The 133518-nt window shown below is 43.3% G+C and overlaps 7 protein-coding genes across 35 annotated transcripts in view; 6 read left to right on the forward strand and 1 right to left on the reverse strand.

The window, feature by feature from the left end:
- Window positions 1–839: 839 nt before the first annotated feature.
- On the reverse strand, window positions 840–12658 carry LOC106589640 (transcription elongation factor 1 homolog). Of its 5 annotated transcripts, XM_045707748.1 has the most exons (5): window positions 12379–12652; window positions 12147–12272; window positions 7614–7781; window positions 4760–4830; window positions 840–2237 (listed from the first exon to the last, which is right to left on the reverse strand). In XM_045707748.1, exons 3-5 carry the CDS (start codon window positions 7727–7729, stop codon window positions 2173–2175), a joined length of 252 nt encoding a protein of 83 aa, XP_045563704.1. In that variant the 5' UTR covers window positions 7730–7781; window positions 12147–12272; window positions 12379–12652; the 3' UTR covers window positions 840–2172. The 5 variants fall into 5 exon arrangements, with proteins under 5 accessions (XP_045563704.1, XP_045563700.1, XP_045563697.1 ...); XM_045707744.1 differs by lacking the exon at window positions 12147–12272 and having other exon boundaries at window positions 12379–12658; XM_045707741.1 differs by lacking the exon at window positions 12379–12652 and having other exon boundaries at window positions 12147–12301.
- LOC106589682 (mitochondrial cardiolipin hydrolase) lies at window positions 12368–18474 on the forward strand. Of its 2 annotated transcripts, none has more exons than XM_014179952.2 (4): window positions 12368–12497; window positions 13278–13468; window positions 13896–14125; window positions 17340–18474. In XM_014179952.2, exons 2-4 carry the CDS (start codon window positions 13278–13280, stop codon window positions 17597–17599), a joined length of 681 nt encoding a protein of 226 aa, XP_014035427.1. In that variant the 5' UTR covers window positions 12368–12497; the 3' UTR covers window positions 17600–18474. The 2 variants fall into 2 exon arrangements, with proteins under 2 accessions (XP_014035427.1, XP_014035418.1); XM_014179943.2 differs by lacking the exon at window positions 12368–12497 and adding an exon at window positions 12754–12875.
- A 659-nt stretch (window positions 18475–19133) lies between these two features.
- LOC106589699 (ras-related protein Rab-3D) lies at window positions 19134–32674 on the forward strand. The gene is made up of 5 exons (XM_045707753.1): window positions 19134–19764; window positions 25804–26049; window positions 30467–30585; window positions 30865–30989; window positions 31304–32674. Exons 2-5 carry the CDS (start codon window positions 25804–25806, stop codon window positions 31486–31488), a joined length of 675 nt encoding a protein of 224 aa, XP_045563709.1. The 5' UTR covers window positions 19134–19764; the 3' UTR covers window positions 31489–32674.
- Window positions 32675–34577: 1903 nt separating this feature from the next.
- On the forward strand, window positions 34578–41375 carry LOC106589714 (tetraspanin-1). Of its 3 annotated transcripts, none has more exons than XM_014179986.2 (8): window positions 34578–34704; window positions 36515–36596; window positions 38872–39087; window positions 39504–39578; window positions 39804–39911; window positions 40141–40275; window positions 40487–40579; window positions 40849–41375. In XM_014179986.2, exons 2-8 carry the CDS (start codon window positions 36540–36542, stop codon window positions 40900–40902), a joined length of 738 nt encoding a protein of 245 aa, XP_014035461.1. In that variant the 5' UTR covers window positions 34578–34704; window positions 36515–36539; the 3' UTR covers window positions 40903–41375. The 3 variants fall into 3 exon arrangements, with proteins under 3 accessions (XP_014035461.1, XP_045563720.1, XP_045563717.1); XM_045707764.1 differs by lacking the exon at window positions 34578–34704 and adding an exon at window positions 35515–35804; XM_045707761.1 differs by lacking the exon at window positions 34578–34704 and adding an exon at window positions 35973–36028.
- A 2437-nt stretch (window positions 41376–43812) lies between these two features.
- On the forward strand, window positions 43813–50912 carry LOC106589728 (tetraspanin-16). 4 transcript variants are annotated; one of them, XM_014180008.2, is made up of 8 exons: window positions 43813–43903; window positions 44260–44368; window positions 45302–45499; window positions 46625–46699; window positions 47103–47210; window positions 47853–48008; window positions 48328–48411; window positions 50766–50912. In XM_014180008.2, the coding sequence occupies exons 2-8, from the start codon at window positions 44300–44302 to the stop codon at window positions 50823–50825; spliced, it is 750 nt and encodes a 249-aa protein (XP_014035483.1). In that variant the 5' UTR covers window positions 43813–43903; window positions 44260–44299; the 3' UTR covers window positions 50826–50912. The 4 variants fall into 4 exon arrangements, with proteins under 4 accessions (XP_014035483.1, XP_014035492.1, XP_014035520.1 ...); XM_014180017.2 differs by having other exon boundaries at window positions 44264–44368; XM_014180045.2 differs by lacking the exon at window positions 48328–48411.
- A 1147-nt stretch (window positions 50913–52059) lies between these two features.
- LOC106589720 (DAN domain family member 5-like) lies at window positions 52060–53638 on the forward strand. Its single transcript, XM_014179996.2, has 2 exons — window positions 52060–52617; window positions 52828–53638. The coding sequence occupies exons 1-2, from the start codon at window positions 52087–52089 to the stop codon at window positions 53119–53121; spliced, it is 825 nt and encodes a 274-aa protein (XP_014035471.2). The 5' UTR covers window positions 52060–52086; the 3' UTR covers window positions 53122–53638.
- Window positions 53639–96508: 42870 nt separating this feature from the next.
- LOC106589946 (nuclear factor 1 X-type) overlaps window positions 96509–133518 on the forward strand; it is a 166458-nt gene continuing 129448 nt past the window's right edge. For 3 of the 19 annotated variants that reach the window (XM_045707817.1, XM_045707779.1, XM_045707777.1), the window contains exons 1-2: window positions 96556–97621; window positions 115378–115461. In XM_045707817.1, the coding sequence (XP_045563773.1) occupies window positions 97619–97621; window positions 115378–115461 (87 nt within the window). In that variant the 5' untranslated portion in view covers window positions 96556–97618. Of the gene's footprint in view, window positions 97622–115377; window positions 115462–121421; window positions 121676–133518 lie in introns of those variants that run through there. The other 16 variants (XM_045707812.1, XM_045707820.1, XM_045707807.1 and 13 more) reach the window with 15 other exon arrangements.

Here is a 133518-nt window from a genome sequence, read left to right on the forward strand (position 1 = left end):
AGAACATTCCCAGAGCCTCTTCTGCCATCTCTAGACAGCATGCAGTACTTGTTGTAATTCTTCCCAACAGATGAAACAAAGCCGTGACCACATTATTAGGAGCCAGACAGCTATAAGCCAAAAAGGTCGACTTTTCATCCCAATTCTGCAACTCCGAGTCAATACCACGAGATGCAAGTGATCAATCCCTAGAGCAGTAAAACTCCCAAAATATTTTAGCACAAAGGTACTGTACATAACATCATCAACTGTTTCTATGCCCTGTAAGCATTCCTTACTAATTTGCACTGTTTAAATGTAGCAATTACATGTACATACATTATGCAACTTGTTGATAGTGCATGTGTAAAATTTACAAAAATTGCAGATTGTGTGAGAACAGCTCCAGGTGTCTAGAAACAAAATATGTGTTACCTTGGAAACGGTTGCCATGGCACCGTTGTGTGGGTTATTGGCAGCCTTGACAACAGAGACTAGAGTGACACTTGACCTCACATGCTGAATGAGAGGAGATTGAGATAGGGAGATAGGGATGGAGGGGACAGAACAAACTGATAACCACTCATCATCGTGATCATAACTCACTGTCAATATCCACAGCTGAGAACCATGGGTACGCACCCAATCACACAAATGCATTGGGGCACACACACACAGTGCTCACATCTGAGTTTTAGACAAGGAAAATGTTACAGTTTTAGTGGTAAACTGTACAGTTTGGCAGTTTCCTCTAGCTAGCCTATTAGCAGGAAATGAAACGGCATGTCTCTCCAGTAGAAACATGCTCTACAGACTTTAGACGTTAGTTAACTCTCACACCATTGACACAGACACATTCATTGTGGGTGTCAAAATACAACACTTTAATTTGTCACATTGAAAATAAAAATCATTACAAAGGGCAACCAATTGCAAATCATTGGCAATTTTCTTATCATTTGAAAAACTAAAATAATCAAATCAATAATACTAATTTGGACCTACTGTTTACCTGGTGTGTATGTACCATCATACCTCTCCCTTTCAGTCCATTTTCTCTAACAAAGGAATGTCTTCAGGGAGATACCGGAAGCATTTTAAAATTGAGAAAAAGGACCTGGGATATTCATAGAAAATATTTCATAAACCACTTGAGAGTTTAGACTGTTTCAGAAAGCAGGATCAAGGACTCAGCCAGCTAACAGTCCCACAAAAATCTAACTTGAAATTGTCATGGTATAATTGACTTGACAACCAACAACAACCCATATTCAAGTTTAGCTTTCTAAATATAAAATAAAGATATATTTAACTACATATCAAAGTTAGCTGGCTAACTTAACAATCCTGCTTTCTGGAACACCCCACTAGTTAGCATGAAGAGTGACAAGTTACTCTGCATAAACACACACTCAGAGTTCCACCGAATATACCCCAATGGAATGAGCCAACACTATGGTATCGCTGTACACTGTGGTATTGTGTATCTCTAGAAGAACTGTACACAGGGGAGAGTAAAAACTAATTGTGGTGAAACTAACCCAAGAGCAGCTACTACCTGTATAATCCTACCAGCAAACTAGGAGCCATGACAACTGACCGCTTGGAAAATGAGATCTGCATAAATTAAAACGGTGAGTAGGGGAATAGGTTGACTTAACCAGAGTCATATATACCTCTTAAGGTCACATCCCAAATGGAACCCTATTCCCTATATTGTGCACTATTTTCCACCCGAGCCCTACTGGAGCTGGTCAAAAGTAGTGCCCTACATAGGGAATGGGGTGCCATTTGGAGCATGGCCTATATAGGCCTCTGGACTGAACTATGGCTACGCAAGACAGTCTCGGTGGACGCCAGGTCACTAGTGTGGGAGATGTGCGGTGAGGTAAAGGTTAGAGGCTGCTTACCAGGCTGACTACATTGTAGGCATCTGCCAGATCTCACAACATCTGGATAGTTGGTTCACATATCAGCTAACCACATGACATAGCAATATGATGCCTAACTGCAGTTGATGACGTGGCACGCAGCTATTGGTTGACGCAACGCAACGTCTGCAATGTAGTCGGCCTGGAACGGGACCATCATCTTGGGCTGAAGACTGGCAGTGATTGGTGAGAAACAGACGAGAGCCACCTCTAAATCAGCTTCCTGTTCCAACGTGAGGTCTTCCGCCCCGGTGAGCCTGGGCTACTGATTGGCTGCTTCACAAGCGTCTATCCAATCACTGTACACGTCCACAGGCTCTGACAGATCTTAGAGTGTAAGGTAAGGACATGTAACTTATATACACACTCAACCTAGAAGATGTTAGCAACAGATTGGAGTAAATGTGACTGCATGCAACTGTCTAGTCATTGGTGTATTTACATTGTATCCATTTATCAGATGCTCTTATCCAGAGCAACTTACAGTCTAACTGTGCTGTTAGCATTCCTGATGTTAAAATACCTAGAAAACAATATCATCATAATAGCCAATCCCATTGGAATTAGGCATTACATCCTTAGGAAATTACAATTGCTGCAGCCTTATTGATTACGTATCAACTAGCACGGCTACATGCACACAATAATGTGATTATTGTGGATAGTCAGATTGATATAATAGTTTGATTAAAAACTGCATATATGCCCACACGTCTTGTCTCAAGAAAACGTCAAACGTTTAATACCATCAAACACCAAGTTAGTCATACCTCATTTCAAAGTAGGCCATTATCCCTGTCAATCCTGGATGGTAATTCTTCACGTTTTACTGGTGAAATGTTCAGACTGCCTGTCAATCATTTGATCTCAATCAGTTTCATGGGAATATGAATTTAGATCTTCTTGAATGACTGTTTTGTGACCAAATGAAAGCAGATGGTGTTAAACTATTAGCATTTCTTGTAGGGTTATTTTGTATCAAAGCGTTGCCTGCGGCGTGCACGCCGTTGAGTCTCGGTAAAAGAAGAGGACTACTCAGCTTCAGATAAGAAATGACAGAAGTGTTTTTGGTGTAACATTAAAGGCCTGGTAAAGCAGCTTATATTCCATTATATTCGGATCTGCTATGTAAAATATGAATTACACATTGTGATCTTGCGAGACATTGATTTAGCTTTGTTCTAACATTGTGAGAAGTGATAATCTTCTATTCGTAATAAGTGATGAGAAGGACTATTAGTTGTAAACTACATCTGGAGTTATTTTGAGCGCCTTTCGAATCTTGGTGCTGAAAGGACAGCAGCGGTCCCGTATCATTCTGGGTTTCACTGAGCAATGGGGTCCGCAGAGTTATGACCATCGTGGCGGACACGCTGTGAATGTGGATCCTAGCTCTCGTTGGTGTCGTGGTAAAGGTCCATGCGGTGGATCAGTTTGTCTGCATACGTACGTTTCTGTAAGCTAAGCAGTCAGTAGGTCGAGTTCAAGTGCATTGTACAAGGCTGTTTTTGAGGAGAGCCGTTTCAGCAAACCCTGGTCGAGTTTTCTGTCTGTGGCTGTTCTTGTTACGTCGGATTTGGCCCGTTCAGTGGTCACGCCTCCGACCGACGGGCCAATGCACACACGCCTACAGTTCATCCTTCGTGCCACCAGAGAGAAATAAAATACAGGAACACCACCATTTAGGCTACCTACCTATAGACTGCATATTGATTTAGTTTGTCATTCTATCGTTTATGGGATTTGTGGTCATTCTAAATAAATTCTATTTAGGCCTATCAGAATTAATTTGACTATGCAGCCCCGTGTTCTCAATCTGAAAAATGTGAGGGAGAGCCGCAACAAATTATTAACATACTAACTCTAAATAAATATAATTATTTTTGTATTATTACTTAGAATTAAATGATGAAACAAAAGATGCCTTATTAGGCTATGCAATCATTCTACAGTGCCTTGGAATTCACTTTTAGAAACATGAGTTTGGCTGGTCTTTGGTTTGAGGATCATGCGGTGAGCTATCCACACCTAGTCTGTTATTTTAACTTATACTCCCATGCCCTAATCACAGTCTACACATCTATTTTGTAACAATATCTTGGAATAAAATAGAATATATTTGAAAATGATAGTTTCCCAAATGAAAATAGTTTACAAATGCATATAGGCCATACTTCCGTAGTGACTAGTTCAGTTGTGCTGAATATTTACAGTTGATAGACAACTTTAGTACTGTTCCAAACTTAAACGATCCTTTTTTTTAAAAACAATAGCCTGTATAGAAATCACAAAGTCTCCGGTGTGGCAGCATGTGCTCAGGTATTGTCCTGCTCTGTTGTGGTATCAACAAAAGATTCTGATCGTATAGGGGTCACTTGTTTCCCCCCCCCCAAGCGTTCAGGGAGGGTCGGGTAAAAACATATTTTACTGAAGGGAGAGCCATCCATTTTCATGTCAGAGATCCAATTTCTCCATGTATCCCTCATTATAAATAATCTACAGTCCCTAAAACGCACACATTCAGTTGTTCCAAACTCACTTCACTCGCACTAAAGAGGGAGGCTCTCGGCTGGTGCTAGCACATGCGCAGATAAAACACACCACCGGAACGCCGATTAAGGTGTTTACACGTCCTAATAATTAGAAAGATTGCTCAGAAAACCCGTTGTTTTAATCTGTGTACGCTTACTTCGATTTTGACCGTACGCAGATTAAGGTGTTAATATGACTATTGCATAATCTGCCATAATCAGTTTAATATCAAATTATTCGTGTGCATGTAAACATACTCAATGTGATTATAATAACAATAGCTGTTGTGTTTGAGTTCAGTAGACTTGAAAGGATACAGGTAATGGGGGTTTGGAACTCCTCCAGGCAAACTGTGCATGATATTATCCCAGTATTTCTGGTCCTTTCCCTGTTGGCAATACAAGAAAATGAAAAGTTAAAAACAAAGTATTAATAAAGTTATCATTAAAATGTCAGTTGACTGTAGTGCACTACCTCCTAGAGAACTACACTAAAATATATAACATTACACACAAGTATGCGGAAACCCCTTCAAATTAGTAGATTTGGCTATTTCAGCCACACCCGTCACTGACAGGTGTATAAAATCGAGCGCGCGCAATGCAATCTCCATAGACAAACATTGGCAGTAGAATGGCCTTACTGAAGAGCTCAGTGACTTTAAAGATGGCATCGTCATAGGATTCCACCTTTCCAACATGTCAGTTAGTCCAAATTCTGCCCTGCTAGAGCTGCCCGGTCAACTGTAAGTGCTGTTAATGTGAAGTGGAAACATCTAGGAGCAACAACAGCTCTGCCGTAAAGTGGTAGGTCACACAAGTTCACAGAATGGGACCGCTGAGTGCTGAAGTGGTCAAAAAATAGTCTGTCCTCGGTTGCAACACTCACTACTGAGTTCCAAACTGCCTCTGGAAGCAACATCAGCACAAGAACTGTTCGTCGGGAGCTTCATGAAATGGGTTTCAATTGCCGAGCAGCCACACTCAAGCCTAAGATCACCATGAGCAATGCCAAGCGTCGGCTGGAGTGGTGTAAATCTTGCCTCCATTGGACTCTGGAGCAGTGGAAACACGTTCTCTGGAGTGATGAATCGCGCTTCACCATCTGGCAGTCCGACAGACGAATCTGGGTTTGATGGATGCCAGGAGAACGCCACCTGCCCCAATGCATAGTGCTAACTGTAAAGTTTGGTGGAGGAGGAATAATAGTCTGGGGCTGTTTTTCATGGTTTGTGCTAGACCACTTAGTTCCATGCTACAGAATACAATGACATTCTAGACGATTCTGTGCTTCCAACTTTGTGGCAACAGTTTAGGGAAGGCCCTTTCCTGTTTCAGCCTGACAATGCCCCCATGCACAAAGTGAGGTCCATACAGAAATGGTTTGTCGAGATCGGTGTGGAAGAACTTGACTGGCCTGCACAAAGCCCTGACCTCAACCCCATCGAACACCTTTAGGATGATTTGGAAAGCCGATCAAGCCAGGCCCCACAGCAATGCTCCAACATCTAGTGGAAAGCCTTTTCAAAAGAGTGTCGGCTGTTATAGCAGTAAAAGGGGGACCAACTCCATATTAATGCCCATTGATTTTGGAATGTGATGTTCGACAAGCAGGTGTCCACATACTTATGGTCACGTAGTGTGCTTTTGACCAGGGCACATAGGGTTCTGGTGCAGTCCATGAGGAGGAGATGCACTGCAGTACTTAATGCAGCTGGTGGCCATACCAGATACTGACTGTTACTTTTGATTTTGACCCCCACTTTGTCCAGGGACACATTATTCCATTTATGTTAGTCACATTTCTGTGGAACTTGTTCACTTTATGTCTCAGTTGTTGAATCTTATGTTCATACAAACTTTTACATGTTAAGTTTTCTGAAAATAAATGCAGTTGACAGTGAGAAGACGTTTCTTTTTTTGCTGAGTTTATATACACACACACTACCATTCAAAGGTTTGGGGTCACTTAGAAATGTCCTTGTTTTTGAAAGAAAAGCCCAAAAAATGTGTCCATTAAAATAACATCAAATTGATCAGAAATACAGTGTAGACATTGTCAATGTTGTAAATTACTATTGTAACTGGAAACAGCAGATCTGTAAAGAAATATCTACATAGGCCCATTATCAGTAACCATCACTCCTGTGTTCCAATGGCACGTTGTGTTAGCTAATCTAAGTTTATCCTATTAATTGATCATAAGAACACCCTTTCGCAATTATGTTAGCACAGCTGAAAACTGATTAAAGAAGCAATAAAACTGTCCTTCCTTAGACTTGATGAGTATCTGGCGCATCAGCATTTGTGGGTTCGATTACAGGCTCAAAATGGTCAGAAATAAAGACCTTTCTTCTGAAACTCAGCAGTCTATTCTTGTTCTGAGAAATTAAGGCTATTCTATCCATATTTGCCTAGAAGGCCATTATCTGGAGTCACCTCTTCACTGTTGACGTTGAGACTGGTGTTTTGCGCGTACTATTTAAATTAAGCTGCCAGTTGAGGACTTGTGAGGCATCTGTTTCTCAAACTAGATACTAATGTACTTGTCCTCTTGCTCAGTTGTGCACCGGGGCCTCCTACTGTTTGTATTTTGCTTAGAGCCAGTTTGCACTGATCTGTGAAGGGAGTAGTACACAGCGTTGTATGAGATCTTCAGTTTCTTGCCAATTTCTCACATGGAATAGCCTTAATTTCTCAGAACAAGACTAGACTGACGAGTTTCAGAAGAAATTGCTTTGTTTCTGGCCATTTTGAGCCTGTAATCGAACCCATATATACCGATGCTCCAGATACTCAACAAGTCTAAAGGCCGGTTTTATTGCTTCTTTAATCAAGACAACAGTTTTCAGCTGTAATTGCTTTAGGGTTTTCTTATGACCAATAAACCTTTTAAAATTATAAACTTGGATTAGCTAAGACAACGTACCATTGGAGTGATGGTTGCTGATAATGGGTCTCTGTACGCCTATGTAGATATTCTATTAAAAATCAGACGTTTCCAAAAATCAGACATTAACAACGTCTACACTGTATTTCTGATCAATTCGATGTTATTTTAAATGATTTAAAAAAATGTGCTTTTCTTTAAAAAACAAGAACATTTCTAAGTGACTCCAAACTTTCGAACGGTAGTATATTTACACTTTATATACTGTACTTTGTTACTTACATTTTCACATCACATGACTTTTCGTGATTGCAGAATGGACAGGTGAATTGAGTGTCCAAATTTCCAGTAAGCTTCTTCTTTGGAGGGGGCTTTCTCTTGGACTTGCGGCGACCCATATTAGGTACTCTTCACGTGTACAGTAACGTTAGCTAGCTAGGTGGCTAAACTCTGTGGAGCAAATGTACATCAAAGACAAATAATGCAATTTTGTAACTGAATAGATCACAGTCGTTCAATCAAATCAACGTTTTGTAAACTGTAAATTAACAATATAATCCCGCTAGCTAGCTGAATGTAGTTAGCTAGCTTAGCTACAACAACGTGTGTTGTTGTCATAAACTCAGTCAACTGTCCAACATCTTTCCTTGCCGATGGTATAGTATCATGAAACCGAATGGTTCGTTATTAATAATGGAAAGTACAACATTATATATAATCAAGCTAGCTTATATTATATCATTCTTCCATAAAACGATGTATTTGTTTAGCTACCTTTCCTAAGAAAGAACACACTCGGCTTTTTAGTGGAGAAAGAAGTAAGCAAGGAGAAACGGAAGTAGTTCTTCTTCTTTAAAGTTATGGCAGACTACACCTATTGGTGTATTGCCGCCACCTAATGTACGGAGTATAGAAACAAAACACAAATAATATTTTCCATTGCGGGAAGGGGGACCCGAGATAATGCAAAACACACAAAAACATCAGTCCCACTACTTCAGTCACATCCCTACACAGGCTCAGGTTCACCGACAGGATTCCTTGTAATGCCTCTGCAGAAAAGTCACTGAGTCCCCAAAAATGCTCAGGCGCACTCACAAAGATGCTTATTTGCCGCATTCCTCTCCATTTGTGCTGTGTAGTTGATAACCAAAGTAATAATTCTACAAAGTCCACCTTAATATGCAAAATGTCATGATCCCTCTGTTGGCACGGAACATCTTGTCTCCACTACTACCATTACTTCTTCAACGTCACTCCTTCCTCTCTTCTCAATGCCTCCAGATACATTCTGGACAGCCCTTATTCTTGCCACCTCCGTCTCCTTCACCCTAACAGGACACTTCAGAAATTCGGGTGCATGTTCACCACCACGATTGCAGCATTTAGGCTCAGCTGGCATAGAATACACCTCCCGTCCATATACAATTGACACATGACCAAATAATTTACATTTATTTCACTGCATGGGTTTGGGCATGAAGGCTCTTGCATGGAATCCCATATAACCCAAATACACGTGAGAAGGGAGAGACTCTTCATAAAAAATAAACACAATAGAATGGCTGGATGGAGTGGGCTTCCACACTCCATCTTTCAATGTGGGTCAGTCGTTGTGCACCAACCACTTGACCCAATTCTTCACGTATATCCTTTGCATTTACTTCTAGCGCCACCCCAGAGATAACACCCTTGATAGGCGCAGTGGCGGTTCTACACCATTTCAACTGGGGGGGGGCAAGCGGGGGCCAGTTGTACTGTTAGAGGGGCCAGTTAGATTAGACGTTATGGTTGTCATATCGTTTTCTTCACTGCATTGCAGGCATTAGCAGGCAAAAGACCATGTTCATAATCATTCAACAATTTATTTGCATTCCCATTATAATTTTCATTTGCATTACATATTCAGTATCAGGTCACATCAACTGTATTCTCCGGTTTTTGTGTTTTTTTGCAAAAAGATCAGCAAATTCATCTAGACTCAAGGCCTTTGCCCTCCTTGACTCAATGCTTAATACACCTAAATTGCTTAATCTGTCATCTGACATTGTGGACCTGAGATACGTTTTCACCAGCTTTAGTGCAGAAAAACTCCGTTCACAAGAAGCAGTACTAACAGGGATTGAAACACCTATCTTGCACAGTTTAAAGAGATCAAATAAAAATTATTTTTAAGGCTCAATGAATAATGCCAGCTCTACTACACTGGAGGGTCTCTGCATGCCACTCTGTATTTTCCTTTCTAAAGGTCTTCTGAACTGATGTAGTTCATGCCCCAAGTCCTCAATATTTGATTCATACATTCTAGCAAATGGAAACAGGGACTTCTCTTTGAGAAACACATCACTTGTAGGGTTTAGAGTTTGGAAGCCATTCATTATGTCACCGTTTTTGCTAGGGAACCTTCTGTTAAGCTCATTGAGCATATGATCTAAAACAGGATAGAAAAGGGTTGTACGAAAACTGCCTACTTCATGTTCTGAATCTGACCTCTGACCCACTGTACTGAGTACACAGTCTCCATTAAATTGAGAGCTTAGCTTTTTTGGTCGTTTTGCAGGGGGGTGTATTGCAGTATCACATTGCTCAGCTGTGTTCAACACTTCATTCCATAGGTCATCAAAAAATTACTCATCCCTGTAGTCATTCAAAGTTTGAACTAAGGCTTCAACTAAATCAACAGCCTTTGACAGGTCAAGTGATGAAGACTAACATATCTTATAGAAATGTTGCTTCTCCAAACACTTTATGGAGTGTAACAAGGCACACAATGAATTGTAAATCTATCTGTGCAAGCAGACCTCGTGCCTCAACAGATCTGTCACCATTGTGTTCTTAGACTATGTCTTGCAGGACTCGCTTAATGGCAGGTAATCTATCCATAATAGTATGTAAAGCAATATATCGACATGCCCAGCGAGTGTCACTTAGTCTCTGAAGCTCTCTAGGTGCACCTGGGTACATCTCTTTTTGTATGCTAAGCCATTTTTGATGCACATATGACCCAGATGTGAAGACGTAAAGTCTTTCTAGTAAGGAGAAGAACTGTCCTACCTCAGGGACAGCTTTGACTGTATCCACTAAAACTAAGTTTAGACAGTGTGCACTGCAGTGGATGTAAAAGGCATGCTTTGCTTGTTCTTTAATGCGTGCCTGGACGTCTGAATGCTTGCCACTCATAACGGAAGCACCGTCACATGCTTGGCCTACTAGGTTGTTTTTGTATTCAAGACCATGACTTTCTAATATGTGTATGATTTTGTCAGTAAGCCCTGCTGCATCTAGTCGATCAGCCGATTCAAAGTGGAGAAAGCTCTCATGGACAGCTCCTCTGAGATAGTACCTGAGTACTAGAGATATCTGCTCTTTTTTTTTTTTACATCTTTTGTTTCGTCTGCCATTATGCTAAAGGCCTCACTGTCTTTCACCTCTTCTATCATTTTTGTTCGAACCATGTCTGCCAAACAACTAAGAAACTCATTCTGAATCCCTTTGCTTGTATATTTTGCATTATGAATGGAAGTCAACCTTTTTTTCACAGTTGTGTCATGCTTAGCTATTGTTTCTAGGATTGCCATGAAGTTCCCTTTATTATCTGACTCTGCAGACTCATCGTGTCCTCTTTGTGCAATGTTTTCTGTGGCTGTAAGTAGTAGTACTTCTCCTACTGTTTTAATATAGTCCCAATTTTCTTGAACCAGTGTTGCATTACTTTTTACAGCTTTCTGATAGTCTCTCCATGTAATCATTGCTTGTTTGTGCCGCTCAGACCTGGCATGAATTGCAAATCCCCCATCTTTGTAAGTTGCCTTCTTCCAGTTGTTAAAACCCAATTGTGAATCAAATACAGTCTCTGAGACTTTGGGAGGGCTAAAATGCCTGCAGGCGTAACAAAACACAGTCTGATTTTTTTTTAATATTCAAGCCAGGGGTGGATATGGTACCAGGCCGCCTTGAAGCTCCTCCTCCGGTCCCCCATCAGAGTTATTGGGTATATGTTCATCATTGGCTGCACCGGTGGTTCCTCCCGGGATTTGCTGATATCAGCCAAAGAAAAAAATATATAATTAAAAGTATCTATTTGGGTAATTTTAGATATACCATTGCCATCAGGCAACTTCTGAAATCCATCTCATATCTATATCACAAGCCCAATAGCATGTTAAATAAGAATTCATTTCAATCACAAACTGACTCATTTCTATACACCATATAAACTGACTAATTGCACTGCTTTACAAGTAACCACAGATTTATTCAACATCACAAACCTGATGGTCCACTGCTTGTGTGTGGACGCACGAGGCTCCTCTGTTGGTGTCTCACTCTCAGCCTCTACCTCAGCATCAGTCTCTCCATCTGTCTCACTTTCCTGCTCTACTATGCCTTCACTCTCAGTCTCTCCAATGGACAAGTCTTCCTGCTCTCTCTTGCTCTCTCCACACCTGAACCATCTGGCTCTGTCTCACTGTCTGCCTTGTCTTTTCTTTGGAAAAAGGACATGTCCTTCTTTCTCTTCATTTTGGTGAAAACTAAAGAGCAAAAGCAATGGGGACCACGCTTATTAATTAATTTACTTAAAATAACTGACTTGCTAGGTAACTACCCTTTATGTCTAACCGTTTTACGTTACAATGCGTTTACGGAGTGTGGTTTAAGTAAAAACACTCAGCACCATGAGTTTGTTGATCATATATTTTATCCTTTTTCATACTGCCACAAAGTAACAAATGGCCAGGTTAAGATAAGCTGATCTAATGTTACACTTCTGTAATGCATTTAATACAAATACAACATATTGACAATTTTACTCACCTCTATATTTGCTTCTTTGTGCTTGAACTATAATATTCGTGCGGAATTTCTTACAACTTCTGAATAGAAAAAAACTTGCAGATGCATGTGGTACGATACTGTTGTGTTCCGCCTAAAGCCATCCCTCTAGAAAATGTGTGGGTTAAATTAGTGTTTCGAGTTGCCACTGTCTAATAACGGATGTAAAAAAAGAACAATAGCAAAAATGAGTTATGTAAAAATGATTTCTTACTCCAAATTGTTGTCACCTCCTGAGATCACCTTCAGAACCGGAAGTTAACATGAACAACTGTCGTCGTCTTCTTCTTTGTCTTCTTTAAGTTTTATTGGCGAATCGCAACCAACTGACAGGTGCGTACACATTCACCAACTGTACAGGAGTGTGAATCCTTTCACGACCTATCTATACCAATATATTCTCTTAACTAACCCTGCATTTCTAATACAATAAAAGTATTCCCTACAAACCTCACTAATCCCGTCATCCCCGTCCAACCTCTCTGACCCTGTCAAACAACCTCTCTTTCTACGTCATACATTTCACAAAATAATAATACATGTTCAACCGCTTCAACAACTGTCCCCTGATTGGTGGAAACGTTGCAAATATCCGGCGAGTTTTAAATTGACTGACAGCTCTAGAGCACTGATCGACGTTCGTCTTCGTTCGAAGTCCACTCAATTAAAAGTCCATCGTGAAGACGGATGCTCGACGGTGAAAAAATAAAGGTAGCTAAAGTGGTTTAAAATAAGAGTTCATTCTAGCACACAGCATGTATGAACTGAGAAAGTGTGCTTACAAAAATAGCGCCTGCATGAAGGTAGCTCAGACTTGCAGAGATAAGATAACTAGATGGCCCTGAATAATAAACTAATTTAGCTGGCTAACTATCTACTATAGCCTCTGCACCGGGCTGCAGCAGTGGTCCATTATTTGCTAGCGATGTCATTGTCCTTATAAAGCTGGTGAAAACGAGCTCAACTATCATTAGCTGTCAAGACTTCACCCTAGCTAGGCTAATCCTAACCAAGAGCTAGCTGAAAGACAGGGGAGAAGGTGGGAAGGCCTACTGTATGTAATTTAGCGCTTCTATTCAACATTTTCATGACATCTTCTCCCTCTGCCCACAGATGTCAGTGGTTCAGATGGTGAAGATCGTGGGTCTGGGGGCTGTGGCCCTCACTCTCAGTGTGGAGTGGTTGGGCTGGCTCTTCTGTCGCCTCTGGCCCAGGAAAATATCCAGAGGGCCCCTGAAAGAAGTGTTCTTTTTCCCTACAGAGGTCGCCTGCACTGAGCGTCTCTTCACTCCTGACTCACCATTGTAAGTAATACAATGCGTTCCAAATGGCACCTTTAACCAGGGCCATGTAGTGGCCCAGTAGTGCATACTACTGCCCTAGGGTACCATTTGGGATGCCGGCACAGTCAACATTAACTACTCACCATCATATTCATTAATAATATATCTATCCAATGTCTCTAAGAATGTTGCTGTTTTTTGATAGCCTTTCTGTTGATTTCAGATGTTTTGCTATGGGCTAGGAATAATGATTTAATGAGTGACTACTATACAGTAGATACACCTTCCACAGTAACTCCTTCTCTCTCTCCCTTTCCTCTTATCCTCCTCTCCTCTGTCCCCATCATCTTCCCCTGTCCCCCATCATCTTCCACTCCTCTTTCCCTCCCCTTATTTCTCTTTCCTCCCTCTTTCCCCATCTCCCCCCTCATTTCCTCTCTCCCCCTAGCCCCTGCCCCTGTCCCTTACCCCACAACGTCAACACCTCCTTCACCCGTCTCCTGGGCCACATCCTGTCTGCCTCCTCCTCCTTGGACCTGTGTGTGTTCGCCTTCACCAACCTGGATCTGAGTCGGGCCGTGCTGGCCCTCCACGCCAGGGGCATCCCCATCCGTATCCTCACTGACATGGACTACACCCTCATCACTGGCTCCCAGATAGGGGCCATCCGCAGAGCAGGTAGGCTGATGGCAGAGGCCCAATCTTAAAGCAGTTCTTAGAACCTACCACCTAGCTATGTACAATCCCCCTATGCACCTACATCACTCATCTGAAAATCAGGTTGGGCCAGGGGTTCCCAAATTTTTTCACTCAAGCCTTCTAGTATTGGGGGACATCCCAGGCACCATGTCTATTTCTATGGGCGCAAGCACTGTTCATGACACAAACCGTTCACACCCCTCTTGTTGACGGAGAGAAAATGTTGCAGGTTTGTTTGTTTTCTGCAATTATATACATTTTGCATTTTCTAATGTGTATTAATGTCATATTTGAGTGACTCAAACACTAAAACAAAATCTATGGGCTAAAAAACCTAGCTAAAAAACCTAGCTAAAAAACCTAGCTAAAAAAACCTAGCTAAAAAACCTAGCTAAAAAACCTAGCTAAAAAACATTAGCTGACATGGGCTGGTTGATCTGGACATTTCTGAGTTATAAATAGCTCTCTAAGGTCTGCAATGACTAACATGACATGAGGAAAACTGTGTGTGTGGGGGGGGCGATGTAATGCAGAGTCTGAAGTCTATTGATCAATCATTTCAGTCAATAAAGTTATTGTTGGAGAGTTATAACTAGGTCCCAGAGTGGTTCCTGGTTATAGCCTAATCATAATTCATGTGATTTACAATGTGATTTATCAAGCTGCTCTGCACTCCAACTTCTTCAGTGTAGTCAGTTACACACTGTCCATGCTCATAATGCATAGATGGAGAGAGAGAGAGTGTGCATCTCAAATGGCACCCTATTCCCTATATAGTGCACTACTGGTCGAAACGAGTGTAGGGCTGCAAGATATGGGCAGAAAAGCTAATTGTGAATAAAACAGGTTTTTATCCAAATACTGTGATTGCTATTTGACATGCGATATAGATCAAACTCTTGGGCGGACTGCGAGAACCATTAGCACAGGCAAGTCTAATTGGGCTAGCCGTATCAAAGCCTCTGCCATAGAAACCAATGGAGTGTGGCTTTGTGTCTGCGGTTGCACAACTTTCACCAACACAATGCAGAAAAATCACTCGTCTCTAGCTCAACCCGTTCAAAACTAAAGACCTATTTTACCACAGCTACACTGAACAAAAATATAAATGCATCATGGAACAACTTCAAAGATTTTACTGAGTTACAGTTCATATAAGGAAATCAGTCAATTGAAATAAATTAATTAGGCCCTAATCTTTGGATTTCACATGACTGGGAATACAAATATGTATCTGTTGGTCACAGGTACCTTAAAGAAAGGTAGGGGCATAGATTTTTTTTAAACTGTCAGTATCTGGTGTGACCACCATTTGCCTCATGCAGCGCGACACATCTCCTTCTCATAGAGTTGATCAGGCTGTTGATTGTGGCCTGTGGAATGTTGTCCCACTCCTCTTCAATGGCTGTGCAAAGTTGCTGGATATTAACGGGAACTGGAATGTCCTGTCGTACACGTCGATCCAGAGCATCCCAAACATGCTCATTCGGTGACACGTCTGGTGAGTATGCAGGCCATTGAAGAACTGGGAAATTTTCCGCATCCAGGAATTGTGTACAGATCCTTGCGACATGGGGACATGCGTTATCATGCTGAAACATGAGGTGATGGTGGCGGATGAATGGCACGACAATGGGCCTCAGGATCTCTGTGCATTCAAATTGCCATCAATAAAATGCAATTGTGTTGGTTGTCTGTAGCTTATGACTGCCCATACCATAACCCCAGCGCCGTCATGGGGAACTCTGTTCACAATGTTGACATCAGCAAACCGCTCGCCCACGCGACGCCATACAGGCTTTCTGCCATCAGCCCCGTACAGTTGAAACCAGGATTCATCCGTGAAGGGCACACTTCTCCACCGTGCCAGTGGCCATCAAAGGTGAGCATTTGCCCACTGAAGTTGGTTACGACGCCGAACTGCAGTCAGGTCAAGACCCTGGTGAGGACTATGAGCACGCAGATGAGCTTCCCTGAGGCGGTTTCTGACCATTTTTGAAGAAATTCTTCAGTTGTGCAAACCCACAGTTTCATCAGTTGTCAGGGTGACTGGTCTCAGACGATCCGGCAGGTGAAGAAGCTGGATGTGTGGAGGTTCAGGGCTGGCATAGTTACACTTAGTTTGCTGTTGTCAGGCTGGTTGGACATACTGCCAAATTCTCTAAAATGATGTTAATGGCGGCTTGTGGTAGAGAAATGAACATTACATTCTCTGGCAACAGCTCTGGTGGACATTCCTGCAGTCAGCATGCCAATTGCACGCTCCCTCAACTTGAGATATCTGTGGCATTGTGTTGTGACCAAACTGAACATTTTAGAGTGGCCTTTTATTGTCCCCAGCACAGGGTGCACCTGTGTAATGATTATCATCTTCTTGATATGCCATGCCTGTCAGATGGATGGTTTATCTTAGCAAAGGAGAAGTGCTCACTAACAGGGATGTAAACAAATTTGTGCCAAACATTTTTGAGAAATAAGCATTTTGTGCCCATGAAAAATATCTAGGCTCTTTTATTAAAGCTCATGAAACATGGGACCAACACTTTACATGTTGCGTTTATATTTTTGTTTAGTATACATATTTTATTTCTAGCACGGATTTGCGGGACGCTCTTAAAGGGTTAAATACAGTGCTTGACTTGGGCAGGAGCTGAGTACTGGTACCTCAAATGTTCTACTGCTTGAGCTCATGTTCCCCTTTATAGAATATATGTTCAAAGTATTGTGGCGCTCCTCCACCTAAATAGAAACAGTACCGGCACGCAAAATGAGTACCTGAACCTATTTCAGTCCAAGTCAAGCACTGGGTACACACAAATGAATCATCATGATTAAGGAACTATGAAAATAGTTCAAATAAAGCCCTATTTAATTAAAAAAATACAGTATGGATCAGTTAGATTGAGTTCATTACTACTAAATACATTAACTGGGACATCTTAGATGTGCTGCAGAATTATTTATCCCATCAAGGTGTGCCACAATTTTTAAAAGAAGGTTGGGAACCACATCCTTAGACAGACAAATTATAAATGTCACAAGCTGTCTGTCTCTTTCTGTTTCTCTCTACTTGTTATCTCTGTGAGGTCCAACTCTGTGGGAGGTGTGACTCCACCACAATGCACCACAACTGACTGTATTCATAATATAGCATAGCCCCTCTCATCCTGTGTATTCCCCTTCCATTCCCCAGGCATCTGTGTGAGGTGTGACTCCGGCGCCGTCCACATGCACCACAAGTTTGCCGTGGTGGACGGCCGGCGCCTAATTACCGGCTCCCTGAACTGGACCCTGACAGCCATCCAGAGCAACAAGGAGAACATCCTAGTCACGGAGGAACCAGACCTAGTCCTGCCCTTCATCACTGAGTTCCAGAGGCTCTGGGATGTCAATGACCCGGCTAGGAGACACCTGCCGTCCATCGCTGAGAAAACTGCTAGTTTAGTACTATAGAGAGACTGAGAGAAACATGGCTGAAATGTTTGTATGGTGCAGTAGCTAGTGGTTACTTTTGGTTTACCAACTGGTACGGTGATTATGTCGAATTTTTAAAAATATTTTCCATTTGTGAGAAACCTGCTAGTTTATTACTATGGATAGAAAGGTGTATGGTCCTTATCCGGGACAAACATGTCCAAATACAAATTGTGTTTATATAAGTGTAGTGTGGTACATTAGGTTGAGCAGTACTGGTCAAGTACATGATGTATAATTTGGGTAGTTTGCTATCTAGTAGTTTTATATATATATTTTTTCAATCTCAGAGAAACCTGCTCATCCACATCTTATCAGAGAAACCAGCTTTCTTTGCCATGTAGATAGACTGAGACAAACATGGCTTTTATCTGTAGTTTCCTACTTCAGTAGAAGTAATATATTTTTGACAGATAAATCGCTGCTTTCCACTGGTGTGGGGATGATGTAGGTAGTTTGATATTTTGTACTTGAACGTTTTTTTTTATAGTTTTACATTGTTTACATTGAGGTATTTTGTTATTGTATGACACAATGTTGTATATATTTTAATACAAAGTAATTAGAATTCTGTTTTCATTTTTTTTTAATGTTATATTGGATAACTAAAAGATAGGAATTTGTTTTGTATGTTAAACGTTATATTTAAAATAGGATTTGATAACAGTATTTAGATAAAGATAGAAATAGTGAGAATACTTAATGTTAACTCAGTCCATCCTATGGCTTATCATTAAGAGCCAGACAACTATGCCCAGTCAGAACAATTGAGATAAGTGGTGCATTGCAGTCATGCAGAAGATATTTGTAATGCTTCTCAGAGCATACAGCTCCAATTAAAAACCCACTCATCCACTCTACTGCAATATGGCAGGCCTCCTGCATCTCAATCCCCCAGAATCTGTGTCCCAAATGACACCATATTCCCTATATAGTGCACTACTTTTGACCACACACCATAAGGCTCTGGTCAAAAGTAGTGCACTATATGAGTAGGGTGCCATTTGGCCTTGTGCCCAGGATCTGTAGCGTACTTCCATTTCTCATGCAGGAAGGAGCATTATTTATATGATCAGTCAGAGCCCTGGGTGGTACAGGCCAGTCAGCTAGACTATACCTTTCATATTTCTCTGTGTCAGCTGGACTGTACTGTATGCTAGACTGCCTTCATCACTTGGCTGTGGGGGGTGGACATTCAGAAGGCTGAATGAAGAATAATGCAGCATTCAGGTGCTAGTCGGAACTTCTCAGTAATATATAAGGCCCTATTCAATCAAAACCGTAATGTGGGTTGGGTATCCTCCACGATAAGATAGAAATACATTCCCACGGTTTAGTTAGTGGTATAAATATGTCAACAGGTGTCTAATACACAGGCTTGCACCATTCTGGTAACTTTCCCCAAATTCCCCAGTTTTAAGGAAATCCTGGTAGGAGTTTTCCAGGATTTCTTATTCCTTCCTAATTCCAGGAATTTCCAACCAGGATTTGTGGAAAACCAGGGATTTTTGGTAAAGACAATGGAATTTTGAAACCCTGCACATATGCCTACATAGCTCACTATCGCTGATACTAAAGCTGATTGGGTTTTTATTTAACTACGCTGTTCCTTGTATGTATTCTCATCTATGTCGATTTAATATTTAGCAATGTAGGCCTACAATATTTGAGTAACTGTTGTAGAGGAAAAGGTGGAGAATCTTGTATTTGTTTGCCTGGTTGACTATACATTTCCTCTGAACTGTAGCAATGTAAACTTTGTTGAACAGGACGGAGAGAAAATAAGAGAAAAACTAACAATACAACAAAAAGAAACAATATTGAAATGCATATCGCGCACCCCTGTGCGCACGGCACTCGTTAACTACCTTTGAAGTTCAGCAAACGGGCAACACTACGTACAGAGTTTGTATGTTTAGAGGTTGTGTGAACGTGGATTCATTGCTATTCTCTGAGTCGGTCTGTCGGTGACACAAGATTAATATAGGGAAACTTCCGCAGCCTTCCATATCGCAAAAATCTACGGAGGAGCGAGCATGAGATCCGGGAGTACCGTACAGTAGGCGAGAGAAAAGAAGGACAGACATAGAGTTGGAACGGGAGGAGGGAGTGGACGAAAAAACGATTCACACACTGGATTTGAGGTAAAGGAAGAAAAAAAACGACAGTATTTTCAGGAGCATTTCTTATGAGGTTTTGTGTTTTGGTTCTTTTCATGCTGTAAAGCAATGAGATATTGGCCATATGGAAGCCCGGAGATGCATCACTTTCATTATTGTCAAACTCAAAGTTGAGTGTTTTTGATCATTTTTTCCCCGCAAAAGGCTACAATCAGTTTAGACTAGGACCGCTCGTGTGGTTTTGGGACAGCTGTTGCCTTCCTGAGTTTCTCTATGTAAAAAGCTTTCAGCAAGTGCCTACAACCAGTGTTCTCATTATTTTGTATGCTTTAGGCCTACTATATCAAAGTAGAGTAGAGTAGACTAGGCGTATGTGTACAGATCTATTACCGTCAACTGTAAATAAATAAAATAACGAAAGCTGTTGGCCAACTTGAATTGGGAATTTATTGCCTTACGGTTTACTTTTTGAGCAGGCAGTTCAACGGTTTACATTTGTATATTAGTCTTATAGTCTATTGGCCGTACATGCATGATATTGTAATGGATACGTTCCAAATGGCACTCCCCAGTGCACCACTTGGAAATAGGGTGCCATTCGGGATATACACTTGGAATATGGTGCCATTCCGCACACAACCATAAATTGTTTGGGTCATCATATCCGGTTGGGAGGAATTAAAAGCGTCCCACCCATCACCTCAAACAAGTGACCTCCTTTACCTTTTCCATCCACATAAACAAACAAACACACCCCAGCTATGTGGTTCTGATCAGAGGTAGTGCACTGTAGACTAGGGTATTTTTAGGTATGCCCACTATGTACAGTGAGTGGAACGTTGCATCATGTCCTGATTCCTTCCTGCCTTCTACCACCACTGTGACTCAAGTCCCTCTTCCTCTGGGTCACGTCACCTACACCTTGTAGGGACATATTGAAATCTACTTGTAATGTTCCCAACTGTTACTAGTGGAATATGTCATTTTTACTTAATATACCTCCATTTTAAAGGGCACTGGATCACTCCTCATGTGTAGTATCTTTGCTTTTGAATGTCCCTTTTGAAGGAGGGTAATATACCTGTGTGGTTTTATGATTGATAAAAAGGCCTACATTGAAATTGAATGCGTTCATATGGGTCAATTCTCCCCACAAAGGCCGCAAACATAGATGCCAACATGAATGCAGTCAGAATTGAGATGTAAGTACTATTTTGGCAACATTAACACGTCCTGGTTTCTTCTAGTCGTGTTACTGTATTCAGTGTGTGTCTGTTGGGTCTCTAATGCTTAGTTTGTGTTGGCCAGATGAGTTTTTATGGCCCTGGATGGTTTGTGCTGAGCTGGTTGCCAAGGAAACGGTCTTAATCAGGCAAAGAGCACTGCTCAGCTCAGTGTCCCTCATATGCTCCAGGCCAGGAGAGAGAGAGATGGAGGAGAGCTAGAGAGAGAAGTGGGCATTCTGGGGTCATTTCCATGTAAAAGGACCCATGAGCATCAACGTGTGACGTTTATAGGAGTGTGTCAAATTGGGTTCCGAATCAGTCTATTTTTGAGAAGTTGAGGCATACAGTGGGGGGGGAAAGTATTTGATCCCCTGCTGATTTTGTACGTTTGCCCACTGACAAAGAAAGGATCAGTCTATAATTTTAATGGTAGGTTTATTTGAACAGTGAGAGACAGAATAACAACAAAAATATCCAGAAAAACGCATGTCAGAAATGTTAGAAATTGATTTGCGGGAAATAAGTATTTGACCCCCCCTCAATCAGAAAGATTTCTGGATCCCAGGTGTCTTTTATACAGGTAACGAGCTGAGATTAGGAGTACACTCTTAAAGGGAGTGCTCCTAATCTCAGTTTGTTACCTGTATAAAAGACACCTGTCCACAGAAGCAATCAATCAGATTCCAAACTCTCCACCATGGCCAAGACCAAAGAGCTCTCCAAGGATGTCAGGGACAAGATTGTAGACCTACACAAGGCTGGAATGGGCTACAAGACCATCGCCAAGCAGCTTGGTGAGAAGTTGACAACATTTGGTGCGATTATTCGCAAATGGAAGAAACACAAAAGAACTGTCAATATCCCTCGACCTGGGGCTCCACGCAAGATCTCACCTCGTGGAGTTGCAATGATCATGAGAACGGTGAGGAATCAGCCCAGAACTACACGGGAGGATCTTGTCAATGATCTCAAGGCAGCTGGGACCATAGTCATCAAGAAAACAATTGGTAACACACTATGCCGTGAAGGACTGAAATCCTGCAGCACCCGCAAGGTCCCCCTGCTCAAGAATACATATACATGCCCGTCTGAAGTTTGCCAATGAACATCTGAATGATTCAGAGGACAACTGGGTGAAAGAGTTGTGGTCAGATGAGACCAAAATGGAGCTCTTTGGCATCAACTCAACTCGCTGTGTTTGGAGGAGGAGGAATGCTGCCTATGACCCCAAGAACACCATCTCCACCGTCAAACATGGAGGTGGAAACATTATGCTTTGGGGGTGTTTTTCTGCTAAGGGGACAGGACAACTTCACCGCATCAAAGGGACGATGGACGGGGCCATGTACCGTCAAATCTTGGGTGAGAACCTCCTTCCCTCAGCCAGGGCATTGAAAATGGGTCGTGGATGGGTATTCCAGCATGACAATGACACAAAATACACGGCCAAGGCAACAAAGGAGTGGCTCAAGAAGAAGCACATTAAGGCCCTGGAGTGGCCTAGCCAGTCTCCAGACCTTAATCCCATAGAAAATCTGTGGAGGGAGCTGAAGGTTCGAGTTGCCAAACGTCAGCCTCGAAACCTTAATGACTTGGAGAAGATCTGCAAAGAGGAGTGGGACAAAATCCCTCCTGAGATGTGTGCAAACCTGGTGGCCAACTACAAGAAACGTCTGACCTCTGTGATTGCCAACAAGGGTTTTGCCACCAAGTACTAAGTCATGTTTTGAAGAGGGGTCAAATACTTATTTCCCTCATTAAAATGCAAATCCTTTTATAACATTTTTGACAGGCGTTTTTCTGGATTTTTTTGGTTGTTATTCTGTCTCTCACTGTTCAAATAAACCTACTATTAAAATTATAGACTGATCATTTCTTTGTAAGTGGGCAAACGTACAAAATCAGCAGGGGATGAAATACTTTTTTCCCCCACTGTATACACGGCCGTGAGGACACCGAGGTCCGGATCTTTATTTGAAATGTTTTTTGGAACTCAGTCGGAGTCTTTACTTACGGTTGAGAGGTAGAATAATATAATACAAAAAGTGCAATTTCCCAACTTGGTTGCAGCAGATTTCCTTTTTTCAGTCACTGACAGTCACTCAATTAACTCATGTTTGTAAAACAAAATGTAGATTGGTAAATTAGTCAAGTTAGTCTAGCCAGCTATCTAAACTTGTAGTAATCATGGCCGAATTACCTACCGGGCACGTGCCCAGGGGTCCTGACCTCCAGGGGCCAACCATTGATTTTGTTAGTCACTTTCACACTTTCACTCAGATATCATATTAACCTTGCATAGGTCATGGCAAAAAAAGTAATGGTAGAACTGCAGAAAATTTGCTTTAAAACAGTGACAATGTATCTCCACCCCATAGCAAAATGTTTAGAATTGCAGGAAATGTTCTGTAAAACTGCACAAAAAAGATGGTTCTGTAAAGCAAACTTATTTGTTTACCTTTTAACAAAATACTTTTTCTGCTAACAGATCCCTCATTATGTAATAAATTATGTTTTTTAATCCTGGTGCTGAGTTAATGTGTAAGTAGCTAATAGGCTATGTGTTTGTAGATCGAATGCGGTGAATGAAGCTACAGTGAAGCACGACAATGGGCCTCACGATCTCATCACAAAAAAAGTATCTGTGCATTCAAATTGCCATCAATAAAATGCAATTGTGTTCATTGTCCGTAGCTTATGCCTGTCCGTATCAACCCCACCGCTATGGGCAGTGGGTAGTGGTTAGAGCGTTGGACTAGTAACCGAAAGGTTGCAAGATCGAATCCCCGAGCTGACAAGGTAAAAATCTGTCGTTCTGCCCCTGAACAAGGCAGTTAACCCACTGTTCCTAGGCCGTCATTGAAATAAGAATTTGTTCTTAGCTGACTTGCCTAGTAAAATAAAATGGCACTCTGTTTACAACTTTGACATCAGCAAACTGCTCGCCCACACGACGCCATACATGTGGTCTGCGTTTGTAAGTCCAACTGGATGTACTGACAAATTCTCTAAGAGTATGTTGGAGGTGGCTTATGGTAGAGAAATTAACATTAAATTCTCTGGCAACACATCTGGTGGATATTCCTGCAGTCAGCATGCCAATTGCACACTCCCTCAACTTGAGACATCTGTGGCATTGTGTTGTGTGACACAACTGCACATTTTAGTGACCTTTTATTGTCCCCAGCACAAGGTGCACCTGTGTAATGATCATGCTGTTTAATCAGCTTCTTGATATGCCACAGCTGTCAGGTGGATGGATTATCTTGGCAAAGGAGACATGCTCACGAACAGGGATGTAAACAAATTTGTGCACTACAATTGAGAGAAATAAGCTTTTTGTGTGCATTTGAACAATTTTCTTGGATCATTTTTCAGCTCATGAAACATGGGACCAACACTACATTTTGCGTTTTAGATTTTTGTTCAGTGTATATTTAGTTTGTAAACTCTAAGTTTAAGAAACATTGCCCTTTGCCTTAATTCCGTTACAAAAAACCCACTTATCTCTTATGATATTTTCTAATGTCTCTCTCTCATTAGGAGGGAGGATAATGAATCTTCACAAAAGTAATAAGTGAAGGTATACCAATCAATTAGTGTTTTTACTGATATCAATTTTGTTTGTAAAACTCAATTCCATTACCAAATCTGGAATTGGCTACAATGGGGGAAATCATAGTATTCACAAACTACAGTTGGGTTCACAAGTTTGCACAGCAGAGGTACAGTAAAGAAAAGTAGAGTTCGGTTCAGTAAAGAAAGAGTAGATCAGACTAGAGTTGAGTACACTAATGTACTGTACTGAACTCTATTCTGCTGTACTGAACTTTACTTTGATGTCCAAACTTGTGAACCATAGACGTCTATGATTTGGTCCAGACCAACCAAATTTGCTGCTGTTTGGGTACAGAGCTCATTAAAATAATAGCCAGTGTGTAGAATAATACTTAGGTATAAATATGAAATATCCTCCTTAAGATACATCACCATGAAGAGAATGACATTCATATCCATTTCTGTGTAGTACATATCAGAGACCCATGATGACATTTTGTTACCGGGTGTAAATAGACTTCACTTACTGTAGTTCAATAACCAAAATATATATATTTCTCCAAAGTCAATGTGTCATGTTATCGCTGACACCCCATTCTTTCTGCAGACATTGTTGAATCTTTATTCAGAGCAGATATTTTAGGAAATGTGGACACACAAATTATTCTGTTACCAAACTTTGCATCTGCACAGATCTTCCAGTGAATGTGTTTTTGTAAAATATTCAGTCTTCTATTATTAAAAGTAGTCCTTGTGCATAGAGTTGTATGGTTTGTTAAACTTTATGAAATCAATGGTTTTTGTTTGGCATACATTTTAAGTGTAATTCCGTTACTGTGGAATTACCCCAGGATTTTTATTCATACTGCAGGACAGGACTATAGCGAAGAGAGGGATGTGGGGGAGAGGACAGGATACTCTGGCTTTTAATCATGATGCAGGAAAATGGAGAGGGCGAGCGAGAGTTATGGAGGAAACCTGCTGACTCTCAACATTGTCATAAATTCACCCTGATCATCTTATAGTCGGGACCAATGACTGACCAAATATTGAATAGTTTCATAAGGTATGTGGGTGAGGTGAGGCCTAAACAATATGACCATTTGAAATTGCAAAACTCAATTGACCTCTGGGCCACCATAATCATAACGTTCTTTAACTGGTCGTTTGGTACTGGACCGTTTCCGTGGAATTAAACGTTATAACAGTGTGTCGTACTGAACGCACCCCTGGTCTAGGAGTTGCACTGCTTCAACTGTTTCCTCCTCTCCGCTCCTAGATGGCGCTGGCGAGCGACCCCGGTGCCGGCCAGCAGCAGACCCAGGCCCAGAAGGATGCCGCGGACCAGAACTTTGACTACATGTTCAAGCTGCTGATCATCGGCAACAGCAGCGTGGGGAAGACCAGCTTACTCTTCCGCTACGCTGATGACTCCTTTACCTCTGCCTTCGTCTCCACCGTGGGCATCGACTTCAAGGTTAAGACGGTCTACCGCAACGAAAAGAGGGTCAAGCTACAGATCTGGGTAAGATGGGGTTTGATTTTGATTCATTAGTATCCCCATTAGCCGACGCCAATGGCGACAGCTAGTCATACTGGAAAAAGACAATACTTTACAAAATATATACATTTAAAAACATTAACATGTAGTGTGTGTGCATCTATCAGTTCCACAGACATGTCAGCACATACACACATCAAGTAGGTCACATGGGGGAGAGGCGTTGTGCCGTGAGGTGTTGCTTTATTTGTTTTTTGAAACCAGGTTTGCTGTTCACTTGATCTATATGAGATGGAAGTTCCATGCACTCTTGGCTCTGTATGATACTGTACGTTTTCATGAATTTATTCTGGACTTGGGGACTGTGAAAAGACACCTGGTGGCATGTCTGCTGGAGTAAGTGTGTGTGTCAGTGCTGTGTGTAAGCTGACTAGGCAAACTATTTGGAATTTCCAACACATTCATTTTTCTTATAAAAACACTAAGTGATGCAGTCAGTCTCTCCTCAACTCTTAGCCAAGAGAGACTGGCATGCATCGTATTTCTATTAGCCCTCTGATTACAATGAAGAGCAAGACGTGCCGCTCTGTTCTGAGCCAGCTGCAGCTTAACTAGATCTTTCTTTGCAGCACTCGACCACGACTGGACAATAATCAAGATAAGATAAAACTAGAGACTGCAGGATTTGCTTTGTGGAGTGTGGTGTCAAAAAAGCAGAGCATCTCTTTATTACGGACTGACCTCTCCCCATCTTTACAACCATTGAATCTATATGTTTTGACCATGACAGTTTACAATCTAAGGTAACACCAAGTAATTTTGTCTCTTCAACTTATTCAACAGCCAGATTCAGCTGAGGTCTAGAACTTAGGGAATGATTTGTACCAAATACGATGCTCTTAGTTTTAGAGATGTTCAGGACCAGTTTATTACTGGCTACCCATTCCAAAACTGACTGCCACTCTTTAAGGCTTTCCGTGACTTTATAAGCTTGGTTGCTGACATGTATATGGTTGAATCATCAGCATACATGGACACAAATGCTTTGTTTAGTGCCAGTACAGGTCATTAGTAAAAATAGAAAAGAGTAGAGGGCCTAGAGAGCTGCCCTTCGGTACACCACACTTGACATGTTTGACATTAGAGAAGCTTCCATCAAAGAAAACCCTCTCAAGTTCTATTATATAGATTGCCATATCGTGGATTCATAGTTGAGGTTGAAAAGCCATACGTTTTCTCAACAACAGGTTATGGTCAATAATATTAAAGGCTGCGCTGAAAACAGTATAACTCCCACAATCTTCTTTCAGTCATTTGTGTCAGTGCAGTACACGTTGAGTGCCCTTCTCTATGTAAGCATGCTGAAAGTATGTTAATTTGTTTACAGAGAAATAGCATTGTATTTGGTCAAACATGTTTTTTCCCAACAGTTTCCTAAGAGCTGGCAGCAAGGGGGTCAAAGGTTATAGGGAAGGGGTGTCAAACTTGAGGGAGGGTGTGTGTATGTGTGAGGATCCTTGTGCACATTCTTGCTTGTTAATGTGCCTTTTTGGCTGCTATGTTCACCTGGCTTGTTTTACCAGCCAACTCAGAACAAGGGAGGAAGGAGAGGAAGTTTTTGCTAATAACAACATTCATTCTCAGAATTTTATTTTTTTACCCTTAAGTTCCAGCAGGCTGCTCTCTCTGATGATGGTATGCTGAGTGAGGAGGATGTTTGTCCACTCAAATAACAGCTATACAGATCAAAGAGGGGCCCACAGTTGCTTGAAACATGGTGCCTGTTTACTGTATTATGTACAGTATCTGAATTGGCACCCTATTCCCTCATTCACTACTTTTGACCAGGGCCCATGTAGTGCACTATGGGGAATAGGGTGCCATTTTGGATGTAGACTATATCTCTCACACTCGATGTTAACTTCTCAGGGCTGCGTGGGACGCTATGCTGTGAGGAATTCTAGGTCAGGTGAACAAAAGGACTTGAGTTCCTGTATGTTGTTACAATTACACCATGAGTCGTTAACTTCTCAGGGCTACGTGGGACGCTACCGTCCCACCCACGGTTCACACTATTCAACAGCCAGTGAAAAATCAGAGCGCCAAATTCAAAATGTCATAATTCAAAGTTGTCAAACATACAACTATTTCACGCCATTTTAAAGATAAACCTCTCCTTAATCCAACCGCATTGTCTGATTTCAAAAAGGCTTTATGGCGAAAGCATAAAGTTAGATTATGTTAGGACAGTGCCAACACAAGAAAAACCACACAGCCATTTTCCAAGCAGGAGAGGGGTCACAAAAACCATAAATACAGTTAAAATTAAGCACTAACCTTTGACGATCTTCATCAGATGACACTCCTAGGACTCAATGTTACACAATACATGTATGTTTTGTTCGATAAAGTTCATATTTATATCCAAAAATCCTATTTTACATTGGCGCGTGATGTTCAGAAAATATTTTTACTCCAAAACTGACGGTGAATCAGCACAACAATTTACAAAAATACTCATCATAAACATTGATAAAATATTAAACTGTTATTCAAAGAATTATAGATAAACATCTCCTGAATGCAACCGCTGTGACAGATTTAAAAAAAAAAAGCTTCACGGGGAAAGCACACTTTGCAATAATCTGAGTACTTCGCTCAGAAAAATACATCACTCAATACAGATACCTGCCATTTTGGAGTCATCTAAAATCATAAATAGCATTATAAATATTCACTTACCTTTGATGATCTTCATCAGAAGGCACTTCCAGGTCCACAATAAATGTTGTTTTGTTCGATAAAGTCCATAATTTATGTCCAAATACCTCCTTGTTGTTAGCGCGTTCAGTAAGCTACTCCAATTTAGGAAGCGCGGCCAGAATTTCACGACGAAAAGTCAAAGAAAGTTCTATTGACGTTCATGAAACATGGCAAACGTTGTATAGCATCAAACTTTACGGCCTTTTTAACATAAAACTTCAATAATATTCCAACCGGACGATTCCAATGTCTTGAAAAACGTTATGGAACACAGCTACCTCATCACGTGAACGTGCGCCACAAAACTAATGTCATTTTCTGAGTCACCAACTTCCCGGCCTTCTTGTTCTCTCTGTGTTCACCGCAAAATCCTGAAACTAGGTTCTAAAGACTGTTGACATCTAGTAGAAGCCTTAGGAAGTGCAAAAGTTAACCCAAAATTACTGTGTGTTAGATAGGCAATGACTTGAAAAGACTACAAGCATCAGATTTCCCACTTCCTGGTTGGATTTTTCTCAGTTTTTTGCCTGCCATATGAGTTCTGTTATACTCACATTATTCAAACAGTTTTAGAAACTTCAGTGTTTTCTATCCAAATCTACTAATAATATGCAAATATTTGACTCTGGGCCCGAGTATTAGGCAGTTTACTCTGGGCACGTTTTTCATCTGAAATCAAAAATACTGCCCCCTATACCTTGACAGGTTAACCACACTTGACGTTGAACATCATCCCTTGATGTCCACTTCATAAAAGATGCAGAAGGCTGTGCTGCTGTCTCTGCTTTCTAATATGCTTACAGTGCAATCTGACACCCAATACATTTTAGTCATTTAGCAGACTCTCTTATCCAGAGCGACTTACAGGAGGAACTAGGGTTAAGTCCATTTTTCACCTAGTCAGCTCAGGGATTCGAACCAGCAAGCTTTCGGTTACTGGCCTAACGTTCTTGACTGCTAGGCTACTTGCTGCCCTATACATGTCTTTTACAATATTACTGTCTGTCAGATAGACCTAATCTTCTTCTTGTGAGAATCCTGTGTCCCAAATGGCACCCTATTACCTATGTAGTGAACTACTTAGTGAACTAGTGCACTATGTAGGTATAGGGAAAAGGGTGCCTAGAATATTCTGTCACAGTAGCTTACTCACTACTACACTAAATGACTGGTTATATCTTTATGACCGCTGATATGTTGCTTTCTAGATAAACCATCCATATTAGCTTAGTTGTAATATGGATTATTCGTTGAGGTGTTATTGCTAGTGGCCTGACCAGGAACAACTTCCAGGTCCTAGTTACAGCTACTATAACTAGGGCCCAGTTTTTCCTGCTCAGGATGGAATAACTCCTTGCCCTATAGTTGTGGGTTCTGTTAGTTTGACCGGGTTTACAGTATTCTGCATTGGTGCCATTGTATCCTGGTGTACATAGAGGGTGTGGAAACATGAGGGCTGTCTTGACATGGATTTCCCTCTGCTCTGCTGTGCTTATGGGTTAATCATTCTCTTCTTTCCTTGTGCTGAGTAGGCTACAGTTAACCAGTTAACCCCTAATACTCCCCCACTACTCACATAAGGTATGGCACCATGTGTCTGTATGATGGATTGCCCTCATGGCTTTTGCTGGGCTGGGGCAATGTGAACTAACTCTTTAAAAACAACTGTGTGTGACAGGACACGGCAGGCCAGGAGCGTTACAGGACCATCACCACAGCCTACTACAGAGGAGCCATGGGCTTCCTGCTCATGTATGACATCACCAACCAGGACTCCTTCTACGCTGTGCAGGACTGGTGGGTCATATCCCCTTCTGGTATCAATAAAGTTTATTCAGTTTGAGACAGACATTCACACTAACTCTCACTGTGTGTGTGTGCACAGGACTGGTGGGTACTGTACTCCCATGGGGCTCTGCTTTGTCCCTTACCTGTTGTTAGAAAATCGTGTTAAGTCATGAAACAGCTGGAATGCAAGGGTTTTCCAACACTATTTACCTCTGAGGTTATATACAGTAACAGATACATACTATTGTTATGAAAGTCGTACATTGATTGTCGTTGTCCGTTGTCCAGGGCGACCCAGATCAAAACGTACTCGTGGGACAACGCCCAGGTGATCCTGGTGGGGAACAAGGCTGACCTGGAGGACGACAGGCTGGTACCAGCGGAGGATGGTCAGAGACTGGCTGACGAACTGGGTAGGAGAGAATACACACACTGTCTGCCTCTCACACTCTCTCTTTCTGAGGATGGTCAGAGACTGGCTGATGAACTGGGTGGCAGAGATGCACACACACACACACACACACATATACTCGCCTGTCTCTCGCAACCTTAAAAGACAGACTAACATTGGTATATATACAGTACACACCCAGAAAATAAACATATACTGTATCTGAAAACTTCAACATATACACTCACAGAGAACACAAAATAAGACAGTCTTTTGCTAGGCTTGTTGCTTCTAGTAATCCTTTGTTTCCCTGTTCTCCTCCCTCTCTTTCTTCAGGGTTCCAGTTCTTCGAGGCCAGTGCCAAAGACAACATCAACGTGAAGCAGGTGTTCGAGCGTCTCGTCGACGTCATCTGCGAGAAGATGAGCGAGAGCATGAATGGGGAGCCCAGCCCATTGGCCAATCACAAGGGCCCCAGCCTACAGGACTCGCCCCCAGACAAGGGTGGCTGCTCCTGCTGATAACGCCTTAAACATACATACGGTATACATGCTCGTGTGCACACACACACACACTGAAAAAATGTAATACACAACCACTCCCACACACGCTCATTGACTTGCCAGAAATCTAGCGTTGTGAATGTACTTTTTGGTTTTGTATAACATTGTTGCTACTATCCCTATTACCGACCTGTTCCCCAGTCTCTTGCACTCACTTTGCTTCTAAAAACAGATTTCACATCAGTCCTTTTGTTTAGAATGAGTTGATAGAATGTATTTTGCAGTAGGATAAGCTTCCCAGAGTAGGGTGAAGTTGCCCCTAGACGCTGATCTTGGGTCAGTTTTACATTCCCCCCACTAATGGTTAGGATTGGGGAGGGTAAGCTGATCCTAGATCTGTACCTAGGGGAGACTTCATCTGGGAACCTTCCCACAACCCAAGCCGAGCCTGAGAACCGATGTTCAGTGCTGCAGTTCAGATTCTGTTTGATTGTCTTGCTCATACTGCCCCCATGTGGATGTTGAATGTTACTGCAGCAATAATGGAAGCACCCTCTAATAGTGTCAATAGCTCAGGTGGGTCTGCTTAACGTCAACGACAATGTAGGGCTCTGAGTTTCTCCTGGCTGCGTGGTGGAAAAACTCAAGGCCCTATACTAAGGGAGCGTCTAGAGGGCTGGCTTATGAGACTATTGCTTAGGAATGTTCATCTGTAGCCTATACACTGTAAAACCAAAATGTCAGGTCAACTATGACTGACCAACCAACTTGCCAAAGTTTCTCGATTCAACTAGATGTTGGGGGTCAATTCTATTTCAATGCAGTCAATTCAGGAACTGAACTGAAATTCCAATTCCATTTTTATTCTCATGGAGTAGCGTTGAGGAGAATTTAGAATTTCAGTTTACTCCCTGTATTGGCTGAATTGAAAAGGAATTGACCCCCAACCGTGCTGGACCTTCCTGCCCTGCACTGTCCCACTAATTACTGGAACTGAATGAGCTATTAGATTCTACATCTGACATTAAATGGAAAAGCTCCTTACTATATTTGTGTATGGTCTGGTTGTGTTTTATAGGTTCATGTTTTAGTGCTCAGGTCAAATGTAAAAGTCATAGCATGATTTAGTTTGATTAATTTCAGTTAATGACTGTCTGCTCAATCCACTCAAATGAAGGAAATAAAAAATGTAATGTAAATTTAATGAAGTCAGGTGTATCTCTCCTTTCATCCCAAAATATCTTCATTTGCCTACGTTCAATTACAGTAACTGCTTAGTAACATGTAGTGACTTCCTCATTCAATGGTTCAGTCGTAGAAATGGCTTCTAATGACTGTATACTGTAAGGTGAGTGCTATGAACTCCCATGTCAGTCAACATGTATGAATACATTCCCTTGGGAATTTCTTGGTGTTGGAGTACAGTTTCCTTGTTGCCATTGATTGTGGTCATTTGACATAGAACTAGTAGGTCTACCTTAGACATCTAAATGTTTCTTATCTCCAGATGTTCCATTCATAAAAGGGATAAGAGTAGAGGGACAGGTTTGGCTGTGTCCCAAATGGCACCCTATTCCCTATAGGCCCTGGTCAAAAGTAGTCCACCACATAGGGAATAGGGAGCCATTTGGGTTGTTGGCAAAAGAAAATGACAGCAGTGCTTATTGGACTTAGCGACAGGTCAGAACACTTGGCTGAGTGATGTCAACGTGTGCAGGTTCTGACAAAAAAAGGTTTTCCTGGTCTATAAATAAATGATGAGCCACGCAGTAAACATTGAGGGAGTGCTATACCATACCTTTGAATGGAAGGGAGGTTAAAATACTTTGTCTTCTTGAGGTTCAATAGATCCTGAAGAGGAACGTGACATAAGTTCAGCATACAGTGCATTCGGAAAGTACTCAGACCCCTTGACTTTTTCCACATTTTGTTACATTAGACTTATTATAAAATGTATAAAATAGTTTTTTTTCCCTTCATCAATCTACACGCTACCCCATAATGACAAAGCAAAAATAGGTTTAGACATTTTTACAAATGTATTACAAGGAACTGAAAATAATATTTACATAAGTATTCAGACCCTTTACTCAGTACTTTGTTGAAGCACCTTTGGCAGCGATTACAGCCTTGAGTCTTCTTGGGTATGACGCTACAAGCTTTTCACACCTGTATTTGGGGAGGTTCTCCCATTCTTCTCTGCAAATCCTCTCAAGCTCTGTCAGGTTGAATGGGGAGCGTCGCTGCATAGCTATTGTTAGGTATTTTTATATTTATTAACCTTCATTTAACTAAGTCAGTTAAGAACATATTCTTATTTACAATGATGGCCTACCCTCCCCTAACGACGCTGGGCCAATTGTGCACCACCCTATGGGACTCCCGATCACAGCCGGTTGTGATACAGACCGGGATCAAACCAGGGTCTGTAGTGACACCTCTAGCACTGAGATGCAGTGCCTTAAACCACTGTGCCACTCGGGAGGTCAATCCAGAGATTTTAGTTCGGGTTCAAGTCCGGGCTCTGGCTGACGTCTACGGACATTGTCCGTAGACATCATGGTTTGGTGTTTGCTCTGACATGAACTGTCAGCTGTGGGACCTTATATAGACAGGGTGTGTGCCTTTCCAAATCATGTCCAATCAATTGAATTAACCACAGGTGGACTTCAATCAAGTTGTAAAAACATCTCAAGGATGATCAATGGAAACAGGATGCACCTGAGCTCAATTTTGAGTCTCATTGCAAAGATGCTGAATACCTATGTAAATAAGGTATTTCTGTTTTTTTATTTGCAAGCAGTTCTAAAAACCTGTTTTCGCTTCGTCCATTATGGGGTATTGTGTGTAGATTGAGGGAATTGTTTTATTGAATCCATTTTAGAATAAGGCTGTAACGTAACAGCATTTTGAAAAAGTAAATGGGTCTGAATACTTTCCGAATGCACTGTGTTTTCACCCTCTACTGTGTGTGTGTGTGTGTGTGTGTGTGTGTTTTTTCACCTCCGTCATAAAGTTCCCTCTAGTAGGACTTTAGCCTCCAGGAAGTTGTCCTACACTAGAAACCAATCAGTGGTGCGTTGGAACTTACTCCCTCCCCTCGTGTGTGTGTGTGTGTGTGTGTGTGTGGTTTGTGTGTTTGTGAGACCTGAGGGGGTGGGTGAGGATAAAGGGCCAGATAGAAACTTGTTGGAGACGAACACTCCTCTCAGACCTCAACAGTCATCAGCACAGGTAAGACTCAATTCTCCTACTCCATTTAAAATAATCCACTATACACAAACTTCAATGATATAATCATACTTGTCTGATGTGCTACATAAAAACTCTATGAAAGCCAGTACTTTCTTCAGTAAATAAACTAATACTCAATGTAATACATTTTGTGTGACAGGTCACATTTGCATCACATTTGCATCCAATTTGCAACAGAAAGTCAGACCGTAAACATCCAGGGAAATTGTTCTATTTAACTGATACATTGTATAATTTGTATTTATTTTTCGTCTGTAAGAAGGGAGATGATTTTTGGGATTAATAAATGACTTATTAACATGAATCAGGTTGCTGCTGTTTGAACCTCCCTGTATCTAAGGGGAGAACTTTGCCCAATGGATGAAAGACTGGGTCACATTAAAGTTCTAACAGTCATGAGATCAAATGGCATCTTATTAATGACTTGTTAATATGTTGATGGTGCTGCTGCATTCTCATACACTAGTCATGTACCTAGATGGAAACTGAGACTCCTGGGATGGTGTTGATGGGTCACATTTAGGGCCAGTTTCACGGACACATGCTTTTTAGTCCAGGACTAGATGTAATCCTTGTCCGGGAAACTTACCCTTACCTTTGTTTTAAGAACACGTAGTCCGGTAACATTCTGCCTCTCAATCTTGTTATTTCATGATCACGGGGACGTTTATGGCCCTGTGGGTACCAGGTGAAAGTTGTCAAAGTACACGAAAGACAGTGACGCAATAAGGAACAACCTGGTCATTCTGGCAATTTAAAACTAGGCTTGGTCTCATCCAGTGACACTTCTCCAGTTCACGGGAAGCCAGCAAGCTACTAGAGAAGAGAGTAGAAACAAATACAGGATTGACATAACAATTCAAAACGATACGTGTCTCGTGGAGTCTTTGATATGATAATAAAGTACAATAGGCTACACTAGACAACTTTGGCCAAAACAACTAGGCTTGGACTGTACAGTGACACTTTTCCAATTCCCACGAAAGCCAACAAGCTACTGAAGAAACGGACCATGAAGATATTATGGGTCTTGATAGCTAAGTCTCTATCTCATGGAGGTGTTTTCTATGCTACTGAAGGTCAGTGACTGCCAGGAAGATTCTGATAAGACTCCTTGACTGTTCCAATAATATCAATGCCTGTAAAATACCTCTAGTAATAAAACGTCAACTCTGAGTCTGTCCCAAATGACCCCTTATTCCATATCTTGTGCACTACTTTTGCCCAGGATCCATTAATTAACCGTTATCTGCCAAGTAGCTCCGACTTCAAGTAAAGAGATGGACTGGTGCTGTCTTGCAAGGTGTGAAATCTGTATTACCAGTCTAAGGGTTTTTGAGGGGTGTTGAACTGACAATTTAAATAAGGAAGCTAGAGTTATTGAGTTATTGTGATTGGTAAGTCTTTGGCTGGCAAACAACACAGCTTTACAAAATGGAAATGTTGGTTCAGTGGTTGTCTTTTCTGATTGTTCATTTCAACTCCAAACCCAGTTTATTTCTACATGAAAACAAATAAAATGCTATATTTAGAGAGCTTTGCTTTGGCCCCATAACCGTCTCCCTGGTTAATGTGTAACTAATATGGATGCTGGCATGAAGGCCCTATGTCATTGTAATGACTCAGACAAGCCTGGTATAACAACCTGTGATCTTGTAACCAGACAGGTTGGCTGTCTACAGTTTTATGTACACACACACACACACACTGGCCTGAAACCATAACTGACTAAATATTCTGTATGTCCAAGTCGATCTCCTAAACTCACTGTTGAAGTTTTGTTTTTCAGGAGAAGGAAACAACAGACGGCAAAGATGTGTTGCTCCGGGTTTCTCAAGATTATGATGTTCATCTTCAATGGAGCCATCTTTGTACGTTTAAACTTTTATTCAGCTAACATTCAATTATCCCCCATCTCCTATATTCCATCAGAATACTAACACCAAAACAGTCTATAGAACACTTCTGTTTTTAGCATAATATGTTGTTAAATTCACTAAGGTTTTATAGTACTGAAAGGAGTTTGATGGCTTTGAATGAAGTTGTCACTTCCCCTGTCCTCTTTAGCACTCTGGACATGTAGATGTCCACACAACTGCCATTTTGAACCCAAACCTCCTGACCTGTTAGGGTCAATGACCCCTTAGATATTTTCAAGGTCATTCAGAGAGCGAACAGGATAAGAAAGTGCACTTCCGAACAAGAATGTGTCACATCCAAGTTCCACAGGGACCATAAATGACAGTCATATCTTTGTGAGGATAGATTTGTGTATTGAGGAAAACTTTACCTAAACTCAGCCAAAAAAGAAACGTCCTCACTGTCAACTGCGTTTATTTTCAGCAAACTTAACATGTGTAAATATTTGTATGAACATAACAAGATTTAACAACTGAGACATAAACTGAACAAGTTCCACCTACATGTGACTAACAGAAATGGAATAATGTCTCCCTGAACAAACAGGGGGGTCAAAATCAAAAGTAACAGTCAGTATCTGGTATGGCCACCAGCTGCATTAAGTACTGCAGTGCATCTCTTCCTCATGGACTGCACCAGATTTGCCAGTTCTTGCTGTGTGAGATGTTACCCCACTCTTCCACCAAGGCACCTGCAAGTTCCCGGACATTTCTGTGGGGAATGGCCCTAGCCCTCACCCTCTGATCCAACATGTCCCAGACGTGCTCAATGGGATTGAGATCTGGGCTCTTCACTGGCCAAGGCAGAACACTGACATTCCTGTCTTGCAGGACATCACGCACAGAACGAGCAGTATGGCTGGTGGTATTGTCATGCTGGAGGGTCATGTCAGGATGAGCCTGCAGGAAGGTACCACATGAGGGAGGAGGATGTCTTCCCTGTAACACACAGCGTTGAGATTGCCTGAAGTGACAACAAGCTTAGTCCGATGATGCTGTGACACACCGCCCCAGACCATGACAGACCCTCCACCTCCAAATTGATCCCGCTCCAGAGTACAGGCCTCGGTGAAACGCTCATTCCTTCGATGATAAACGTGAATCCGATCATCACCCCTGGTGAGACAAAATCGTGACTCGTCAGTGAAGAGCACATTTTTCAAGTCCTGTGTAGTCCAGCGACAGTGGGTTTCTGCCCATAGGCGAGGTTGTTGGCGGTGATGTCTGGTGAGGACCTCCCTTACAACAGGCCTACAAGCCCCCAGTCCAGCCTCTCTCAGCCTATTGCGGACAGTCTGAGCATTGATGGAGGGATTGTGCGTTCCTGGTGTAACTCGGGCAGTTGTTGTTGCCATCCTGTACCTGTCCCGCAGGTGTGATGTTTGGATGTACCGATCCTGTGCAGGTGTTGTTACACGTGGTCTGCCACTGCGAGGACGATCAGCTGTCCATCCTGTCTCCCTGTAGCGCTGTCTTAGGCGTCTCACAGTACGGACATTGCCCTGGCCACATCTGCAGTCCTCATGCCTCCTTGCAGCATGCCTAAGGCACATTCATGCAGATGAGCAGGGACCCTGGGCATCTTTCTTTTGGTGTTTTTCAGAGTCAGTAGAAAGGCCTCTTTAGTGTCCTAAGTTTTCATAACTGTGACCTTAATTGTCTACCGTCTGTAAGCTGTTAGTGTCTTAACGACCGTTCCACAGGTGCATGTTCATGAATTGTTTATGGTTCATTGAACAAGCATGGGAAACAGTGTTTAAACCCTTTACGATGAAGATCTGTGAAGTTATTTGGATTTTTATGAATTATATTTGAAAGGCAGGGTCCTGAAAAAGGGACATTTCTTTTTTTTTGCTGAGTTTATATACTCAGAATTAATATTGTATGTCATTTTTAGTCACAGTAAGAAGATGAATAACCTGCCTTGTCATACTCGCTAATACTCGGGATTTCTTTCAAAAATTGTACAGGTAATGGTTGGCAGAGATGACCGTATTTTGTATGATGTTGACAACATTTGCTCCACTTATATTCACCTTTTCTCCATGACGCATTCTAATGATATGGTTTAGTTTTCAAAGAGTATTCAAAGTATACTCCCTGTACTCTTCATCAACATTATCCCAAACACTAAAACTATCCCCTCCCCCTATTTCTCCTCTTTCTCTCTCCCACCTCCCTGTTGTGTGTGTGTGTGTGTGTGTGTGTGTGTGTGTGTGTGTATCAGTTGGCGGGTGTGGCCATCCTGGCGGTGGGGGTGTGGGTGAAGGTGGACAGTGGCTCTCTACTGGGAGTGTTAGACAACATTAAGGATGCCCCAGCAGAACTGGGCCAGCTGGCTAACGTGGCCTACCTGCTCATTGGGGTCGGAGGGGTCCTGCTGATCATGGGCTTCCTAGGGTGCTGTGGAGCCATGAAGGAGTCCAGGTGTATGCTGATGCTGGTGTGTCATCTTTGACCATTGAACATAAATATTCATAAATCGATTTAATACAAATACCAACTTGACTTTTACTCTGTTTATTTTTTAATTTACATACTGGTATGGAAAGATTAATTCATTATTTGTTACTTTTTTTTAAATGTATTTAAAAAGAATTGTGCAAAATGACTTTCTTTGTCGATATACACCATGATATATTTATAGAATTTTGACCTTTGATCTAATGTGATAGTTTTGACCCATTACCTTTTGCTTTGTTATGAAGCCCTCACTGTATGCTTGTCTGTCGCCATTTTGTTTCGTTCCAGTTCTTAAACATCATCCTGACCTGCCATCTTATTGGTCATAATTTTGACCCCTTTTTTTTTTTTCCCATCAAACCCTTAACCACTGTATGCTTGTCTGTTCCTTTCCAGTTCTTTATCATCATCCTGATCATATTCATTGCAGAGGTGGCTGGGTGCGTGGTGGTCCTCGTCTTCCAACCACTGGTAGGTACTTATTATAACTGTATGGGCCCTGGTCAAAAGCAGTGTACTAATTAGTAAATAGGGGGAACGTTTGAAACTTTATTTGGCTGTGCAGGTGGTGGTTTTGTTCATATTGGCAGATGAAAACAGTTTTTATACAGTAGTAAATCAAATTGCCTAATGTTGGGACAGTAAAGTTTTTCTGAATTTGTGGAAATGGGTTGTGTTCTGATTTGTATGTTTTAGGCTAAGGAAGTTCTTGAGGACCTTAGTGAGAAGGTTGTTGCCAGGATTAAAAAAGACTATGGGAAGGATGAGAGCCTGACTTCACTATGGAATGGCACCATGGAACAGGTATACTTCATTCATTCATACTACTATATTAAGTAGTGAATTTACTGCCACTCTGCCAGTGGATGTTATTAGCGCACTTTTGTGTACTCAATAAATGCATATGTTGTTCTTATGCAGATTATTTACAGGTTTCAGAGAAAGTAGTGGTGCTTGGCTAAGCTAGTTGCTTACTGTGTTCTGTAGATGCTACCATGTCATAATGATTTGTGTCTCTGTGCTTCCCTCCTAGTTCAAGTGCTGTGGATACCGCAATTACACAGACTTCGATGGATCCCCCTTTCAAGGGAACCGTACTAACCCTGTGTACCCACCAACATGTTGTAGTACAACTGAAACCTGTGCAGCTATTGCTGCTGAAACTTCGGTACAGATATCTAATAGTACCATACAGGGTCATCCGATGTGCTGTTTTTAGACCAGGAGGGTTTCCTTACACTTGGTTGGGTAACATAGTCATGAAAAACTCCTGCCCCTGGCTAGGTTTTACATTTAATAGCCTGTGTTTGTGTGTTTATAATCATTGAATCCCCATACAGCTATCTAATTCTAATACTGGAGTACTGTTTCCTCCCCAGAATGTCACTGGCTGCTTTACCATGTTGCTGAAACTGATTGAGGACAACGCTGTCATCATTGGAGCTGTTGGACTGGGCATCGCTGCTCTTGAGGTACAATACACGTGTTAAAATACTATCTGCATCCTATTCCCTACACAGTGCACAACATTTGACCAGAGCCCTATGGGCCCTCTTCAGGAGTAGTGCATTATAAAGGTATTAGGGTGCAATTTGGGCCCTAGTCAAAAGTAGTGCACTGTAAAGGGATTAGGATGCCATTTGGGTCCTGGTCAAAAGTAGTGCACTATAAAGGGATTAGGGTGCCATTTGGAACGTAACCATTATATTGCGTTAACACTTGTGACCTGTCATCGTTTCAGATTGCTGCCATGGTGGTGTCAATGGTTCTCTACCAACAGATTGGTAACAAGTAGCACTGAGGACCCCGACATCCAGGACCATCCATGACCACGCCTGTTTAATCATCATCATCACCTCACCTCACCTTGAGACCTTCAGTCGACATGTTTCATTTCAAAACACCAAAGATTATTCAAATATTTCAATTATGAAAGAAAAACAAGAGAGGAAGGAGCCTTGTTCAAAACCCTGTTGTGAATTGATCACCTCTATGGTATATCAACAACATCTGTGGACATATACTGTATAGGGCCTACTGTATGCATTCAGTACTTATTTATGTGTAAATTAGATTCCTTTATCTCTGTATCCTTATTTGTTTCTTGCTCAAGCTGAAGACTTTACATGAATTGATGATGTTTTGTGTTGAGCAGGTGATTGCTTTACACTTGCTCTAACTGGCAAGACTTTTTGTTGTTATTTAACTGTCTTGAATGGATATACAGTGTCTCATTTTGTACATATAAATATTGAAGTTTAGAAATTACCACATTCAGTCTGACTTGTTTATTTCTTGTTCGATTCTTTACGAGGAAAAATAAACATGTTCTTATTTGCAATAGTTTCTCAATCATATTCACCTAAAGTTGGCATCTACTGGGCTACTTTTTAGATCAGACTTGCAGATTCAGTGCCTCATTTTAAATCCCTGCTGAAGACAAGAGTTTTATGAAGATGCTTTTAATGTATGATTTTAATGAGCTATTCTTTTCATTCTCCTTCCTCCTGTCTTTGTTAGTATTTTTATTTTATGATATGAAGCACTTTTACCTGTATTGACAGCCTGGTCTCAGACTAGATGTAACATAGTAAATGTAAATCTGTGAAACGCAAATTAGTATGATATGTTACTTTTGGTATGATTACATAACAGATGGTTAATTAAATGAAAGCAGGGTGGTTGACTGGGTGGGCGTATAAGGCGAACGTCTAGCAACCCAAAGGTTGAGTTTGAACCTCATCACGGACAACTTTAGAAACTACTTACTACTTTTTTGCTACTTTGCAACTACTTAACATGTAAGCTAACCCTTCCCCTAACCCTTTTAGCTAACCATAACCATTTTAGCGAACCATTTCCCTAACCTTAACCCTAACCCCTAGCTAACATTAGCCAGCTAGCTAACATTAGCCACCTAGCTATATTTTGTATATTTTGCCTTTTGAAAGTATTCAGACCCTTTGACTTTTTCCACATTTTGTTACGTTACTGGCTTATTCTAAAATGTATTAAATTGCTTTCCCCCCTCAATCTACACACAGTACCCCATAATGACAAAGCAAAAATATTTATAAAAAAATAAAAACTGATATTACATTTACATAAGTATTCAGACCCTTTACTCAGTACTTTGTTGAAGCACCTTTGGCAGCGATTACAGCATCGAGTCTTCTTGGGTATGACGCTACAAGCTTGGCACGCCTGTATTTGGGGAGTTTCTCCCATTCTTCTCTGCAGATCCTCTCAAGCTCTGTCAGGTTGGATGGGGAGCATTGCTGCACAGCTATTTTCAGCTCTCCAGAGACTTTCCATCAGGTTCAAGTCCGGGCTCTGGCTGGGCCACTCAAGGACATTCAGAGACTTGTCCCGAAGCCACTCCTATGTTGTCTTGGCTGTGTGCTATAGGGTTGTTGTCCTGTTGGAAGGTGAACCTTTGCCCCAGTCTTGAGGTCCCGAGTGCTCTGGAGCAGGTTTTTATCCAGGATCTCTCTGTACTTTGCTCCGTTCATCTTTCCCTCATACCTGACTAGTCTCCCAGTACCTGCCACTGAAAAAGATCCCCACAGCATGATGCTGTCACCACCATGCTTCACTGTAGGGATGGTGCCAAGTTTCCTCCAGATGTGAAGCTTGGCATTCAGGCCAAAGAGTTCAATCTTGGCTTCATCAGACCAGAGAATCTTGTTTCTCATGGTCTGAGAGTCATTTTGGTGCTTTTGTGCAAACTCCAAGCGGGCTGTCATGTGCCTTTTCATGAGGAGTGGCTTCCGCCTGGCCACTCTACCATAAAGGCCTGATTGGTGGAGTGCTGCAGAGATGGTATTTAATGTATTTATTTATTTTGCTCCTTTGCACCCATTTTTTACATTTACATTTTAGTCATTTAGCAGACGCTCTTATCCAGAGCGACTTACAGTAGTGAATGCATACATTTCAATTAATTTCATAATTATAATTTTTTCCCCCGTACTGGCCCCCCTGTGGGAATCAAACCCACAACCCTGCCGTTGCAAACACCATTCTCTACCAACTGAGCCACAGGGAGGCTGTCAAACCTTAAATTTAAAATAGGATGATGTACACCCCAGTATTTCTACTTTGCACACTCATCTACTGTCAAATCTACCATTCCATTGTTTTAATTGCTATATTGTATTTACTTCGCCACCATGGCCTATTTATTGCCTTTACCTCCCTTATCTCACCTCATTTGCTCACATTGTATATAGACTTATTTTTCTACTGTATTATTGACTGTATGTTTGTTTTACTCCATCTGTAACTCTGTGTTGTTATATGTGTGGAACTGCTTTGCTTTATCTTGGCCAGGTCGAAGTTGTAAATGAGAACTTGTTCTCAACTTGCCTACCTGGTTAAATAAAGGTGAAGAAAAAAATAAATAAATGGTTGCCCGTTTCCACATCGGAACTCTGGAGCTCTGACAGTGACCATCAGGTTCTTGGTCACCTCGCTGTGGAAAAAAGTGAAGGGGTCTGAATACTTTCTGATGGCGCTGTAGAATGTCATAGATTTACATACAGAATAATATGAAATGCTCTGAGGCCATGTTGCTATTGAAAAGCACAATATAAATAAAGTTATCTACATTGTATCCTCGAGCTACATCTATTGTTACAAAATATTAATTGTGACACCTCTGATTATGACCCAGACCTGCGTTATCCTTGGAAACGGGTACGCATTGCCATGAAGGTTCGTGCCAAAAGAAGATACCAATAGCAAGTTAGCTTGTCAGCTGGGCTAGCTACCTACCGCTTGTAGCCTGCAAAAAGGTCATTAAGAATGCAAGTGCAACTGATTAATTTGTCAATTATTGAACAACTATTAAGGAATTTCTTAACTTATAGCGTTCTTCTTCTGGCCATTATTAAAGCAAGGGTGATACAGTAGCTAGCTAGCTAACGTTATATAACTAGCTAAAAATGCACATTTGCCAAAATGAATATGAAATATCCAGGCCGAAAGTAGCTAGTTAACTTCAAGCTAACTTTGGATAACATTATTTTTGCATGCAATGAGTGTTTGTCATGTCAATGATAGATAACAATTCAACAACGTTGAGTATTGAACATTACCAGATTATTGGTCTATGTGAAAAATGTTAACCTGTTTGTATGGTTTCCCGTAGATAGAACCAAGCGGTTCATGACATTACTGCGCAGTCAGCCATGTCCAGACTACATCACCTGTATGGCCTGTTGAGGTACCTGATGATGCTACTCAGTGGCATCATATTTGTAAGTGCACCGTTTTTTTGTGTGCTTTTTGGAGGGGTTTATCTGTAGATTATACCATAAGAGGCTATTAGGCTGGACCTCAATCAAACCCGCACTGCAGAACGATTACATTCACTACAACAGGTAGGTTGGAGTGAAAGTCTGATAGAATCATCAGACCACAGGGAATCATCAGACCACAGGGAATCAGAGAATCTCCATTGAATCTCCATGGTGCCACTTTTTAGGTTGTCAATATAAATGAATGTATTTATGGTTGTTTGTAATTTTGTCTTCCCTTTGAACCATTGTGTTATTGTTTTTACCATCGAGCATCACTTTGGAAACAAGCGTTTTAATTCATACTTTCAAGTGATATCCTCTGGGTCCACATTGTACGTTTTGTTGTATATGTCTGTTACCCCAAAAAATTCAATTCAAATAGCTTTTTAGTCCAAGACTATGCTTAATCTGTTCTAGGAAACTGTCCCTATGTGTTACAGATGGTATGCTCAGGATAGTCCAATGTTTTAAATTCCATATAGTTTAGTTGAGGCCCTGCATTCATTTCAGAATCTAGTTTGAACAACTCTTAGCCCACATCTACAGTAAATGTTGAGGAAAACACGATAATGATGCATCAATATGATCAATCTCATGTTAATTCACCCAATCAGTATGTCCAATGTCAATACACTCTATCAATACCCTCAATCTCATGGATACACATCTCATTCTCTAACCCAATATGGTCGCCTGACCAGTTCCCCCACGAGACACTGTCTTCAATCAGAAGGTCCTACAATCTAATCATTCTAACTCTATGGTCCATCTCTTCCCCCATCCAGGTGAATCCATTCTAGTCATTCTAACTCTGTGGTCCATCTCTTCCCCCCTCCAGGTGAAACCATTCTAGTCATTCTAACTCTATGGTCCATCTCTTCCCCCATCCAGGTGAGTGGCATTGTGCTGTTTGGCCTAGGCGTGTGGATTAGGTACGGGGCGGCCACCTTTGTCCAGGTGATGGGCTCTTTCTCGGCACAGCTGGTGACCATCAGCTATGTGTGTATGTGCCTGGGGGCCATCCTGTCTCTGCTGGGGTTCATTGGCTGCTACGGGGCCTGGAGTGAGAACCGCTGCCTCATCATGCTGGTAAGAGACCGTGAATCCCAAACCACCCCCTCGCCCCTACCAATTTGCTCTGAGGGCCCTCTGTTGACGCGTGTTGTTGTCGGAACTCCGAGGGTGACTTCCAGAGGGTGGCAAGGGGGTCAATAAACTCTTTAACTTCTGGATACACTCGTGACTTGAATAAGGCAATTGATGTTCCACTTTTAAATAATAAAACAAACATGAAATTCAAATAAACAAATTCCCCCTGTCGTTTTACAAGATATAAACCTCATCAACAGTATAACCATTTGGGGCTCAGTCTAGAAGAGAGGTGGGTCACTTTTGTGGAGTGCAGTCTTCATAAAGGCTTGGTAATGGTTGAGAGTCTGTTAGAAGGAGCCATTTTGGCCTACTTATTTGGTTGCTGTGTTGTATAGTCTATACCCTTGTTTCTCAAACCTCTCCTCGGGGACCCCCAGATGTTTCACAATTTTGTTGTAGCCCTGAACTAGCACACCTGGGCCACGTTCAGTTGCCAAATGTTGTCGAACGTTGCAGATAGTAATGCCATGAATATAGCCGACATGATTCCTTGTTCCACATGTTGGAGAGGCATGTTTGTTCTACGTAACATATTTCTATCTGAACGTTCCAAGATGTGTCCTTCTGAACGGATTTAAGTAGTCAAGGGCTTGATTATTAGTTGAATCAGATGTGCTAGGCAAGTTCCACAGAGAGATTTGATGGTTGCTCTATAGTCTTTGTGTATTCCACTTACAGAGATTGAACGGGATCTTAAGCATTTACAAATTCGGAACATATCGTACGAATTGGAATTGCTAACATAGCGTAAGAATTGCATGATTTTTTAAAAATATATATTTTTTAGGATGTGGCATATCATATGAAATGGATGACGTTGTACACAATTGTGCACACTTTTCAGGGCCCCGTTTTGGCTCGTGAGTGCTACTTTCAAAACTACGGGCGAAATTATACAAAACATCTATAGCGTCACTTTAATTTGTACACTAGATATGTTGGGTCATAGGTCACAGGAGACCAGGAAGTGGGGATGCACAGGTATAGAGAGTGTACAGTTCTTACCCTGCTCACCTATGAACTATGATGTGGTTGATTCTAACCCTCTCCTTGATCTGACAGTATTTCTTCATCGTGTCTATGATGTTTGCAGCTGAGGTTACTGGGGTTATTTTCATTTTGGTGTACAAAGATCTGGTAAGCACAGACGATCCACTCTCACGCCCTCAGTGGCTCAACTGTAACTACGATAATGTACAAATCACAGATTATCCACTCACCCTCACTGTTTAAACTGTAAAGAAGATGCCATACAAAGCACATACGATCCACTCACACCCTCACTGTCTAAACTGCAAAAGAAATACTGTACAAAGCACAGACAATCCACATTGACCCTATCCTTACTGTCTAAACTACAACAAAGATACTGTATTTAGCACAGATGATCTACTCACTCTCATGGTCTAAACTGCAACAAAGAAACTTATTCAAGGACAGCCTTACTGTCTGAACTGCTACAAAGATGCTGTAAAGTTTTCTTGGCGTGATTAACAGTCAAGCACTGGGGTAAATGATTGGGAGACTTCCTGTGTTTCAGGTGGTGGTTACGATTCGTGGAGCCAGTAAGGACTCTTTACGGATGTCTTATATGGGACCAACGGCTGCAGACCCCATATCAACAGCCTGGAACACCATCATGGTCCATGTGAGTGGGCTATGTGAACTCTGACTTTAAGGGGCAATCAGCAGTTGCTACATTCATTTTTGGACTTATAAATTCATTATATGTACCCATTGATTCTTGAAGTATATAGCCTGATGAGCTTAGTTCAGAACCCAAAATATACTGTAAGCTTGTTTTACTCAAATGTTTGTTAACAAAGTAAATGTAAACAAACACTATATAGCCTAAAAACATGGTTACAACGATGATGTTGATATCATGGATGGTCAGTCCTTGAATCCATATCTCAGTTTCTGAATTTGAGTGGTTATATTTCTCCAGCCTCATCCCTCAGATTTTTACCGAAACGGGTGGGGGGAGGATGCTTTGTTATTGTTTTTACTGCTGATTGCTGCTTTAATACCAGTAGGATCTACCATACCCTGGGTACCAGTCTATCATTCCACTCCTTGCCTCTCCTTGTCATGACAAACTTTGGTATATGACACGAACTACAAGGAGTGGAATGTTTGCACAAAACAGGTCTGGTTTTCAGACTAGAGCTACCATTCTTCACTGTACATGTGCAAAAGCTCCGGAAGAAACAAGAAACAAACGAAATTGTCAATGGGCACCAATAGAAGTCCACTGTCTCAACGCTGTGCCTTTCTCTACTGTGTGCAGTACAAGTGCTGTGGCTTTGACAACTCCACGGCTGACTTCACGAACTCCGTGTTCAGTGCTAACACTGGCCTGTTGTACCCCAAGACGTGCTGTGTTGACCTGACGAGCACCGCCTGCGACGGCCTCGACACCACCCAGGGCCTGATACACCCAAAGGTAGGGTACACTTTTCCACATAAATAAGCCGAGCCAAACCAAGCTGTACCGAGCTGGCCTGGTTACACATCCACCATAGCTGGAACGACTTTTACCCTTTTTACACTATCGTGTTGACCCACATCAAACTGTGCTGGTTTGGATATTTTCTTACATTTCTCTTTTTCAGCATGGTTCCAGAAACTATGGTCGATGTAGCAGTGTTAAAAGCCATTACTCCATTGCCTATTTCTAAGGGCCAAATCCTAACTTGGGTAGTGGCCATGTCTTGTGAAGGAACAGATGGTGACGTCCTCTTTATCTATCTGTCGGTCACCAGAGCTGCATTACCAAACTGATCAATGTGATCCAGGACCAGAGCGTCATCTTTGGCTCCACCGCTTCTGGCATCTGTGTCATGGAGGTAGCCTTCCCTGTAGCTCAGTTGGTAGAGCATGGTGTTTGCAACGCCAGGGTTGTGGGTTCGATTCCCACGGGGGGCCAGCACAGAAAAAAAAAAAAAATTGTATGAAATGTATGCATTCACTACTGTAAGTCGCTCTGGATAAGAGCGTCTAATAAATGACTGAAAATGTAAATGAAAATGTAGGTAAGTGTCCTTTCAGAGTTGCCCAAACTTATATGGTGAGAGTTGCCCAAACTTACACTACCGTTCAAAGGTTTGGGGTCACTTAGAAATTACCTTGTTTTTGTCCATTAAAATAACATCAAATGAATCAGAAATACAGTGTAGACATTGTTAATGTTGTAAATGACTATTGTAGCTGGAAACGGCTGATTTATTTGAATGGAATATCTACATAGGTGAACAGAGGCCCATTATCAGCAACCATCACTCCTGCAATAAAACTGGCCCTCTTTAGACTAGTTGAGTATCTGGAGCATCAGCATTTATGGGTTCGATTACAGGCTCAAAATGGCTAGAAACAAAGAACTTTCTTCAGAAACTCGTCAGTCTATTCTTGTTCTGAGAAATGAATTCTATTCCATGCGAGAAATTGCCAAGAAACTGAATATCTTATACAACGCTGTGTACTACTCCCTTCACAGAACAGCGCAAACTGTCTCTAACCAGAACAGAAAGAGGAGTGGGAGGCCCCGGTGCACAACTGAGCAAGAGGACAATTATATTAGAGTGTCTGGTTTGAGAAACAGACGCCTCACAAGTCCGCCTAGAAGGCCAGCATCCCGGAGTCGCCTCTTCACTTTTGACGTTGAGACTGGTGTTTTGCGGGTACTATTTAATGAAGCTGCCAGTTGAGGACTTGTGAGGCGTCTGTTTCTCAAACTAGACACTCTAATGTACATGTCCTCTTGCTCAGTTGTGCACCGGGGCCTCCCACTCCTCTTTGTATTCTGGTCAGAGCCAGTTTACACTGTTCTGTGAATGGAGTAGTACACAGAGTTGTATGAGATCTTCAGTTTCTTGGCAATTTCTCGCATGGAATAGCCTTCATTTCTCAGAACAAGAATAGACTGACGAGTTTCAGAAGAAAGTTCTTTGTTTCTGGCCATTTTGAGCCTGTAATCTAACCCACAAATGCTGATGCTCCAGATACTCAACTAGTCTAAAGAAGGCCAGTTTTATTGCTTCTTTAATCAGAACAACAGTTTTCAGCTGTGCTAACATAATTGCAAAAGGGTTTTCTAATGATCAATGAGCCTTTTAACATGATAAACTTGGATTAGCTAACACAACCAGCCATTGGAACACAGGAGTGATGGTTGCTGATAATGGGCCTATGTAGATATTCCATTAAAAATCAGCCGTTTCCAGCTACAATAGTCATTTACAACATTAACAATGTCTACACTGTATTTCTGATTAATTTGATGTTATTTTAATGGACAACAAATGTGCTTTTCTTTCAAAAACAAGCACATTTCTAAGTGACCCCAAACTTTTGAACGGTAGTGTATATGGTGGGAGTTGCCCAAACTTATATGGGGACAAAATGACTAGATGGTAGAGACATTGGCCACTAACAGCCACAGGTGGTTTCCATTGTGATCACCATCTTGTAAATGAAAGCCTTATACAGTATATTGACCTTGTGAATCAACATGGATCAGACAAAATAACACAATCACTGCTGGCTGTTATTGAGTCTCTCAGGAAGACAGTGTTATTGATGGAGTCATTTCAATAGTGGATGCCAAGGCAGATAAGACTAAGTCTGCATCCCAAATGGAACCCTATTCCATATATGGTGCACTATTTTTTCCAGGGCCCATAGGGCTCTGATCAAAGGTGGTACACCATGTACAGTAGGGAATAGGGTGCTATTTGGGATACAGACTTAGTCTTATCTGCCTTGGCATCCACTATTGAAAGGACTCCATCAATAACACTGTCTTCCTGAGAGACTCCACAACCACTAACACCACCCCCAACACAAATGAACTGAAACGTTAACTTAGCCTCAAAGTTAGACTTTTGTGTTAAAACATAGTCTCCACATGCACTGTGTGTGTGTGTGTGTGTGTGTGTGTGTGTGTGTGTGTGTGTGTGTGTGTGTGTGTGTGTGTGTGTGTGTGTGTGTGTGCTCCATGCGAACAACACCATTACCACATAAGTGAACTGTCAGCAAAGCCGGCTAAACCTATTTCAGAAAGAGTCACAGTTAGACAGAGATATAGTTTCCTCCCGTGGTGTGTGTTAATGATGCTTCAATGTGTTTCCCGTGGCCTAATGTGTGTGTGTGTGTGTGTGTGTGTGTGTGTGTGTGTGGTTTTTGTTGTGTGTGTCTGTTTCAGTTGGCGTCCATGATGGTGTCAGTAGTGTTGTTCGTCAGACTAGGCAACACCTATTATTAAACCAGCAGCAACACAGAGCCTGACCCAGGCATGGTAGTCCAGCCAGACCAGAGACAACACCATAATAAATGGGACTTGCAGATGAAACCTCCTTGTCAGTAGATTGTGGATATTGTGGTGCTTAGGGACTGCTTAGGGTTTATGGTAGATGTGGGAGGGTGGGTGTCTCTCTCTGTATGTGAATTTGTGATGATTAGCGTTCTAGTGAACAGGAAAACTCTTTGACAACTACTCCCTCTTGTGGAATATATCTGAAGTGTCAGAGGCAGAATCACAGTATCATGGTCAGTCACAGGTCTGGGAACATTAAGTAACATTGAGTTATAATAATAATATCTGCCATTTAGCAGACACTTTAATCCAAAGGGGTTTACGGTAGTGCGTACATCTTTGGTCTCCTTAACAGTCACTTCACTCAGTAACAGTTATTCTAAACTTCACTTGGTCAGGTGTCTAACAGATAGAAGCTGCCTATGGTAGAGTGGGGATGGGAAAGTTCATGTGTCAATTAACACCGAGCCTGTCCATGGGAACTCCTAGCAGGGTTCTAGAACTCCAGACAGCCAGTGACTGATCAGGTCATGGGTGAGAGAACAGAGGACTCTAATGGCATTATGATGGGCCATAACAAGGGAGCTGGGCTTTATACCCACGGAACATAAACCCATTATGACTTTACCACCACATGTAATGAAAGCCCCTTGTTTGGCTAGGTATTATTCTGTTGATACAGGGTACCTCTCAAACTCACATCCTCAGAGCCTAACAAAACTCTATAGGACTACAAATGTCTTCACCACCTTTCAAACACTCACCTGTAATAAACGGAAACCCTTTGAAGTTGTAAATGTCAATGACTCTTATGACCCAGCAGGTGTAGTTCAGTCGTTGGTGTTTCTTGATGTTTAAAGAGAGATGTTTTTATGGTATTATGTCATGTTTTATGTTTTGTGTTGATCCCAGGAAGAGTAGCTGCTGCTTCAGCAGCTGATAATGGGGATCCTAATACAATCCTAAATGCTAGCTGTGATATACTGGCCATTAGCATGGGAATTATGACACCTTCCAAGAGGTGAAGGCTGGGTTGGTTGGTCCTTATAAAAGGCTGCCACCAACTCCAGTCTCTCATAGCCCAGACTGACAGCAAGGTTTCCATTTGGAACCTTGAACCACTAAAATATAGACAACCAATTGATTATTGATTTATTTGCTGGGGAATGATTAGGTTTTTCTGAATCTGGAACAAAATATCGAAGAAAAAATGACTTCCTTCATCAACTTTGTGTTTTTGTCCACATTTTCTGCCGTGGCTTTGTCTCTTCCATTCCCTCACAACTCCATCAAGAGCGTTCCGAAGAATGGCACAAGTCGGGACTTTGAATCATCCGGTAACGGTCCAGTCGATGAACAGGAGCCTATTCGGGGAACGGTCAAAGTAGTCAAACTCAACCCCAATAACCTGGGTCTGTCGGGTCTTTTTAGACGAGGCGGGATTTCCCCACGAGGTGCGCCCAGTCCGAGGATGCCTTTCCCAGGCTTCTTGTCCATGGGACGCCCTGGCCCTCCTGCGCTCCCTGCCAAAGCAGCTGCGGTGCCTCTGCATCCACTGTCACATCTGCACCACGACGGTCAGGGCAATGGCGGGGTGGGTATGAAGAAGAGGCAGGGATTTGAGATGTGGCAGAGGGCCATGGATAAGAGCGACCACAGTAAGACCATGTCCATGTCGCTGCCCCTCAGTCTGAAGGACTCTGCCAACAGACAGAGCTGCGCCGCGGTGCCTTTTACTCAGGTGAGGCAGACCTTTCAATTTTGGTTAACAATGACAAAGATGGTGTAGGGCAATAGAGGACAGTAGGCCTCAAAGTTTAATCACATTATTAGACTAAATTAGAAAGTTAAAAGTGATATTTTTTAATAAGTAGGGCCTAATGCTTGAAACATCAAAATACGAAATGTTTATGCTTGTCTAATTTTTTAAAAATCGATCTTCCATGTACAGCGGATAACGTCCGAGGGCTGCGATGCGGTGACGGTCCACAACAAACTGTGCTTCGGTCAATGCAGTTCGCTGTTCGTCCCGTCTGGTTGGGAGTCTGCCAGGCTGACGGGTGCAGGGGGACACCGCCGTGCGCCCTGTTCCCGCTGCGCTCCATCCAAGGCCCACACGGTGACCGTGCCTCTGCGCTGTGGGATGGAGGTGCGGGAGAAGCGCGTGATGGTGGTGGAAGAATGCAAGTGTGAGACTGGTCGCGAGGAGGGGAATATCGAGGCTGTGGCCTCCATGCACTTGTAACTGAAGATACTGTAGTTTAAGGGAGACATTTTCCTAGTGCAAAAGCTCTGTGTGAATTAGAAAACGCACACTGGGAGATTATAATGAAGTTTACAGTATTTTTTGCACATTGCAACGCAACATTTTTGCACTACGAAAATATGACCCTAAATGCTCGTTTCACCCCTCACAGCACCTGATCTAGCCTGTTTTGATGATTCGATTCATTGTTTTTGGACAGACAATATTTATATTGTGATGCCAGATGTGGACATTGATTATGTGTATTGTATGTGAGAGTCTGAATTTCTAATTCAGAGAAACGATTTGGAGGCAAATGCCACCAATGATTGTTGACAAGTGACTAACATTTTTAGTCATGAACATTTCTGTTCAACTCTACGGCAGAATGAGTCATCCACTCTGGACAGTGTAATAATGTTGAATAAGTTGTTCAGTTTCATCTGAACTGAACTGCATTTTGTTTTTGTGAAATAAAAATGTCAATCTATTTTTGGCTTATCACTTGTTTTTTTTACCCTTGATGTGTTTGATTCATGCAAGAGAATCTACATTGAAACACGGGGAAAACATGTAGTATTCCAAGAGAATCTACATAGAATACATGTAGTATTCCAAGAGAATCTACATTGAAACACGGGGAAAACATGTAGTATTACAAGAGAATCTACATAGAATACATGTAGTATTCCAAGAGAATCTACATAGAATACATGTAGTATTCCAAGAGAATCTACATAGAAAACATGTAGTATTCCAAGAGAATCTACATAGAATACATGTAGTATTCCAAGAGAATCTACATAGAAAACATGTAGTATTCCAAGAGAATCTACATAGAAAACATGTAGTATTCCAAGAGAATCTACATAGAATACATGTAGTATTCCAAGAGAATCTACATAGAAAACATGTAGTATTCTATGCACTAAAGTATTCCAGTAGTATCAGCCTCCATGTTTTATTAAAATGTTTTAGTGCAGTTTCACCACACTCCAGTTACATCTGAAAGCAGTGAACTGCCCAAATGGCACCCTATTTCTTATTTAGTGCACTATATTCAGAAGTAGTGCACTCTATAGGGGATAGGGTGCCATTTGGGACGAAGAGCTGTTGTGTACACGAGCATTGAACATGGGCACTTTAGAGGAGCAAACAGAGGGAATTGTTTCAGCATGAGACACTGCATTATGTATCAGGCATCTTGTCTCTTTCTCCCCTGGCTCTTTCACTGTGGTGGGAATTCTTCTTGACATCCTTAAATCCACAATCTGGAGTTTGTGTTTCAGCAAAACGGTGGCCCGGCCCCACAACTTGGTTTGGTATAAAACTGAGGGATAATGTAACCACTCAAAAATTCTAATCTGTTGTACCAATGATTCTTTAAGGTTATACTGAGCTTATGAGGCATTTATAAGTTCCATTCCTCAACAATCAATGGCTATATCATTAGTTGAAATTACTATTGAAAAGTGTCCCAGATCTCAGTCTGTAGCTTTTAAACCTGCAGATGCACTTGAGTGTTTTCAGTTAGCGGCCTAAAGCAAGTATTAGTCATTTATTTCCTGGAACCTGGACCTTTGTGTGTGAGTGCATGTGTGTGCGCGTATGTGTGTTTGTTTGTGCGCGTGTGTGTGTGTGCCTGGTAAAATGAACTCATTCCATACATCCCCAGTGGAATATAAAGGACGCTCTTCTTTACATTGTGTAGCCTAGCCTTGGCATGCTGTCAATAACACCGCTTACTTACTCACAGCAATTTGCATTCAGTGTTTTATAAAGCTATGGGGGATGCTTGCATTGATTGAGGCCCATGGATTTAGGCCTACATTTGCATTTGCAAAGGGTTGACGGCTATATTTCCACAAAAGAGTTTGACGAGAATAATATTTGCTCTGGACTTAACATATAGAATCAAATAAGGGGGTCTGGTTAGTAAGGAGGGGAAGGTCTGGGCTGTTGTTATTTCTCATCTCCGTTGAGTGGGGAGGTTACGAGGGTAAACTAACATATCCAATCAGAGTTGTCTGAGCTCTGAGGCCTATATCTCAATCATTCATCTGACGGGCTATTGATCAAGATATTTAATCATCAACAGACTGACTGGATATTCCAAGACTCAATCTAAGTATGTTTAATGTTTGCATGCTTAATTGACATAATGATGGAAGGGAAGTAATGTCAGCATATGGGGGGGGTCATGCAGTATATGCTGGGAAGTACTGAGTGATCTTGAGATTGCGATCTCATGAGCAAAAAGCTTCATATCTCTTCGCCCTATATCTTCCCCTTCTCCTCCTCACATTCCATGTGACTCGTCTTCCTTCCTCTCTTCTCTGGAGAGAGAGATGGGGGAGGGTGATGGGAACACGGGAGGAACACTAGAGTATAGAGGGGGAGAGAGAGAGAGGGGGACAGAGAGAAGGGGAGAGTAAAAGAAAGGGTACAGGATGGAGGAGGGGGGTCGGGGGTGATTGGAACAAACAAGGAGCACTAGAGTGCGCCCACTTAGCGAGACAGATGTCAGCCCTCTTGCATTGTGGGAGCTTCGTCGAGCACTCCTGCGTTTTTAAAGATGGCCTGGTTCCCATGGCGAGGGAGGGAGGGAATAGGGGCAGAGCGACGACGATGGGAGGGCTTATTCGTTTTTTGGTGTGGGCACGGCGACGCTGCCAAGTTCAACGCCTGTGGGATCCGATCATCGTCATGGCGGATCGCTAAGTGGCCTAGTTAACGCCAAAAGACAAACAATGAGGCTGACAGAGTTTACACTTTCTTCAGGGGTCCCAGAGTTTAGTGGGAAGAATCGTAGTGAAGTGATCACATGTCAAGTGCTCCGTGCAATTAGAATAGGTTAGAATAGGTTCATTGTCCCCATTTTAGAGTCAGCGATTAGAAGCCCATTACGTTTGCATTCATAGTCATTTATACTGAACAAAAATATAAACGCAACATGTAAAGTGTTGGTCCCATGTTTCATGAGCTGAAATAAAAGATCTCAGACATTTTCCGTACGCACAAACAGCATATTTCTCAAAAATGTGGTACCCAAATTTGTGTACATCCACCTGACAGGTGTGGCATATCAAGAAGCTGATGAAACAGCATGATCAAAACTTTGTTTTAGAGAATTTGGTACGTCCAACCGGCCTTACAACCGCAGACCGTGTAACCACGCCAGCCCAGGACGTCCAAATCCGGCTTCTTCACCTGCGGGATCGTCTGATACCAGTCACCCGGCCAGCTGATGAAACTGAGGAGTATTTCTGTCTGTAATAAATCCCTTTTGTGGGGAAAAACTCATTCTGACTGGCAGAGCCTGGCTCCCCAGTGGGTGGGCCTGGTTCCCCAGTGGGTGGGCCTGGCTCCCCAGTGTGGGCCTGGTTCCCCAGTGGGTGGGCCTGGCTCCCCAGTGGGTGGGCCTGGTTCCCCAGTGGGTGGGCCTGGCTCCCCAGTGAGTGAGACTATGCCCTCCCAGGCCCACCCATGGCTGCTCCCCTGCCCATTTATGTGAAATCCATAGATTAGGGCCTAATGAATTTAGTTAAATTGACTGATTTCCTTATATGAACTGTAACTCAGTAAAATCATTGAAATTGTTGCATGTTGCGTTGATTATATACAGTACATTCGGAAAGTATTCAGACCCCTTGACTTCGCCCACATTTTGTTACGTTACAGCCTTATTCTAAAATGGATCAAATATTTTTTTTCCCTCATCAATTTACACACAATGCCGCATATTGAAAAAGCAAAAACGGGTTTTTAGAAATGTTGCAAATGTATACATTTTTTTTACGGAAATATCATATTTACATAAGTATTCAGACCTACTCAGCCTGATATCCCCTCGTCTCTGAGCTGTGTGGTGGGTTCTGCTCCTTGAAGCACCTTTGGCATCGATTACAGCCTCTCTCTGTACTTTGTCCTTTCATCATTCCCTTGATCCTGACAAGTCTCCCAGTCCCTGCCGCTGAAAAACATCCCCACAGCATGATGCTGCTACCACTATGCTTCACCGTAGGGATGGTGCCAGGTTTCTTCCAGACGTGACGCTCGGCATTCAGGCCAAAAGGTTCAATCTTGGTTTCATCAGACCAGAGAATCTTGTTTCTCATGGTCTGAGAGTCCTTTAGGTGCCTTTGGGAAAACTCCAAGCGGGCTGTCATGTGCCTTTTACTGAGGAGTGGCTTCCGGCTGGCCATTCTACCATAAAGGCCTGATTGGTGGAGTGCTGCAGAGATGGTTGTCATGGAAGATTCTCCCATCTCCACAGAGGAACTCTGGAGCTCTGACAGATTGACCATCAGGTTCTTGGTCACCTCCCTGACCAAGGCCCTTCTCCCCCGATTGCTCAGTTTGGCCGGGCGGCCAGCTCTAGGAAGAGTCTTGGTGGTTCCAAACTTCTTCCATTTAAGAATGATGGAGGCCACTGTATTCTTGGGAACCTTCAATGCTGCATAAATTGTTTGGTACCCTTCCCCAGATCTGTGCCTCGACACAATCCTGTCTCAGAGCTCTACGGACAATTCCTTTGACCTCAAGGCTTGGTTTTTGCTCTGACATGCACTGTCAACTGTGGGACCTTATATAGACAGGTGTGTGCTTTTCCAAATCATGTCAAATCAATTGATGGTGGACTCCAATCAAGTTGTAGAAACATCTCAAGGATGATCAATGAAAACAGGATGCACCTGAGCTTAATTTCAAGTCTCATAGCAAAGTGTCTGAAATACTTATGTAAATAAGGTATTTCTGTTATTATTTTTAATACATTTGCAAACATTTCTAAAAACCTCTTTTCACTTTCTCATTATGGGGTATTGTGTGTAGATTTATGAGGAAAAATATAGGGGTCTGAATACTTTCCGAATGCACTGGATTTGTTCCGTATACATTGATTGTAAATCTCACCGTGTACCTTAATGAATATTGGTGGTTAATTAGGTCACCTCTCAGTTATCCAATCAAAATGAGTTAATCAGAACCACCAAGCAAACCAGGCCTGTGATCTTTGACCTGACCAGCTTGGCCCTCAGAGCCTTTTGGAGCCACCAGTTTTATTGGTAGTTAGACCTACTCAGCCTGATATCCCCATGTCTCTGATCTGTGTGGTGGGTTCTGCTCCTTCAGACCTCCGACAGTGGGGCTAATTGAAAGGCTCCGGATGGCAGAGGACCGGACCTTCCCCAAACGCCTGAGGCTTTCCTGGGCTTTAGATGTTGAAATGCCAGGCTGGAGGAGTCAGTTGCTAGGTTCTGGGCAATAGGCGATAGCCGGTAGAATAGCTGGTCTTTACACCAATACAGTGGTAGATACATTCTATGGCACTAACGACAGGAGCAGCTGGGCAGGGAGACAGTGCCCGGGGGCTGTGCCAGCTTGCCGGGTGCTGGGGGGATGGGCACAATAATGAGGAGGACTGGAGATGTGTGCCAGCAATGGTGCCAGTCTGCCAGTCTATGAAACTTCTTTCACAATTAGTGGAGCAAAGATACTTGCTATGGATCGTATTATACTACATCATCATTTATTGTAATTGACTCTGCTAACAGTATCAAGCTGAGACAGAAGAATCCCTCTGATTGTGAGTGAATAGAAAGAGAAGGGTTCATTCATAGATACTATCATGGGCCAGGTTCTAGTGGGCCAGGTTCTGTGTCAGATAACATTCTCAAACCATGGATTCATCCCAAAGGGCACCCTATTTCATATGTGGTGCACTACTTTTGACCAAGGCCCATAGGGTGGGCCCTGGTCAAAAGTAGTGAAACAAATATAGTGTGGGATTTGGGCCACAACCGCCATGTTCCTGGACAGGTGACCACTCTTCCATATCCAGTGGAACTGAAGTATAGGATAGAATAGAATCAGTATTTGGGATGACGTCAGTCGGCTGTTCAGGAGCAGCCATTGTCCCCGTCTCTCCCTCTCCTTCCTTCCCTGTGTGTGTGTGTGTGTCTGTGTGTGTGTGTGTGTGTGTGTGTGTGTGTGTGATGATAATGATGTTGTCATTGTGGTGGCAGGTGCAGGGCTGTGTGAGCTGCAGGTGACGTCTCTCGTCGTTCCCTTAATGATACCAATTAACATAATCAAGACCTGGCAGGGTGAAGAGAATGGAGACCGCTACACCTCCTCTCTCGTCTTGCCCTGTTTCTCCCCCTCCTCCTCCTCCTCCTCCTCCTCACCCTGCTGTGAGCTTTCATCACCGCACGTCGCCATGGCGCCCGCCCCATGCCATCATCCATCCATCGGGTTCCTGTCACACACGCACACGCACACACACATTAGATACACACAGACACACATGCAAATACACTCACCACTCACCATTTCTCCTCATGGGCAGAAAAACAGGCACAGCTCTCTCCACCCTCCCCTGCCAGTTACCACAACCATCGCTTAAAAAGAACATGACGTCTAAAAGCTCCTAAACGGTCTACTTCAGAAGCACTTAAGAGAATCTCCACTCAACTTATTGTCTAACGACGACAGGAAGGAGAGAGGGAGAGAAAAGGAGAGAGGGATGATTGCCAGGTTCTAACGAGGCGGGATAAGATCGTTGTTTTGTTCTGGTTTTCTTTTCCGTTTTTTTTTTTGCCGAGGGAGCTGGGTAGTGGTTCTGGGTTGTGACATGTCACACATGTTTTTAGGACAGAGGAGGCGAGCGCTTGTTGGCACAGGAGCAAAGGGGGCAGGGATAAAAGAGTCCTGTCGTTTTGGATGCGTGTGTAGTGTGGGTGAGTCGGGGATACTGTGAAAGCCTCCAGCTGGGTCAGTGAGTGGCAGACTCAGGGGATCCAGGGGCGATCTCCTTCTGCTCAGAGTGTGGAGTTAACTGTTGTAAGTAAGTGCAGAGAGAAAGTAGTCTCACTTTGCCAAACTCAAGTGTTAATGGATTGTGTGTCAGACGCATCAGGTGGGGAGAAGAGACTACAGAAAAAGTCACTTCAACTGATCCCCTGCATCCGTCTGTGGCGCTCAGATAAGAAACAGTGAGACTGTATTCCTTCATTTAGAATATGCGTGACACATACCAACATACATCATGAAGGACTAGTTCAGCCACATGTCAATTTCACCTTATTTTCCGTAACACTAGCAAGTATCCAATCAAGCATAGAAACGTGTAGAACCACAACATTCCAGTCGGAACATACAGCACCACTCTAGTTCCATTCCAACATTTATCCTACTCTATTTCTCATGATGCATCAAAAGGTTTCACCATCCAGATTCATTCCTCCAAATCTCTCACAGAACAAAGTGAAGGACAGAGTGGGAACGACTGAACAAGGCCAAGACGGAGACGTTGATCTGGCTGACTAAGGTGATCGAAATTATAGAAGCATATGAAACCCTTTTGGTTTCATCTAACCAAGCCTGATTCTAGCTGACAGGTGTGTGTGTGTGTGAGCGCGTGTGTGTGAGCGCGTGTGTGTGAGCGCGTGTGTGTATCTGTACATGCGAGTGTGTCTTTCTGTATGTATGTGTGTCAGTATTTGTGTGTGTGAGAGTTGGATTTGTCTATTTGTTAGTTGGCATCGGGGCACTTTCACTCGTCCAGACCTCCAGAAAATCCATCATGACGTCTGTGAGAAAACCTTTGATGAGTTTAGGTCTGTGTTCCAAATGGCACCCTATTCCCTTTAAAGTGCACCTCAAAAGTAGGGAATAAGGTGCCTTTTGGGACATCCGTCTACCCGCAGCTCCATTTTCCTGCATTTCTCAGCCAATCCATTCCAATGTCTTCCTCTATCCATGGTTCAGACATGTCCCAAGCCCAGAAGCCAACAGTGGGAAGGGTTGTGAGGACCCGCCAAACATGGTGGATACGGTAGGTGTAGTAATCTGACTCCAGACACTCTCACGCACTCCACACAGTTTTAGCTCGTTTGAAGTGGGCTTTTATGTGATGGCACACACACACACACTTTTACGACATTGTAAAATGCGTCATTGATTGAAATCGAATGGAGTGGTTGAGTGGAGTAGTTTGGTGATCTGGAACCCGGCAGGGTTTGAGTGAGGGAGAGAGAAAGAGAGAGGCAGAGAGAGTGAGAGAGAGAGAGGGAGGAGGGGAAAGTGAGAGAGGCAGTGAGAGAGAGGCAGAGAGAGAGAGAGAGGCTTAGAGAGTGAGAGAGGGAGGGAGGAACGGAAAGAGAGAGGCAGAGAGAGAGGGAGGAAGGAAGGGAAAGAGGGAGTTATAATCCTGGTGGAGCACTGATTTCGCCAGGCCAGACGAATCGCCTCCAGGATCCTGTCACCATCTCTATGAAGATAAATGGTATCATTAAACAATCTCTGTCATCGATTAAACATCCTGTTGGAATCCTATTTTTCTATGTGGAAATACAGAATTGCAATGGATAATGTTCAACATGATTCAACGTTTCAGGGTTTGTAACAGAGAGTCCAATAATATTCCAAAATTCAGATAAAGCTGCATCGGTTTTAACCTTTACTTGTGTTACTGCCAAAAAACTGTGTTTCACACCAAGCAATTTGAGTATAATACATGTTGTTATTACTGGGACTATGTCATATTGGCTGATTATGATTATTACAATACCTACTACTAGCAGCTACAATGCTATTAGTACCAACGGCAATACGAGATCCATTCATGATAAATACACACTCAAATGCCATGGAGATGGATGTGTGTCTACAAAAGCACTCAGGCATTGTTGCTTTGGCCGTGAGGTGTGTGTGTTTGTTAGGGCCTGAGTGTGTGTGGTGTGGATGGGAGAGTACACAGAGAAGGAGTAAAAGTGTGTGTGTGTGTGTGTGTGTGTGTGTGTGTGTGTGTGTGTGTGTGTGTGTGTGTGTAGAGAGAGAGTGATTAGGTTATGTGATGTCTTTCTCTCTTTGTGTGTATGCATTCATATGTGTGTATCTGTAGTGTGTGTGCTTTCTTGCCTGCGTGTGTGTGTGCCACAGAGAGAGGAAGTATAAGGGGGTGCAGGTGGCATGGAGCAGGCTGGCGCGGGCGGACACGGGCCCACTGTCCCCTGGCAATGCCAACACCATCTGTCATAGAGAGGAACATCTGCAGCCCAAGGTGCCCTTGTCACCCAGCGTTAGAGTAACCAGTTTGGCGTTTCCATTGGAAGCGACCTGGCATAGCCAGAGCCACGCAATTTATGTGTGTGTTTGTGTCTGTATGTGTGTTTGTGTGTGAGAGAGGGAGGGAGAGTGTGTGTGTGTGTGTGTGTGTGTGTGTGTGTGTGTGTGTGTGTGTGTGTGTGTGTGTGTGTGTGTGTGTGTGTGTGTGTGTCTGTGTGTCTGTGTGTCTGTGTGTGTGTGTGTGTATTAGAGAGACAGAGGTAGTGTTTGTATGGAGGGAGAGAGTATGAGAGAGTGAGAAACCAAACCAAAGCCAAAACAACATGGCTGTGCAAAGCGTTGACCCAGCTGGACCCCAGTTGCATGCAGAGTCATGTCCCCTCCTGATGCTAGTGTGCTACTGCATCCACACCGCTGCCAGACTTAGCCCTGCAAGCCCTCTCTCCTACCCTTCTGCCTCTCCTCTCCTCCTGTGTCTCTCCTCTCCTCTCCTCCTGTGTCTCCTCTCCTCCTGTGTCTCCTCTCCTCCGGTGTCTCTCCTCTCTTCCGGTGTGTCTCCTCCTGTGTGTATCCTCTCCTCCTGTGTATCTCCTCTCCTCTGGTGTCTCTCCTCCTGTGTCTCCTTTCTCCTCCGGTGTCTCTCCTCCTGTGTCTCTCCTCTCCTCCGGTGTCTCCCCTTTCCTCCAATGTCTCTCCTTTCCTCCGGTGTCTCCCCTTTCCTCCAGTGTCTCCCCTTTCCTCCGGTGTCTCTCCTTTCCTCCAGTGTCTCCCCTTTCCTCCAATGTCTCTCCTTTCCTCCGGTGTCTCCCCTTTCCTCCAGTGTCTCTCCTTTCCTCCAGTGTCTCCCCTTTCCTCCGGTGTCTCTCCTTTCCTCCAGTGTCTCACCTTTCCTCCGGTGTCTCTCCTTTCCTCCGGTGTCTCTCCTTTCCTCCAGTGTCTCCCCTTTCCTCCGGTGTCTCTCCTTTCCTCCAGTGTCTCCCCTTTCCTCCGGTGTCTCCCCTTTCCTCCGGTGTCTCTCCTTTCCTCCGGTGTTGCTCCTCCTCTTTTTGTCTGTAATGTGTTTTTCGTTATGTGTCGAACCCTCCAGGAAGACTAGCTGTCATCATGGCGTCAGCTATTGTGCATCATAATCAAATCAAATCAATCTCCTCTCCATACCTCTCATCTCCTGCATCTCTCCTCTCTTCTCCTCTGCCATATTCTGGCACTCACCACTTCTCTCTCCAGCTCTATCTCCCTTTTTTTTCGTCCCTCTGAAAAAAAAACCAGATGGTCCCTCTTTCCCTACTCCTTCTTTTCATCCCCCTCTCCATCTCATACATCTCCCCCCTCTCCATCTCATACATCTCCCCCCTCTTCTCATCCTTTCATCTACATCTAGCAGGTGTATGACTGATCCTGACTGGCTGACCACCTGTCCATCTTCTCTCCCTCCTCCCTCTCCCTCCTCTCTCTTAGAAAATATATATTTTACTATTTTTTTTGACATATATAGTCTAGACACATGTGTGTGTTTGTTAATGAGTGTGTGTGTGTTTGTTTATGACCCTATCATGCTCAATGCATCATACTTCAATCCTCTGTACTGTGGTTAGATGAGATCTCTCCTCAACCAGAACCCACGCCCTTTTATGTGCATCCCAAATGGATCCCTATGTAGTGCACTACTTTTGACCAGAGCCCATAGGGAATAGTGTGCTATTTGGACATATCCTCAGTGACTCATTCTCAGTGACTACCAGTATTCTATGAATATTACCAACCGTTAAAGGTCCCGAAGATTCTGCACATTCGGGATTCTCTATTTGCAAAGTCTCTATCTTCCAATAGTAGAGAACAGGCTACTCTGGCGAATGGTACTCGTTTAATAAAGTTAGATCAAAGCTGAATCAATATCTGCAGGATCACATAACGATAGTATTGTACATAATATAACCGAATAATAGCATAGTTTGTCGCTGTAAAATAAAAAACAGCACCTAATGTCTTATGAGATTTTAGGATGATTGTGGGACAGAACAAACAAATGCATTTTCCTCTCATCTAGCCACAACTCAACAGCGCGCACCACTAGGCAAAATATGGGGTTTGAGTTGAACAAAACCCAGTTAGGCTGTGTTACAGTTTAACACCATCTGTTCTAAATTCAGCTCACTGTACATAACTAAAAATATCTAAATGCATATTCCCATGAAACTGATTGAGTTCCTATGGTTGGCATGAAAATGCTGTATGAGCGTTTCACCGGGAAAAGTTGAAGAATTATCATTCACGATTGACAATGAAAAATGTAATAATAATAATAGATGAATCATTTGAAGTGTGCGTAAAGTAGAGGTAAAGAAAACACATGCGCAGAACATGATATGAATCTTTCCAGGGGGGTACAACGAGGTGGTGACCTACGGATCCGCAGCCTCGGTCGATTAAAAATGACTCCCCGGTAGTTTCTTAAGGAAACCACATGGCGGCAGTATAAAACACTGCACTGTGTTGTGTTTTGACATAGATGAACAAACTTCTGGCTGTGATTGTATGGTTTAAGATAGTGGTAGTAGCAGCAGCGTGTGTATGTGTATTTGTCCGTGTTCTTTTTCACACAAGTGTGTGTTCCAATGTATCTAAAGCACTGACTTATCCAGAATACTAAACAGTTTCTCACAAAACATGTCAAGTTTCAGAACGAGATAGCATGTTGAATATTTGCTCATACCGGCGGCTATTTTTGAAGCAGAAAAATCATTATGGAAATGTATCTCATAACATTGTTTAATAGGTAAGCCTATAGAGCCAGTGTTTGGCCTAAAGGCATGAAGGGGTGACATAAGAGAGTTGTTCATGTTAGACTGACGCTTTGGCCTAAAGCAAGCTGGTCCGGACAAAGGTACAGAGATTCTGCTGCCACGTATACTGCTGTTGTACACACACATATGCACATACACACGCGCACAAGTAAGGAAGCAAACACACACCCTGTCACACTTATTCATTTCAAACGCCAAGTCTCACTTAAAGCAACGCCTTTGTTCTGTACCACTTCAAGCACACTCACTTTCTCTAAAGACCAGAAGGTGTACGTTTTCAGTTTAAGGTTTAGTTTTCTCTTCCCCAATTTTTTTTGGCTTGGCATACAAAGGTTTTTTTTTTCTCTTCCCCCCATCGACACTTTAAAAGTGGAGCAGAGAGAGTGTGTGAGAGAGAGACATAAAGAAAAGAGAAAGGGAAGCGTAGTTCATTGCTAATCAATACGATTTCTCTCCTGCAACCCAAGTTTTCCCCCGTGGGCCCTCTGCATTCAAGACGAGCCAAGGCGAGCAGAGCTTGGCATTGTGCAGCACGCCTTAAAACGAAACACCTGCGAGGTGGTGGAAGAAGACGTGAAAAAAAAAAAATAGCCCAGTTATTTCGTAGCTCTTAAAAATGTTGGCACGTGTTCCATGAGATTTTCGGGGAACAAAAAAAGAAGCTCTCAAACCCAACTGAAGACAAAAGAAGGTTGTTTTGCTCTGCAGATAGAGGTGCCTTTACACTAAAATAGTTCACCGTTGGACTTCAGTTTATGTTATCTTTCTCATATCGAAAAAACATATTTGTCCTGTGTCAGCCCTCATACAATGTGAATAGATTTTGTTATTTAGGATTTGACAAATATGTACAGTGTAGATAAGAGAGATTTGAGAGATGGGTAAGGGGGAATTTGGGAGTGTAGGAGAGGGAAAAGAGATTGGGAGAAAAGGACGTGGTAAATAAAGCAGATGGTCTTTACTGGCATGCATTTCTCTCTTAAATCTGTTTTCTGCTGTTTATCATGAAGGGAAAAGTTTAACTCTGTTATAACCTCTGTCCCTATCTGACCCCCAACCTATCCCAGAGCCTCCTTATTCTATCATCACTCTCTTCTCTCGCTTCTTCCCACCCATCATATTAACTGTGGTCTATACAACAGTATCATACATCCCAATCCCTACTATAGACAGACTATATTAACTGTGGTCTATAGACAGACTATATTAACTGTGGTCTATAGACAGACTATATTAACTGTGGTCTATAGACAGACTATATTAACTGTGGTCTACAGACAGACTATATTAACTGTGATCTATAGACAGACTATATTAACTGTGGTCTACAGACTATATTAACTGTGATCTATAGACAGACTATATGATCTGTGATCTATAGACAGACTATAATAACTGTGATCTATAGACAGACTATATTAACTGTGATCTATAGACAGACTATATGAACTGTGATCTATAGACAGACTATATGAACTGTGATCTATAGACAGACTATATTAACTGTGATCTATAGACAGACTATATTAACTGTGATCTATAGACAGACTATATGAACTGTGATCTATAGACTCCTCTGAATGAATCTCTTATAAGTGGGCTTCTGTCACTGTGGTGGTATGAGAGCTAATTTGCATAATCTCCCCCGGTTAAAGAAGGATGCCCGGGATGCTTTTACGGGGGGGGTGTTAGGAATGATAGGGGGGGCTTGTGGGGACACACAATGAGGACTTTGTGCATCTCCGCTGGTACAGGGTTAGACAGGGCCTACAGGACTACTGTGGGAGACACCTGTCAGGATAGGAGCCTGAGGGAACTGGTACTGAACCCATGAAGAGGCTTCTTTAATGAGGCATTGTGGAGGGTTGGTGGGTGTATGAGTGTGTGTGTGTGCGAGAGAGCGAGAGATTGAGTGTGTGTTTCAGATCAAATCAAAGTTTATTGGTGGCGTACACAGTTTAGCAGATGTTATCGCAGGTGCAGCGAAATGGTTATGTTTCTATCTCCAACAACGCAGCAATATGTAGCAATACAATAACAATGCACACATCATCCACAAGTGACGTGTGTGTGTGTGTGTGTGTGTGTGTGTGTGTGTGTGTGTGTGTGTGTGTGTGTGTGTGTGTGTGTGTGTGTGTGTGTGTGTGTGTGTGTGTGTGTGTGTCGGCCTTAAGAACAGTGGCATGTAAAGCAGATATTGTGTTTATGGGGTTTGTATGGTATTAAAGACATCCATTGTTCTACCAAGGCCTTTCAGATCCATACACATATTTATTACAGTAATAGTTGTTAGCCAAGCATTGATGTTGTCATTGTCTCTCAGGTCCTGTCTCTAATGATCACGGTAGAGGTGACAGCACAGTTGTAGAGCAGCAGCATGATATGATTACTTTATTCAGCCATTTTTTACATTTTAAATGGACCAAACGTTCGGGCATGATTACAGACTCGTATGAATGGGCAAAATTAGATTTGGGATGTTCGAACACACATACACACCTACAAACACACACACATACATGCAGACAAACACATACATACATACATACATACATACACACACACACACACACACACACACACACACACACACACACACACACACACACACACACACACACACACACACACACACACACACACACACACACATTCACACACACAAACAATGTGCCTTAAGTGCTGGTAATGTCTGTCATGCTGCTCTGACAGCAGTAGTTTAACGCAGGCAATCTGCTTAATATGCCCAATGTGAGACATTAGGTGTGTGTATGATCCATTAGATTAGAACAACATTAAGGAGATTGGGAGATTTGGACTATATTGTTTTCTCACGGCACCGTGGAGAGAGCGATAAAATTACAAGGAACTAGAGATTGTAGGTTTTAGCCCCAGCAAACATGTCCACATTGTCTCGATGTGGGCCCAATTCGGGCTAAAATATTGGCCCCATCTAGGCTGCCCACATTGGGCCGATGCGCCTTTGCTCATCGGCTCCACATTGGCCCCCAAGGCATTTGCCCAGTGTGGCTCAGTGTGGGCAGCCCAGATCTGGTGAGGCAGCTGTCACTTTGTCTGAAATACACCCTTCTTTTCCCAGCAAACATGTCCAAATTGTCACGATTTGAACCCAATGCAGGCTAAAATATTGACCCCTTGTAAGCTGCCCACATTGGGCTGATGCGCCTTCGCTATTTAATATTTATTTATTTAAACTTAATTCAATGCATAAATTGCATAATTTTCTACTCTTACAGGTATTTATGGAACGTGATACAATTTTTTCAGAAAGACAACCAAGTTATTACCATCATACATACAGAATATATTTAACAAGAGAAACATTTATATAAGTGTTTCTAAAGACTTGATCATTAGCCGTTTACAAGATCATCAGGATATAGGCAGCACAACACAGAACACTTCAACAGGAACCACACTTCAACAGGAACCACACTTCAACAGGAACCACACTTCAACAGGAACCACACTCTCAGTAACGGCTGCACAAAAACAACTGTGTGTAAACCACGCCCCCAAATATTCTAATGAGCCCCCGCCTCTAGCTGGGCTTGGTGTGACCTTGCCCGTGTTGTGTTGGTGTGACCTTGCCCGTGTTGTGTTGGTGTGACCTTGCCCGTGTTGTGTTGGTGTGACCTTGCCCGTGTTGTGTTGGTGTGACCTTGCCCGTGTTGTGTTTGTGTGACCTTGCCCGTGTTGTGTTGGTGTGACCTTGCCCGTGTTGTGTTGGTGTGACCTTGCCCGTGTTGTGTTGGTGTGGGCTACCCTGTGTTGGGTTGGTGTGGGCTACCCTGTGTTGGGTTGGTGTGACCTTGCCGTGTTGTGTTGGTGTGGGCTACCCTGTGTTGGGATGGTGTGGGCAAGCCTGTGTTGTGTTGGTGTGGGCAAGCCTGTGTTGGTGTGGCCTGGCCAGTGTTGTGTTGGTGTGGGCTAGCCTGTGTTGGGTTGGTGTGGGCTAGCCTGTGTTGGGTTGGTGTGGGCTAGCCTGTGTTGGGTTGGTGTGGGGTGTGCTAGCCTGTGTTGGGTTGGTGTGGGGTTGGTGTGGGCTAGCCTGTGTTGGGTTGGTGTGGGATTGTGCTAGCCTGTGTTGGGTTGGTGTGGGATTGGTGTGGGCTAGCCTGTGTTGGGTTGGTGTGGGCTGGCCTGTGTTGGTGTGGCCTGGCCAGTGTTGTGTTGGTGTGGGCTAGCCTGTGTTGGGTTGGTGTGGGCTAGCCTGTGTTGGGTTGGTGTGGGATTGGTGTGGGCTAGCCTGTGTTGGGTTGGTGTGGGCTAGCCTGTGTTGGGTTGGTGTGGGATTGGTGTGGGCTAGCCTGTGTTGGGTTGGTGTGGGCAAGCCTGTGTTGGTGTGGCCTGGCCAGTGTTGTGTTGGTGTGGGCTAGCCTGTGTTGGGTTGGTGTGGGCTAGCCTGTGTTGGGTTGGTGTGGGCTAGCCTGTGTTGGGTTGGTGTGGGCTAGCCTGTGTTGGGTTGGTGTGGGGTTGGTGTGGGCTAGCCTGTGTTGGGTTGGTGTGGGCTTGCGTGTGTGGCTTGCCTGTGTTGGATTGGTGTGGGCTAGCCTGTGTTGGGTTGGTGTGGGCTGGCCTGTGTTGTGTTGATGTAGACTACCCTGTGTTGGGTTGGTGTGGGCTAGCCTGTGTTGGGTTGGTGTGGGGTTGGTGTGGGCTAGCCTGTGTTGGGTTGGTGTGGGGTTGGTGTGGGCTAGCCTGTGTTGGATTGGTTTGGGGTTGGTGTGGGCTAGCCTGTGTGGGGTTGGTGTGGGCTAGCCTGTGTTGGGTTGGTGTGGGGTTGGTGTGGGCTAGCCTGTGTTGGATTGGTTTGGGGTTGGTGTGTGCTAGCCTGTGTGGGGTTGGTGTGGGGTTGGTGTGGGGTTGGTGTGGGCTAGCCTGTGTTGGGTTGGTGTGGGGTTGGTGTGGGCTAGCCTGTGTTGGATTGGTTTGGGGTTGGTGTGTGCTAGCCTGTGTGGGGTTGGTGTGGGCTAGCCTGTGTTGGGTTGGTGTGGGGTTGGTGTGGTGTGGGCTAGCCTGTGTTGGATTGGTGTGGGGTTGGTGTGGGCTAGCCTGTGTGGGGTTGGTGTGGGCTAGCCTGTGTTGGGTTGGTGTGGGGTTGGTGTGGGCTAGCCTGTGTTGGGTTGGTGTGGGGTTGGTGTGGGCTAGCCTGTGTTGGGTTGGTGTGGGGTTGGTGTGGGCTAGCCTGTGTTGGGTTGGTGTGGGGTTGGTGTGGGCTAGCCCACCTTGCCCACCGAATACCCACATGGGGCCAATGGGTTCATGTTTACTGGGGAGTCAGAGAAAGAAAAGAGAGCCTTTCCTCACAGCTATCTACCTGAAGCTTGAATCCACATATTACTCAATGCAGGTTGGACTGGACTGAGCCAGCCCAGAGAACATATTGATAAAGGGGACTTTTCTAACGCCTTCAAAGGCCTGTCTTAATGAATTGGATCCAGAGTTCCAATCAGCTCAAAACATTTTGTTTTAATGTCATATATAGAGCTGGTCTTCATTCTATTTTAACAATCTTAAGAGCTGTCATTTTATTGTGAGGAACTGCAGTTTTATCGGACATCTTTTCTGTTTTGTCCTCTGTGTGAGGGATCCTTCAAGTTCAGTATGAGAAGCCTTAGTCAGTAGTCACATTAACACTGTCTAACTTTTACTCAACAGTAGTACTACTCATTTTTAATAACTAAATCCTATCTGGGCTCGGGGAGTAGCTTACTTACACTGTGTGAACCTATGAGGCTGTGTGTGTGTATGAACCTATGAGGCTGTGTGTGTGTATGAACCTATGAGGCTGTGTGTGTGTGTGTGTGTGTGTGTGTGTGTGTGTGTGTGTGTGTGTGTGTGTGTGTGTGTGTGTGTGTGTGTGTGTGTGTGTGTGTGTGTGTGTGTGTGTGTGTGTGTGTGTGTGTGTGTGTGTGTCTGACTTGACTTGACTTGACCTAGAAGGGGTGTCCTCCACTGTGACCACCAGGAAAGCGATGATGCCTTGCCGGGTATGGGATTCAGGAGCGGTATCGGAGCTCAGAGGCCCGAATTCTGTACTGGGAATTCTGCCATCACCACCAGTAAGAAAATAATTCCACTTTGGCTTAGAGGGGAGAAAGGTTTTGCTTTAGAGTCTTGGCCCCTGACTGTCGGTTAGTCAAGCATAAACAGATCAACAAAAACCAGAAATGTTTATAATATACAGTAGCAGCAGCTGCAATAGGATGGTTCAATGCAGACTTTAATTGAAATAATATCAGTTTTCTTTCAAATATATTGAATGAATCAATTCCAGCCTCGTACCTGAGGTTGAATAGAAATGTAATTACATACAGTGACCAATAGAGACCACCAGAGGCCCAGAATATAGAGATGTGAGATGAGAACTCATCACACATAGTTCATGGTTGCATGGGCCCAAGACCCTCAGTCCATTGTGTGTGTGTGTGTGTGTGTGTCTGATGGAGGTGTGTGTTTGTGTGTGTGTGTCTGATGGAGACGTGTGTGTGTGTGTCTGATGGAGGTGTGTGTTTGTGTGTGTGTGTCTGATGGAGGTTTGTGTGTGTGTGTGTGTCTGATGGAGGTGTGTGTTTGTGTGTGTGTGTCTGATGGAGGTGTGTGTTTGTGTGTGTGCGTCTGATGGAGGTGTGTGTTTGTGTGTGTGTGTGTGTGTCTGATGGAGGTGTGTGTTTGTGTGTGTGTGTCTGATGGAGGTTTGTGTGTGTGTGTGTCTGATGGAGGTGTGTGTTTGTGTGTGTGTGTCTGATGGAGGTTTGTGTGTGTGTGTGTGTCTGATGGAGGTGTGTGTTTGTGTGTGTGTGTCTGATGGAGGTGTGTGTTTGTGTGTGTGCGTCTGATGGAGGTGTGTGTTTGTGTGTGTGTGTCTGATGGAGGTGTGTGTTTGTGTGTGTGCGTCTGATGGAGGTGTGTGTTTGTGTGTGTGTGTCTGATGGAGGTTTGTGTGTGTGTGTGTCTGATGGAGGTGTGTGTTTGTGTGTGTGCGTCTGATGGAGGTTTGTTGTGTGTGTGTGTCTGATGGAGGTTTGGTGTGTGTTTGTGTGTGTGTGTCTGATGGAGGTGTGTGTTTGTGTGTGTGTGTCTGATGGAGGTGTGTGTGTGTGTGTGTGTGTCTGATGGAGGTGTGTGTTTGTGTGTGTGTGTCTGATGGAGGTGTGTGTTTGTGTGTGTGTGTGTCTGATGGAGACGTGTGTGTGTGTCTGATGGAGGTGTGTGTTTGTGTGTGTGTGTGTCTGATGGAGGTTTGTGTGTGTGTGTGTCTGATGGAGGTGTGTGTTTGTGTGTGTGTGTCTGATGGAGGTGTGTGTTTGTGTGTGTGTGTCTGATGGAGGTGTGTGTTTGTGTGTGTGTGTCTGATGGAGGTGTGTGTTTGTGTGTGTGTGTCTGATGGAGGTGTGTGTTTGTGTGTCTGATGGAGGTGTGTGTTTGTGTGTGTGTGTGTCTGATGGAGGTGTGTGTGTGTGTGTGTGTGTGTGTGTGTGTGTGTGTGTGTGTGTGTGTGTGTGTGTGTGTGTGTGTGTGTGTGTGTCTGATGGAGGTGTGTGTTTGTATGTGTGTGTCTGATGGAGGTGTGTGTTTGTGTGTGTGTGTCTGATGGAGGTGTGTGTTTGTGTGTGTGTGTCTGATGGAGGTGTGTGTTTGTGTGTGTGTGTCTGATGGAGGTGTGTGTTTGTGTGTGTGTGTGTGTGTCTGACAGAGGTTTGTGTGTGCATGTGTTCAGTGGTGTCTGAGTAAAGCATTCTGGGCATAGATGAAGAGAGCCTAAGGAGTGGGTAGTGTGGGGAAGGGGGAGCTACAGGAGATCATTGTTAGCGAAGGAGGAGTTGGCACTGAGAGAGAGAGAACTATTTTTGACACTACTTGTTAACACATATTGCCCCTAACCACAACATTTTATCTTATAGAATTATCGTAGTTTAGTGTGAACGCTGTATGTGTAACCTTTCAGTTGTGTGTGTCAGAGGGAGGGAGAGTAAAGGAGAGAGAATGTGTGTGACTAGTCTGGTAAGCATGAGTTGGCCGGTATAATTGTATTCTCTCCTCCCTGGCATAGGCAACGTTCTGCGTTTCATATGAGGAGCCTGAGCGTTTAGACCAAGCTGGCACAAGATGCCTGACACACACACACACACACACACACACACACACACACACACACACACACACACACACACACACATACACACAAACAGCAACAATGGTGTGCTTTATAAGGTGCCCACCGATGTCATGGCAACCCCCATATCCTCAGAAAGAGGGAAGATGTTGTGTGCCAAATAAATGCCATGGTTACTTTTTTTAAGAAACCAAGTTGCCCAGAAACCCTTTGAAGCTTATTAAGTGAAACCAGTGGGGAGAGAAAAATGGAGAGAATGAGAAAGAGAAGGAAAAGGAGAGGGGGGAAGGAAAGAGAGGGTTCAGAGAAGGAGAAGGGAGAAAGAGAAGCAGAGAAAGAAATGGGGAAAGAGTGACGGGGTGAGGAGGGAGAAGGGGAGAAAGAAAGTGTGAGGTGGAGATTGAAAGAAGGAGAAAGGCAGAGAGAGAAGGAGGAAAAGTGGGAGTGTATCCGGTTTCTGGGCCAAAGTGTGTCTTTGTTTTAAGGAAAGGACACTGTGAACCTGCCTAGAGCAGCAGGGAGGGGCAGCTAGGCTAGTAGGCGTGCTAACACTGTGAACCTGCCTAGAGCAGCAGGGAGGGGCAGCTAGGCTAGTAGGCGTGCTAACACTGTGAACCTGCTTAGAGAAGCATATGGGGGCAGCTAGGCTAGTTAGTGTGCTAACACTGTGAACCTGCTTAGAGAAGCAGGGAGGGCAGCTAGGCTAGTAGACATGCTAACACTGTGAACCTGCCTAGAGCAGCAGGGAGGGGCAGCTAGGCTAGTTAGTGTGCTAACACTGTGAACCTGCCTAGAGCAGCAGGGAGGGGCAGCTAGGCTAGTAGGCGTGCTAACACTGTGAACCTGCCTAGAGCAGCAGGGAGGGGCAGCTAGGCTAGTTAGTGTGCTAACACTGAACCTGCCTAGAGCAGCAGGGAGGGGCAGCTAGGCTAGTAGGCGTGCTAACACTGTGAACCTGCCTAGAGCAGCAGGGAGGGGCAGCTAGGCTAGTAGGCGTGCTAACACTGTGAACCTGCCTAGAGCAGCAGGGAGGGGCAGCTAGGCTAGTTAGTGTGCTAACACTGTGAACCTGCCTAGAGCAGCAGGGAGGGGCAGCTAGGCTAGTAGGCGTGCTAACACTGTGAACCTGCCTAGAGCAGCAGGGAGGGGCAGCTAGGCTAGTAGGCGTGCTAACACTGTGAACCTGCTTAGAGAAGCATATGGGGGCAGCTAGGCTAGTTAGTGTGCTAACACTGTGAACCTGCTTAGAGAAGCAGGGAGGGCAGCTAGGCTAGTAGACATGCTAACACTGTGAACCTGCCTAGAGCAGCAGGGAGGGGCAGCTAGGCTAGTTAGTGTGCTAACACTGTGAACCTGCCTAGAGCAGCAGGGAGGGGCAGCTAGGCTAGTAGGCGTGCTAACACTGTGAACCTGCCTAGAGCAGCAGGGAGGGGCAGCTAGGCTAGTAGGCGTGCTAACACTGTGAACCTGCTTAGAGAAGCATATGGGGGCAGCTAGGCTAGTTAGTGTGCTAACACTGTGAACCTGCTTAGAGAAGCAGGGAGGGGCAGCTAGGCTAGTTAGTGTGCTAACACTGTGCACCTGCCTAGAGCAGCAGGGAGGGGCAGCTAGGCTAGTTAGTGTGCTAACACTGTGAACCTGCCTAGAGCAGCAGGGAGGGGCAGCTAGGCTAGTTAGTGTGCTAACACTGTGAACCTGCCTAGAGCAGCAGGGAGGGCAGCTGGGCTAGTTAGTGTGCTAACACTGTGAACCTGCCTAGAGCAGCAGGGAGGGTAGCTAGGCTACCTCACAGAGGTCAGGTATGAGTACAAACCGCCTACATAAAGTAGATTTGTCCTCAAGTAGCTGAATCGCGCCAGGCCAAGCCTGACAGTCCTGAAATTAACACTTGGGCTTTGTTTTGACGGTGTTGGTTCAAGAAGGGGTCCCACATCTTAAGAAATTGATAAGGCTTATTTTCCAATGCTGCTGAGGAAGCCTTATCAGATATCCACAGCAGAAGAATACATTTTTGTAATAAAATGTGTAAAATGTGCACTAAGGAAATCTAAGAGGCAGTTCCTCTCTAGTTTCCAGTCTACAAAACGTTGTACCCAGCTGGAGAGAGCGCTCAAAAACGTTATCTATCTCCTATAGAACCTCCGAACACAATGTTTCTATGTAACAACGATCCCAGAAACAATGAATAAGGGAACCCCCTGCACCCTGAGACTTACTGTAAAGACGAGACACATTAGGTTTCATTCAAAGGGGTCAGTAATGAGAAACAAACATTGTGCCCTTCTAACTTCCGGACCTGTCCCCAGATTGAGAGATGTTCTTCAGCATATAATGAAATGTCTTTAGTCTATTTGCCTATCTTTGTCTGGGATATGTATAAAAGTTTACGGAGTGGGATTGTCCCAATAGTAGCTGATTCACAATTAAGCCAAGAGGCTCTTGGGTTTTCAATACTCTCAATAAAGCTCAGTTGAGATGCCAGTTGATAACATTTATGAGAAGGGACTGCTAGACCAGCTAACCTGGTAGGTAGAGTGAGATAGCTATACCTCAGCCTAGGTGTTTTCCTTGGCCAGATGAAACATATTATAGCACGGTCTAACTGGGTAAAGGTTTTTCTGGGAAGTAAAAGTGGGACCATTTGAAAACGGTATAGCAGGCGAGGGAGAATATTCATTTTGATAAGGTGAATGCGGCCTAAACTTGACAGAGGCAGGCAACACCACCTATCAAGATCATTTTGAATAGAGAGAAGGAGTGGGTTAATCTATACATGTCTTTTAGCACAGGACAGATTTTAATAGTCAAGTAAGTAAAAGCAGAGGGAGGCCATTGGAAAGGCTGGGAGATTGTTGAATTAACAGCCTGGGAGTCACCACGTGCCATAGCCTCAGACTTGGAGAAATTCACTTTATACCTAGAGGAAGCTCCTAAAGAGGTAATAAGGTCCACAAGTTTTGGAATAGAATTTCTACACGAGCCCAAATACAGCGAAACATCATCCGCATATGGAGAAATGTTATTGCCTTTGGTCCCCAATCGGATCCCACCTATAGCATCCGCCAGCCTTATTGCCACAGCTAATAACAGAGCGGTCATTGGACAACCCTACCTGGTTCCACGTCCTAGTGTGAAATCTGATCCCTTTGGTGAGAACAGCAGCAGGAGGACAGGTGTCAAATACCCCTATCCATTTGATGAACTTATCTGCTAGTATCATAATCAGATAGGTCCACTCGACCCTGTTAAAGGCCTTCTCTGCATCAAGTGAGATCACTAAGGCCTCTGGGCTATATAGATTTGCATGTTGAATAATGTTTAGAAGTTTCCTTATATTATGGTACGAGTATCTGCCCTTGACAAGCCCCGTCTGGTCGATATTGATGAGTGAAGGGAGTACCGCTTCTAGCCTAGTGGCCAAGGTTTTGGTCAACAGCCGTACATCTAAATTCTAGATAAAAATTGGCCTGAATGAAAGAGCCAATCATCAGCTGGTTTGCCCTTCTTTAGAATGTTATGATATGGGGGGAAGGTTAGTGCTAGGACATAGACAAACACACTATCCAGGACACACTCTGTCCATATTGAACCTTCAACACCTAGGAACATACGCTGATTTCTCACATAGATGCACAAGCTTCAATCCGGTTACAGACCAGTTAACTAGGCCTGAGACCCCTGGACTTAGTGAGTGCAACAATATTAGCAGGCTAGTTATTGGTTTCGTAACAAGAATGAAAGAGATATTCACCTCCATCACCATCAAAGAGGACTGTTAACTACAGATTTAACAAATGCTGATCAATTTATCCTCAACTGTAACTCTCATGCTGTAGTGTTATGAAGCTACTTAAAGCAGCAATCAGCAGTAGAAACAATAACAAAGCATGCTCCTGATTCTGTAAAAAGCTGAGGGATGGTACTGGAGAAATGCAACCACTATCAAATGAACAGATAAAGCTATGGATGCAAGGACTGACCCTCCATGATATCAACATTATAGTTTTAACCATGTTTTGAGGCTATATAGTGTTTGTTTACAATTTACATTGTTTGCAAACATTGAAGTAAAACACGCTTATATTTTTGGTTCTGATGTGGTACGACAGTTGAACTAAGCTCATGAAGCGCATTTATACGTTGTATTCTTCAAAAATCTATCGGTACGTATAATTAAGTCCAGAAATAGATGTAGCAACTGCTGTTTGCCTCTTTAAGTTATATTTGGCTTTGTAGCTTAGCTTTAACACGTCAACATCACACCAGGCAGCACCCACTCAGCTCCCCATTGTAGTTTCCTAACATGCTAACAAGACTGGCTTGAAAAAAGGAGTGTGTTTATGAACTTTGTTTAAAATCTGTGCTCTTTGAGTGTGAGTCTGTGTGAAAAGAAATCTGTCTGTCTGTGTGATAGCCAGCCTGTGTGTGTGTGTTTCATCTGTAATTAAATCAGTCCATTTCTCCTCCCTGGGTTAGCGAGGCGCCAGTGGATCTGCCCAGGGAGAGAGAGAGAGACACACACACACACACACACACACACACACACACACACACACACACACACACACACACACACACACACACACACACACACACACACACACACACACACACACACACACACACACACACACACACAGCGAGACAGTTAGGCTCTGCCAGTTTCATTAGAGGTGATGGATGACCTCATGAGAAATTGGCCTTGTCGTCGACACTGCAGTTACACTTACCCACATTTCAAAGAGAAACACAAACTTCTGACAAGTGTGTGTGTGTTTGATAGAGAAAGACAGTGAAATAATGTGTGTGTGTGTGTGTGTCTGTCTCTCTCGCTCTGTCTATGAATACAACTATGCATACATTTAATTGCATGTGCAAGCATCTGCGTGTTGTGTGTGTGGTGTGGTGTGTATCTCTGTGCTTCAGTGCAGTGGGGGGATGGTATTAGAGTGTGTTCCCACTGTGTACTGACTCTACCAGAGGCAGCCTGGGCGCTTGGTTAGTGGTTTTGGTGGACATTTCCATATTGCCCAGGGTCATATGGGCACCGTGCCCACTTCTGACGCTGTGTGTGTGTGTTTGTGTGTGTGTGTGTGTGTGCGCGTGCTGTGGGTGCCCGCTGAGGCATGGGAAGATTAAAGCGGGCGCGCAGTGGCACAAAGGGCCTGTCTAGTGCTTTTTAATTCCCTAAATTAGGGCTTGTTGCCAACACAATGCCAACCGAGGCTGATAGGAGGGCTCCTGGTAGGGCTAACACTCCAGAACTGACTGGTACTACTAGAACTAACTACTAACTAGATAGGAGGGCTAACACTCCAGAACTGACTGGTACTACTAGAACTAACTAGATAGGAGGGCTCCTGGTAGGGCTAACACTCCAGAACTGACTGGTACTACTAGAACTAACTACTAACTAGATAGGAGGGCTAACACTCCAGAACTGACTGGTACTACTAGAACTAACTAGATAGGATGGCTAACACTCCAGAACTGACTGGTACTACTAGAACTAACTAGATAGGAGGGCTAACACTCCAGAACTGACTGGTACTACTAGAACTAACTATGATAGGATGGCTAACACTCCAGAACTGACTGGTACTACTAGAACTAACTACTACTGATAGGAGGGCTAACACTCCAGAACTGACTGGTACTACTAGAACTAACTATGATAGGAGGGCTAACACTCCAGAACTGACTGGTACTACTAGAACTAACTAGATAGGATGGGCTAACACTCCAGAACTGACTGGTACTACTAGAACTAACTATGATAGGATGGCTAACACTCCAGAACTGACTGGTACTACTAGAACTAACTATTAACTAGATAGGAGGACTAACACTCCAGAACTGACTGGTACTACTAGAACTAACTAGATAGGAGGGCTAACACTCCAGAACTGACTGGTACTACTAGAACTAACTATGATAGGAGGGCTAACACTCCAGAACTGACTGGTACTACTAGAACTAACTACTACTGATAGGATGGCTAACACTCCAGAACTGACTGGTACTACTAGAACTAACTACTAACTAGATAGGATGGCTAACACTCCAGAACTGACTGGTACTACTAGAACTAACTACTAACTAGATAGGAGGGCTAACACTCCAGAACTGACTGGTACTACTAGAACTAACTACCTAGATAGGAGGGCTAACACTCCAGAACTGACTGGTACTACTAGAACTAACTAGATAGGAGGGCTAACACTCCAGAACTGACTGGTACTACTAGAACTAACTATATAGATAGGAGGGCTAACACTCCAGAACTGACTGGTACTACTAGAACTAACTACTAACTAGATAGGAGGGCTAACACTCCAGAACTGACTGGTACTACTAGAACTAACTAGATAGGAGGGCTAACACTCCAGAACTGACTGGTACTACTAGAACTAACTAGATAGGAGGGTTAACACTCCAGAACTGACTAGTACTACTAGAACTAACTACTAACTAGATAGGATGGCTAACACTCCAGAACTGACTGGTACTACTAGAACTAACTAGATAGGAGGGCTAACACTCCAGAACTGACTGGTACTACTAGAACTAACTAGATAGGAGGGCTAACACTCCAGAACTGACTGGTACTACTAGAACTAACTAGATAGGAGGGCTAACACTCCAGAACTGACTGGTACTACTAGAACTAACTACTAACTAGATAGGAGGGCTAACACTCCAGAACTGACTGGTACTACTAGAACTAACTAGATAGGATGGCTAACACTCCAGAACTGACTGGTACTACTAGAACTAACTAGATAGGAGGGCTAACACTCCAGAACTGACTGGTACTACTAGAACTAACTACTAACTAGATAGGAGGGCTAACACTCCAGAACTGACTGGTACTACTAGAACTAACTAGATAGGAGGGCTAACACTCCAGAACTGACTGGTACTACTAGAACTAACTAGATAGGATGGCTAACACTCCAGAACTGACTGGTACTACTAGAACTAACTAGATAGGATGGCTAACACTCCAGAACTGACTGGTACTACTAGAACTAACTAGATAGGAGGGCTAACACTCCAGAACTGACTGGTACTACTAGAACTAACTAGATAGGATGGCTAACACTCCAGAACTGACTGGTACTACTAGAACTAACTAGATAGGAGGGCTAACACTCCAGAACTGACTGGTACTACTACAACTAACTAGATAGGATGGCTAACACTCCAGAACTGACTGGTACTACTAGAACTAACTATTACAGATAGGAGGGCTAACACTCCAGAACTGACTGGTACTACTAGAACTAACTAAGATAGGATGGCTAACACTCCAGAACTAACTGGTACTACTAGAACTAACTAAGATAGGAGGGCTAACACTCCAGAACTGACTGGTACTACTAGAACTAACTACTCGATAGGAGGGCTAACACTCCAGAACTGACTGGTACTACTAGAACTAACTACTAACTAGATAGGATGGCTAACACTCCAGAACTGACTGGTACTACTAGAACTAACTACTAACTAGATAGGATGGCTAACACTCCAGAACTGACTGGTACTACTAGAACTAACTACTAACTAGATAGGAGGGCTAACACTCCAGAACTGACTGGTACTACTAGAACTAACTACTCTAGATAGGAGGGCTAACACTCCAGAACTGACTGGTACTACTAGAACTAACTACAGATAGGAGGGCTAACACTCCAGAACTGACTGGTACTACTAGAACTAACTACTAACTAGATAGGATGGCTAACACTCCAGAACTGACTGGTACTACTAGAACTAACTAGATAGGAGGGCTAACACTCCAGAACTGACTGGTACTACTAGAACTAACTAGATAGGAGGGCTAACACTCCAGAACTGACTGGTACTACTAGAACTAACTAGATAGGAGGGCTAACACTCCAGAACTGACTGGTACTACTAGAACTAACTACTAACTAGATAGGAGGGCTAACACTCCAGAACTGACTGGTACTACTAGAACTAACTAGATAGGAGGGCTAACACTCCAGAACTGACTGGTACTACTAGAACTAACTAGATAGGAGGGCTAACACTCCAGAACTGACTGGTACTACTAGAACTAACTACTAACTAGATAGGATGGCTAACACTCCAGAACTGACTGGTACTACTAGAACTAACTAGATAGGAGGGCTAACACTCCAGAACTGACTGGTACTACTAGAACTAACTACTGATAGGAGGGCTAACACTCCAGAACTGACTGGTACTACTAGAACTAACTACTAACGATAGGAGGGCTAACACTCCAGAACTGACTGGTACTACTAGAACTAACTAGATAGGAGGGCTAACACTCCAGAACTGACTGGTACTACTAGAACTAACTACTAGATAGGAGGGCTAACACTCCAGAACTGACTGGTACTACTAGAACTAACTACTAACTAGATAGGAGGGCTAACACTCCAGAACTGACTGGTACTACTAGAACTAACTAGATAGGAGGGCTAACACTCCAGAACTGACTGGTACTACTAGAACTAACTAGATAGGAGGGCTAACACTCCAGAACTGACTGGTACTACTAGAACTAACTATAGATAGGATGGCTAACACTCCAGAACTGACTGGTACTACTAGAACTAACTAGATAGGAGGGCTAACACTCCAGAACTGACTGGTACTACTAGAACTAACTACTAACTAGATAGGATGGCTAACACTCCAGAACTGACTGGTACTACTAGAACTAACTAGATAGGAGGGCTAACACTCCAGAACTGACTGGTACTACTAGAACTAACTAAAGATAGGAGGGCTAACACTCCAGAACTGACTGGTACTACTAGAACTAACTACTAACGATAGGATGGCTAACACTCCAGAACTGACTGGTACTACTAGAACTAACTACAGATAGGAGGGCTAACACTCCAGAACTGACTGGTACTACTAGAACTAACTAGATAGGAGGGCTAACACTCCAGAACTGACTGGTACTACTAGAACTAACTAAGATAGGAGGGCTAACACTCCAGAACTGACTGGTACTACTAGAACTAACTATGATAGGAGGGCTAACACTCCAGAACTGACTGGTACTACTAGAACTAACTACTAACGATAGGATGGCTAACACTCCAGAACTGACTGGTACTACTAGAACTAACTATAGATAGGAGGGCTAACACTCCAGAACTGACTGGTACTACTAGAACTAACTACTAACTAGATAGGAGGGCTAACACTCCAGAACTGACTGGTACTACTAGAACTAACTAGATAGGATGGCTAACACTCCAGAACTGACTGGTACTACTAGAACTAACTAGATAGGAGGGCTAACACTCCAGAACTGACTGGTACTACTAGAACTAACTACTAACTAGATAGGAGGGCTAACACTCCAGAACTGACTGGTACTACTAGAACTAACTACTAACTAGATAGGAGGGCTAACACTCCAGAACTGACTGGTACTACTAGAACTAACTAGATAGGAGGGCTAACACTCCAGAACTGACTGGTACTACTAGAACTAACTAGATAGGAGGGCTAACACTCCAGAACTGACTGGTACTACTAGAACTAACTACTAACTAGATAGGAGGACTAACACTCCAGAACTGACTGGTACTACTAGAACTAACTAGATAGGAGGGCTAACACTCCAGAACTGACTGGTACTACTAGAACTAACTACTGCTCACTGACAGACAGGAGGACATACATACATACACAGAGAGAGAGAGGCCCTTGTTAACATTTCCACTCACTCACTTGAATTCATTTTACTGTAGATGTTGTATATAGTATACAGCCTTAGCTAATTTCAGCAAGCACACGTGCCACCCTTATTTACAATCTTGGTGTCATCACCATCTTCGCCCCTAATACTAATGTGGCTCTTCAACAGTTCAGCACCATCCTCTGTGTCCTGGCAGAATGATGTCACAAAGAATGCCCAGTGGAATGAGTGTCAACTGTATCTGCATACGTATACCCCGAGGGTGTTTGGACACTGGTGTGTGTGTGCGCGTGCATGACTGTTTGTCACTGTGTATACATGCAGAGCCTTCAGAAAGTATTTGTACCCCTTGACTTATTCCACATTCTGTTGTTACAGCCTGAATTCAAAATGGATTCAATGTATATTGTCTCTCACCCATCTACACACACAAAGTGAAAACATGTTTTTAGAAATGTGATTATTATCCTGCTGAAAGGTGAAATTGTCTCCCAGTGTCTGTTGGAAAGCAGGCTGAACCAGGTTTTCCTCTCGGATTTTGCCTGTGTTTTTCTCTATTTCGTTTCTTTTTATCCAAAAAAACTCCCTAGTCCTTGCTGATGACAAGCATACACATAACATTATGCAGCCACCACCATGCTTGAAAATATGAAGAGTGGTACTCAGTGATGTGTTGTGTTGGATTTTCCACAAACATAATGCTTTGTATCCAGGACATAAAGTTTTTGCAGTTTTCTTTTAGTGCATTTTTGCCAACAGGATGCATGTTTTGGAATATATTTATTATGTACAGGTTTCTTCTTTTCACTCTGTCATTTAGGTTAGTATTGTGGAGTAACTGCAATGTTGTTGATCCATCCTCAGTTTTCTCCTATCACAGCCATTAAACTCTGTAACTGTTTTAAAATCAACATTGGCCTCATGGTGAAATCCCTGAGCGGTTTCCTTCTTCTCCGGCAACTGAGTTAGGAAGGACGCCTGTATCCAAAGTGTAATTAATAACTTCACCACATTCAAAGGGATATTCAATGTCTGCTTATTATTATTTTTTATCTACCAATAGGTGCCCTTCTTTGCGAGGCATTGGAAAACCTCCCTGTTCTTTGTGGTTGAATCTTTGTTTGAAATTCACTGCTCGACTGAGGGACCTTACAGATAATTGTATGTGTGGGGTACAGAGATGAGGTAGTCATACAAAAATCACGTTCAACACCATTATTGAGTCCATGCAGCTTATTATGTGAAGGGTTGAATAGTTGACTCAAGACCTTTCAGCTTTTCATTTTTAATTAATTTGTATGTTACAATTTTTTCAAACATAATTCCACTTTGACATTATGGTGTATTATGTGTAGGCCAGTGATACAAAATCTAAATTGAATCCATTTTAAATTCAGGCTGTAACACAACAAAATGTGAAAAAAGTCAAGGGGTGTGAATACTTTCTGGAGGCACTGTATGTGCCTGAATGTATAAGCGTGTTTGTCTCCAATCTCTCCATGCCCGCGGGGTATTGGCACCCAGCTAAAGGGCCAGTGTGTGGACACAGGGGTGTGTGTATGTCAGGTCTCCAAGGCCCCTCCCTCTCTCTCTGTGTAATCCAAATCCACTTTCAAAGGTGCTGCTCTGGCATTAATACACCATGTGACGCCATTGCCAAAGCCATTTGACTTGCAATATATTTCAACCACTATATTCAAATGATTAATGTTCTCTATATTGATATATATTGATAAGTAACTAACTTATTTGTGCAAAGTACATTACAAATGCTTTAGTAAGCTGCAGTGATACTGCACAGCAGTTGTAATACTAACATAAATGGTAGCAATGACTTACTTTCATGGATGATTGTGTGTCTGCGTTACGTGTTTAGCACGTGTGTGATGTGACGAACATTGGTGCTGTGACATTAGGATATAAGGACCTTCCTCAGTACAGCGAAGTATTATTGATGTATGGAACGTTACGCTTAAGTGTATAAATTGTGTATTTTAAATGTATGTAGTTCTGTCCTTGAGTTGAAAGCTTTATGTACTGGTATGTGTGTGAATGGTAGGGCTGGGAATTACTAGGGACTTCACGATACCATATTATCATCAGACTTTGGTGCCGATACGATTGTCACAATTCTATATGCATTGCGATTCGATATTGTGATTTCTATTACGATTCTATGTTCCAAACATATTGCTCACTGTATGTCTGCTGCAGAGGGACAAGAGAGACATTAAAAAAGGAGTTTTGATCAGTCATGGAAACAAAAGGGCTGAAAACATTTGTGTCCATATTTAAAAAGAAGATGGAGAACAAGGTATTAAGGAAAAATACTGGTGTTTTGGTGCAGGTACAGCCAACGAGCGCAAAAATAATACTGTGATATTGTCGAAATGATACGATTTATCGTAAAAAAATTATGTCCCGATATGTAACTGTATGGATTTTCTCCCCCCATCACTAGTGACTGGTGGACACTGCTGGGTGTGAATGGGGTATAGCCGGACTCAGGTGGAAATGTAAGACAAGTTGCTGAGGTGGAAACCATTAAATAAAACGTTTAAATGGAGGAAACTCCAACCGATTCAAGGTTGCTGCCTTCACGTCTGTTAACTCAGATCACGGTGGCTGAGGTGAAATCCTCAGTGGGGGCCAAGGACCTTATGTGAAACCCCCATCTGATTCTGGTTCAGTTTATATTAGCAGGAGCGTAACAACTCCATCTGATTCTGGTTCAGTTTATATTAGCAGGACCGAAACAACTCCATCTGATTCTGGTTCAGTTTATATTAGCAGGAGCGAAACAACTCCATCTGATTCTGGTTCAGTTTATATTAGCAGGAGCGTAACAACTCCATCTGATTCTGGTTCAGTTTATATTAGCAGGAGCGTAACAACTCCATCTGATTCTGGTTCAGTTTATATTAGCAGGACCGAAACAACTCCATCTGATTCTGGTTCAGTTTATATTAGCAGGACCGTAACAACTCCATCTGATTCTGGTTCAGTTTATATTAGCAGGAGCGTAACAACTCCATCGGATTCTGGTTCAGTTTATATTAGCAGGACCGTAACCCATTACACTATACCTAAGCTAACCCTTTATAGGTAGTGTAATGTGTTACAGTCTACCATCTCAGCTAACCCTTTATAGGTGGAAAACTGTAACACATTACACTATCTCAGCTAACCCGTTAAGGGCTATAGACTATAACAAGGCTCAAGATTCAAGGCCTGGTTATTTCATGAATGTTGCATTGTACCTAAAGAATTCCATAGCAGGTGGTATCTGTAACAAAATTCCTACAAATTTAAGAGATGACATGTTACCCCAGGAAACCCATTGCGGGTGGTAACTGTAAAAAGTATATTCTTTACCCCAGGAAACCCATTATGGGCGGTAACTATAGAAACAAGGTAGCTTTATTCACATCAGGGGAATTTAGCCAAAAGTGTCAGCCTATTTGCAATGCACCTCCTTGTTATTGCATTTTAGTGTGTTACGCTGGCATTCAGTAGCATTATGAATCACATGATTATGAAGGCAGTAATGTAGATTTTCATTTTAAATGTATGTAGTTCTGTCCTTGACCTGTTCTGGTCTATTAATGTTCTGTATTATGTCATGTTTCATGTTCTGTGTGGAACCCAGGAAGAGTAGCTGCTGATTTCACAACAGCTAATGGGGATCCTAATACAATATTAATGTTGGTGTGTGTGTGTGTGTGTGTCCACACGGATGCCCGTCCGCCTGTTCTAATCCCAGTCTCTCTCAGCATCTGGAGCATTGACACAGTTTAAAGGCCTGGCGATGCCCACATAGGGCTGGCCCATTGCGCACACACTCACACACGGCCTATCTGGGGCACCAGAAGGCCCGGGAACCGCCAAGGCAGAGGCTGCCCACGTTGGCACCGCCACTGGGGGGAGGGGGGGCACTGCTGGCGCTCGGGGGAGAGAGGGAAATGGCAAGGGTGTGTGTGTGTGGTGGGGCTGAGGGAGTGAGGAAAGGAGAGGGGGAGGAGGGGGGGCACCTGGCATGGGATAATCACCCTGGGAATGGTCCCATGCCCTCTGCAGATATCAGGGAGGGAGGGATGGGGGGGGGTGTTAGAGAAAGAGGGATGAAGAGAGAGGGGGGAGATATAGAGCGAGGGGGTGTGGGGAGAGAGAGAGAATGGATGGGTTGTTAGTGTATGTATTGAGAGAACTCTTAACACTTCACATGGGACTGGGAGTATGGATGGTTTTATCATGCTAATGCTCTGCTCTGCTCTTAAAGGACAGGTGCTACTTTCACCCATAACAAGCTGGCATGAGATGCTTGTGATGCCCTCGCTCTCCCTCTTTCTCCCAGTCTCTCTCGCTCTCTCTTTTTCCCTGTCTCTCGCTCTTTTTCCCTGTCTCTCTCTCTCTTTCTCCCTGTCTCTCTTTCTCGCTCTCTCTTTTTCAATGTCTCTGTCACTCTACCTTTTACCCACAGCTGGCATCGGATGCTTATGGCACAACTACCCCCCCCCTCTCTTTCCATCTCTCATCTTTTCACCATACAGGCTGGAATTGGGTGATTACACCCCTCTCTCTCCCTTATCTCTCCTTCAGTCCAGGCCTCAGGTTGCATCAGGGTCGCCTCCCTCTCTCTCTCCCTGCCCTGCCCTCAGTGTCCTGGCCCACTGATGGCCTATCTCTCCCTGCCCTGGCCCAACTGATGCCACCCCACGCCTGCCTCCTTCCTCGCCTGAACTCTCTCTCTCTGTAGTGGGCACAGATGCCCATGTTGGCCTGCAACAGCTGTCTCACCATGTGGCACTACCAAGTGTTGCCACCCAATGGAGTGGGAGTAGGGGTGAGGGGGAGAAAGGGTGGTGGGGGAGAGGGTGTGGGGAGGGGGTCTGAGTTGAGATGTGAGGGGCCGAGTTCATGAATATTAATGTTGTGATCACAGCCGTGTTCTGCCCAGGCAGGATCAAAAATCCAGGCAGATTCCTGCCTGTCTCTGTCTTTTTCTCCCTCCATCTTTCTTTATCTTTCTTCATTTTTCTAATGTTCTTTCAGCTCTTTTGCACTCTTCTTCTCTCTCCCTTCTCTCTTTCTCTCTCCCCCTCTCCTCTCCTTCCCTCACTCTCCCTATCTACCCCCTCCCCCCTTTCGCTCTCACTCTCTCCCAGTAGAGTCAGTAAAGGTGATGGCCAGCGCCCATGTCTCCCCCGGCCACAGACAGGAAGCCCCTGGAAACAGAGAGAGGGAGGGAAACGTCAAACGCCTGGTTCTCATTGGTCGAAGAGTTCAAAATACACAAGCCATAACCAATAAGAAGAGAAGCAGTCATCTAAGGAGTGAGACACAGAGACAGAGTAGTTTCATCCAAAAAGCTATACACGAGAAGTGCCAAAACAGACTAGAGGCAACAAAATGGTGGCCATCGAGTGACGGGCGGCCTCCATTTTGGGGAGAGATAATTTCAGCTTCCAGACAAGGTATCTTAAATAATCCTCCTCCTCACCTCAAATAAAAATGATATTCAGAATTTCTGAACTAACACTTACACTTGACTCCCCCCGCCATCTCTGATTTTGCTGATAGCTCCTTTATTGAGGAAAAACGTACTCACTACGACTGTGATATGTGGTTGTCCCACCTAGCTATCTTAAGATGAACGCACCAACTGTAAGTCACTCTGGATAACAGCGTCTGCTAAATGACTAACATGTAAATGTAAGTGAGTCATCCAAACAGCTAAATAAGTGGCATCATAAATTATTATTATTTTTAACATGACTAAATCTACCAGGTGGTCGCTAATTCTAGCTACACATTGCTAGTGGATGGGGTGAGTTAGCGACCACCACACAATGTAAAGCATTATAATCTTGGTCACAGCTGAGTATATGCAATATTCAGAGACACACTTGTCTGGTTACACAAGACTAAGCACTGTGACAGCCTATGGCTTTACACAGTACATACATGCATTCTGTTATAATAGAAAACAGATTGGAAGGAAAACTAATCAAAAGTGAGTGATGTGATGATGGCGTCACAGTTCTATAGCTACGGCATCAGGAGAGGAGAGGGTCTGTCAGAATGAAAAGAACACACACACACACACACACACACTGGCCAAAACAGCAGGGGTAAAAGCTAAAGGGACCGCGGGAAGGATGGTAGAGATGGAGGAGAGAAAGAGAGAGAGAGAAAGCGAGGGATGGGGCAGCAGATCAGAGACTGTCTCTAGTGTCTTGCTCTCCCTTTAAAGAAGAGCCAGGAAAACAGATTAGGAGTCCACTCTTTTTCTCCTGGGGGAGCAGAGCACCCCCCCTGAACACACACACACACACACACACCTGTAGACCCTCCACTGCACCGGTCCTCTTTACAAACAACAACTGTGTTGGCTAATAGTAGCTGAAGCTAACTCTAAGTGACCCGGCCCACTGCTTAGTTAATTAACTTGTTTTCTCACGGCTGAACCTAAGACGGTTTGTGTGTCCCATCTCCTCCTTTGACCAACATGTGGACTTAGAGGTGTAATTACGGGTTTCTCTGCCCTGTGTCACGTTTGCAAACAGTTTATGGCTGTTTAATGGGAGGGAGTATTTACTTAGAAAGCCTACTGAGGTACACACTGCCGCTGCCGATGGCTCGGTTGCTCCATTTCATGGGCAAGTGTCTGTGCATGAGTGCATCTTGTGGTTGTATTTCGGTGTATGAATGTTTTTAAATCAAATAAAATTCTATTTGTCACATGCACCAAATACAAAATGCTTACTACAAGCCCTTAACCAACAATACAGTTCAAGAAATAGCTAATAAAATATTTACTAAATAAACAAAAGTTTAAAAAAATCTAATCAATCAAAAAGTAACAAAATAAATGTACATAACAATTTACATTTAAGTCATTTAGCAGACGCTCTTATCCAGAGCGACTTACAGTAGAGTGCATACATTTTTATTACATTTTTACATACTGGCCCCCCGTGGGAATCGAACCCACAACCCTGGCGTTGCAAGCGCCATGCTCTACCAACTGAGCTACAGTGGGACTATAATGAGTCAATGTGCGGGGGTACAAGTTAGTCGAGGTAATTTGTAAAGTAACTATGCATAGATAATAAACAGCGAGTAGCAGCAGTGTAAAAACAAAGGCGGGGGGGGGTCAATGTAAATAGTCCAGTGGATTAATTGTTCAGCAGTCTTATGGCTTGGGGGTAGAAGCTGTTAAGGAGCCTTTTGGTCCTAGACTTGGCGCTCAGGTACCGTTTTCCGTGCGGTAGCAGAGAAAACAGTCTATGACCTGGGTGACTGGAGTCTGACAATTTTTTGGACCTTCCTCTGACACCGCCTGGTATATAGATCCTGGATGTCAGGAAGCTTGGCCCCAGTGATGTACTGGTGTGTGTGCATGGCTATCGTTTGTGTGTGTGTGTGTGTGTGTGTGTGTGTGTGTGTGGTCTGTCTGTCTGTCTGTCTGTCTGTCTGTCTGTCTGTCTGTCTGTCTGTCTGTCTGTCTGTCTGTCTGTCTGTCTGTGTGCCAGCCTGCGTCTCCTAGTATCTATTCAGGTTTACAGAGCTGCCCATGGCAGTAGGTGATAAGCACCAGTCCAACCAGACTGTACTAGCCTGGACAGGCCTGTCATTACCAGGGTAGTGTTCCGTTTTCAACTCCCGGTCCTGTAACCAGAAATCTAGTAACCAGGAACTCAACTCACTTTTTGCCTTTGAGTATTAGTTGTGTATTGGGTTTAGTGGAGTTTCACAGCCACATGGTATTGAGTGTCACAGCGATGTGGACATAACTTTATACACTCCAAACCTAACTGTATCAAGCTCAGCCAGATCACCTGTGATACAAATCAGTATTCAATGTCCATCCATGTCTGAGGATGTTGGGAGATGACGTGTAAAAAGACCACAAGGGGTAACAGTGAGCACTCTTACCTTCAAGTAGGTTTGGGTTTTGCTAGGGTGTTGTGGACGAGGATGGGCGTAAGCATCTGCCTCTGGTGACAAAGGTTGTATGTTCGAATCCAGCGATAGAAAGTTGTTGTTGATTTTTGTGTTAAGCCTATCCCAAACCTTAACCCTTACATTAACCATTCAGACTTAATGCCTAACCTTAAGAATTTGGAGTTAATGCCTAAACTTAACCCTAACCTTGAAAATTCTGAGTTAATGCCTAAACTTAACCCTAACCTCGAAAATTCTGAGTTAATGCCTAAACTTAACCCTAACCTCGAAAATTCTGAGTTAATGTCTAAACTTAACCTTAAACACTTTGAAATTAGATGTTTGGAACAACTTGTAAAGAGACTGTGAGAGCCTGTTGGTCAGCCAGCCAGGAAGCAGCTAGCAACCCTTGGTTGGCCAGTAGTGCCTCTGTTTCACTTTGTTGTTGTTTTCTCTCTCTCCTTCCCCCTTTCTCCCTCCCTCTCTTTTCTGTTACTCTCCCTGTCAGACTGTAAAGGGGATGCAGACAGAGAAAAGGAGAAATGGCCAGAAAAGCCATCCAAACTCCATCCAGCCAGAGAGTGAGATTTGTAATGCTAGACAACACTCAGTCAGTCGCAATGCAATGCTAGAATAAACCCCTCTCCCTCTCAGCCTGCAGACAAACAGGCCCTTGTGTGTTCCAGGGCCTTGTGTACGCCCCAAATGGCACCCAAACCCTGTGTAGTGCACTACTTTTAACCACTGCCCTATGGGGGATAGTGTTCCATTTGGGACGTAGACCTTGTGTGGGATATGGCACTTCTCCCTTCTCACAGCTCTGTTGACCAGTCCCAAACAGAGGAGGAACACACAGTATAGGCCTACTAGGCAGATCAGATTTGGTTTGGGGTTTTTATGTTGAAGGCTGAACTCTTGTCTTTATCTTGATTTGATTGCTTGAGGTAATGTTGAGATGGGCCTGCTAACATGACTGTGTCTGTATGGATCTGTAATGTTATCTCGGAGACCTCGTCACATTGGCAGTCATCATATCTCCTCATATCCGTTTGCTCTTAGTAGTTCCATCCATGTGAAGTTCATGTTAATAATTCACTCTAGACAGATGTCCTGACCGAAGGCCCAGTCTGAGGGCTGAGTCTCAGTGTGGACACCTGGATGAGATTAGTGTGGATCTATATTGTTCAACTGCTCACCTATACTAAATGATATGATGAGCAAAGTGGTGAGCCAGTTCCTGATGTGAGGAAAAAAGTAATTCCTTAATTAATACATCCACATGGTTTAGGAAAGGTGGTAGAAATATATCTTTCTCAACATTGACACTTGCCCTCTATGCTGCAATAACTGGGCCCGCCTAACATGTTGGGCCTTATTTTTTCATAACTACAGGCCACATATCCCAGAACTTTTTCTTCCATAACTAATTTGTCTAATCGATAAAAAGCCAGAAAAGTTGAAAGAGGGTCCCAGCTGAACTTTCCGCTCTGATCGTTCCATATACCGCCGTCACTCGAGCTCCCAGACAGTGAGGTTTTTAAGACTCATAGCCCACATAATGGCTGCTCTTAAAACAATGCGGTCGCGAGAGAGGTCGTTATGGGGCCTGCGGTAACCGCTGTGCACCGCTAACCCTTAATTACCTTTAATTAGTCCAAAGCTTCCTCTAATTGACGCGTAGATGGCTCGGGTTAGGTTTGCCTTTGCTCTTGCTGTGAGGAGACAATTTGGCCGTATTGCTTCGGCACGGCAACAAAAGTTCAACTGTTTTTTTTTTTTAACTCCCTGGAACATAGTATTATTTCGATATTTTTTAAGAGAATGGTTTGGCCCCATGTTGTCTCCGTCCAAGTGAAAACAAACTATTTGAAACCGTTTTTACCAGCATTGAAGGCTTACAGTCTTACAGTTGTATTTTCTCTTCTTGGCTAGGCCTATAGTGTTTGATAAATCAAATCAAGCAAATCCCAATTAGTTTATTTATGACTTTATCCCAACATTTTAAAAACATTATTTCAATGTTCTTATAAACAAATAGTTTTCATCTACCAAGTTTCAAGTAAATACTGTTAATCCCATATACATACAAATAGGGAATGATTACTATAAGACAAAGGTTATGAACCTACAGCAATAGCCACTGAACAGGGGTAAAGCTGGAGGGGGGCATTGAGACTTTATATTACAGGAATAGATTATATTATGCCTAGATTACAATAGATTATATTATAATTATGATTCTATTGTCAAATCATGAAAATACAATTTTGAGGGCAGTTTCATCCCTGCCACGTTGAGTTGTGAATATAGGACAGCCAGTTTCGCGTGTATGCATGCTATCAACAAGCCTTGGCCACTTTAAAAAATATTGCAACATAGGCTATTAATTATTAATCTGTCAGTTGTCATATTTTTGGGAACATTTTTCACAACGTTTTTCATCGAAAGTAGTGTGTTTATTTCCATATATGACAGAGGTTTAGTATTTATTTTCGAATCTATAGGCTATGCGACAAGAGTCTGACTCATTGCAGTGCCCTCGTGTACAAAGCACTGCAGAATTAACCACCATAATAAGTTCCTATTCTATATGCATTTCTATAGCCCCGATACTGCAGGCATATCCGGTCCTATTGGTCCAAGTTCTTGCATTCATTTATCGTCATACTGAACATTTTTGGATATAGCCCATCATTATTCGTTTTTCTTCGTTCGTTTAGGCTTAATGTGATATACATTTTTTGACAATATTATTTTCAACAAAGTGTTTATCTTTCAGATGGAATATTTTACGAATTGATTGCCAAATATTTTGCTTTAAAATGATTTTCTTCTGAACAGTTTTATTATACCTATAATTATGCATATTTGTGGTCTTTTTTTATTTATATATTTTTTTACAAAGAATAGAAAGAATAGGTAAGTGTTTAAAAAAGGACCATAAGAATTAACCATGATAACACACATGACAAATTGCTTTGGAGGTAAATTCGGTTCCTCAACTCTTACCCTTGAAATATTTGTTGAACAAAAGTCATTTTTCGTTTTTATATTTGTCATTGTTCTTCTGAAATGTGTAACATTAATAATTTGTTTGCTATATGGAAACTAATGTGAAACCGGTTTCTAGGGGGTTAAATTGAAACTGGTTATGCAAAATTGATATTGTGACCATGAACAATTATAATTTGTAACGATGGAGTATATAAAAGTATTCATTCGTAGATATACTTTACTGTGTCAACGAAGAGACAGCTTCTCAATTAGCACCTGCATGTGAAATATAATATGATGCCAGAAATTCTGTAAAGAATGATAAAAAAAGACTGAAATTACTTAGAAAACACCATGTGCCAGTCGACGATGAAAAACCAATGCATTGAAAATGAATTAGTAAAATAATCGAATGCCCTTATTGTAGGCTTTGGGAAGTATGCAAATAATTTGTTATAAAATAATACTGTATATGAATTGATAAGGACTTGCCCTATATAATTAAATGGACAACATATTTTGAAACGAAAATTGTGTATAGTTATTCCAAAAACGATTTACAATGCTGAAATATAGGCTATAGCTGATAGACTAGTGCAATTAACAGTTAAACTAAGTGACATTTTCATAGGTCTGATATATAAACAGTGGGTCATCTCATTTTCATAACTAAGATCCTATTGTCAATATATCATCATAGTAGCCTACCCTTCATGCTATTTAGTGATCGAAGTTGTATTTATTAGCCTACTTATTGTTTAATATTTGTTATCGGGGTAAGCTATATTCTATCGCTGGAATGACCTACAACAGACGGCAAAAGAGAAACGATTGGAATTTGGAATCTCTATTCTATTTTGATTCCTTCAGAGACAATATTTGTCTAAGGCCTGTGAAAATCAATATTACCATGGTAAAATAATGTTGGCAAAGATGGACATATTTGAGACATTTATCACAATGTTTGTGTTTTGTTTGTTAAAATGAGTTAGGAGAAATAACTAGCCTAACTGCGTGAGGATTAAGTTCAACTCTGTTTGTCTTTCGTTTGTAGGCTAGACTCCTCAACACACTACGGTCTATTTCTTCTATTCAAAAGCAGAGCATAAACTTTGAGCGAAATGTTTTGTCGCGTTCTTGACAGACTTTCTCCCACACCACCCTCCCCCCACACCTTTTAACCCTCTCGTGTTAAATGGAATACTCGAAATTAGGTTGAAATAATAACTTAAATTATAATTCAATGAATTAATAATAGATGAGGCCAAATGCGTTGGGAGGTCAATATTCAATAATTCATCACGCCGTTATGTTACTCCTGATGTGCTGCAGGAATGTCATTGCGTGTCTGATTGAATAGCTCCAGATTCTTTAATCTCAAACAAACCAAAAATAAGACCTCAAAGTATAAAAATATATTTAGCTTATCAAAAACAAATACATGTATTGGCCCCCACCCATGTTGATGGTTGTATTTCTTAGGCCTAGGCTATATGTGGCATGTCTGGTTGACTAGCTCCAGATTGTAGTCCGGATAGTATCAACCCCAAAATAATAACAAAATCAGTGAACATTTATCGTTCAAATGGATTATCGTTACTTATCAAAAGTACATAAATAGCCTATTTAGAAGTTGGTTTTTTTACGCTTGTGGGGAGGCCTATATGTGGTGTGTGTGTGTTTTGTGTCTTCAACCTGCGTTGCAAATTTGATTATGACTGCAAATGAGCGGCATATCAGTCCTATATAACATTTTGAAAAACTGCACGAACTCTCGAAAAGTATAGCCATGCAGGACAGACAGAGAACAATACACCATTTATGGGTTAAAACCCAGCTGCATGGGTTAAATTCCATTCCTGAATTCAGTAATGTCACATCAATTGTCCTGCACCTGTTAGCTAAATAAACTAAGGTGGATGGCCTAAACTTTCCTCAACTTGTGTCTTGATAGTCAACTTTTTTTCTGTGATACGCTCTTAGAAAAAAAGGTTCTGGATAGAACCAAAAAGGGTTCTATTGCTTGCTTCATATGGCACCCCTAAAGGTTCTATATAGAACCATGTTGTAGGGTTCTTTGATCAGAACCCCAGGGGTTCTTCTTCACTGAACTCAAATTGGTTCCATACAGGGTTCTATGTGGAACCAACTTCGGTTCTAGAACCTTAAGGGGTGCCATATATGAAGTAAGCATAGAACTCTTTTTGGTTCTATCCATAACCTTTTTTTGGATATTCCAACGTGGGATATTCCAAATTCAATTGCTATTGCATCCATGATTCATCCATATTACATATCCTTTTCCATAGGCTCGGAACTTTGAGGCGTTTATACGAGAATGTCTGGGAGGCCTCAGAGCGCGCGCTGCCTGATCTCACCAAATGTCTGGCACTGCCAAAGGCCGTGCATGGCCGTGCACACTCTGGTCACTTTAGAAACTTTCGCTGACCCAAATGACCTAGAAATACGTAATTATTTTTAGTGTTGGCATAGTTATTAGGTTTCTATCGACTGCAGTTCATTAATGTCACTATGAAACACAGGGGAAAGTTCCAAGTTGAACTAACTACCTGTCCTGACCTGACCAGGACTATTCCACTAGCCTACACCTGACACCTCTATCCCTTACTCATCTCCCTCTTTCTCTCTCCGTTCCTCTGCGGCTGGTAACGGTAGCGCAAGACAGTACAGGCAGCCCGTAATCCCCGCTGCCCGTGATTTAGCCCGAGCCCGCATAATGCTCCTAAACCCCCAGCTGCTACCCTGGCCACTTGCTCCCCGCGACAGACTGCGAACAGTTCGCGTTATTAATAATTCAACCAACTCGACGCTTCCACGAGACCACGACCGGCTGATCGCTCTGACCGGCCCCGACGCTAATAAGGCTATACAACTGCCCTCATTCTTATTCCATTTTAAAGGGACATTAACCTCCTTTTGTGTCGCTGATATTGGGGAATAAACCGCTATCAGTATTGATATTGGAACGTAGGCTACGGCTATCTCCTCAGCAGTCAGCATTTTACACGAGGATTTTTCGACAGGTCTTTGTTGCTGCGGTGTAGGCATTTTGGTATCTCGGCAATGCAATAACGATTTTGAAGACGTCTCTTTCATCTCGTACGCTTTGAGGAGGAGGAGGCGTGGGACCAGGGGACTCTCCGATTGTGGATCAAGAGTGAGAGAGGGGAACAAGGGGGAAGCAGAACGAGAAGACAGACAGTGGAGGAAGAGATTGGGGTGTTGGTGTTAGGTTGGATACACATTTTGGAAACGGGAGCAGAGAGCTGTTATTTTGAAGGAGGAGAAAATAAATAAACAAAAACTTACTTTCTATCTTATCTCCGTCCACACAGTATTTTACCTATTTGTGAGACGTTTGTTGGTGGTTCGGCGTCTCTCTCACGTCACTGATTAGTTGCAGAACTTTCTTTCACCGCTCGGTGTTGAAGGCAGCAGGACTTGGACTCGAACGTCTCCCGAACTTATTGGGCCGTCGACGAGCGTTGACGATGGATGCAACTTGTGCTAACAAGTGAAAAGAAGAATCCAGAATAACGAGGAGAAGTAGGGAGTCTGCTGCTACGCTGTCCTTCCTTTCCTTTTCTCTCGCAGAAGAGAAGACTAACTTTTTCAAATACCGTTTTCTGGGCCACAGGCCGACTTGTTTAAAGGACTTGTTTTTGCTTCCGGTAACACCGAAGAAAAAACAGAGTCGCGCTCTCTCGCCCTCTTCTCTCCCTCTCGCTCTCTCTCACTTTTTTTGGAAGCAGAATTTTTAAAGTAAAATGGGTCTTTGAGAGAGTTGGCACATCTCCCTGCGCTATAATGGTACGTGCTATGTAAATTAATATCATCACAGGAGAAAGCCTTTCAAACTATTGCCATATTATTTCTAAGGTTGATATGTAGAATACCTTTACACTTTAACAATATGTTATAATTATGTTACAATTAATTTAAGAGGGGACTTATTTGATTCACGTCAGTCAAAATCTACATCTCAGTCGAAAGAGGAGTATTTGTTATTGATTAGACTAATTACTTTAGTGCCTACAGGTGTATTATTGTATTATTTAAGTAATATTATTTTATTTCGTGTGTGACACTAAACGGTCAAAAGTGAAGCACCACAATGCAAGCCAAGCTCACCTGTCTCCCTGATGCTTGCTATAATTGTCTAGACAAGTGGTAACTACTCCGTTGTGTTACTGTGATGTGTCTGACTACCATAAACGGCTTATTATCCCACATTTATTTTCTCACGCTTTTTTAAAATTTAAACACGAATTTTGATTAAATGTAGGCCTGTTATTATTTATATTATAATTTATTATAACACATTATTTTACATTTATTATAACATTTATCATATTTAGCCTATAGGCCTATTATTTATTATTATCGAAGTCAAAATAAATATGAGGCTATATAAAAAAAAAAAATCCATTGAGAACAAAGTAGTCATCTGAATATAAAACCCATGTGATGACAAAGTGGCGGGATGCTGGGTCTATTCTGCGGTGGTTAGCCTACATCAAAAGGAATAACCAACGACGACAGCATGTTTTATCGTTCCAAGAGAGCAGTTTGACAGGCCAGAATATGGGACAGTGCGGGTGGTTCTTGTGTGTCGGAGACCAAATGTTCAATCTTTTAGAAGCTTCATTGTCTGGGGTACATCTCTTTCAAATGAAATAAATGTGTATTTGTTGTGTATGTATACACAGATTAGCAGATGTTAAAGCAAGCGCAGCGAAATGCTTTTGTTCCTAGCTCCAGCAGTGCAGCAAATGTCTAACAGTACAAAAGGCCTACTAATACACAAATAATCCCAATCTCTTTCTCTCTTTCTCCTACTTGCGGAATTGTCTTTTTTTTCCCCTGTAGCCGGTCGGTTGTATTTTCATCAATGGGTCGGCTAATTGAGTTGCGTAGGTGATGACACTTCATACAGGCTCACGAAAAGGGAGGGGGAAGCGGGAATAGATTTACCCTCAGTATTGTTGTGTTTATAGTTCATAGGCCCGTTCAAACCATCCAATGGATATCAGACTTGTTTTTTTGTTGTTGCCAGAAGCATGTGGTTACCTTACCACAAGCTATAATAATAATATGCTAATAATAACTAGAATAATATATGATATGAAATAAAATTTAATAGGATACTATATTAATAATATAGCCTAAAATATACAGCACATAACATACATTGTGTGTACAAAACATTAGGAACACCTGCTCTTTCCATGACATAGACTGACCAGGTGAAAGCTATGATCCCTTATTGATGTCACCTGTTAAATCCAATCAGTGTAGATGAAGGGGAGGAGACAGGTTAAAGAAGGATTTTTAAGCCTTGAGACAATTGAGACATGGATTGTGTGTGTGTACCATTCAGAGGGTGAATGGGCAGGGTACTGTATGGTAGTAGGTGCCAGGCGCACCGGTTTGAGTGTGTCAAGAACTGCAATGCTGCTGGGTTTTTCACACTCAACAGTTTCCTGTGTGTATCAAGAATGGTCCACCACCCACAGGACATCCAGACAATTTGACCCAACTGTGGGAAGCATTGGAGTCAACATGTGCCAGCATCCCTGTGGAACGCTTTCGACACCTTGTAGAGTCCATGCCCCGACGAGTTTAGGCTGTTCTGAGGGCAAAAGGGGAGTGCAACTCAATATTAGGAAGCTGTTCCTTTCCTTAACTCTGAGTGTTCCTAACCGCATTGGATTACCATTGTAATCTCTGTATCATAACTCTTCGTTAATATATGATTTGATATGTAAAGGGACAGATGCATTATACTTTTGATAGTTGTTCAGTTTTTAAATGTATTATCTGTTTTGTATACACTCAGTGTATATAGAAAAGTCATTATTATTCAAGAGGTCACTAATAATAATATATTTTAAGTCCATAGTTACCATTAATAAAAAAATGTCATTTTATGTGTATTATTCAGGCAGCATCAGTAATAATATACTGTAACCTACACTCCAGTTTCATTATGAGTTATATTGGTGTAGTCCTAGGCCTTCTCTTGAAGCCTGCTTTCTGAGGCAAACACCCACCTCTGAAATGTACTACTTGATAGGGTGTGTGGTGTGTGTCTGATGTGATTTGGCCGTACAGCACCAATCATTATTCAGTCTACACAGCCCGTCAGTCTGACTGGCTCTCATCTGCACACATGGAATCTCACATCACTGACTCTCAAACATACAAACATAATATGATCCATTAACAGTTTATACTGTAGGGCTGTGACAGTCATGGCATTTTGGATGATGGTAATTGGCCAGCCAAATGACCGTTGTCACCGTAATAACCGTTCAAGTAGCCCCATAGGAGCAAATAGGAGAAAAACAGGAAGTAAATATCTGTGCTAAAATATGCGGTGTGATTTGTTGATTCAACTCAACTGAAATTACAAAAAATACACTCCATTGCATCAGCCACATCAGTTAACATCATTTGAATGAACAGTCTACATTACCATAGAAATCATTGAGTGTACCCATGAGTTTAACAGTCAAATTGCCAGTGTTAGAGGTTCCAAGCCTGTTCTATTCATTCTGTTTCTATGTGCTGCTGCTGCATTGTGGAGGTCGTTGCCTAGGCAACCGAAGACTAGTTTGCTTGTTTCAGCAAGGAGCAACAAAGTTTCATCATGTTGTTAAGAGTCCGTGTTAAGCCCAAAACAGACTCATCTGCATGAATGCCCGGCCTTCCCGTCTTCAGTCAGCTGTTCGTTCCACACGAAACGTTTTATTTTAAAAAACGGTTATGGCGGTTATTTTACTTTCATGAGGGTCTTCATCCATGACCATATGGTAATTGTGCCAGCCCTACGTTAAAGGCAACTTAGTAAATACTGTAGAGCAGCATTTCTCAAACTCGATCCTCGAGATCCCAAAAGTGCACCCTTGGGGTTCCGATGACAGAGTTTGGGAAACCCCGCTATAGCAGGCCAGGGTTGTTAAAATAAGTTCCTGACAGATAGAAAAGTTGATCCTAACAAATAGTTAGTTCATGCATCAATGAGCACGATAATACAACACAAAACATCATTAACAGCATTGACTAGCTTTCCTGTAGTCTATATTGTGGTTATTATTAGTCTCCGATTTGGACTTGGAGCTGCCTCGTCTGTCAAGTGCAGTATTGTAATTGGTGAGTTGGCAAGGGGGTGTAAACCTTGACATCACATCATCACCATGACATTTGACTGATTTGAATATCTGGATTCTATTTCTATGGGCTCACCGTGTGTTACCATTATATGCCCCATTGAAACGTGTGTTACCATTATATGCCCCATTGAAACGTGTGTTACCATTATATGCCCCATTGAAACATGTGTTACCATTATATGACCCATTGAAACGTGTGTTATCATTATATGCCCCATTGAAACGTGTGTTACCATTATATGCCCCATTGAAACGTGTGTTACCATTATATGACCCATTGAAACGTGTGTTACCATTATATGACCCATTGAAACGTGTGTTACCATTATAAGACCCATTGAAACGTGTGTTACCATTATATGACCCATTGAAATGCTTGTGTTTTGTAATCTAATGCGTTGTGGTAACTCTCCCTGTGTTAGAGCTCAGAAGCAAATTACTCCCCAAGATCAGCCTATTGTGGGAAACAATGAGGTTATTGTAACCAGGAGAAACATTATTGTTGAGTGCACATACCACAGTGTGGTTTCACTAGTAAGTTACCACAGTGTGGTTTCACTAGTAAGTTACCACAGTGTGGTTTCACGTTGTTAGAGAGTGTGGTTTCACTAGTAAGTTACCACAGTGTGGTTTCACTAGTAAGTTACCACAGTGTGGTTTCACTAGTAAGTTACCACAGTGTGGTTTCACTAGTAAGTTACCACAGTGTGGTTTCACGTTGTTAGAGAGTGTGGTTTCACTAGTAAGTTACCACAGTGTGGTTTCACTAGTAAGTTACCACAGTGTGGTTTCACTAGTAAGTTACCACAGTGTGGTTTCACGTTGTTAGAGAGTGTGGTTTCACTAGTAAGTTACCACAGTGTGGTTTCACTAGTAAGTTACCACAGTGTGGTTTCACTAGTAAGAGTATCTCGGTAAAGACAGACATGTAGGGACAGAGTTATTGTGTTACATACATTAATACCACCCTTCTACTGTGTAACTAAATGTATAGTGTTGGCCTATAGGGATCTCCCTCACTACTGTGTAACTAAATATATAGTGTTGGCTTATATGGATCTCCCTCACTACTGTGAAACTAAATATATAGTGTTGGCTTATATGGATCTCCCTCACTACTGTGTAACTAAATGTATAGTGTTGGCCTATAGGGATCTCCCTCACTACTGTGTAACTAAATGTATAGTGTTGACCTATAGGGATCTCCCTCACTACTGTGTAACTAAATGTATAGTGTTGACCTATAGGGATCTCCCTCACTACTGTGTAACTAAATGTATAGTGTTGACCTATAGGGATCTCCCTCACTACTGTGTAACTAAATGTATAGTGTTGGCCTATAGGGATCTCCCTCACTACTGTGTAACTAAATGTATAGTGTTGACCTATAGGGATCTCCCTCACTACTGTGTAACTAAATGTATAGTGTTGGCCTATATGGGATCTCCCTCACTACATGGTGCTGGAGATACAGAATACTGGGTGGGTTATGCACGGTTTTGTTCCAGCCCACTTACACACCTGTGCTGGGCTGAAGTTGGAGACATGTGAAGGGAACAAGGACAGAAAGAAAGGAACAGCTTCCTTGGAGGAAACACAGCTACAATATATCTTTATTGATACAATACAGCCCTGGTATAAATACAATATATCTTTATTGATACTATAGAGCCCTGGTATAAATACAATAAATCCTTATTGATACAATACAGCCCTGGTATAAATACAATAAATCCTTATTGATACAATACAGCCCTGGTATAAATACAATATATCTGTATTGATACAATACAGCCCTGGTATAAATACAATATATCTGTATTGATACAATACAGCCCTGGTATAAATACAATAAATCCTTATTGATACAATACAGCCCTGGTATAAATAAAATATATCCTTATTGATACAATACAGCCCCGGTATAAATACAATATATCTGTATTGATACAATACAGCCCTGGTATAAATAAAATATATCCTTATTGATACAATACAGCCCTGGTATAAATGCAATATATCTGTATTGATACAATACAGCCCCGGTATAAATACAATATATCTGTATTGATACAATACAGCCCTGGTATAAATACAATATATCTGTATTGATACAATACAGCCCTGGTATAAATACAATATATCTTTATTGATACAATACAGCCCTGGTATAAATACAATATATCTGTATTGATACAATACAGCCCTGGTATAAATACAATATATCCTTATTGATACAATACAGCCCTGGTATAAATACATTATATCTTTATTGATACTATAGAGCCCTGGTATAAATACAATATATCTTTATTGATACTATAGAGCCCTGGTATAAATACAATATATCTTTATTGATACTATAGAGCCCTGGTATAAATACAATATATCCTTATTGATACAATACAGCCCTGGTATAAATACAATATATCTTTATTGATACAATACAGCCCTGGTATAGATACAATATATCTGTATTGAAACAATACAGCCCCGGTATAGATACAATATATCTTTATTGATACAATACAGCCCTGGTATAGCTACAATATATCTGTATTGATACAATACAGCCCCGGTATAGATACAATATATCTGTATTGATACAATACAGCCCTGGTATAAATACAATATATCTTTATTGATACAATACAGCCCCGGTATAGATACAATATATCTGTATTGATACAATACAGCCCTGGTATAAATACAATATATCTTTATTGATACTATAGAGCCCTGGTATAAATACAATATATCTTTATTGATACTATAGAGCCCTGGTATAAATACAATATATCTTTATTGATACTATAGAGCCCTGGTATAAATACAATATATCTTTATTGATACTATAGAGCCCTGGTATAAATACAATATATCTTTATTGATACTATAGAGCCCTGGTATAAATACAATATATCCTTATTGATACAATACAGCCCTGGTATAGATACAATATATCTGTATTGATACAATACAGCCCTGGTATAAATACAATATATCTTTATTGATACAATAGAGCCCCACATTAGAGGTGTCACAATACCCATTAAACTTAGCGGTCAAACAGGGAAATGGTTCCAATCCTTTTTCCACCATACATTTTTCCCATGAGAGATTTTATAAACACTTCAAATAAGGGCTGTGTTTCATGTAGGCTTACCCTGGCGTGACATTTTGATAACCATGTAAATCTCTCTCGGACAAGGTGACTTTTATCAATATATTCGTCTCTATTTACTCTCCGATTAGAAAATGCTAATTAGCATCAAAGTCGACATCAAGGAAAACTACCAATCCCTGTAAGCTCCAGCTCGTCATCTCTAGCTGACAGCTTTGCTAACAGTTATTGTGTCAATTTAAAACTTGCACAAGACGGTTCACAGAAATGCCCATTTAAAGAAATGTAGCCAGGTTTTATGGCTATTATGACTCATACTGTGGTACTCAATACAGACCTACTATAAATACAATGCATCTTTATTGATACAATACAGCCCTGTGCTAGAAGTTAGCTATTTGTTCCGTGGTGACGTTTCCCCTAGGGAGAAATGTAGGATCAGCTTTCTCTCCCCCAATCCTAACCTTAACCATTAGTGGAGGAAACGCTAAACTGATCTAAGATCAGCGTCTAGGCCGGGGGAACTTCACCCTACACCTAGCTACCTGTCTTGTCAATATTTGTCACCATGCCAGGTTTATAGTGCGTCTCTGGGGCGTGGCGGTGTACAGTAAGTCTGTCCTGCTGCCATGGAGTTCTGTATGAACTTGTTCACCCTGTCCTGTCTGCCTTGAACTCTTAGGATGCGAGGGATTTTCTACTCTATGTCAGTCAGTCAGTTAGTCAGGGTAAATGCTGGCCTCCATTGTCAATGCTTTATTCATTCAGCCACCCATATACTGTCAGTCACCCACACCACTCACACTTGTTATGGGTAACGGTACTTGTCGTGGCCACACAACACACGTCCACGTATGCACACACACACACACACACACACACACACACACACACACACACACACACACACACACACACACACACACACACACACACACACACACACACACACACACACACACACACACACACACACACACACAGCTATGTCTTACTATACTTGTGTGGACCAACAATTGATTCCCATTCAAAACGTTAACCTTATCCCCTAAACCTAACCTTAACTCCTAACCCTGAACCTAACCACTAACCCTAATTCTTACTCCTAACCCAATTTTTTTTTTACAAGTGACGACTGGCAAAATGTCCTCACTTCTCAGAAATGTAGGTGGTTTACTATTCTTTTGAGGACTTCTGGTACTCACAAGTATAGTAAACGTGTACACACACACACACACACACACACACACACACATAATGAATTGACACTGAAGTATTTTCTAAAGGAGTTTCTACACACCTACAGAATGTGTGTACTACATATTGCTCCAACCACAGTCTACTGTTGTGTAAACCTGCTATGCTATTAAGCAGAAAACAACATTCAGCACCACTCTGTCTTGGCTTCAACATCTGAACCCATTAAACTAATGTTAAACCCCCTAAAAGTGAACTGAAATAATTAGCACAGGCCCCATATCCATTCCAGAACCACACACACACACACACACACACACACACACAACCAATACTCACCCCCTCCTGCCTCCTCTTTCTCTGTTTTTCTTTTGTCCTCATCCCTCCCTCCTCCTCCCTCCTCCTCCCTACCTCCCTCCTCACCCCCCTGAGATAGCGGTGTGAAAAATCACATTTTTTCTACGTTTTCTCCCTGAGGTGGCTCTGGCAGGGATTCACATGCCTTTCATACACCCCCCCCCTCCCACACACACACACACACACACACACACACACACACACACACACACACACACACACACACACACACACACACACACACACACACTGGAACAGACCGGTTTCGGCCCAGCCTTTGATGTGCTTGCCATCTCATGCAGGTTGGCTTCCTTGGTTTATTGGTGTCTATGCATACGGCTGTGTGTGTGCGCACGCGCACGTGTGTATGGCTCTGTGTGTGTTTATTTGGCATTGGCATATCCCGGCCACCAAATTCATAATAATAAATAAAAACACTAATGCTGATAATAATTACTGGTTGTTAAAGAGAGAAACTGACAATGGCTGGATAGTTGTGATGACAGTTCTGCAGCCAGAATAACTGGTTTGGGAGAACAGCATGAACTATCAGGTGTGGTGTGTACTGTGCTAGGCAGCAATGTGTGTGAACGTGGAAGAGGATGTGTGGGTTTGTGGCTGTGTGTGCATGGGCACGTGTGTGTGTGTGTGTGTGTGTGTGTGTGTGTGTGTGTGTGTGTGTGTGTGTGTGTGTGTGGCCATTTGTGTGATTATTGATACGGTTCCAATAATTCACTTTTAAACTGAAGGGCTCAATGGAAGTGTGTGTGTGTGTGTGTGTGTGTGTGTGTGTGTGTGTGTGTGTGTGTGTGTGTGTGTGTGTGTGTGTGTGTGTGAGAGAGAGATTGTGTGTGTGTGTGAGAGAGATTGTGTGTGTGTGTGTGTGTGTGTGTGTGAGAGAGATTGTGTGTGTGTGTGTGTGTGTGTGTGTGTGAGAGAGAGATTGTGTGTGTGTGTGTGTGTGTGTGTGTGTGTGTGTGTGTGTGTGTGTGTGTGTGTGTGTGTGTGAGAGAGATTGTGTGTGTGTGTGAGAGAGATTGTGTGTGTGTGTGTGTGTGTGTGTGTGTGAGAGAGAGATTGTGTGTGTGACTGTGGTTATTAGTGTGTTCCAGTACAGGGTTTTGGAGATCTCACCTCCAGTTGGGCCATATGGTCCACAATACATCCCCACAAAGAATCTCTCTTTTGTCAGTTATACGAAGCCGGATGGCGATTTATTTAACCAACTGGATCTTCCCACAAAAGCATCCATCCTATATCCATCTCACGTCTTTGATATCAGATGGTTCAAAAAAATAAATGTCTCAATTAACACATTTGCATTGGGTTGGTGTTGGTGATCCACTTCCAAACAGGTCAGAGACTTTGTTTGCGTCCCAAGTGGCACCCTGTTCCCTTTATAGTGCACTATATTTGACCGGGGTCCATTGGGGTCCTGGTCAGAAGTAGTGCACCTTAAAGGGAGTAGGGTTCCATTTGGGACGAGGCCTCCGTTTCCAACGCCTTGGTCTCTTCCCTCTAAAATGTTAATTAGCCTGTGCTTTGAGATATTTCCGCTCAGGGCTGGCCATATGGACCCGGCATATGTTCTGTATATACAGTACAATATATCATTCATACATGGCTCAGGGATGAACATTGATAAGAGGAGATACATTTGGGACAGAACCGAAGGGGGATTGGTTCAGTACAAAGGGAGACAGTGTATTTTGGGGTCTGTGTTGTCCCTCCCTTGACAGGTGGAGAGCATGGTGTTGCTTCACCTTTATTCTAATGTGTAATGACAAGGTTTCCATGTGTTCCCCAATAGAAGGATGAGAAAGGTTTTCCTGTTGCGATCATTCAGCCATCCTTCAACATCCTTATTCTGTAACTGGGCTTTCTCCATCCAACTGCAGAACACCCTCTTTCACCAGGCCTAGTAGCATCCTCACACACACACACACACACACACACACACACACACACACACACACACACACACACACACACACACACACACACACACACACACACACACACACACACACACACACACACCAGTAAATGAGCAAGCAGCCAATTGGACCAGCCCATGTGCCCAGTGCCAACACGTAGCATTTTGGGTCCGGGCTTAGCCAATCAGAACAACTGACACTGTCTCTGCCCGGGACGTCCAATCACAGAGGGCCTGTGCACCTGGTGATGCATTAGGGGCCGGTTACAGTGTTAACAGTGGGCTTCAGCTCAGACAGTCAGACCCCCAGACACACACACACACACACACACACACACACACACACACACACACACACACACACACACACACACACACACACACACACACACACACACACACACAGGTGCCGTGGCTAAGGTCCATGAGGAGCACAGGCCAATAAGACCTGCTATCTAACACGTGTCCTGGCACTGGACTGGGCGGCAGCATCCCTTTCCCATCATGCATTGTGTTATCAGTGGGCCGCCTCTCCCTCCTTCTCCCTCTCCTTCTCTCCTTCTTATCCCAGCTCAGTGTTCTCCTCTCTCACTCCCTCTCCCGCTCTCTCCCCCTCCCCCTCCCTCCCCCCTTCTCTCTCTCTCTCCCCCTTTCTCTCAACAATGAGAACAGTGTGCCCACGTTAAAAACGAGGGCCTCACCGTAAAAATAACTTTATGTGCTAATAAAGATGATTAGAAATCACACAAGCCGCAAGAAATAAAAAAACGTTGTGGACACAGATTATACCTCCAATAGATGGAAGTAGGAGATAGAGAGTGAAAGAGAATATTTACATGTTAGTAGAGGGTCTTATGCAGAGGAACTTACAGGCACAATTAGGGTTCAGTGCCTTGCTCAAGGGCACATCGAAGTATTTTTTTACCTAGTTGGCTCTGGGATTGGAACCAGCAACCTTTCGTTTACTGGCCCAACTGGTAGGCTACCTGCCGCCTAGCAGGAAGGAGAGCGAGAATGAGGAATGGAGAGAGGGAAAGGCGAGAGCGTTCATTCCGAGTGGAGGGATATGAATAGCCTTTGTTTTCACCACAACTCAGGGTTGTGTGGTCTGCCAACGTCTGGCTCTTATTATGGGCTTTGTGTCGGCACTGCAAGTGGTGCGCACGTGTGTGTGTGTGTGTGTGTGTGTGTGTGTGTGTGTGTGTGTGTGTGTGTGTGTGTGTGTGTGTGTGTGTGTGTGTGTGTGTGTGTGTGTAATGTCAGAGGGCATGTACAAATGCATATATGTGTTAGTGATTATGTTTGCACTCGTGTGCTTATATTATATAAATATAATCTCAGTCTATCAGGTAGGCTTTTTCTGTGGAGCGGGTGGGGGGGGGGGTGAAGGCCAGGATGGCAACAGTGTGTGTGTTTCTTTCTCCTGGTCTATCTGGGAAAGTTGTGAAATTGAAATAGGATTTCAGGTTAGCTACATGGCTGTGGGATTTGGGCTCCAGCTAAACTGAGTGGAGTGGAGTGGGTTAGCCTGATCCAATCAACCACAGCAGAACTGAAAGGAAATGGAGCTGTATCTCACACACACACTGGAGCACAGACACAACACACACACACACACACACAACACACAACACACACACACATGTGGCCCTTGCCAGAGCCTTCCCTTCCTTTAGAATACAAATTAAGCTTCGCTGCATACAGAATAGTTAGTACACTTCCCCTCTAAATACAGAATAGTTAGTACACTTCCCCTCTAAAAACAGAATAGTTAGTACACTTCCCCTCTAAAAACAGAATAGTTAGTACACTTCCCCTCTAAATACAGAATAGTTAGTACACTTCCCCTCTAAATACAGAATAGTTAGTACACTTCACCTCTAAATACAGAATAGTTAGTACACTTCACCTCTAAATACAGAATAGTTAGTACACTTCCCCTCTAAATACAGAATAGTTAGTACACTTCCCCTCTAAATACAGAATATTTAGTACACTTCCCCTCTAAATACAGAATAGTTAGTACACTTCCCCTCTAAATACAGAATAGTTAGTACACTTCCCCTCTAAATACAGAATAGTTAGTACACTTCCCCTCTAAATACAGAATAGTTAGTACACTTCCCCTCTAAATACAGAATAGTTAGTACACTTCCCCTCTAAATACAGAATAGTTAGTACACTTCCCCTCTGAATACAGAATAGTTAGTATACTTCCCCTCTGAATACAGAATAGTTAGTACACTTCCCCTCTGAATACAGAATAGTTAGTACACTTCTCCTCTGAATACAGACTACTTAGTACACGTTCCCCTTGAATACTGACAAGTTTGGACACTTCTCCTCTGAATAAAGACGACTTATTACACTTCCCCTCTGAATACTGACTAGTTTGTGCACTTCCCCTCTGAATACAGACTAGTTACTACACTTCCCCTCTGAATACAGACTAGTTTGTGCACTTCCCCTCTGAATACAGACTAGTTAGTACACTTCCCCTCTGAATACAGACTAGTTAGTACACTTCCCCTTTGAATACAGACTAGTTAGTACACTTCCCCTCTGAATACAGACTAGTTAGTACATGTCCCCTCTGAATACTGACTAGTTAGTACACGTCCCCTCTAAATACAGACTAGTTAGTACACGTCCCCTCTGAATACTGACTAGTTAGTACACGTCCCCTCTGAATACAGACTAGTTAGTACACGTCCCCTCTGAATACAGACTAGTTAGTACACGTCCCCTCTGGATACAGACTAGTTAGTACACGTCCCCTCTGAATACTGATCAGTTAGTACACGTCCCCTCTGAATACAGACTAGTTAGTACACGTCCCCTCTGAATACTGATCAGTTAGTACACGTCCCCTCTGAATACAGACTAGTTTGTACACTTCCCCTCTGAATACAGACTAGTTAGTACACTTCCCCTCTGAATACAGACTAGTTAGTACACGTCCCCTCTGAATACTGACTAGTTTGTGCACTTCCCCTCTGAATACAGACTAGTTAGTACACTTCCCCTCTGAATACAGAGTAGTTAGTACACTTCCCCTTTGAATACAGACTAGTTAGTACACTTCCCCTTTGAATACAGACTAGTTAGTACACGTCCCCTCTGAATACTGACTAGTTAGTACACGTCCCCTCTAAATACAGACTAGTTAGTACACGTCCCCTCTGAATACAGACTAGTTAGTACACATCCCCTCTGAATACAGACTAGTTACTACACGTCCCCTCTGAATACTGACTAGTTAGTACACGTCCCCTCTGAATACTGACTAGTTAGTACACGTCCCCTCTGAATACAGACTAGTTAGTACACGTCCCCTCTGAATACAGACTAGTTAGTACACGTCCCCTCTGAATACAGACTAGTTAGTACACGTCCCCTCTGAATACAGACTAGTTAGTACACGTCCCCTCTGAATACAGACTAGTTAGTACACGTCCCCTCTGAATACAGACTAGTTAGTACACTTCCCCTCTGAATACTGACTAGTTAGTACACTTCCCCTCTGAATACAGACTAGTTAGTACACGTCCCCTCTGAAAACAGACTAGTTAGTACACGTCCCCTCTGAATACTGACCAGTTAGTACACGTCCCCTCTGAATACAGACTAGTTAGTACACGTCCCCTCTGAATACAGACTAGTTACTACACGTCCCCTCTGAATACAGACTAGTTAGTACACGTCCCCTCTGAAAACAGACCAGTTAGTACACGTCCCCTCTGAATACTGATCAGTTAGTACACGTCCCCTCTGAATACAGACTAGTTAGTACACATCACCTCTGAATACAGACTAGTTACTACACGTCCCCTCTGAATACTGACTAGTTAGTACACGTCCCCTCTGAATACTGACTCGTTAGTACACGTCCCCTCTGAATACTGACTAGTTAGTACACGTCCCCTCTGAATACAGACTAGTTAGTACACGTCCCCTCTGAATACAGATCAGTTAGTACACGTCCCCTCTGAATACAGACTAGTTAGTACACGTCCCCTCTGAATACAGACTAGTTAGTACACTTCCCCTCTGAATACAGACTAGTTAGTACACGTCCCCTCTGAATACAGACTAGTTAGTACACGTCCCCTCTGAATACTGATCAGTTAGTACACGTCCCCTCTGAATACTGACTAGTTAGTACACGTCCCCTCTGAATACAGACTAGTTAGTACACATCCCCTCTGAATACAGACTAGTTAGTACACGTCCCCTCTGAATACAGACTAGTTAGTACACGTCCCCTCTGAATACTGATCAGTTAGTACACGTCCCCTCTGAATACAGACTAGTTAGTACACGTCCCCTCTGAATACAGACTAGTTAGTACACTTCCCCTCTGAATACAGACTAGTTAGTACACTTCCCTTCTGAATACAGACTAGTTAGTACACGTCCCTCTCTGAATACAGACTAGTTAGTACACGTCCCCTCTAAATACTGACCAGTTAGTACACGTCCCCTCTGAATACAGACTAGTTAGTACACATCCCCTCTGAATACAGACTAGTTACTACACGTCCCCTCTGAGTACTGACTAGTTAGTACACGTCCCCTCTGAATACAGACTAGTTAGTACACGTCCCCTCTGAATACTGATCAGTTAGTACACGTCCCCTCTGAATACAGACTAGTTAGTACACATCCCCTCTGAATACAGACTAGTTACTACACGTCCCCTCTGAATACAGACTAGTTAGTACACGTCCCCTCTGAATACTGACTAGTTAGTACACGTCCCCTCTGAATACTGACTAGTTAGTACACGTCCCCTCTGAATACAGACTAGTTAGTACACGTCCCCTCTGAATACAGACTAGTTAGTACACGTCCCCTCTGAATACAGACTAGTTAGTACACGTCCCCTCTGAATACAGACTCGTTAGTACACGTCCCCTCTGAATACTGACTAGTTAGTACACGTCCCCTCTGAATACAGACTAGTTAGTACACGTCCCCTCTGAATACTGACTAGTTAGTACACGTCCCCTCTGAATACAGACTAGTTAGTACACGTCCCCTCTGAATACAGACTAGTTAGTACACGTCCCCTCTGAATACTGATCAGTTAGTACACGTCCCCTCTGAATACAGACTAGTTAGTACACGTCCCCTCTGAATACAGACTAGTTAGTACACTTCCCCTCTGAATACAGACTAGTTAGTACACGTCCCCTCTGAATACAGACTAGTTAGTACACGTCCCCTCTGAATACTGATCAGTTAGTACACGTCCCCTCTGAATACTGACTAGTTAGTACACGTCCCCTCTGAATACAGACTAGTTAGTACACATCCCCTCTGAATACAGACTAGTTAGTACACGTCCCCTCTGAATACAGACTAGTTAGTACACGTCCCCTCTGAATACTGATCAGTTAGTACACGTCCCCTCTGAATACAGACTAGTTAGTACACGTCCCCTCTGAATACAGACTAGTTAGTACACTTCCCCTCTGAATACAGACTAGTTAGTACACTTCCCTTCTGAATACAGACTAGTTAGTACACGTCCTCTCTGAAAACAGACTAGTTAGTACACGTCCCCTCTGAATACTGATCAGTTAGTACACGTCCCCTCTGAATACAGACTAGTTAGTACACATCCCCTCTGAATACAGACTAGTTACTACACGTCCCCTCTGAATACTGACTAGTTAGTTCACGTCCCCTCTGAAAACAGACTAGTTAGTACACGTCCCCTCTGAATACTGATCAGTTAGTACACGTCCCCTCTGAATACAGACTAGTTAGTACACATCCCCTCTGAATACAGACTAGTTACTACACGTCCCCTCTGAATACTGACTAGTTAGTACACGTCCCCTCTGAATACTGACTAGTTAGTACACGTCCCCTCTGAATACAGACTAGTTAGTACACGTCCCCTCTGAATACAGACTAGTTAGTACACGTCCCCTCTGAATACAGACTAGTTAGTACACGTCCCCTCTGAATACAGACTAGTTAGTACACGTCCCCTCTGAATACAGACTAGTTAGTACACGTCACCTCTGAATACAGACTAGTTAGTACACTTCCCCTCTGAATACTGACTAGTTAGTACACGTCCCCTCTGAGTACAGACTAGTTAGTACGCGTCCCCTCTGAATACAGACTAGTTAGTACACGTCCCCTCTGAATACTGACTAGTTAGTACACGTCCCCTCTGAATACAGACTAGTAATTACACGTCCCCTCTGAATACAGACTAGTTAGTACACGTCCCCTCTGAATACAGACTAGTTAGTACACGTCCCCTCTGAATACAGACCAGTTAGTACACGTCCCCTCTGAATACTGATCAGTTAGTACACGTCCCCTCTGAATACAGACTAGTTAGTACACGTCCCCTCTGAATACAGACTAGTTAGTACACGTCCCCTCTGAATACAGACTAGTTAGTACACGTCCCCTCTGAATACTGACTCGTTAGTACACGTCCCCTCTGAATACTGACTAGTTAGTACACGTCCCCTCTGAATACAGACTAGTTAGTACACGTCCCCTCTGAATACTGATCAGTTAGTACACGTCCCCTCTGAATACAGACTAGTTAGTACACGTCCCCTCTGAATACAGACTAGTTAGTACACATCCCCTCTGAATACAGACTAGTTAGTACACATCCCCTCTGAATACAGACTAGTTAGTACACGTCCCCTCTGAATACAGACTAGTTAGTACACTTCCCCTCTGAATACAGACTAGTTAGTACACGTCCCCTCTGAATACAGACTAGTTAGTACACGTCCCCTCTGAATACTGATCAGTTAGTACACGTCCCCTCTGAATACTGACTAGTTAGTACACGTTCCCTCTAAATACAGACTAGTTAGTACACATCCCCTCTGAATACAGACTAGTTAGTACACGTCCCCTCTGAATACAGACTAGTTAGTACACGTCCCCTCTGAATACTGATCAGTTAGTACACGTCCCCTCTGAATACAGACTAGTTAGTACACGTCCCCTCTGAATACTGACTAGTTAGTACACGTCCCCTCTGAATACAGACAAGTTAGTACACATCCCCTCTGAATACTGACTAGTTAGTACACGTCCCCTCTGAATACAGACTAGTTAGTACACGTCCCCTCTGAATACAGACCAGTTAGTACACGTCCCCTCTGAATACAGACTAGTTAGTACACGTCCCCTCTGAATACAGACTAGTTAGTACACGTCCCCTCTGAATACAGACTAGTTAGTACATGTCCCCTCTGAATACAGACTAGTTAGTACATGTCCCCTCTGAATACAGACTAGTTAGTACACTTACCAGACAGGACGGATTTTGGGAAACCTTGTTCTAGGGGATAATATTAAAATGTAATCAAAGCTGTGATCGGTGCCAACCTCATGGTGAGCAAGGTGAACAATAGAATAATTAACTGCCTGTTCATAATCCTTCTGTGGTTGTTCTTTAATTGTTTCTTGTGTTCTGTATGTTAATTTGTTAATCTATAATCAAAATGGGAGAAGAAAAACTATGTGAGGAACAGAATGTTTCACTAGTAAAACAAAAAGGCGTTCTCTATAGTACCAAATCCTTGAACGGGAGCTGCTTTTCCCAGAATTATTCAGACTGCTTAACGATAAGCCTGAAACTACTTGTAATGTAATTCACTAACACACCACTGCAATTTAGGCCTTCAAATGTGATGTGTGTGTTGTTATGTTATGTTGTGTTATGTTATGTTATGTATAGAAATCCAATCAACAATGAATGAAAGAATGAATTATTGCGTTTCAGGCCACTGACACGTACCTGGTGAATGAAGACCCATCCAGAGGCCCCGGGATGCCCGAGTGTTTTCTCGTGTCTGATTCCTACAGAGTATGTACACACACACACACACACACACACACACACACACACACACACACACACACACACACACACACACACACACACACACACACACACACACACACACACACACACACACACACACACACTATCTCCCTACAACCTGTTACCTTCACTACAACTGCCACTATAGTTTTTTCTTTACCAGGGCCCAGAATATATATATTTATCAAAATATTTATGTATATTTATCAAAATATAAATATATACAAATATATCAGGTCATTCCATGATATGGCCATTGCATCATGGAGTGAAAACGTCCACATCAGGTTCAGCATTCAAAATATATAATGTACATATTCATGTTTCATTTATACACATATCGTACTTACTATTCACAGTACAGTACACTGTTTTCCCTTCTGTTACTTCTTTACTTTGACAGTCTGAGCCTTGTATATTCACATGTACATACCTGGGACTATTCTACATGTCTACATGTGTAATGTCTCTGCACAGTAACAGAGACGTTATTGTTTTTGTCCTCGCTACATTCCCTCTGCTTTTCTTTCTGAAGGTCTCTGACTCCAGCCACCTGTCTGGCACGTTGAGCGTGCTAATGATTTTATCAATATGCTACATCACCTTCCAGTATGTAATAGCCAAGCCACAGGCCATGGTAAACGACAAGTATGGGTACTGCTGTACTCCTTCAGTGTGTAGAAAGAAGAAACGGCAAGGCCCTAACACACACACACACACCAACCGCGAGGCCCTAACACACACACACCAACCATGAGGCCCTAACACACACACACACACCAACCATGAGGTCCTAACACACACACACACACACACCAACCGCAAGGCACTAACACACACACACACACCAACCGCGAGGCCCTAACACACACACACCAACCATGAGGCCCTAACACACACACACACACCAACCGAGGGCGAGGCCCTAACACACACACACACACACACACACACACACACACACACACACACACACACACATACACACACACACCAACCGCGAGGCACTAACACACACACCAACCATGAGGTCCTAACACACACACACACACACACACACACCAACCGCGAGGCACTAACACACACACACACACACACCAACCGCGAGGCACTAACACACACACACACCAACCGCGAGGCACTAACACACACACACACACACCAACCGCGAGGCACTAACACACACACACACACCAACCGCGAGGCACTAACACACACACACACCAACCGCGAGGCACTAACACACACACACACACCAACCGCGAGGCCCTAACACACACACACACACCAACCGCAGGCACTAACACACACACACCAACCGCGAGGCACTAACACACACACACACACCAACCGCGAGGCACTAACACACACACACACACCAACCGCGAGGCCCTAACACACACACACCAACCATGAGGTCCTAACACACACACACACACACACCAACCGCGAGGCACTAACACACACACACACACACACCAACCGCGAGGCACTAACACACACACACACCAACCGCGAGGCACTAACACACACACACACAACCGCGAGGCACTAACACACACACACACACCAACCGCGAGGCACTAACACACACACACACACCAACCGCGAGGCACTAACACACACACACACAACCAACCGCGAGGCACTAACACACACACACACCAACCGCGAGGCACTAACACACACACACACACCAACCGCGAGGCACTAACACACACACACACACCAACCGCGAGGCACTAACACACACACACACACACACAACCGCGAGGCACTAACACACACACACACACCAACCGTGAGGCACTAACACACACACACACACCAACCGAGGCACTAACACACACACACACACACCAACCGCGAGGCACTAACACACACACACACACCAACCGTGAGGCACTAACACACACACACCAACCGCGAGGCACTAACACACACACACACACCAACCGCGAGGCACTAACACACACACACACACACACCAACCATGAGGTCCTAACACACACACACACCAACCGTGAGGCACTAACACACACACACACACCAACCGCGAGGCACTAACACACACACACACACCAACCGCGAGGCACTAACACACACACACACACCAACCGCGAGGCCCTAACACACACACACACACCAACCGCGAGGCACTAACACACACACACCAACCGCGAGGCACTAACACACACACACACACCAACGCGAGGCACTAACACACACACACACACCAACCGCGAGGCCCTAACACACACACACCAACCATGAGGTCCTAACACACACACACACACACACACCAACCGCGAGGCACTAACACACACACACACACACACACACACCAACCGCGAGGCACTACACACACACACACCAACCGCGAGGCACTAACACACACACACACCAACCGCGAGGCACTAACACACACACACACACACCAACCGCGAGGCACTAACACACACACACACACCAACCGCGAGGCACTAACACACACACACACCAACCGCGAGGCACTAACACACACACCAACCGCGAGGCACTAACACACACACACACACCAACCGCGAGGCACTAACACACACACACACACACACCAACCGAGGCACTAACACACACACACACCAACCGTGAGGCACTAACACACACACACACACCAACCGCGAGGCACTAACACACACACACACACCAACCGCGAGGCACTAACACACACACACACACACACACCAACCGCGAGGCCCTAACACACACACACACACCAACCGTGAGGCCCTAACACACACACACCAACCGTGAGGCCCTAACACACACACACACACCAACCGTGAGGCCCTAACACACACACACACCAACCGTGACGCCCTAACACACACACACACACACACAACCGTGAGGCCCTAACACACACACACCAACCGCTAGGCACTAACACACACACACACACACCAACCGCGAGGCCCTAAATATCGTTAGATGACATATGGTTTTCCCATGTGCTTTTAAATGGCAGATTTAGCCTGTGGGTTTGGGGGGTTTGAGGTAACTTACTAACGGTCAAAACGGGTTGTTTGATGCATGGGAGTGTGTGTGTGTGTGTGTGTGTGTGTGTGTGTGTGTGTGTGTGTGTGTGTGTGTGTGTGTGTGTCTGTGGGAGTTTGGATGAGAATGGAATCAGAATTCAGAATTCCCTTCATTTTGGGGCTCTAGAACTCCTGGGTTGTTAGTGGTTGTGGTGAGAGGATCTGTTAAGACAACAACCTGTGATGAATACTGAGATGGCCTGCGTCCCAAATGGCAACTTATCCCCTACACAGTGCGCTACTTTTGTCCAGAACCCTATGGGCCCTTGTCTAAAGTAGTGCCCTATATAGGGAATAGGGTGTCATTTGGGTCACCGCCAGAGAGAGGGATTGAGACAGCCAAGGAGAGAAGGAAAGAGTGAGAGCCAGAGAGAGAGAGGAATAGAGAGCCAGAGAGAGAGATATAGAGGGAGAGATGAAGAGCAAGAGAGAGAGAGAGAGAGAGAGAGAGAGAGAGAGAGAGAGAGAGAGAGAGAGAGAGAGGGAGATGGAGAGCCAGAGAGAGAGATGGAGAGAGAGAGAGCGAGAGAGAGAGAGAGAGAGAGAGAGAGAGAGAGAGAGAGAGAGAGAGAGAGAGAGAGAGAGAGAGAGAGGGAGAGCCAAAGAGGGAGATGGAGAGAGAGAGGGAGATGGCGAGAGAGAGGGAGATGGCGAGCCAAAGAGGGAGATGCAGAGAGAGGGAGATGGAGAGAGGGAGATGAAGAGAGAGGGAGAGCCAGAGAGGGAGATGGAGAGAGAGGGAAAGGGAGATGAAGAGAGAGGGAGAGGGAGAGAGGGAGATGAAGAGAGAGGGAGAGCCAGAGAGGGAGATGGAGAGAGAGAGAGAGAGAGAGAGAGAGAGAGCCAGAGAGGGAGATGGAGAGAGAGAGAGAGAGAGAGAGAGAGAGCCAGAGAGGGAGATGGAGAGAGAGGGAGAGCCAGAGAGGAAGATGGAGAGAGAGAGGGAGAGCCAGAGAGGGAGATGGAGAGAGAGGGAGAGCCAGAGAGGGAGATGGTGAGAGCCAGAGAGGGAGAGGGAGAGAGAGGGAGAGACAGAGAGGGAGAGCCAGAGAGGGAGATGGAGAGAGAGGGAGAGCCAGAGAGGGAGATGGAGAGAGAGGGAGAGCCAGAGAGGGAGAGGGAGAGAGCCAGAGCACAAAGACTAGGAGTGGTTGGGTCTGTGCCGCAGGGTGTGGTGAGGAGAGGGGGATTTGGAATTGGATCCCCCCTCTCTGATTTCCCCTCACTTTTTCTCTCTCTGATTCTCTCAATCTATATTTCTGTCTCTTCTGCTCTCTTTAATTGGCCACAGAGTGTGGTGTAGCATAGTGTGTGTGTGTGTGTGTGTGTGTGTGTGTGTGTGTGTGTGTGTGTGTGTGTGTGTGTGTGTGTGTGTGTGTGTGTGTGTGTGTGTGTGTGTGTGTGTGTGTGTGTGTGTGTGTGTGTGTGTGTGTGTGTGTGTGTATGAATGCGTGCGTGCATATGTGCATGTTCTCTGTTGTGTGTGTTCTGTAGGGGCTGCATAGCATTCCTAATGCACAGTGCTGCATGTGGCTGAGGTCTCGTAATTCTACTGGGCTTCAACGGCTCCCAGAAACTCAACTTGGCGCTCGTGCTCCAGGGTGACTTCAAACCCTCCAAAACCGCACCCCTACACACACACACACACACACACACACACACACACACACACACACACACACACACACACACACACACACACACACACACATACAGACGTACGTGTGCACACACACACACACACACACACACACACACACACACACACACACACACACACACATACAGACGTACGTGTGCACACACACACACAGACAGACAGACACACATACAAATTGAACACATTCTCCTACCTCACCTCAAGGGTGAATTGGCGGGATGCAGGAGAAGCAGGGTAATTGACAGGGTGTGTGTGTGCATCATATGCTCTCCCTGCAGCTATACATACAGAACGTGAGGTTGACCCGAGATGATCAACCAGCTGAACATGGACCAGGGTGTTTAAGGATAAGCCAGCCAGTCAGTCAGTCAGTCAGTCAGTCAGCCAGCCAGCCAGTCGTTGATTAAAAACAGAACTATGTTCTCTTCAGACAACACAAGTCCAATTGTGGCTGACTCTTAAACAGTCTTTCTATTAGCCTGTAGATGACTATAACAGAAGGCTGGGGTTAAAGAGGTTTGGTGTTCTGTAGTACTGTAGTTAGGTCCCCTTATACATATATACAGTAATAGGATATTTCACCGATGCTTTTATACAAAGTGACTTACAGATGTAGGATCTTAATTTGATCACTCTTTTGTTCTTGATAATTTTGTATTGTGACAATATAGGTCGAATTAAGATCTTACATCTGTACATACATTGAACATTATACCCACTACCAGAAGAAGAAATGGTAGGCTTACGTAATGTTGAGTGGCTCTGGTAGTTGTGAGATGTGTGGTTTGTAAGTGCTGGCCACCCCTGTTTGATTGGAGTGGTGCTGTCTATACCCTATTGTTCGAGTGGGCTACACTTTATATTACTATGTGTGTGAGAAAGATGTTTGAATGCCTGTCGCGCGCACACACACACACACACACAAATGCACTAATAATGGGTCATGTGCATGACTATGATGAGTGAGGGACCCTGTAATTGACCAACCTGTCTTTAACAGCCAGTGAAATACCAATTGACAACTTTAAAACATGATGGCAAGTAAGGACTTGGCAGTTGGCACGATCAGGGTTAGTAGCTGTTTCAACGTTATAATTGCGGTCAATGTTGGTTGATGTTTTAAGTTTTATTTTTTCTCTATCCAACTCCAACATGATCACATCTTTATAAAGCTCGAAGATTTACATCTGAATATTTGATAGGGAAACGGAGGGAGAGAGAAGGGGGGAGTGTGTGTCAGAAAGAGTTCACAAACTTTCCCCCAAAGTTTGTGTAGGCTTTCACTTTCAGCTCTCGAGGCGGGGTTAGTGGTACAGCATAGAGTGAGCGGAGCGGCACAGCGGAGCGTTTTGCAATGCAGTACCACATGCAGCGGACTTCCAACTTCTATCCAACTTGAATAAGATTCCACTTTATGAACTCTAAAATAACCATGTACTCCCCTTACTGCTTGACACAGGTAAAAACTCTACTTTTCTTTGGTATCCTGCCTCCACTTTAGCTCTCCGGATGTTGTTGGTTTTTAATGTTGTCGTTGTCCATGTACGGTGCCGCTTGTCAATAATGAGGTTTTAGGGACCTTTTCGCTATCCGCTCGTTTCAGATGGTGTGTTCGGCTTCTCTCCGCTCTCTGTCCCTCTTCCCCTTTGATGGCATCTCTCCAACAGGCTTTCTTGTGCGTTTCATTACACATGGTTAGAAGAGAAAATGGCGCTTCTCCTGAATGTATTTTATATCAAAAGGAGGGGAGAGAAGAGCTCAGGGGGGAATGGGGCTCGCGCTATTCCTACATTGGTCGCTTGTTATGCCGTCCTATAGCTATTTAAAAACACAACAATTACACAACAATATCAACTAAGTAAAAGAACCAGAATTGAATGTATTAGTTTTGGAGTACTTTTCCATGGAAATGAACGATCTTTCTAACTTTGGTGCGATAGTTGTGGTGGCTATGGAGGTGTTTGAGCGACTGTCACTGTGCTTGTCATTCAACCCACACGACAGCTGTACCCGGGCTCTCAGCTTTAGGCTTCTGTTCTGTTGTCACATGAACATGCCCGTATAGAGTTAGTTGAAATATAGTTTTACATTTCCAATCGATAAATGTCGTTTTTAGGTTGATAAGGACAGAAGGAAAGGTGTATTATTTCGGAGGACGGCGGGAATGCATGCCCGTTTTCCCTCAATATTGGATTGTGTTGGGGTCACAATTGTAGCACGTATACTTGTAGATTCCTTGTATGTAATCGAGTATGGGGAAAGTTATCGGGCTATAGTTTTCTTTAATTTGACACAACTGAAGCAACATCACACGCCTAGACAATGAAGGGGAGAAATATGCCATTTAACTATGAGGACTTTATAGGCCTTTGACACCTGACTGTATAGGCCTGATGAGAACGTTTGTAAAGGTTGCTTGCTTTATTTTAGTTGATATTTGCTTGTTTAACGAGATACCTTTACGGCAGAATACGGGTGAATACATAGGCCTACATGAGCGAGTGTTGGTTTTGATATTATTATTGTGGACGGCAAAGGCAAGAAATGAAATGGCAATGCCGTTGTGCGTAAATGTAAGGTGGTATTTATTAATATAGGCCTAACATTGAGGCCTTTCCCTCCGTTGGTTTGGAATTCAGATATGTGTTGACAGTGGTTGGAGAATAAAGTATTGTAGGCTACATTTAACAATTATATACTGATACAACATGTAGTATTTTAGAAATAAAAAATATGGCACACAAGGAAGCGATTTTGGATCATATGCTTGGATAATGTGTTTATGCATTTGAAACAGTTTTGTTGCTGACAAGTCATTGCATTATATGAAGGCCTATTTATCTAACTGGAAAATGACTAATCTGAGTGACTGTTTGATTTATTTCAGATGAAAATCTTAAAATTAGGTCACAGTGCAATTTACTGGCCCGTTTTACTGGAATCAGTTTCGTAGCCTCGTGACAGCAGGCCTATGCTGCTAATATGCATATGTAATAACAACAGAACACATATAATTTTATTAATTTACTTTAAAAAACATGTAAACTTTGATTAAGAATTTGGATGTGTATATCTGGACTTCACTGTAGCCGTCTGAGAAAAGCGTTTGAGCGCGCACGGAGCGGTGCGAATTTCACCTTCAACTGAGAAGTGCAGGGCAGGACCGGCAGGACCGAACTTGTTTTCCCCTTGAAGCTCAACGGAAGTAGCTTACAGACAGACAGTAAGCCTATTATACACTTAGATTTGAATATTGCCTTAAATGTCACAATCTCAGCACTCGTTTCACTCTTCCTTTGTCTGGTGGTCCCATAGGCTGTAGGGCTACCTCTTCTAAAAATGCATGACTATTATAACGGGTTTTTTTGTGTTTTTTTTCAGTGTGCGTCTTGATGTTCTGTTTTGTTTAGTCTTTTACCACTATTATTGTATGCTAAACTATAGCCTATATAGCCGTGCAGTAGGCCACGGGGCCTTAGCTCTTTTCTCAGTATTGTCTATATGCCTTACTTGTGGCTGAGGTTGAATTGAACATTTTTTAATTGCATCTCTGACTTAATTTTAATAGGATAATTAACGAAATGCATATTATTTTACCAACACGCAAGTGCTTACAAGCATATTAGTCCAGATTCCAGACGCGGCCTTCTCAGCTTTGCAAGTGTTTTTCGAAGTTCCATGAATTAATGAATGCCCTTCGTTATTTTAATTGGACTTAATAGCCTACTTTAACCATACAATTGAATGTGTTGTTGTCACTGTAATTTCTATTCACTTTCTGTAATAAGTGTTCAGTTTTAGAATTAGGCCTAAGGAACAGTAACTGCATGTTTGGCTGGGGGGAAATATAGGCCCTCTCGGTCAGCTCTTTGTAGTAGACGCAGTCAAATCATCAGCTAAAATCACAGTGGAGGAAATGTCAGTCTTAAAGAAACGTATTTCTTACAGAAAACCATAAACAGCATTAATGATTTATTTAAAGATAGATATTGTCGTATGGGTCAGCTGGGGTCAATGTAATTTAGCTTGTAAGAGTTCAGACTTGGCATTATTTCATTTGTTTGTTTTATTTGCCTATACATTTATTCAGGGCACTTCTTTCAAAAACTGCATATTTAGTTTAGATATATTTCCAAGCCAAGTGCATATGGGGTTGAGCTCCACGCACATCATGTTTCTCTTTCTTTCCATTAATTAAAATTAATTGGCTACAGATCCGCCATGAGCCGAGCAGCGCGGCGGGCGCGTGCATGCTGCCCATATGCGCAATACATATTGATCTTGTTAAGCTTCTGTGAGCTGATTTGTTTTCCTCGCGACTGATTTTTCACCAGTAATTGATTTGTCAGCGTTATAATGATCTGATTTAATTTAAGTCTAGTAGCATATTCATCATTTGCATTATAAAAAGGCAGTCAAAGTTGCTTGGCCTCAAGACATTATGCAGATCATTTGGCAGTGAGAATATGAAAGGAAATACATGATATATTTTTCTTGCCTGTTCCAATATTATATGTTTGCAAGTTGTGCAAATTCTTGCGATATGATCTTTTGACTAAAAAGTTCTCTGCAAGCGTTGAGCGGAGTTTGCAGAGGGCCAATTAACCTTGGTTTTCCGGTGAGTGGCACGGTGCGTGTGTGTGTGTGTGAGAGAGAGAGAGAGAGAGATAGAGAGAGAGTGTGTGCTTATCATACCACCCGCGGGAATTATACTCGCATTCCTCCGGAATCAACCATTTTGTCTGGAGATTGTCTTTACATTTTCTTCGATTTAACCATGTTGTTAATAATGAAACAATCAGCAATGGGGACATGTGGTAACAAATGTAAACAATCAGTGATACATTATTAATGAGGATAAAAGCTTTGTTGGAATGGACATGCTTAGGTGAGGGACCTTGGGCATGACGCGTAATGGACGCGAAGTATGGATAGCCAAATCAGTACATTTGTAAAGTGGCGCTGGGAGGGTTTTTGAGGTGGAATATGGCACTGTTTTATGCTTTTTTTCTAGGGAGAGGAAGGAGATGAGGGAACCATTTGCATAAAGGTTTTATGTAATGTGTTTGGATATCAATTATTGCTTCAGTCTCCACTCAAGTTTCCCAGAAAATGTGATGTTTAGTGCAGGCTAGACTGCGTCGAGTCTGGATTTGCTTGCGTTTTCACGAGGCTTCCGCAGTCTGCCTTTTACGCACAGTGCCAACCCATGAAGTTTTCTGCTGCTCTTAATGACAAAATACTTAACCCTTGCTGGATATGCGTTTAGTTGTTGGTCGATTTAATGTTGTTTTTTAAATGTATATATTTTATGGTTAGTATATTCCCCACTTGTTTTAGAATTGCGTAGGCTATACTTCAAACGCACTGAGCCGTGTGTGGCAATGAATGCCCGCGTTATGGTCGACTTGAAAGAAATAAATGAGTTTAGGCCACATAGCTGTGAGCATTAGGAAATAATGTACGTTTGGTGATAGAGATTATGTCAAAATAATCTCTCAAACAATAATGTAGTTGTAGTTTGATTGCGTGTGAAGGGAAAGCAAGGACACCGCACTATGTGTGTCCATATTAGTGTGTTTGGGAAGAGCTGCCACGAGATTTGGGCAGGTCAGCGCACAGGGATAAATGTGCAGGGCCAGCTCTAGCCTTTTGGGGGCCCTAAGCGAGATATCCTGCAATTGTACACATTTTGCCGTGGCGTGGAGAGACATTATTTTTTTAAGTTTTAAAGCGGCCTGAGGCCATAAGCGATGTCATGTCTGCCTGGAGCCAACCCTGTCAATGCTTGTAGGTTAACCCCTTCCTTCATCACTTCAGTACTGGAAGCACCAAACTATTGATTAATCTCAATGAATGATTCAGTAGTTGATGATGATGTCCTTATTTATTATGCAATTTATCAATTTGGAACAGTTGAGAAATCACAAAATAAAATGTTTGTTACATGTCTCATTTTTCAACTATTCCAAATAGATGAATTTGCCTTCACTTTTAAGTTACAGCTTGCCGTGTTAGATAGATATTGCCTGGCTACCCAAACTCCTTGCTCCGGCCAAATACTACACCACGGCCATGGTCATTAGTTTATTCTCCACAATGAGTCTGGATCTGAGTACCTCTGAGTACCTCCCCTGGAACGCAAACACATTCTAACCGTTCTGATTGGTCCCAGAAACCGATGGGTTGGGCCAGCACCAGAAATACATGTGGGTAAAGCAGCTTTTAGAAAATTCATCACTGGCTTTGATACTCTGATTGGTTAGAAATGATCCAATTGCTGATGACTTTGTTTTGTCCAACACTCCTCATTTTGACATCACCACAAACGACTTCAATGATGGAAGTCTCAGACTGAAGTATGTAGCTAACATAGAGCAGTGGAATAATTCAGTTTGAGTCGTCAGGTAAAGATAGATAGGCCTTAGTCCTGATGTCAGGCGATCAGTCTGTCAGTAGTGTGAGTTATTCTCACCCAGTTTGTCCTCCAGGGACCTCATGCGTCAGCGGTGGGCTTTGGTTACACCAGCACCGGATGGTGACTGGGGTGTACGGTGGTGTTGGTGTAAGCCGAGGTGGCCTCCCTTGATCCGGTAACATAGCCTACCAAGCTGGTAACATCGTTCCTGCCGTGGTGTCACTTTTCACCACACTGACACCGGGACAGGAGCTGGTGATGGACATAGAAATATAACTATTAGAATGGGACCCGCAGGCCCTCCACCTATCAGGGAACATTGACTTGAATGGAGGTGCCCATTCTAGTCATTGTATTTCTATGTTGGTGGAGCTGAGAATAGGCATAGGGTGTGGGGTGATGGATGGGTAGAATGCCCCGGTGCTGCCTGGCAGGGTGACACCCTGCACTACATTGTGTTCTGGTTACTTATTAATCTCCCCAGGCTAATGGAGGACACCGCTCTGCCTGGGGTCAGCTCTGCCTGGGGTCAGCTTCTGCCTGGGGTCAGCTCTACCTGGGGTCAGCTCTGCCTGGGGTCAGCTCTACCTGGGGTCAGCTCTACCTGGGGTCAGCTCCTGCCTGGGGTCAGCTCTACCTGGGGTCAGCTCTGCCTGGGGTCAGCTCTGCCTGGGGTCAGCTTCTGCCTGGGGTCAGCTCTGACTGGGGTCAGCTCTACCTGGGGTCAGCTCTACCTGGGGTCAGCTCTGCCTGGGGTCAGCTCTGCCTGGTGGGCTCTGTGCTAGTTCATATGTTCTATGTGTATAGGACTATGTCTGTTATATACACTGCAGTGCTTGTAAATGTGTACATTTACTGTATGTGTTTATGCACGCTTGTACGCATCCATGTAATAATACATGTATATACATTTACTATACTGTATGCATAATGAGAAAGAATGTACATGCATATATACATCGCCACATTTAAACAGAATACTCCATCTCTACTACTGGTAACCTAATAATGCAAGCACTAAAGTCCCAGCTAGCTGAAGTCCTGTAGGATACCTTGTACTATATCTCTCATCCCGGGCCGGGTGCATCTCCTCTCCTCCTGCCTTTGAGGAAGACGAGTTAAATCCATCCTCTGTTCATCTGTTTATCTGTGCAGTCTTCCTGACCGCCCATGGAAAATGGATTTACCACACTTTACCGCTGCCACTCCACAATCACCATGCAGCACAGGATAATAGGTTGCTGACTGTCCCGTGTGTGTGTGTGTGTGTGTGTGTGTGTGTGTGTGTGTGTGTGTGTGTGTGTGTGTGTGTGTGTGTGTGTGTGTGTGTGTGTGAGAGAGAGAACGAGTGAGAGTGTTTGTGTGAGTGAGCGAGCGAGAGTGTGTTTGTGTGAGAGAGTGTTTGTGTGTGTGAGTGAGCGCGTGAGAGTGAGTGTGTGTGTGTGTGTGTATAACACCCCAACCCCCCAGCATGGATTAGATTTTGGCTGAGCCGTGGCCAGTGGTAGCAGGCAGCCCCTACAGCAGTCTGGTGGCGGTCTGCGATATACTGCTGTGGAACACACACACACACACACACACACACACACACACACACACACACACACACACACACACACACACACACACACACACACACACACACACACACACACACACACACACACACACACACACGTTCCAGATATACATAGTGAGGATTGTGGTGGAGGGAAGAAGTTAACTATAATCAGTTCAGTATGGTACACATGTGTTTGTGTGTGTGTGTGTGTGTGTGTGTGTGTCGATACGATAGAGAGAAGAATAGATGACAAACAGCCGTACCCTCCTCTCCTCAGCCAAGCCAATCTCACCATGAGAAAATACATTTGATATTCAATGTGAAATGTGCTCATTATAAGGCACCTATTTGCTTAGTTTAAAGATTAGAGATGAAGTGTCGAGCTCTGAAAAACCTCGTCATTCAATTCACTCATGACTTCCTTCTGCAGGGTATTACATTCTATCAGACATCAGAACCAAATGTACACACATACCAATAATGAAACGGTGTAGATAGATGAAGGCCACAGACTCTTTGTGTGTCCAAAATGGTACCCTATTCTCTACATTATGCACTATGGACCCTGGTCAAAAGTAGTGCACTATTTAGGGAATAGGGTGCCATTTGTGAGGCAGCCTCTGAGTCTGAGCCCACACATTCTACAGACAGACCAGCCTGCGTTTGCCAACTACCATCCAGGAACATACATAAGGTAAGGAGGGAGAGTCTGTGTCCCAAATGGCACCTTATTCCCTAAACAGTGCACTACTTTTGACCAGGGCCTACAGGGAACAGGTTGCCATTTGGGACGCTGACAAAGTCTGTGATTCTGCCAAGTTGGAGACAACTTTCAGAAGACGTGATAACGGAAAGACGCAATGAAAGACGTGAGGGATGAGAGGAGTGAGGGATGAGAGGAGGCTCTCTGGCAGCTGCCCTGGAAGAGAAGAGACTCCCATTTTCTTTTACTTCCTCCTCCCTCCACTTTCTTCTCCTCGTCGACTCGCCTCTGTTGAAGAGAGAGCAACGTTTGAGAAGGATCCTCAACTCTGGTTGAGTTGTTGTTGTTTCCCTCCCCCTCCTCCCCCCTCCTCCCCCTGCCTCACCCGTTGGTGTTTTTTTCTTTTATTTCGTTTCTTCTCTGTTTCGTCGGGTAGCTAACCCAGTGAATGGGACAAGGCGGTTAACCGTGAAATGAAAGCTCTTAGTTACTTGTGGGGTTTTTCTCCAAAGAGGATTTGACACATCATGCATCCATACACAGACCACTCACACATACACAGACCACTCACACATACACAGACCACTCACACATACACAGACCACTCACACATACACAGACCACTCACACATACACAGACCACTCACACAGACCACTCACGCATACACAGACCACAGACCACTCACGCATACACAGACCACTCACGCATACACAGACCACTCACGCATACACAGACCACTCACGCATACACAGACCACTCACACATACACAGACCACTCACACATACACAGACCACTCACGCATACACAGACCACTCACACAGACCACTCACACATACACAGACCACTCACGCATACACAGACCACTCACACAGACCACTCACACATACACAGACCACTCACGCATACACAGACCACTCACGCATACACAGACCACTCACGCATACACAGACCACTCACGCATACACAGACCACTCACACATACACAGACCACTCACGCATACACAGACCACTCACGCATACACAGACCACTCACACATACACAGACCACTCACGCATACACAGACCACTCACACATACACAGACCACTCACACATACACAGACCACTCACACATGCACAGTACAGAAATATCTACTTAGAGCCACTAGATCAATGTATAGGCATTGATTTCTGACAAAGCAGATCTATTGAATGTGTTTTTATATTCTATATGTATTTTATATGTAGAATTAGAGTGACTAGACACTGTATGTCCAAGCATCCAGCACCAATTAGATGTATAGATCCTCTCCCTTCATTTCTGTAACAGCAGTTCTATTGAGTCCATGTATAGTGTGTTCTGTATGTATTCTATGTCCGAGAAATGCCCCTGGCTGGTAAGCAATTCTATGAATGCATTTCTATATTATATAGCTATGTATTTTTGGGGGAAAATGCCCTTGCTAAATCTGGTGGGAGACGTTTAGTATAGAAGAAAAAGGGTTTTATTAAACAAATAGATGTCACGCTCTTCTCAGTAGAAGTGAGCCAAGAAACTGTAGCGTGGATCGTTCTGACATGATTGAAACCAGGCAGTCAGCCGTGAAAACCATGTCTCAGTTCAGAGATGCTCCGTCCCATTAAAGGACTTGACTAAATCCTCCGTCTCAAAGGATTTTCTACTTACTATCGCCGTCTCCATCAGCTGCTTGATACAACGTTTCCATCAGGTGTTTCCATACAATTGACATTTTTGTCTTTTAGCAAACACTCTTATCCAGACTGACTAACAGGAGAAATAAGGGTTAAATGCCTTGCTCAAGGGTACCTGGCCGGATTTTTCACCTAGTCGGCTCAGGGATTTGAACCAGTGACCTTTTGTTTACTGGCCCAGCTCTCTAACCACTAGGCTACATGCCACTCACTATATCATGTATTAGTAAACTGAAGAGAATTTGCAGACAGAAGCTTCAGCGTCAGATATGTTTGAATATATATATACATCCAGTGCAGACAGTTGATCTGAAGATTTGCAGGAAAGCCGTAGTGCCAGATAATAATCTGATTGGTTAGCTGCTAGGTAAAGAAGTAATAACACAGCATATGAAGCAGGTAGAACAGCCTGATTGGTTAGCTGCTAGGGTAAAGAAGTAATAACACAGCATATGAAGCAGGTAGAACAGCCTGATTGGTTAGCTGTTAGGTAAAGAAGTAATAACACAGCATATGAAGCAGGTTGAACAGCCTGATTGGTTAGCTGTTAGGTAAAGAAGTAATAACACAGCATATGAAGCAGGTAGAACAGCCTGATTGGTTAGCTGCTAGGGTAAAGAAGTAATAACACAGCATATGAAGCAGGTTGAACAGCCTGATTGGTTAGCTGCTAGGGTTAAGAAGTAATAACACAGCATATGAAGCAGGTAGAACAGCCTGATTGGTTTGATCCCCGTTTAATGGGACCATAGAGATACATGTATATGATTCATGTTCTATTTAGTCCTGTGGTTGGAACAAGCATTCGTCAACCATACAGCTAGATATAGGTTAGTGTATGTGTAATACAGTACCCTTTGCCAGTTGATCTGATCGTGGCTCATAGGATACCATAGGTCTAGAGTACCAGTGCTTCACTGCATTGGCATGACACAACACACTCTGAAGGTCATTTATTTTAGTGTGTTTGTACCACAGGGACAAGTGAGGAGCGTTTGTATGGGGAGGTGTTGACAGGAGCGTCTAATGCTGTAGGCATGTTAGACAGTCACATCAATATAGAGCAGCTCTCTCACTCTTTTTCTCTCTCTCTGTCTCTGTCCCTCTCTCCCTCTGTCCCTCCCCTCTCTCCCTCTCTCTCTGTCTCTGTCCCTCTCTCCCTCTGTCCCTCCCCTCTCTCCCTCTCTCTCTGTCTCTGTCCCTCTCTCCCTCTGTCCCTCCCCTCTCTCCCTCTCTCTCTGTCTCTGTCCCTCTCTCCCTCTGTCCCTCCCCTCTCTCCCTCTCTCTCTGTCTCTGTCCCTCTCTCCCTCTGTCCCTCCCCTCTCTCTCTCTTGGTCCCTGTCCCCCCCTCTCTGTCTCTCTCTCTTTCTCACTCTCTCTCTCTCTGCCTCTCCCTCTCTTTCTCTCTCTCTGTTCCTCTCTCTCTCTGTCCCCCCTCTCTGTCCCCCCCCCCTCTCTCGATCTCTCTTTCTCTCTCTGTCCCTCGCTCTATCCCCTCTCTTTCTCTCTCTGTCCCCCCTCTCTCTCTGTCTCTCTCTCTGTCCCCCCCTCTCTGACCTTCTCTCTCTTTCTGTCCCTCTCTCTCTCTCTTTCTCTGCCCCCTCCCTCTCTCTGCCCCCCCCTCTCTATCTGTCTCTCTCTTCTCACTCTCTCTGCATCTCCCTCTCTTTCTCTCTCTGTCCCCCCCTCTCTCTCTGTCCCCTCTCTTTCTCTCTCTGTCCCTCTCTTACCGTCCCCTCTTTCTCTCTCTGTCCCTCTCACTCTCTCTCTGTCCCCCCTATCTCTCTCTGTCCCTCCCCATTCTCTCTCTCTCTCTGTCCCCCCCCTCTCTGTCCTTCTCTCTCGCTGTCAGTCAGTCCAGTAGTTTTCGTACTGAAAACCGTCCTGTGATTCCGTACACCACAGTAGTAGAAGTGTACTAGGCTGGGCTAGGCCTGGACAGTACAGTCAGCCAGTCTCAGTAGAACAAAGTGTTCTCTAACTCTCTGCTCTCACTCCTCTGGAGAGAGGAGGAGGGTTTTGGCTGCCCTCCAGGGGTGGAAAAATCTATAAGCCATTACGTAATATACCATATCTTTACCTTAGGTGAACCCAGTACAAGATCCACAGCTGTGAGCACACCGAGGGAGGCAGGGAGGCCTGTGTGGAAAAGAGATTGTGTGTGTGTGTGTGTGTGTGTGTGTGTGTGTGTGTGTGTGTGTGTGTGTGTGTGTGTGTGTGTGTGTGTGTGTGTGTGTGTGTGTGTGTGTGTGTGTGTGTTCTGTGTAGAAACAGAGAGAGGGAGAATGAGTGTGTGTACTGTATTAGAGAGAGACTTCTTTGTGGCCAGTCTGCAGCACTTGCAGACCCTCACATCAATAGGTCACATCACAATTAGCTGGAACTCTATTGTAACATTAGCTACTTTCCTTTCTTTCTGTTTTTCATCTGTTTATTTGTTCATTTTCAAGCATACTTTTTGAAAGCAGCATTTGCATAGATAGACTTAAGAGGAAACTTCTGGATTCTTCACAGTGACTTGGCCAAGTGATCAGGATGCTTTTAGAGTAAGTCAGATCCTCTATGATTCATTTATTTTGATTAAATATACATTTAAATCAGAATACTGTTGTGTGATGTGAAACGCCATGGCAACGGACTGCACAGTACATCCAAAGCTGCTGGGCTGAATATTAATTTACGAAAGCTTCTTCTTCCCGCATACAGATAAGTGTGTGTGAATGCGTGCATACAGGTGTGTTTGAAAATGGGAGTATGAGGCCGCGGGCCGTGCAGCGGTGAACAGACCTGCTTTTCACTTCACACATTGACAGAATTGACACGTCAACGCTTTCATCCCATAATATGCACTAATCATGGCTTGACAAGATGGGCCAGGTCTGCATCCCAAATGGCACCCTATGGGCCCTGGTCAGAAGTAGTGCACT

Source organism: Salmo salar, chromosome ssa02 (assembly GCF_905237065.1).
Source record: "Salmo salar chromosome ssa02, Ssal_v3.1, whole genome shotgun sequence".
Classification (NCBI taxonomy): domain Eukaryota; kingdom Metazoa; phylum Chordata; class Actinopteri; order Salmoniformes; family Salmonidae; genus Salmo; species Salmo salar.

Bases quoted from the DNA above. Each gene is read 5' to 3' on its own strand.
- LOC106589720 (XM_014179996.2), top strand. From the start codon at position 52,087: ATGACTTCCTTCATCAACTTTGTGTTTTTGTCCACATTTTCTGCCGTG. The intron at 52,618-52,827 runs GTGAGGCAGACC...TTCCATGTACAG, and splicing joins CCGCGGTGCCTTTTACTCAG to CGGATAACGTCCGAGGGCTG.
- LOC106589682 (XM_014179943.2), top strand. From the start codon at position 12,852: ATGCTCGACGGTGAAAAAATAAAG. The intron at 12,876-13,277 runs GTAGCTAAAGTG...CTCTGCCCACAG, and splicing joins TCGACGGTGAAAAAATAAAG to ATGTCAGTGGTTCAGATGGT. The intron at 13,469-13,895 runs GTAAGTAATACA...CTCTCCCCCTAG, and splicing joins TTCACTCCTGACTCACCATT to CCCCTGCCCCTGTCCCTTAC.
- LOC106589640 (XM_045707744.1), bottom strand. From the start codon at position 7,729: ATGGGTCGCCGCAAGTCCAAGAGAAAGCCCCCTCCAAAGAAGAAGCTT. The intron at 4,831-7,613 runs GTAAGTAACAAA...TATTGCCAACAG, and splicing joins AAGTCATGTGATGTGAAAAT to GGAAAGGACCAGAAATACTG. The intron at 2,238-4,759 runs GTATCCTTTCAA...TTACACTCTAAG, and splicing joins GTTCCAAACCCCCATTACCT to ATCTGTCAGAGCCTGTGGAC.
- LOC106589699 (XM_045707753.1), top strand. From the start codon at position 25,804: ATGGCGCTGGCGAGCGACCCCGGTGCCGGCCAGCAGCAGACCCAGGCC. The intron at 26,050-30,466 runs GTAAGATGGGGT...TGTGTGTGACAG, and splicing joins GGGTCAAGCTACAGATCTGG to GACACGGCAGGCCAGGAGCG. The intron at 30,586-30,864 runs GTGGGTCATATC...TCCGTTGTCCAG, and splicing joins TTCTACGCTGTGCAGGACTG to GGCGACCCAGATCAAAACGT.
- LOC106589714 (XM_045707761.1), top strand. From the start codon at position 36,006: ATGGACTGGTGCTGTCTTGCAAG. The intron at 36,597-38,871 runs GTACGTTTAAAC...TGTGTGTATCAG, and splicing joins TCTTCAATGGAGCCATCTTT to TTGGCGGGTGTGGCCATCCT. The intron at 39,912-40,140 runs GTATACTTCATT...CTTCCCTCCTAG, and splicing joins GGAATGGCACCATGGAACAG to TTCAAGTGCTGTGGATACCG.
- LOC106589728 (XM_014180008.2), top strand. From the start codon at position 44,300: ATGTCCAGACTACATCACCTGTATGGCCTGTTGAGGTACCTGATGATG. The intron at 47,211-47,852 runs GTGAGTGGGCTA...TACTGTGTGCAG, and splicing joins GGAACACCATCATGGTCCAT to TACAAGTGCTGTGGCTTTGA. The intron at 48,412-50,765 runs GTAGCCTTCCCT...TGTCTGTTTCAG, and splicing joins CTGGCATCTGTGTCATGGAG to TTGGCGTCCATGATGGTGTC.